The 127,072-nt window shown below is 56.3% G+C and overlaps 5 protein-coding genes across 12 annotated transcripts; 3 read left to right on the forward strand and 2 right to left on the reverse strand.

Moving 5' to 3' along the window:
• The first annotated feature begins 3,130 nt into the window (after window positions 1–3,130).
• On the forward strand, window positions 3,131–15,139 carry CDX1 (caudal type homeobox 1). The gene is made up of 3 exons (XM_075163925.1): window positions 3,131–3,557; window positions 14,564–14,709; window positions 14,933–15,139. Exons 1-3 carry the CDS (start codon window positions 3,131–3,133, stop codon window positions 15,137–15,139), a joined length of 780 nt encoding a protein of 259 aa, XP_075020026.1.
• Window positions 15,140–21,668: 6,529 nt separating this feature from the next.
• On the forward strand, window positions 21,669–35,823 carry SLC6A7 (solute carrier family 6 member 7). Its single transcript, XM_075163926.1, has 14 exons — window positions 21,669–21,701; window positions 27,273–27,453; window positions 28,150–28,281; window positions 28,854–29,088; window positions 29,606–29,744; window positions 30,050–30,184; window positions 30,707–30,810; window positions 31,404–31,528; window positions 31,912–32,024; window positions 32,107–32,238; window positions 32,582–32,681; window positions 33,050–33,150; window positions 33,371–33,538; window positions 34,524–35,823. Exons 1-14 carry the CDS (start codon window positions 21,669–21,671, stop codon window positions 34,734–34,736), a joined length of 1,911 nt encoding a protein of 636 aa, XP_075020027.1. The 3' UTR covers window positions 34,737–35,823.
• A 5,350-nt stretch (window positions 35,824–41,173) lies between these two features.
• CAMK2A (calcium/calmodulin dependent protein kinase II alpha) lies at window positions 41,174–74,301 on the reverse strand. 3 transcript variants are annotated; one of them, XM_075164768.1, is made up of 19 exons: window positions 74,064–74,301; window positions 68,189–68,283; window positions 63,607–63,666; window positions 59,613–59,667; window positions 59,228–59,293; window positions 57,614–57,686; window positions 57,431–57,533; window positions 57,055–57,138; window positions 56,341–56,435; window positions 55,804–55,926; window positions 54,941–55,024; window positions 53,553–53,595; window positions 51,680–51,720; window positions 47,318–47,350; window positions 46,178–46,226; window positions 44,813–44,888; window positions 43,884–43,978; window positions 43,269–43,506; window positions 41,174–43,057 (listed from the first exon to the last, which is right to left on the reverse strand). In XM_075164768.1, the coding sequence occupies exons 1-18, from the start codon at window positions 74,123–74,125 to the stop codon at window positions 43,274–43,276; spliced, it is 1,470 nt and encodes a 489-aa protein (XP_075020869.1). In that variant the 5' UTR covers window positions 74,126–74,301; the 3' UTR covers window positions 41,174–43,057; window positions 43,269–43,273. The 3 variants fall into 3 exon arrangements, with proteins under 3 accessions (XP_075020869.1, XP_075020868.1, XP_075020867.1); XM_075164767.1 differs by lacking the exon at window positions 47,318–47,350 and having other exon boundaries at window positions 43,278–43,506; XM_075164766.1 differs by lacking the exon at window positions 47,318–47,350.
• Window positions 74,302–81,156: 6,855 nt separating this feature from the next.
• Window positions 81,157–84,038, reverse strand: ARSI (arylsulfatase family member I). The gene is made up of 2 exons (XM_075163927.1): window positions 83,719–84,038; window positions 81,157–82,558 (listed from the first exon to the last, which is right to left on the reverse strand). Exons 1-2 carry the CDS (start codon window positions 84,036–84,038, stop codon window positions 81,157–81,159), a joined length of 1,722 nt encoding a protein of 573 aa, XP_075020028.1.
• Window positions 84,039–104,597: 20,559 nt separating this feature from the next.
• On the forward strand, window positions 104,598–126,474 carry TCOF1 (treacle ribosome biogenesis factor 1). Of its 6 annotated transcripts, none has more exons than XR_012676061.1 (18): window positions 104,599–104,752; window positions 105,287–105,342; window positions 108,133–108,275; window positions 108,976–109,082; window positions 109,320–109,671; window positions 110,489–110,583; window positions 111,047–111,271; window positions 111,905–112,174; window positions 116,342–116,516; window positions 116,681–116,823; window positions 119,195–119,368; window positions 119,869–120,118; window positions 120,369–120,454; window positions 121,193–121,418; window positions 122,526–123,172; window positions 124,756–124,853; window positions 125,411–125,447; window positions 125,910–126,474. XR_012676061.1 is itself a non-coding variant. In XM_075164770.1 (18 exons), the coding sequence occupies exons 1-17, from the start codon at window positions 104,642–104,644 to the stop codon at window positions 125,441–125,443; spliced, it is 3,111 nt and encodes a 1,036-aa protein (XP_075020871.1). In that variant the 5' UTR covers window positions 104,599–104,641; the 3' UTR covers window positions 125,444–125,447; window positions 125,910–126,474. The 6 variants fall into 6 exon arrangements, 5 of the variants coding, with proteins under 5 accessions (XP_075020875.1, XP_075020876.1, XP_075020871.1 ...); XM_075164770.1 differs by having other exon boundaries at window positions 122,526–123,092; XM_075164771.1 differs by having other exon boundaries at window positions 120,372–120,454; window positions 122,526–123,092.
• Window positions 126,475–127,072: the final 598 nt, after the last annotated feature.

The raw sequence follows: 127,072 nt of genomic DNA on the forward strand, positions 1-127,072 counted from the left end.
GCCACCTTCCCTTGTCCAGCTGGGGACCCCCAGGGGCTCTGGCAGCCCCTGACCTGCTCACCCATGGGACCCCTCTGCGGGTGGTATCCTGGAGACCGAGGGTCCCCAGCAGCACCCTTCAGCCCCAGTCTAGCAGCTGGGATGCTCCTCGGGGAGCCCATGGAGGAGAGCTTATGGAGGGCTCCTCGCCTGGCTCTTCCCCAGCATAAACTTTGCCAACCATAATCCTCACCAGCAATAAACATGCCAAAGAAAAGGAAAAGAGGGAAGTTATCGTCCGTGGATCTTTATGGCCCAATTGTCTTCCCCTGCCCCCTTTGCCCCATGCCGAGGGAGCTCATGGCACTGCTGTTAGCAGGCACCTGGCGATGCTGCGCCCCACCGAGCCCTTCACCTGCTGCAGGGAAGGATGCAAGTGTGGGGTGCTCCCGGACCCCTGGATTCCCAGTCCCCGGCAGCTGCCTGAGCCCTTGGCCTTGGCTCCATGGGCTGGGAAAAGGGAAAGGGGGGCCTGGGTTGCCCATCACTGCTCACAGGAAACAGCCAGCAGCAGGAATAACCCCAGCATCCCCATCCCTGAAATGCAGCTGTCCCTGGGGTGGGACCCAGCAGCCACCTGCGTCCCTCTGTACCTCCCATCATCCGCTCAGGGGGGATTTTCTTCTTTTTTTCCCACTCCCTGAGCCAGCATCTCTTTGCTGGCAGGAGGAGGAAGGTGGCCTTGGCTGTCTTGTTTAAACAAAGCCATGGCTGTGCTGAGACCTTGTGAAAAAAACAGAATAGATGGGGTTATACAGCGCATCTATCAATCTGTGCTGTGGTGTGAGCTGAGATCATCACCGAGTGGGATGGTCATGATGGTCACCTTTGTCACGAGGGAGGGAGCCGGGACAAGGCTGGGCGAGGGTTCGGGGGTGCTGGGGGGCACGGGGAGGATGCTGCAAATTGCTCACCTCTCACGGTACCTCGCCAGGTCTCAGGAGGCAGAGCCTGGGCAATGCCAGCTCTGGGAGTGATTTCCCATTGCTGGGGTTTTACTCTGCTCCCATCTTGCAGACCAGATCCCTTACCTCTTACCATCCCCCTTTGATCTCATCCTGGCTCCCACCTCCTTGCAAGGAGTGGATGTGGCACAGGGACATCCGTGTAATATTTTCACCCAGTTTCAGCTGGAATCGGGGCTGGAGCAATGGGACGAGGCACCCAGGGCTGATGCAGAGCCGCTGCGGGTCCACAGCTCCGGGTGTGGGGGTGCTGCCCTGTTACGGCTCCAGCACGCTGTGCTTGATTGCAGGGTGGGGACGGCAGCAGCCTGGCCTGGCTGCGGCTGGGAGGGCTGCGAGGTGGGTACAGCGAGCTCTTGCAAAGTCCACCGTGAGCAAACAGATGACAGCAGTGCTGCAGAGGCTTGGGGACATGCCGATCTCTCCATGAACACAGGAGAGCTCAGGATGCCGTAGGGAGTAAGGGCTGGCGTGGGAGCGAGTGGGGCCCCAGGGAGCACCAGTGGCCGGGTGCTGTCCCTGACCCACCGGCTAATGCTGGGGACATCTGCTACCGGCTGCAGGGGAGGAAAGCAAGAAATGGTCGTGCATCAAATGCACTGAGCTCCTTGAGTCGGAGAGGCTTTGCCAGTTTTGTTACCATTTTCCTTTTAACCTCACAAATCTGGCAGGCAATTCCACGCTGGAAACACTTCCCAGGTTCATATCAGGAAAGAGCTCTGAAAGTCTCTTGTTTTATCCCCTCCTCTCAATTTCATTCTAAATCTCTTTTTTCCCTGCTTTTTTTTTTCCCCTTCTGTTTCTTATTGTCAAATTCCAGGCTGTTTCTGTCCCAGGAGGGTGAGGACCGACCAGCCCTCACCCCGCTCATGTCACCAGCAGGGGAAAGGGCTGATGCAGAGAAAAGGGCAGAGGTGGCCTTGGGGAGGTGACAAAACACCCTCCTGGAGCCTCTGCGGGGCTGTGCTTTGGTTTGATGAGGAAAACCCGGCCTGCAAACGATGACTGTGACTACACGCTGGTGGCCAGCACAGCTGGAGTGTGACACTGGCGGGGAGGGGGATGTCAGCGGGGAGGAGGCTCCTGGCTGCAGATGATGGGGGTTTCTGGCCTCGATCGCACAGAGCTGGTCCTCGGTCCCTCGTCTCCCTCTGGAGCGGAGGTGTGTCTGACCTGATGGGTGACAAGCGGGAGATCTCCCACATCCCACCTTGCAGGCAGACACGGCTTCGCAGGGGTCCCGTTTCTGCTTGGGTTTCCCTATCAGAAAACGTATGGGGATCTTCTTCCTTCTCTAAGAAAGAAAAGAGATGAGAAACTCCTCTTGCCGCAGGGTCGGGAGCCCCTTGGAGCCATGTCGGAGCCCAGGGACTGTCTGTTGGGTCCATGATGGGGGCGTTCCTCCTGTTCAAGCTGGCTCTGTCCGTCTGTCCCGCTCTCCGGGGCCAGGCTGAGCTTTGCTATCAGGGTTGGAGGGGTGGGTTTGCCCCCAGAGCCTTCCCTTCCCACCAGCCCCGTTTCCAAACCAGGCAGATGCTGCCACCGGGCGTGGGAAAACAGCACCCCAGAGCAAGGGTTCAGTGTCCCCCCATGTGGGGACGGGGCTTGTCCCCTGCCCGCAGCTGGGCTTCAATACCAGGGCTCAGACCAAGGCACCCTACTCCTGGGGTACAGATGGTTTCAGGGTGGGTGGGCTCCCTTGGGGCATCCTTGCAGGCAACACCCGCGATGCCCGAGTGTTCCCAAAGCCGGCTGCTACAAAGGTGGTGGCATGGGGACAGCTGTGGGGTGGTGACAGCAGAGGGGACGCGGGATCCTCAGTGCTCCCCGGGGTCACCCACAGCCTCAGCCCCCCTGCAGCTGGGGTGGGAGGTTTGAATTCACCCCCCTGCCCGCTGGGGTTCCTGCACTTTGAAATGCAAACCTGCCTTTCAATGCAAATGCTGTGAGAGGTTGGGCCCAATAAAAGCCTGTGGGCAGGGAGGTGCCTGGCCCCGGGACACAGCTCCCCAAGGCGCCCAGGTGAGCGGCGGCGAAGGAGGGGCGGCCGCCTCCCTGCCAAACCAAACCCGGCCCGCAGCCGGCGGTACGGCAGCGCAGCATGTGCGTGGAGCCGCCCGGGGAAGATGTATGTAGGTTATCTTTTGGATAAGGACACCAACATGTATCCCAGCCCCGTCCGGCATCCCAGCCTCAACCTCAACCCCCAGAATTACGTGCCGGGGCCGCCCCAATACTCGGACTTCGCCAGCTACCACCATGTGCCGGGGATTAACAACGACCCGCACCACGGGCAGCCGGCAGCCGCCTGGGGCTCTCCCTACACCCCTGCCAAGGAGGACTGGCATTCCTACGGGACCGCCGCTGCGCCTTCCACCGCCAGCCCGGGGCAGTTTGGATTCAGCCCCCCAGATTTTAACCCCATCCAGCCTCCAGGCTCTGGACTCCTGCCTCCGCCCATCAGCAGCTCGGTCCCCCAGCTCTCCCCTAACACCCAGAGACGCACGCCCTACGAGTGGATGAGGCGCAGCATTCCCAGCACCAGCAACAGCGGTAAGGAAATCCCCCAACCCTGCATCCCCGTGCCTTCCTCGGTGCAGAGGATCCCGGGGCTTGAAGTCCTGCGGGGCCGGATCCTGCTCTGCGGCTCTCCCTGCATGGGGACTGCTGGCAGGAACAGCACGCTTGACCTGCCTTCAGCATGGCACCTGGTCCCCAAAGAGCAGGGGGACGCCACTGACGAGGTGGCAGGGGCCGAGGATGGGCAGGGAGAGCACCCTCCTTCCGCGTTGCTGGCACCCCAGGTTATATGATTGGAAAGTCCTTTTCCCTGACCGGTGTCTGCCCCTGCACCCCTGCCCTTGCCTGCCGCCGCCAAGTGGGATGGGCAGACACCCCCGGGATCCCAGGGCCCTGCCAGCCCCGAGGGGGTGTTGGACGGGGTGTCTCGTGTGTGCAAGGGTGAGCGTTCGGGGCTGTGGCTGTGAGCCGACGTGCAGCTGCGTGCGAGAGCCTGTGTATGGGGGATGTGCATACGGGTGTGCAAGGTGCCTTACGCTGTGTGCATGTGTAGTGTGTGTGTGTACATGTACAGGGAAGGTACCATGTGTATATATGAGGAGGGAAGGTGCTGCATGTGCTGTGTGCATGTATGTAGGGTGTATTCAGCGCATGAGAGGTGCTATAGGCTCTGTGTGTGTGTGCAAGGTGCTGTAAGCAGTATGTGGCATGGCTTGCTGTATAGACAGCGTCAGTGAGTTGCGTACAGGGGATGCTACATGCTCAATGTGTGCGTGCAAGGTGCTGTGTGTTGAGGACAGTGCCGTGTGCGGTGCGTGTGCAAGGTGCAGTGTGTGTGTGTGCGTGCAGCGTGTGTGTGCACGTGCGGTGCGTGTGCAGAGCGCGGTGCGTTTGGGGACAGTGCCACATGGAGGGTGTGTGTGGGTGCTCCAGGTGCAGCACGCCGTGTGTGCATGTGCACAGCGTGTGGGTGCCGTACACGACGTGAGCGGGTGCCCCCGCTCCTGTGCCTACCACTGACCTGGGCACCGAGCGGCCGTGCTATCCCCAGGGTCCTGTCGCCATGTCCCCAGGGTCCTGTCCCCGCTGAACTCCTGACCTGGGGGCGCAGGGGGAAGCGTCTGGGCGACCCCAGCCCCCTGCCAGCGCTGGGCGGGGGGGCCCTGCTGCCCACTTCAAAGGCGGTGGGCAGATCCCCCCTTGGGGCCAGCCCAAATTGACAAGGTCTTCGCTTTGTCATGGAGATGGTGGCCGGCTCCTTGGGCAGCGAGGTGAGGCGCGGGGCCCTTTGTGCTGCCCTGCCCGCGCCCTTTCATCTTCCCCTCCAGGCTGCGATCGCCGCTGCCAGCCCAGCCTGGACCCGTCCTGCCTGCAGCGGGACCCTCTGCCCGCCAGGCTTGCCTAGACCTGCCACCCCCCTCCCTCTCCGGTGCTGGCCATGAGCTCCACAGAGCACTGCTGGGGACAAACTCACTACAGGAGTGGTCTGTGCATCTCCCAGGGCGAGTTTGCCTCGGTTGCCCCATATCCCTGGTGTTGGGGCCAGGGCTCCCTGTTTGGAAAGTGTCTCCGATTTTAGGCTTGTTTCTGGCTCCCCGCTGTCCCTGCGTGGCGCTGGCCAAGCCCCACGTAGAGACCCTCGTACAAGGGGCTCGTGCAGAGGTGCCTGGGGTCTTCCAGCATGGAAAATATCTCCTTATGTTTGCCAGATCCATGTGGTGGGGATGGGGATGAGGCTGTCCCAGCGGGACCAGTGGCTGCAGTGGAGCAGGCAAAACATCCCGATAAATGGAAAAAACCCCGGTCCGGAAAGAGGAGGGGAGAGGCAGGCTGGTATTTCCGGGCCCATTTTAAGCACTGAATATACCTATTTAGGAAAAATGCCTCCCCCTATACCCAGTGAGAGCCACAGGCGTGCAGGGGCTGAGGGCTTCCCTCTGCCCCGAGGTGGAAGGGGGGTGTGATCCTGCAGCCCTCCCCAGGCAGCTGGGACCCCGTCACTTCTGCAGGTTTTGTAGGTCCGAATGTCTCGGTTTCTTCTGAGGTGAGAGGTGGGAGGGAAAATGAATGAGGGGAGAAAGACATCAGCACACCTCTCCTCTGGAATAGGGGCACGGTTTTACACCCAGCAGTGGGGCGGAGATAAAACAGGGGCTTGAAAGTGCCTCTGATTGAGTTAGATGACAATTGAGTTGATTGAATTCTGGAAAAATATCATTAGTTGCTTAGATTGTATCTCTTAGATTAAATACATACAAAGGGAGAAATAAATCAGCCTTGTTCCCCTTGCATGCAGAGGAGGAGCTGCACCAGCCCAGCCCCAGCGATGCGGGGATGGGTGCTGGGTGAAAGCCCCTTTCTTGTGGTGCTTCCCCAGGTCGGATGACCAGCGAGGTCCCTTTTTAAGGCACTTGCAGATTAAGGACCTGTCCTTGCGTCTCTGCTGGGTCCAAGCCCAGCACTGCTGGTGCCAAGCGACTGCAGGATTCGGCCGGAGTGGGACCATGTGCTGGGAGATGGTGGGATGCAGCCCGTGTTTTCCAGGGCTGCCGTGTACATAAAAAAAAGAGCCTTTCTTCATTAAGCTTGAAAGACAGCAAGGCAGAGATGGTTTTGACATAGATAAGGGTGAAATTCTTAGATGAATCATTTTATTGAAATCAATAAACTGGACTTTAATCAGTCTGGATTGATTAACTGCCCATCTCACTGCAGTGGGAATAGGAGATGAATACGCAGACTTTTTTGCTATAAATATCAACAGTTTCATTGCGAATGCTATAAATCATAATACTTTAGAGGGTTGTAAATTAAGGTTCCCTCTCTGTCTTGCCTTTTATAAACAGCTCTTGGCTGCAGTTTGAAAGCTTTTGGGAAAGAGCTGTGGGGTGGTAAGAGAAAATGTTATACAGGGAATATGAGTGTGCTGGGGGCTTCTGCAAATGCGATCCAGAGAAAAATCAATGAGAAAGCTCCCAGTGACTCATTGCAGAGTCAGGCTTTACAGGGGGATAATTTTATATACCTGTTGCTAAATACATGCGTGCTTCACCTGGCTGAGTCAAGATAACCCTGCAGCAGAAGGGATTGCGACGCCAGAGGGCTGGTCGCTGGAAATCAGGAGTTAAAGGGAACCAAGCTGGAAGATATCCTCAGGCCTCATTTCTCTCTCCGATGTCACCTCTTTTTCTGCTCATAAAATCTTCACGAGCAGCGTGTCAGAGCCTCATGCTTCCTCCTTATTCGCAATTATTTGCAAACTTCCCTGTGAATTGCACCCCGGCTCTATAAAAAGCTCAGGAAGGCTGCTGGAAACGGCGGCTGGCTGAACTTTGAAATTCACCCTCTGCTCGTTAGTTATGCAAATCCTCAGATACTGCCTCTGGTCTGGCTTTTAGGTCACTAATCAAGCCAGGGCCGCAGTGCTAAATATTGCAAGTGAAAGTGCAATTGGGGCATCCCTTGGGGAGGGGAATGTGCTCAGGGCTTCGAGTGGTATCGGTGCCTGTGGTGCCCAGGCAGGTTTTGGGGTGATGGAGAGCAAATAGTGATGCGCCAAGCATGGGTGAGCAGCGACTTGCTGAGTGTGCAGTTTTCCGTCTCAGTTTTCACTATTTCCAGCTCAGTTTTCCAGCTCTATTTGTTGCCCTAGGGAGGGCTTCGAAAGATGGAGGAAAGAGTGAAAACCCCAATAATGAGACAGAAACATTTCCCCTGGGCAGGCAGTGTTCATGTGTGCATGGTACATTTTGGGGTGATGGTGGTGGCTGGAGGACAGTGCGTTTCCCTGGTCAGCCCCTACGTGGGGGACCCCTCTTTAGGACGTGGTCGCTACCCATGAGACCCCTTGCTCCCCCGGGTCACTCAGTGTGCGCGTGCATCGGGCCTCATCGGTCTTCTCCCCTTGAATTATTAACCCACAACCTGCTCCTGGCCCCAGCTGGGATTTGTTGACTGCTTAGCCTGCTGGCCAAGGTACAGGCCTTTCAAACTTTCCTAGAACTGACTTTCCTTGAACAAAAAGGGCTTCCCTGGAGCACTGGCGGTACCTACGTGATGGGCTTGGCTGGCTAATACCCCGGGATTAGCAGGGGGACGCTTTAAACCCCTGGCCAATGGCAGATGTTTCCTACAGGGGCCCTTCAAGGACGCCCACTCCAGCGCTGTTAGCTTTGCGATCGCCCGGATAAGGGGCCGGATCCTTCCCCGCGCTGCCCCACGGTCAGGATGGGCTGAGCCCTATGGGGCTGCAAAGGGGGAGAGGAGTCCTGGCGCCCAGCCGGCAGCACCACCGCCTCGCTGTCCTCCTCCTGCCGCAGCTGGGCCACAGCCAGCCGGGCGCCCGATCCGGATGAGCTGGATCCGGGCTCTGTGCCGTGGGGCTGGCGTGAAGGCGATGCTCTGAATCGGGCTGTTTCCAGCCCGCATGCACTCGCCAGCCCGCGCGCCACCCCGGCACGCCTCGCCCTCCCGCGCTGCTCGGTCTTTGACCGGGCGCGGGAGCCTGGCTGGCGGCGCTCGGCTCGGCGCTCATAAAACCGTGGGACCAACTGAAGGAATCCGCCAGCTGCCAAATGAAAGGGTTGAATCACTGCAGGGCTGGGGAATGCTTGCCCTAACGCCCAGCCTCAGGCTGCTGCCCCCGGGCTTGGAGCATCTCCTGTCGTGTTGCTCCGCATTCGAGAACGCGAGGTCGTGATGGGGAAGCGCTGGCTCGCGGCAGCTGCTGGCAGCTCTTCATCCCCTTGGGGCTTGCACCTCCTGGGAGGAGGATGAGGCTTGCAGGAGGGGTGCCTTCGCCCATGTGTGAGTGGGTGGGGGTGCAGATCTGGCCCCGTTCCGCTGTCCCAGGCTGTGCTCCTGCGCACCCGTCTGCGCTCTCCGAATCCAGCTCTTTGCCCGGGAGTTTCTGCCCCTTCCCAGCAGCTGGGCTGTCCTGTGCGGCTGTGCCGTGCACCAAGCCCTGGTCTCTGCCTCCTGGCTCTGCCAGTCCCATAACCTCCCGGCAAGCAAGCCCCAGCCTCGCACACTCACTTCTAGCAAAGCTGTGGGGCTTTTTTGGAAGCATAGACCTCGATCCTCTGTGTGCAGGAGACTAGAAGGCCATCAGTGTCACGGTTTTAGAATCATAGAATTGTTTAGGTTGGAAAAGACCTTTAAGATCATCAAGTCCAACTGTTAACCTAGCACTGCCATGTCCACCACTAAACCATGTCCCTAAGCACCCATTTTACATACCTCCAGGGATGGTGACTCAACCATGTCCCTGGACAGCCTGTGCCAATGCTTGACAACCGTTTCAGTGAAGAAATTTTTCCTAATATCCAAGCTAAACCTCCCCTGGCGCAACTTGAGGCCATTTCCTCTCGTCCTATCGCTGTTACTTGGGAGAAGAGACCAACCCCCACCTCGCTACGACCTCCTTTTAGGTAGCTGTAGAGAGCGATAAGGTCTCCCCCGAGGTTTAGGGACAGTGAAATGAGCTGGGCTTTCTGGCCCGAGTGTCAGCATCACCGCTGCGCAGCGCGGCCGCCGTCGCCTCTGCTCGGCAGAGGGAGCATCGACCCCTCCGCACAGAGGCAGCTGGAGCACATCTGGCTGCCAGACGGGGATGGAGGCTCCTGAGCGTTAGGAGCTGACTCCAGCCCTCTCCCAGGCCTGGGGTCTCTGTCATGGGGCATCGCTGTGCCGGCTGCCCCCCTCTTTGCAGTCGGGGGGATTTCCCCCCATGGAGCTGCAGAAGGACCAGGGGTTAAGCTGCCCGGGGAGTCCCACCAGCGATCAGAGCCCACGGCACTGACCCTGGGACTCCACTCTGGTTTGAAACTGCTTCTGTGCTTCAGTTTCTCCATCCGCAGCATTGCCTAAGCGACGCTGGTGGTGGGGGGAAGTTTTACTTGATGCTTTCCCTGTGGAGGAATGGCAAATCCTGATAGAACACTGATTCTTCTGGGATGAGAGGATTTTATCCTCTTTGCAAGTAGGTGCTGCTCATTCAGAATAAAGCAGCTTTATCATGGAGAGAAAGCACCCACTCGGTGGGGACAGCCTTGCACCCTGTTTTGCTGCACTTTAACTCCAGTGTCGACAAGTTCTTTCCTTGGTGCTCATTGGTGACGGGACTTTCACACCTGATGTTTTTCGGCAGTAAAATATTGTAGTGCCATCGGATGGTGTGGAAATGCACCCAGTGCAGGCAGATGAGGCTGTACGGACGGAGACACTGCACGGCCAGAGCATTGCTGGGAAGGTGAGACCATGGAGGGCTGCTCCGGGAGCATGTTGCCCAGGCTTTTTGTGCCAGTCATGCGAGGAGCTGCCGCGCAGCGGGGCGTGCAGAGCTGCCGAGCACCCGCAGGGCTGGCCTGCCTGGCAGCAACGCCGCTGTCCCCCACGCCAACACCTCCCGTGCAAAGCAGTGTGCAATGCGCCCGTGTCCCCAGGCCTCAAGGACCTCTGCAGTGGGGCGCGACAGCGCGTCGGGGCTGCTGTACCCCGCTGCCCTGATCGGAGTCCTGATGGCTGCATAGCGGCTTCCCATGGAGCCAGGGTTTGCAGCTGCTGCAATTTTGAGCTGCTTTGACCTGTGAAATAGAGACCTTTAGAAAAGTGTGCAGGTTTATGCTCCTTATTGCTGGCAGCCGTGCTGCTCCTGCTGTGGCTGGGAGGGCTGTGTCCCACGGATAGGGATGCTCCGTTCGGAGCTGGCCTGATCCCCTCTTAGCCATCCTGGGCACACTGGGCTGGGTGCGTCGCTCTGTGGGACTGGGGAAAAGACAGGCTCCAAAAAAGGTACGCCAGCTCTTGCTCCTTCGTTACTTTCTGCCTCCTCCCAGGGTGCCGCAGCCACCCCACAGTCTCTTTCCTCCCTGGTTTGAACTAGCCCCTTCCCAGCGCTTCCTAAAGCGGCTCAACACCAGCCTCAAAATACCCCATCACCCTACAGCCTATCTGTTAGGGTGTTTGGGGGACCATTTCTTATTGAAAGCCATCCTTTGGGCAGGCCAGGGCTGAAGAGGGTGAATTACCACCTCCCTGGCAGCCTCCACTGTGGCCATGAGGGTGCAGAGCCCAGGATGGAGGGCACAGGGATCTGGTTTGATTTTCCTTTCCCCTGTCCCTGCTTCCCTGGCAGCCACGGTCCAGGGCAGGAGCTCCAGCATCCCCATCCCTGGGGCAGGCCTGCCATGCAGAGCGGATCCGAGCTGGGGGGTCGGGACCCCATCCCCCTGCGTGTGTGTGAGGTGTGCACACTCAGGAGCGCATCCTTTGGGGTTTGCACAGCACATTAAAGCTATTCCCTTATCTAATCACGGCTCAGGTGAGTGCTATTAGGGTTATACATTAACAGTGGCAACGACACCCTCTCCCCACGCAGCCATTGGCCCTGCCTTGATCCCAAAGCCGAAACCCTTCCCACTGGCCCTGCAAATGGCTGCGTTTGGCTGCCCGAGCTGTTCCTTTGCCTGGTCTTTTGGGGACAAGGAGAGACTTTAAATGCATAGCAGGGCTGGAAGGGGCTAGCAGCTGTGCTAGGAGGCATCACCAGCATCCCCTTTGCACCCCATGCACCCCACCTGCGCTCCCCTCCCCTGCAGCAGCAGCAGCTCCGGGCTATCCCGGTGCTGTGGGACAGCCCAGTCCACCTCCAATGGGCTTTCCTGGAAATGCGGGAGTGGCTCCATCCCTCTGCTTGGCCGTGCTCCCCGCTGCGGCACCAGGGTTTCCTCGTAGGTACGAGGACTCCCCATAAGGAGCCAGGGTCCCGAATTTCCTCTTTCCTTTCACAAAGCCATAAAAAGTTTTCAGGAGTGAGTTAAGTGTAACCCAGCATTCATATTCAAGGTAGTTGAATTATTCATTGTCAATAGTATTTCTTGCGAGTCCTTTTCTTTTCCTCGTGAATCACCCACAATACATTCCCGAATTCAGCAAACATCACCGAAACCAGCAATTAGTCGAGATGAATAACTTTCCATCTCTGGCTTGGTCGTGAGCCCTCTGCTTTGAGTCTTTGCTACCTGATATTGGGCAGCGAGAGACTGGTGCCCAGCTCACACGGTGACGGCTCGCCGGCACGGTCAGGTATCTGCCAGACCTGAGGCAAAGCACAGGCTTCATCAGGGATGAACGGTGAAGGGGGAGTAACAAAGAACAAGCTGTGATGGATCTATTTACAGCTGCAGCAGAAAATAATAATTCTTGCTGAAATTCTTGGCATATGTGGTATTCACAAACTGCCTTATTTCTTTATTCTTTAATTTTTTTTTCTTTATCTGTCAATTCCATTGCTTTCCAGCTGTTTTTTTCTCCAAGCAGTGGTATTCAAATAGCAATATTGCAAATAAGATCATTTTAAAGTCATTATCTCTGCAGAAAAGTTTTTGCTTTCAAATGAAAAAAGAAAGTTAAATTTATATGAGAAAGAAAAAAACTTGTAGGAGTCCCTGAGCCTGGAGCAGACAGAGGGAGCCTGGTTTCTCACAGAGCTGCTAAACCCCGCATAAATGTCTGCTGGCGCCTCATTTATTCTGTAACTCCCTGGGAATTGCTGTGTTTGCAAATTCAGCACAGGTCTCTCCTGGGCTGGGATGCAGAAGTCCTCACCAACAAACCCTTCACCTGCGGAGCGGCAAGAGGAGGCAGTGACCCCACGGGAAGGGCAGGGGTCCCATGGGAGAGTGAGGGGAGAACGTGGGGTCCTGTGTGGGCCGCGCGTCCATGTATCTGCAGACATCGCCATACACATCTTGCTCAATCAAACTACCTTTTTTACCCTATTTTTACCTGCAGAGTCACGCTGTGTGGCCAGAGGCAGGTTTGCTCTCAGCGGTGGTGAGGAGGGATTTGGTGTTCGCTTCCAAACAGCCCCAAGATGAGCTGGGCTCTCCGCTCTCTAAAATGGTGACTCAATTCATCACATCCCTCAAATACGAGTTAGTGGCTAAAGCCCAGCCCTGGTGCTGGGAGATTTGGTTTCTACTCATGGCCGTGTTGCTGTCTTGCCGTGCTCCCTTTGGTGCTGCTTGGGGACTGCAATGAGACCCTCAGCCATCCCGGCCAGCCCCTGGCACCATCCCGCTCATGTTGTGCTGAGCCCGTGCCAGCACCTACTTTCAGGAGGAATGGCAGGAGGACACTGAGAGTGACATAGTCACAGAAATTGAATTGCAGGGCTGCTGCTTTTGTGCCTGGGAGCACTGGGGTCAAGTCCCAGCAGGGTGAGACGCCTCCCGTGCCCACCCCGGTTCCCACGTGCACCCAGGGGTGCACACACACTCATGCGCTTCCACACATGGTTTGCTCGGTGGCCAATGGCAGGAGCAGGACCTTTGCTGGCCTTTGCTTATTTAGTAGAAAACCAGCTGCCTTTTGGCATCCCATGGGATGCTGCAAGGGAAATGACCCCAGGGGAGCCCCTCTCCCACTTGCAGCGTACCGCGGCCGTGGGTTGTCCTGTCTCCAATGATCTTTTACATTTAGCTTTCAGCATCAAGGTGGCTTAGGAAAGTCCCCATCTCCTTGCAATGGGGAAGCAGGGGAGAAACACCCTTAAAAATAAAACTGAGTTGGTTGAAAACCAGATTTGCAGCCTGGGGCTTGGGGTTTTGCTGTGTGGAGATTCTCTGATGTCTGATTAGGGTTGAGTCCACTCTGGAGTCTCTGAAGCGCAGTTTTGCTCTGCACCACCCAAACTCCTGCTTCCACTAGGATGGTCAGAATATAATAATATTGCTAAGACACCTAGATGTCAATCAGATTTGGCCCAAACTGATGGATGTACCAAGGACTCGTTAGGGGGAATGGGTGAACAGGACGGCAGGCACACAAAGATCCCCTTTCCTGGGGGAAGCAGGCTGCAAGTGAGGTTATACAGGTTGCTGGGTCATTAGAAATCCCTCCCTGCACATCCACAGCAGTGATGGGCAGTATCCTGTCCACGCTGGTACACCTAGGGCAGCCTCAGGGAAATCCATGGAGCTGTTCTGGGCTTGTTCCTGTCCCTTTCCATGGCAGCACTGCTCTCAGCAGCAGAAATTCAGAAGAAGATGGGCAAATGTGTCTGCCAGGCAAACAAATGGCCGGGTTCCCACTCAGAAGGACAGTGGCTGCTCAGCTGAAAGCATGGCTCCATCAGTCCCAATGCCCTGGAATGGCATTTTGTTATTTCAGGTGGAGAAGCAAATATTCACAGTTGTGTTTGTTCTCAGCCCGTGGGCTCTTCTGCAGAGGACTTGTCAGCAAACTGCCGGGCATGGGCTATTTTTTACCATATTTTTCTGCTAGAAAGTGGGCAGGTGCTGCCTCTTGCACAGAGGAGATATGGGGCTCGATGGCCCCAAGCTCTGTCCGCATCTGGGGGGCCCGCAGGTGAGATTTGGGCTGGCTTTGGTCAAACAAAGCTGGCCCACGGATCCAGTCCCTGGGAGTGCTTGTGCACTATGTGGGCCTTCTTCAGTGCATCTTTAAGGACTGCACCAAATGAATAAGCTGCTGCACTCCATTTGAGCTCGGTATTGGGAGGAGGAAAATAACCCTCTTGGTGGAGAGAAATGCTGTCATCCCTGGGTTTTCCCTCTTTCCCCTGTCCTGATCTGTGTGCCTTTGAGTGATGGCACCTTGGGTTTGGGCTTCCTGGCAAAGATCTGGGCTTCCCTCAGCCCTCCCAGGCTGTATTTTTGCAGGCAGCTTGTCCTCAGCCCACTGCAGGGCTTGCAGCTCTGCTCCTCTCAGGGACGATGTGTCATGGCATGTGGGATTTATAGTCCATCTTCTTGGGATGCCTCTGAATCCTTCCTGTTCTTTCTACCAAGCAATTTCCGCAATGCCCAGGTGCTTTCCAACACGGAGAAACACCCTGGTGCTACCCAGGGTGGGCATTAAATCCAGTAGGACCCTCACAACTCTCTTTTCCATGGGTCCCCAGGGACTTGCCATGTTTCTCCTGAGCTCTCCACAGGTGGCTGTGTCCTTGGTGATGCTCCTATCCCTCCCTTCTGTCCCCTCTCAGCTCACCCCAGCTCTGCTTTCTCTGCCAGGCAAGACCAGGACGAAAGACAAGTACCGGGTGGTGTACACGGACCACCAACGCCTGGAGCTGGAGAAGGAGTTTCACTACAGCCGCTACATCACCATCCGCCGCAAGGCTGAGCTGGCCGCTGCCCTCGGGCTCACCGAACGGCAGGTCAGTGCTGCGGTGTCCCAGGAAAACCCACGTCCCGGGTGGAGATGGGGCTGGGGAGGGGAAGAGCTGCAGCCCAAGAAGGCAGCTGTCCCACCTTGCTCCGCGTTTCTGCCTTCTATTCCGAACTCCAGGATGTTCCCCCTGGGCCAGGGGGACCCCGAGGGTTGTCACCCTTGGCTGCATCTGTCCCCATCTCTGCATTGTTGTCTTTGTCTTTCTGCAGGTGAAAATCTGGTTTCAAAATAGGAGGGCGAAGGAGAGGAAGGTGAACAAAAAGAAGATGCAGCAGCAAAGCCAGCCCACCAGCACTACCACGCCGACCCCACCAGCCGTCGGCACGCCGGGACCCATTGGAGGCCTCTGCAGCAGCAGCGCCCCGAACCTCGTCTCCTCGTCTCCACTGACAATCAAGGAGGAATTCATGCCTTAACCCCTTTCACCAGCTATAGACACCAAGAGATAAGCACTAAGCAGCAGAGCCCAGCCGGTCCGTGTGCTCTGAAGAGTGACAGCCCCTTCCCAAAGACACGATGGTGCCCAGCTGAACCAGCAGGGCTGGGCGAGGTGGCACCGGGACCTTCCCAAGGGGCTGGTGGGCTCTTTCCTACGTAAAAGCCATAGGTTAGGTAGTATTGCTCTCCAGTAGGAAACATGCACCGGTCTGGTCTCTAGTATTTGCAGCCCAAAGCGAGGTCCTAATGTCAGCAGAAGGACGCGGGCTTTCCTATGGTGCTTCAGGTGGAGCTGGTAGGACACTTCCTTCAGTCCTCCTGGTGATCCAGCTGCCTGGCGCTTCGGGGGCAGTTCGAACAAGACTGAACTAGAAAAAAGACCTGGCTGGACTCAGTGCAAAACAAATTTCCGCTGAGCTGGTCTCCTGGATCTGCCACGCTGGGAAAGGGGGGTGCCGAAGGCAGAGCAAGTTGGACTGCAGGAGCCAGGCAGGACCCTCGGCCATGGGACCCAAGGGGGGACTCCTTTAAGCCACGGCGATGGTGGTGAGCCGGAGCATGCCCTTGGTGAGAGTCCCAGCACATCCCCACCCACGTTCCCCAGCCACCCCAGCAGCACCCGTTCCTGCGCCCCCCAGCTCTGCCCCTGCAGCCACAAAGAGCCACGCGGAGACTGTCCAGCAGCCCTGGTGCCCCTGGCTGTGCCATGGCAAGGCAGCACTGCAGCCATCCTCCACCTGGGGCACAGGGGGAGGGGAGGAGAGGAGCCAGGCGTAGGCGTGCTGGAGCCCTGAGACCACCTTCCAGTGGGGAAGGGGAGGAGAACAAGAAGGTTTGCCATCAGGACGGGTTGCAAGAACCAGCCCAAGACTGTCCAGAAGGGCCGATACTGGGAGATACTTCGTGGTGCTGCTCCAAGGGAGTGCAGCCGCTGCAGGCACTGGGAGCTGCTGCCGGGGCGGAAAGGGACCACCTCAGGCAGAGGAAGGGCTGGCGCGTGCCCTGGTGTTAGGTGATGGAGAGGTGGTTTCCAGAAAGACAGAGAAGTGGGGTTTTACTATTTTATTCAAAACCCAAAGGATTCCAGGTTTTTCTCTCCGTCTCCCCGCTCCTCCCTGCACTGCATCACCTCTCGCCCACTGTGTGCCCTAGGCCAGTAACTGATACACCTCTTTTCCTGCTGGTGAACTGCAGCTGAATAGTGCCTTCACCCTGCTGAGTCCTGACCGCTGTATTGGCCCAGGTTTCCGATGCCCCAAAGGCCAGCGGGGCATGGGTGGGACACAGGAGGGTCTATGGCTCCCGCTCAGGGCTGTGCCGGTTGCTCCTGGGCTGCGGCTTCCCAAGACCAAGACAGGTCTGAGGGTGCATGGGCCTCAAGTGGCAGCTCGCATGGCCTTTCCCAGTGCCATTTCTCTGAGCTCCAGAAAGGTGGAGCAGCAGACATGTCCCCCGCTGCCTGCAGAGCGCCCAGCCGAGCCCTCACATCGCACCCGACACTGCTTGTGCATCGCATCCCTCGGCCGCCCTGTCTGCCTCACACTGCTCCCGGCCCCTCACGGCCCAGAAAACAAGGTGCCCAGGCACGCTGCAGCTTTTACAAGCGAATCCCTGCCATCCCACTGTGCCTGTCGCCCCGCTCCATCTCTCGTAGGGTTTGGGTCTTCCTCCCATGGGAGCCACTAACACCTCCTTCGGCCACCGCTGCCGGCTGCGCTGGGTGGCGAGGACGAATGTTTGCATTGGCTTGGGACTTTGGCTCAGATTTTGTGTATATAAGGCAGAACTGGTTTTCCTTTTTATTTTTTAGGCATCGGTGAAAATAAAAGCGAGCAGGAATCCCACACACCACGGGTTTGTTGCTGTCTGCCTGCTGCCCACGGTGCTGTGGTAGGGGAGGGATGCTGGCTCCAGGGTCACACTGGTGCCAATGCCCCCAGGCGTGGCCAGGGTCAGAAGCAAGGGGTCCTGCCCAGCCCCACCAAAAACGGTGCAGATGGATGTCTTGATGCAGCAGCCTTGCTCCTGCAGCATGCGGTGTGCCCATCTTGCAGGGGCATTGCTGGGGGTGGCATGGCCTTTGCCACCAAGAGGGCTGGCTGTGCCAGGCGACCCAATGGCTGCAAGCTCACAGCCCCGGGGGCAGCCAGGGAAAGGGTGAGGCCAGGCTTGGGCTGGCGGAGGCCAAAGAACAAGGCCAGCTGCCCACGGACGTGGCCACCTCCCATTGGTGTCTCCTGGCCTCTAATCTTTTTTTATGGCTGTTGACAGGCTGAATATCCTCCTTGTCCAAGAAGAGCAAACAGAGAACGAGGATGTGAGATAGTGCCTGGGACAGCTGGCATCAGTGCGTGACACTCTCCTCTCTCCATCCCAGCCACGTCCCCCTGGATCTGCAGGGCATCGAGCAAGGGGCTGCCCTTGAATCCCTGCCCCAAAATGTGCCAAGTGCTGCCTGGAAAGAGGCGGGGACATGTATGCTGAGGTGCCCGGGCAGGGCAGGTGGCCGTGGAGGGACACCTCATGCAGGATAAAGTCCTCATGGGTGGAGGAGATGGAGGAGCAGGGGCAGGATGAGGTGGCGTTGCAGAGAGAGGGACAGAGCAAAGGGTTTCTTCCTGATCTTGCAACAGCAGCTGCACCTACCACTGCACCCTGGTGACCCCGTACTCACTGGCACAGCACCTGGGCTGCCCGCGGCATGGGACCACCACCTCCCTGCACCCCTGCAAGGGGAGGTGGGGCATCAGAAGCTAAAACAGGCCAGGGGAGGCAAAGGAAACGGAGCTGGTGCCACATAGGAAAAGGGATAGGACTGGATGGGCCACCTGCCCAAAGAGCTGGGCCGAACTGGGGCAACTGGGGTCCACTTCCGCGTGGAAACTCCAGAGTGGTCCCCACGCTGGGAGCTGGCTCCACACGTGGTCCTCCCTCACCAGGCTTCGCCTGCCTTTGACATCCAATTTTGTCATTGCCACATGGGGACAGCCGGTGGGATCCTGCCCCGGCAGCCCAGCCCTGGGCATCACCATCGCCTGCGAGGTCTTGCTCAAGGGGGAAGCTTGAAGGGGAACAGAGTCCTGGGGGGGATGTGAAACATGCATCTTCCAAATTCACTCGCTGCTTTGGGGTGCCCACGGGTGGGCGAGACAAGGGGCTGGGCTGGAGGGAAGATGCTCCGCCGCCCGTCCGGAGAGGCTGCGGGTGCCGTTGACAGGATGAAATTCCAACTGATACCCTAATCTGGCGCCTGCCTGTTTGCACAGCAGGGTAAAAGTCCACTGAGCCGTGGGCTGTGCCCTTGGGTCTCTGCCGCCCGTGTGTGCACAGGGAGCTGGCGCTGGCAGGAAGAAGCAATAAATGCACCCACACGCCCAGCCACCCCTTCCCCCAACACACACACACGCCCCTTGGCCTGGTGACGAAATGCATCTGCTGCGTCCCCGCTCCAGTGTCCTCCCCTGCTTCCCTGAGCCGTCGTTTGGGCAGGGATGGGTGAGCCCTGCAGGATCCCCCCTGTTCCATGTCACCTTGGAGGTTGCACCCCCAGCAGGTGACAGGCACCCGGTTTTAGCACCTGCAGCAGCTGCCTCCCGAGTTGCACAGCCCCACATGAAGCCTGGTCCTTATGGGGACAGCCTTGTCCCCAACAAGCCCCTGCAGTTTCTTCCTGTTCCTTCCTCTGTGCTTCCCACCAGCTCCCACTGCCTGGCTACGCCCCTCCTCAGAGAAATCTTGAAATCATCATCAAAATAAGGCCACTCACACCAGGTGGCCAAAAATGCCGCCGGCCTGCCAGCAGCCTCCGGCATGGCACGCTTCCCAGCGGTGACTAACAGGAGCACCACTGCCGTTGTTGCCTTCCTTGTGTCTTGTGGAGCGGATCTGGGCACAGTCCCATCTTGCTGCCAGCCACCTTCTCGCCTCTTCCCGGGTGGCTGCCGCAGGGATGCAGGTGGGCTACCCGAGCAGGGTGGGCAAGGGTGTTTCCCCAGCCTGTGTGCTGCCCTCTCTTTTCCCTGCAGCTGGCAGCACGGGCAGTGCCAGTGCCTGTCAGGTACTGTACCGGGATGGAGAGACATGTTTGCTTTCCTGCAGCCCTACCACCCTGTTGTGCCCATGCTTCAGCCCATGGAAAGAGAAAGGTTTACCTGATGTCCCAGGGGTGGCTCAGGGGTGGGGTGAGAGAAGGCAAAGCTTGCTAGAAAATGCTTGCAAGCCCCATGTGTGCTTCCTAGTGCCGGGCCCTTGGGGATCAGGGCACGGGGACAGCTGTGCAACACCGCTGTCCTCCGCCTGAGCTCTCCTGGGTTTTCTGGGGTCCCTAGACTGCACTGCTCCTCACAGGAACACCCCTCTGGCTCCTACCGCCTCTGGCGGGTGCTGTTCCATGAGATGGGGCTTTTGCTGGCTCCAGGGCGATGCCAGACTCGAGCCAGCTCTGCAATGAGATGCTGGAGCACCACAGATGCCTGGGGTGGTATTGTCTACTCCTAGGCATACTCAGGCAATGGAGAGCTGATGGTGCTACCAGAGCAGCACCAAACCAGAAAAAGGAGCTCCAGACACAGAGCAGCCCACCGGCAGCAGTATCAACATGGACATTTCAGGGTAGCATCAGCCCTGTATGTCTCTGCTGGTAAATACTGCCCTGAAGACAAGAAGACGGGGCCTTGAAGTCCACCCAGGAAAGGCTGGGTGGTTTGTGCAGGGCTCACTCCTTGCTGGTGACATGGGGCTGGGGCAGCTGTAACAAGGTGGCACCAGCCTCTCCGCTTCTATGCTGTGGCAGTGGCCGTGGGACACTTCTCTTTAAGTGGATCCAGAGGGAAAAAGCCCTCTGGTGATTCAGATCACACAGGCATGAAAGGCAAACAAAGCATCCCTGCCCCAAGCAGGGTGGAAGGGTGAGGCTGGGACAGTGCCCAACGCGGCCCCCGGCCATCAGCCTGGCCAGCTCTGGGCTCAGCATTCCCTGCCAGCATCCTGGCAGAGGGAGAAGCGACGGGTAAGTCCAAGGCAGGTAAAACCTGGATGGGTGAATTCCCAAAGACTTTTTTTTTGAGGAAGCTGTGAGTGTGTGAAAAAAGATGTTTGTTGGGTTATATAGTTTGCTCCTTCCTTTTTTCTCGCTGGGAAATCCGGGTAAATGTTAGCTCTGAAAGACCCACTGTACAAATGCTGAGCCACTTCATCGTGTTGGATTCTGAAGAAATATGTCTTTATGCTCGGGATCCGTTTCCTTTCAGGGAAAATTTTCAGAAGTGCTTGGAGGGCTGTAGGAGCATGACTGCCATTAGACGTCAGGGAGATTTGCTCTTACATCAAGTAGGCTGGGTCCTCTCAGTCCCAGCCCTGTGATTGTCCTCCGCATCCCCAATGCTGCCTGCTCAGCCTTAAACCTGAGCAAAGCAGCTGGGGACGGATCTGGGGCAGGTTGGCGCACTGTAGGGCATCTGCAAGGAAAAGGGACACACACACCCTGATGGACTGGGCACAGTCCAGGGAGAAAGTGAAGGACAAGAGGATATTATCAAGGGGAAGAGGCATTACTGTGGGTCCTGATGTAGACAGCAGCTCTCCTGGTACCACACTGGCCCTGAGGCATGTGGGGTTGTCCCCTCTTGCAGCCCCGCAGGGGGTATTTCCCACCATGGTAGAAGAAGCCACAGATCAGCTCTCTGCCACCTCATTGGGGATTTGACTGAGCATGAAGGGGAAAAGCCCACATCTCCTGGGCTTTGGAACTGTAGGATCCCACTGCTGACTCAACAGGGACGTCTGAACCCTGTGACCTGTGGACTCAGCTGCTCACCCTGGTGCCTGCCCAAGGATTGCTCTTGCCCCAGGCATGGCGGGATGCGCTGGTCCTACCCAAAGGGACTGATGGCTGTTGAGCATCCCCCTCCCCTGGGCTGGGGACTGGGCTCTGGCAGCACAGAGAGAAGTCACTTCTGACCTGCTCAGCCTCCAGCCGTGTTCTGCCATAGGAAAATCAGCTCAGAGTGGGACAGAAAGATGCTGGCAGCTTCTGGCATCTGCACTTGCACTGCTGCCACCGCTGCTTGGGGCACGTGGGACCCCCGGGGTGCCCAGTGGCAGGGTACCTGCAAAGTCAGGTCCATCCCTAGGGAGACCTGACGCATTCATGGCATGAGTAAGGCAGCAGCCGTTCCTCCTCGTTACCCCGGCGGGGGGCTGAGGTCCCGGCCCCCCCCGCGGCAGGGGTGCGTTTGACTGACAGACAGCCCTTCTCCAGCCTGCCGAGAGCCGTCCCCTCCTCCCTCCTGCTCAGCACGCAGCCATCCTCAACTCCAGGCAAACCTTTCCTCCAGCCCGGCTCCCCCCGTGCCCCCGTCCCTCCGCCCGGCCAGCCTAGCCGGCAGGACAGCGGCACCCCTCCGTGCCTGCCACCGCTTCGCCCGCTCCCCTTCTCCCTCCCGATCGCCGGAGAAAGCGAGAGGAAAAAGCGTCGGAGCGGGGAGCGCATAGCAACAGGATTCTGGGATGAAGAAGATGGGGCAGCAGCATCTCCGGGAGGTGAGCGCCGGGGAGCGGGGGTACCCCGGGGCCGGGAGCGGGGGAGCGGGGGCAAGGCGTGCCCGTCGCCCTGCGATCCCCTGCCCGCGGAGCCTCCGGACTTCTCCCGGGCAGGGGCTGCAAACGGGGATAGCGTGCGTGGGGCCGAAGCGGGATGGTGGGGAGAGGGATGGGGGGCATTTCGTAACCGCCGCTCCTGCCTCGCTGCGATTAGCGGACCGCAGCGGCCCTGCGCTGCGGGCAGAGCTGCCTGCTGCCCGCCCCGGCGGGACGCTCTCTCCCGTCCCTCCCCTGCGAGCAGGTGCTGCCGGCGATGATTCATGTTGTGTCTGGCCGGGCGGCTGTGGGCGGGCGCCCGGGGCAGAGCTGGCCCCCCGCAGCGTGGCACCCCGGGGACGCTGCTCCCGCCAGCCCCGGGGACAGCCCGGTCTCGGGGCGGGGGGGGCGGTGAGGGGCTTCCCCCCTCGCCGGGATGAGCACAGGGAGCTGGGCAGTGCCTTTCCCACCTGCAGCCCGGATTGCCTCCTCCGTAGGATTTAAAGGGGTCTGGGTGGTTCTGGACCCTGAAGCAATGTCCAGGGCAGAGTTGGCAGAGCTAGAAACCCTTTTCATACCCTGCTGGAAACCCTTTTTAAACCCAGCTTTCAGGCTTTCCTATCCTAGGCTCCCCTCCACTGTCGCTTTGCTCTTAGCAGGATCTCTGAGTCCCCGTCTCCCCCCGCACCAGGGACCAAGCCCCTTCTCATGCCCGTCCCACATGGGGACACGGTGGAGCAGGGTGGCAGAGGCTGGCAGCCACAGCTCCCCCGTGGGGACACGCTGCTGCCGCCGGTGGGTCAGCCCTTCCTGGAGCATGCCAGGCAGTGACCCAGGGCTGTGAGCCTCAGCTCTGCCCTCTGCCAAACCATGCCCACTAACCACAGGGCAGGGCGACTCCAACCTGTGCCAGCCTTCAGATGAATGAAAACCCAGGAGAGCTTCATCCCTGCCAGGAAATTCCTAGGATGTTGGGACATGACGTAAAAAAGCCAGCAGTGGCCTGGTGAAAGCCGGCAGCTATCTGATGGCCCTGGCAGCCTCAGGGCTGCCTACCTTTCTCCGCTGTTGTTTGGAGGCATCAACTGGCTCTTCCCTTTCCTCCTCTTTCCTACAGATTGCTTTTTCAGATTACTTTGTGACTGCAAGATCCATTAAAGGTTGTCTTTGTCCCTTCCAAAGGCTTTCTGAGATACTTGAATTTCTCTGCTGCTGATGATCCTGTTTATTCAGGAATTCATTTAGTCCCACAGTGATCAGCTGGAATGGAAAACAGATGTCTCCGGAGTTATTTTCCCCATTCCCAGTGCTGCTCAGGGTCCTGCTGTCCTTCATTACCCAAAAATGCTCTTGCTGAGCTCCACATGGAGAACCTGGTGCTCGCAGCCACCCGGCACCTTGGGACCACCATGTCCAGCGCTGGCCTTGAGGTTGCCTGGAGCCAGCTGTGGCCGATGGAGGAGTTTGCACAGCCCTGGCTGCAGCACCCACCCCTCTCCCTCTCATTATGATCTGCTTCCCATCGGTGAGCCAGGAGTTTTAAGCCTTTAAGCCTCTAGACATGTTTTAGATATATGGAAATTCCTCTTTAATAGAGAAGATCTTTCTCAGGTCTAAGCATTTCAGGTTGGCTTTTGCATAATAGTATTTCCAGAACAGCTGAGTGGGTATTTTTTATTTTTTTTATTATTTGCTTTGGGGTTTATTTCATAGAAATGGACTAAAGCCCACAGAGGCCAGTGGTGGGAGCCAGGATTTGGGCTGCCCCTCCCTGTACCCAGCCAGGCTGCCGAGCATCCTCCTCCTGCCTGAGCTGCTGTCCTCCTCTGCCTGCCACAAACTGCCTCAAACCTTCCCTGCTCCTTCCCCAAGGTGTTCAGATGAAAGACCATAAGCCTCTGCACCTGTGCATACTCACTGCTCTGGACCTTGCTGTAATGAGTTTGCTTCAGCCTCAGAAATCTCCCAAACCCCCTGTGCTGGCTCCAGCATTGGTTGCTCCCTCTCCTGGCATGTGCTGTGGTCCCGGGCTGGGGGAAACCAGGGTTAGTGCAGCCCTTCAAGGGGCACTTCCACACCACAGAGATGCTTTATTTACTTCACTTTCTAAGCGATATTACCTTTGAATTAATTTTTATGCTGGTTGCTTTTTCTCGAAGAGATTAACAAGCAATTCAAACTAATCTGAAGTGACTCACACTTTACAGGCGCACTGTGCTTGCACACAGCTCGGATCCGCAGGGGAGAAATCTGGCGTCAGGTGGCATTTTTCCCAATCAGAGGCTGTGGTCCATGCACAAAACACTGACAAAATAATCCCACAATGCCTGTTTGAATGGAGACAAAATATGATGACAAAGTAACTTTAATCTGGCTGTTTTTTCACAGATACAGCTGAGTTTTGCACTGGTTTATGTAAATTGGCTTACAGAAAATAATTAGCATAGGGCAATTTCCTTATGGAAGCCAGCTCTTATCTTGGCAGAGACTAAAGTGCCTTTTCTTCTCGGTGACCTTTGCTTTGCTGACTTCTTTGGGAGCATCTTCTGGTGAATAATGGAAAGTGATGCGTGTTTAAAGACGACGTGGTTGCCAAGGGAGCTGTTAGTCCCCGTCTGTTTATAACTGCGAGACGGGAGCCCGGTTTGAAAGATGGCAGTTGACGTGGAAAGCACTAGAGCAATATTGTAGCACTAGAGCCCTTCAGCTGCTGCTGAAAAAGAAAATTCCTGTTATGACAAAGGCTGAAAGGGAGCATTAATCCTAACAAAAGGGCTGGAATCAAGCTGGTATGTGAGACTTCCTGAAGTAGAGAGGTGTGCATCTCTTTGCTATTTGGGACAAAGATGGGCTGGAATCCTTAAATACTGCATTTTGCAATTCATTTTAAGTCAAGCAAATAGGCCAGGTTTTCTGTGATTTCTGTGGAAAGGCATTTATTATTTGGGACATTTTTAGGCATCGCAGTCATGGAGCAGTCTCCGTGTATGTTTTCCAGCAGCATCCCTGGCCCGTGCCTCCCCAGCTGGCCCGATGGGGACTGCAATGTCACCATCCTTGGGGTCTATCTGACTCCTGAGCAGTCTCTGCTTTCTGCCCTGGGGTCCCAAATTTAAACTGCAGAGCTCCAGCTAAAGATATTAATAAGGAGGGCAGTCATCACCGAGGCACAGGTGACAAACTACCTCCCATGGCCTTTGAAAAGGGTGACTGAGATGGGGACTGTGCCACATACGGTTTGGAAAAGGTCCGGTTGGTTCCTTTCTTTTCTTTTTGTTGCTTCTGTGTTGATTTCCGTGCTACATCTGGTGGATGGGCACCTGCATTTCATCAGGTCATGCGGCTCCACTGGTGCCCTCTTGCAGCTGTTTAGGATTCAGGCAGAGGTGCAGGAATTAGGCGAGAGAACTTAATGATCTCCCAGCATCCCTGCTTGCTGTTTTTCTGTGACGCAAACCTGGAAAGCGAGAGGTCCCCAGGCAGCGTGATGGACTGGGAAGCATTCTTTTGGGGAAGACCAAACTGTGATGGCCCCATAGCTCCTGTCCCCACCCGGCCTGGACCTTTGTGAATACAGGTTTTAGCAGCTGAAAATTCCGGGAGGGATGTTGCAGAGCAGTCTGTCCATCACCCACAAATACAGGTTGCTGCGGGTCATGCCCACTGTGTGCGCTGGGTTAATTAGCAGGCATGGCCACGGTTTGGAGAAGTTGCTAAGCCGGAGAGCTGTGTTAAACAGCTGCAGGAGGGCTGCCAGGTAGCAATGGTTTTATAGCAACAGTATTATATTTGGGTCACATTTTGGCTTTTCAGCCTGTGTTTCTGAAGCTTTTCTTCTGGCCCTTGCCTTGTGACAGTGGCATCCAGCAGGGATGGGCTTTTAATGGTGGGTTTTAGCGTAACACCTTTGCTCAGGCTGTGCATTTCAGGTTGGCTTTGGGAAGAGTTTGCCCCGGTTCGTCCTGTCCCTCGAGGGGTTTGCACGCCGCATGGGGACGGGTGCGTTTGGCTTTCGGCTGGAGGAGCAGGATGCACCCTGTGAAGGGTGGGAGCATGCGGCCATCACCATCGGCAACACAGCTCCTTATCTCCATGGGAACCGGCAGCAGGAGCATCCTGCGGTCTGGCCAGAGAGGAAGAGGAGGAGGAGGAGGAGAGGAGGTGGCTGCCACCTTCCTGGGCTCCGCTCACCAGCCAGCTCTGGTGTCCCCGGGGGACGGAGGTCTGCTGTGGGCTCCGAGCACACGTGCACACTGGTGGCCAGGGGACCCACACCTTGTTATGGTGATTCCTCCAAATCCAGGCCCCTCTCCCTCAACCACATCCCATGGACTCGTCCCCTATGAACTGAGGGACACAGAGATGGCTGCTTTTTCCTTTTGAGAGTCCAGGAGGAAAGGGAGGCTCCCAAATGGGCTCCTTCTGCCCTGGTGCCCTGTCAGCAGGGACCCCAGCATCCTTCTGTCTCTGTGCCCCAGTACCAGCCAAACCCGACATACCCCCAGGCAGGGGCACAGCAACACACAGTGGCACAGGATCCCGCCCCTTTTTGCTGGCCAGTCTTGCCGAGGAGATATCTGTGACGGGATCTCACACGAGGAGATATTTGTGACGGGATCTCACACGAGGAGATATCTGTGACGGGATCTCACACGGCAGCTGCTGGCTGAGGCTTTCAGCTTTGGTGACTGCTGGCGGGACAGGAGCTGGCAGGGATGCCCTCCCCGCTCTCCCAGGGTCAGGAGGTTGGGGAAGTTCAGACAGACTAAACATCTCATTGCAGACCTGATGTGTGCACACACACAGATGCCAAGGAGCCCTCCTGGTGCATCACCCCAACCTAAATGTATTGCAGGACTTGCATCTCCCTCTTGCAGAGCTGGGGCAGCTCCAGTGAGGAAGGGAATGGGTTAATCCCCCTCTGATGGAGAGCTGCCTGTGCCTCACTGATCCAGGGCAGATTAGGAAAGCTGAAAGGAGCTTGCTCAGCAGGGACACCTGGGAGCGTGTCACTAAGTCCCCACAGTGTAGTTTTTGGCAGTTGGAAAAGCATGAAAAACGCACAGAGCATTTAATGGCAGCCGAGTGCCCAGCTCGGCAGGGGCTGGGGGCATCACGCTCCCTGGCATGCTGGCAATGTTTCTTCCCCTGCTGTCCTCATGCCCATGCTCTGCAGGAGATCAGAAAAGTTTATCATGGCCCCTTGAAAGGATTTCTTGGGAAACTGGGGTTGCAAGATGGGTCCTGGCCTCCAAGGGTGAAGTGGGGCCATCCTGCCTTTCCCAGGGGAGCTCTGGCCATGTGGGATCACCTTTATCCCCTTTCCTTGCAGAGCAGGACGTCGGCTGGGGAGGTGCACAGAGAACTGCTGGGACAGGGTGTCCCCAAGGGACAAGTGTCAATGCTGCGACTCAGGGTCACCGATTCACACCCGAGCTCTTGGCACTCCTTCCCTCTTTCCCACTCTTCACCCCCTGTTTTTATTCCTTCCTCAACCCCCGGCTGCCCTCTCCCATCCCCTGCTTTCTTGCTCAGCCGGTGACGCCAGAGCTCCTGGTGAGCCCCAGCAGCCAGGACGGGGACCTGGGCTCTGAGTGTCTGGAAGACAGAGGGAACTGGACAGGGCGGCTGGATTTCCTCCTCTCCTGCATCGGATACTGCGTGGGCCTTGGAAACGTCTGGAGGTTCCCCTACAGGGCTTACACCAATGGAGGAGGTACTCGGGCATCCTTTGGAGTGGCGACATCTCCCCCTCACTTTGCTGGGCTGGTGGGACGTGTCTCTGAAGAGATGCCCCTTCCCCTTCTCAGGGCTGGGAAGTAGCATTTGTTGTTGTGGGGTGAAGCCTTCTCCTGCCCCCCATGCTTGCTGTAGGGCATTAATCCATGTGTGGAAGGGACTTACCAGCCCATCTCTGCACTAATGGCCTTGGAGACATTCCTAGCTCCATGCTGGACTGAATACCACCTGGGTATCCCCCTTGGTTTCCAATACCTTCTTGGTCTTCCTGATGTCCCAGGAAGAGGATCAGCAAACGCTTCCCAGGTATCGAAGGAGGGAGTGAGCCTTTTGCAATGCGAGAGCCCAGTGTGATGGTGCAAAGTGACCAGCTTGTTCAACTACTCCCAGAGTAATTGCTTGTCACATGCAATAATAATTGGAGAATTTCATGGTGTTTGCGAAAGATTCAAGGAGAAAAGAGAGTCTGTGTGGAGGGGGAAAGCATGGCACCAGGTGAAGCCCAGCCCCTTCCTCCTGCACTAATGGTGAGCTGCTGCCCCTTGCTGTCTTCCAGATTTTGGTGTAGATCCCTCAGGGCCACAGATGTTGAATGAGCTTTATCCTTTGTCATAGATGGGCTTTAGGTGTTTGCTCTTTGTTATTTTTAGGGTGTTCTTCTTGCTTCTTGCAGGAGCTTTCCTGGTTCCTTACTTCATCATGCTGGCCATCTGCGGGATCCCCATCTTCTTCATGGAGCTGTCGCTTGGCCAGTTCTCCAGCCTGGGGCCACTCGCTGTCTGGAAGATAAGCCCTCTCTTTAAAGGTGCGTGAGTGAAGTCCAGAGCCCCTGCGGGGCCTCTGGAAGAGCTGTTTGATGAGGACATGGACCAGCAGCATCGTCCCATGATCCTCAAAGCTCTTGTTAGAATCAAAGGTCAAATCTTGGGGGAATCCTGGTGGAGCAGGCTGGACTTCCGGGTTAGACGTTTTAGTAGCTGCAAGATATATATAAGATCTATTAGTCTTCATGATGTCACGATCAACTCTAGAAATTGTATGAAAATTATTAAGCCAGCTAGTTTACAAAATACAGCATCCAAGCTAAGCAATGACTGTTAAAGACAAAGGTAAGAATAAAGCGTTCAAAAAAAGATCATATCAAATACTTTTACTCTCAACATTAAGTTGGAGTAAAATCATCTGTATGATGCAATAGATCATCAATTCAGAGAAGGCATGTCCAGAGGGCATAATGGCAATAAAAGGCTCTCCCCACCAGGTGAACCTCTGACTGGTTAAACATTTGCCTGCTAAGATCCAGTGTCTGACCCTTGTTTTGATGTGCTCCGCTCCAGACAGATGGCTCACTCCTTCTTTACCCTCTCCTTCCTCCAGGCGTTGGCATGGGCACGATCCTCATCGTCTCCCTGGTGGCCATTTACTACAATATGATCATTGCTTACGTTCTCTTCTACCTCTTTGCATCCCTCACAAGCGACTTGCCCTGGCAGCACTGTGGCAACTGGTGGAACACCGACCTGTGCCTGGACCACCACATCATCAAGGTGGGGAACACCACCTTCCCCGTCAACATCACCAACACCGTCAGTCCCAGCGAGGAGTACTGGAGGTAAAGAGGTCAGCCTGACCTGGCCATGGGGACATGGTTGGCATCCAACTGGGGAGAGCATGGGGATGGGATGAGGGGCGAAGGTCTGTGCTGCACATCTCATGGCCTGGTGGACAGCCATGGTGGGCATTGTGGGTGCAGTGATGGGCTCTTGAGGTCAGCTGTGGGTGGTATCTCAGTTTAGCCATTGGGATCATGTCCCTGGGATGCGGGAGGTGTCCATGATCTAGCGCTGCTTTGTTGGCCTGGAGATATGTTCGACTGAAATGCATCCCATGCCTGGACCGGCTGGGAATTTGCTCTCAAGGCGCCAGGCATCCCCTCTGGACTCTTTAATGCTTGGTGGAGAAACACCAGCTGCTCCCCTTCCCCAGCAAATAGCTGTTGCTCTCTCATGGCTGAAATTTTTGACAAGGTTATTTGTTGCAGCAGAGGCATTGCTAGGTTCAGAGAGGGTCTTTGGAAGATGGCGGGGGGTGCCTGTGGCTGCTCACTCGCGGTTCTCCTTTCGCCCTAGCCGGTACGTCCTGCACATCCAAGGGAGCTCTGGGATCGGGGATCCCGGGAGGATCCGCTGGAACCTGTGTCTGTGCCTGCTCCTTTCTTGGACCATCGTCTATCTGTGCATCCTAAAGGGAGTCAAATCCTCTGGCAAGGTAAGGGCTGAACAGTCTCTTTTGGGGGCATCTACAACGATGCTCACCAGTGCCTGCGATTCTCTGCACATCTAGGAAGGTGAGACCCATAAACAGCATCAGCTGGACACAGGCCACTTCGGGGATGGCTTGCACACCAGACACTGGCAGGGCTGACACGACTGGCCCTGCTGCATCCCAAGGACCCCAGCACTGCAGGGTGATGCCGGGCGATGTGGTGTCCCACCCCGGGGACAGGGCAGGGTGGGAGCGCTCGTGCTGTGCTCTCGCTCCCGGCTCTCCCAGCTGGCCCTGCTCTCCCGTAGGTCGTGTACTTCACCGCTACCTTCCCGTACCTCATCCTGGTGATGCTGCTTATTCGTGGCGTGACCCTGGAGGGGGCCTGGAAGGGCATCCGGTTTTACCTCACACCCCAGTTTGATCACTTGCTGTCTTCCAAGGTGAGCAGGATCTTGTGCAATTTGTTCAAGACACAAAAATGAACCTCCTCCTGCCACCTCCAACATGCAACAGAGGTGGTTCCCCTACTCAGGTGCCTTTTCTGGCCACCCCCTGACCCAAAGTCCTCTCTTTTGGTTGCTCCCAGACCAAAATATGCCTTTCAGCAATCTGTCTTTGCTCCACACCTTGTCTATACGTGTTCTGTTTTTCTTGGTGTGCAGAGTAGGGCGTTTCCTTGAGTCAGCAGTGTTGGTAGCAGAGACCACCCAGTTTTACAAGGGCATTTAATGCCGCATTGGGCTGGCTCTAAAATGCTTTCATCAACTCTTCCACTATCCAGCTGACCCACTACAAGTGGTGAGCGTGTTAGCAAGGAAAGGCAAAGACCCCGTGGGTGTTGCGTGCCTGGAGAGCTGGGGAAGATGTGCCGGGTGCCCTGGGGAAGCATATTTCCAACTCCCTTTTCCTCAGGGGGAGGTTTCCAAACCCCCACTCTCCTCTGACCTGTTTCCTTCCCCCAGGTGTGGATCGAGGCAGCCTTGCAGATTTTCTACTCCCTTGGGGTAGGCTTTGGGGGCCTCCTCACCTTCGCCTCGTACAACACCTTCCATCAGAATATCTACAGGTGAGAGCCAGCTGCTGTCTCGTAAAAATCATGGGTTGAGGGGAGCCATGAAAACCTCAGCTGGTGGGTTCAAAGTCAGCAGAAGCACGCGGTGCAGCACACGGTCACCCAGTGCTGCTCCTTGCCCAAGAACCTTACAGATACCTGGCAGCTTGCGTGGCGGGGGCGGGATCTTGAGAGGGACAGAGGGATCTGTGGAAGAAAATTCTCCTAAGCATTAAGACACAGTGCCTGGCTGAGAAGTTTTGGGCTGCAGGTGCTGAAGGCTGAGGATATTTGAGGCTAGTTATGCGTGTTTGTCCTGTCCCCAGCATCCGTTGCAGGTCACCAGCAGAGAGGAGAGTCTGGGTGTTGGACATTTGCACTGATCCCCTCCACTGGGGAAAGCAAGCTTGGGAGGAACCCCACAAAATGACCTATGTCATTAGATATATGCTCCTTTTGACCCTGGAAAGTACATGCCAAGAGAGGCCCTGGAGGAGAGTCACACTGGGTCACCTTACTGTTGCACCTGGGGCTGGCAATGCCACTGTGCACTGGTGTGGGGTGGGAAGGAGTGGCCATGTTCAGAGCATCTTCTTTCTCCTCTGTAGGGACACATTCATAGTCACCCTGGGCAATGCCATCACCAGCATCTTGGCAGGGTTTGCCATCTTCTCCGTTTTGGGATACATGTCCCAGGAGCTTGGGGTCCCTGTTAACCAGGTGGCAAAAGCAGGTGAGGCCAAATGAAGACCCTTTCTCCTTCACCCTCTGCCTGGATGCGCTAAGGAGCATCCCTTCCGGTATGGAAGGCATCCGAGGATGTCAACGTGAGGGCTGGAGCTGTATATTCAGCTGGCCAAGGGGAGGGAAGAGGGTTCCTGCTGTGCAAACCTTGAGCAGCACCAAGTGGTGTCTAATAAAGAACTGAGCAAGGAGCAGGCTGGTTCTCCTGCCCCCCTCCACCCTCTGCTGCAGGACCCCTCCTGCCCATCTTGGAAGAGCCCGGCAGGTCCCTGCTGCAGTGCCACTCTGCTGGGCTCTCCCTTCCTCTCCTCCATTGCCTCGTGTCCAGCGCTGTCACCCCCTTTTCACCCTGCTGTCCTTTGCCTCCCCTAGGTCCTGGCCTGGCTTTTGTGGTGTACCCCCAGGCCATGACAATGCTCCCCCTTTCTCCATTCTGGTCTTTCCTGTTCTTCTTCATGCTGTTAACCTTGGGCCTGGACAGCCAGGTAAGGACAGAGCCCACCAAACCAGCCGTGGTGCCCAGGCAGCCCGGGAGTCTCAGGGAACCCTCTTCTCCTTTGTGTGCAGTTTGCCTTTATGGAGACCATTGTTACGGCAGTGACAGACGAATTTCCCTACTACCTGCGGCCAAAGAAAGCTTCTTTCTCAGCTGTCATCTGCATTGCTCTCTTCCTGATGGGGCTCATCCTCACAACAGAGGTAAGGATGTGGGTAAGGATGTGGGTCCCATCATGGGGACCAGCTAGGGCATCATTTTAGGGAGAGCTTAGGGCAGGGGCTGAGTTTCCAGAGAACACATGTATTCACATCAGCTAGGTGGAAGAGAGACTATCGATGAGCCTGGGCTTCCTGGGAGTGTTATTCCTGTCCCTGCACCAACCCCAGAAGGAGAGTGATGTCTCCTGAGGGTGCCTGACTGCTATCTTCCCCAGTGCCCCCAAAGAGGCTAAGGGGACGTGTCCCCAGAAGTGGGAGGACATGGGTGGGGGTTTATTGGGATGCTAGTCCCGGGGATGCTGGCCACTGTGCTTTGCCTCCACAGGGTGGGATGTACTGGCTGGTCCTACTGGATGACTACAGCGCTGGCTTTGGTCTCATGGTGGTGGTGATCACTACCTGCCTCGTGGTGACACGTGTCTATGGTAAGGGGTTCTGTCCCCACAGGGGCACAGGGAGGAGTGGGCTGTCTGTATGAAGAGAGGGATTTAGAGGGAGCAGTAGGGGAGCCAGCAGCCTCGCAACGGAGCATGAAACACCTCTGCTCCAACCTCTTGTTTCTTCTTGGCCATCACTGGATTCACCTCTCCAGAGGAACTTGAGGTGCTGAGCCTGGTCCCTCAGACAGCAGCAACTGTGCACCCCTTCCTGCGTCTCCCAGCTGGGAGGGGAGACACTTTGCTGTAGAGGATGCAAACCACTGCTTTTGGTCAGTGCAGGGTAACCTGGTACAGGCACCGGCTCTGGGGGAGGGATCACGGCTTCTGAGTCGCTCTCCCTCTCCCTCCTCCAGGCATGAAGAGGTTCTGCCGAGATATCCACATGATGCTGGGCTTCAAACCAGGGCCTTACTTCAGAGCCTGCTGGATGGTCCTGTCCCCGGCAACAATGATGGTAACTCCTCAGCTTGAGGTGCTGGATGAGGTGCTGGATGGTGCTGGAGAGCTGCAGTGGTACCAGCATCCCTGGATGACCTCCCCTTGTGAGAAGTCGCTCTGCTGGCGTCTCCTGCCCCAGGGACCATTCTGATTCTGCTAGGAGGTCTCCAGGCCTTTTCTGAGCATGAGACCTTCAGAGGGCTCTGGGCTGACCTCGCTTTCTTCCCGTCCCACAGGCTCTGCTGGTGTACAACATCGTCAAGTACCAGCCCTCCGAGTATGGCAGCTACCGCTTCCCCGCCTGGGCTGAGGTCTTGGGCATCCTCATGGGAGTCCTCTCCTGCCTGATGATTCCCATGGGCATGGTGGTGGCTGTGCTCCGAGAAGAAGGGATGCTGTGGGAGGTAGGAGGTGTTGGGGCTCGGCATTGCTGGGGAACACCCCAGAAATGTGCAGGGGTGACCACGAGTCGCTGCTGAGCCTGTATCCTCCCACAATTTCTACATCCTCTCTCTTGGAGGTGTGTGTCCCCGTCCCTCCGTGCTGCCCATGGGGTGTGAGAGACAGCGCGTCCCAGGGCATTTCCAGCATGTCCCCTCCCACGATGCCAGGCAGGCACTGACTCATGCTGCTTCCCAAGGGGCATCCCTGTGCACATCCCCCCTCCAAAACAAGCCTGCTATGCCTCGCCTTGTGGGGAAGTACATTGTCCCTAGCATGGGGCGGGCATGGGCACGTGGGACTTTGCACCCATTTTGCAGGAGCAACGACAGAGCAAGGAAGGCAGCTGCCAGACTGTGCAGGCAGCCACAGGCAGCACAGGTGGGGTCCCTCTGCTGAAAGGTTTCACCTAGGAGCAGGTCATGGAGCTGCTGGAGCCTTCCCAGCCCTGGCTGGGCCTTGCTGCTCTCCCCAGCCTGTTAAAAGCAGAAGCAGCAGAGCTTGCTGCCCTCCCCAGGCAGCAGCTCACCGGCTGGAGCACCTACTGGCTGCAACCTGGCTTGGCCCAGCCGTGGGCACAGTGGCATGTCCAGGAACCACCTTGGCTGAGGCTAACCCCTTGCCTGGGTGACTCCAACCCCACACCACAGGGCCAGAGCCCTACAATAGCCCCTCGCTCCTGCAAGCCCTCGCCACCAGCAGCCACAGACCATAATACCTCCCCAGCCCTCAGCAGGGCACTTATACAGAGCTGCCTTCCCAAAAAGCTTCAGGACAAGCTTTTGGCCCCATCCCATCCTCATCGGGGATTATTCCAGTCCCTTGGGGCTGGCAGAGCACACCGTTGCCCGGGAGGGGTGGGTGAGCTGCCGGGTGGGGGTGCCGGCCAGGGAGTGGAGGGGGTGCCAGTGCAGGGTGCCCATGCTCCCTCCGCTTGTCTCCTCGCAGCGAGTCCAGCAAGCCAGCCAGCCTGCCATGGACTGGGGCCCGTCGCTGGAGGAGAACCGGACCGGCATGTACGTGGCAAGCCTGGCTGGCAGCCAGTCCCCCAAGCCACTGATGGTCCACATGCGGAAATATGGGGGCATCACCAGCTACGAGAACACGGCCATCGAGGTGGACCAGGAGATGGAGGAGGAGGAGGAGGAGTCCATGATGTGAGAGGACTCAGTGCCCCGTGGGCTAGAGGGGGGCTCACCCCCCCAGTTTGCACAGGTTGCACTGTGGCACTTCAGGATGGCTCGGGGGGGTCTTTCAGGGAGCAGTCGGGAGCTGCCAACTCTGCCGGCCTTCTCACCACTGCCCTGGCCCCACCAGGGTGGATCTGCTGCCCGTCCCAGTGCCCCCGAGGTGTTTCTGTTCAGTGTGGCAAGCTGTGTGACGAGTCCGTGCGTTCGTGTGACCGTGTCTGGTTCAAGTGTCCGGGCTGCCCCGCTCCCACCCTCGGCCCCAGCTCTGCTCTCCCTGTGCAGGGATGCTTGGGCTGCAAGGATGCTCAGGCTGCAGGGATGTTCAGGCTGCAGGAGGTGGGGAGGAAGAGGAGGTCCTCTGCATTGGTCTGTTCTCTGCTCATGCGTATTTAACTCCAATAACCCACGAACACATGTGAGCAAGGACGGTAATATCCTCCATGCCCTGAGGATGGTGTGTGCCGGTGTGCTCTGCTCACACGGAGGTGCTCCAGCAAAACCAACACAAATCAGTGTTCTACTAAAGAAGTCTGACCTAATAAATGAGCAGTTAAAACCAATTAGAAGAAAAAAAAGAAGCTTTATAAACAAACCAGCTTGGGCCTTTCCAAGCTTGCAGATTCCCCCAGGGACCTCGGTGAGTCAGAGCAGCTTTTCCCCGTGGTGCCTGGCAGGGCTGGGGCGAGCTGAAGTAAGGGAAGAGGCTGGGTGACCTGATCCCCATGTGCGCAGGAGGTCAGGGACGGGTCTCAGCTGGACCCAGTGCCCAAGGAGGACCCGTGTCCATCCCTGAAGGGGATCCGAGGGCTGTTCCTAGCCCTGGGTGCTGCTTTTCCTAGGGAAAGGTGAAGGGCTGGGTTTCAGTGCCTGTGTGTGATTTTGGCATAGCTCAGCCTGGGGCCCATGTCCCAGAGACCCCATCTCCTGCCAACGCTGCTGGCCTGGGGGGTGCCGGTGAGCTCCTGGATGGGCTGTTTTGACCCGACACTGCCAGTTCCCGCCACTCCGGTGTCGTGTGGCCTTTTCCCATGTACCATCGGTTCGCCATTAAAAAGCGGTGTGTGACACAGCCTCTGTGTGGGTTATTTGGGGGTTCCTCAGCATGCAAGAAGGGCACATCTAGGGGGGCTTCCAGGGATGAGGGGCACAGCCCCCCTGGGCTTTGTCCTGCAAATATCTGTCCTGGTCAGGTAAAAGCCAAAAACTCAGGATAAACAGAAAAATTAGGGTTTATGTCTGGATTATGCATATGTGGCCCCAGTGCGCTGGGCTATTAACCCCATGCGCCACGCAGCCCTGGGTCCAGAGCCGTGGGCTGAGCCTCCAGGGTGAATCCTGGCACGAGGCTGCAGTTTTCCTTAACGACCCTTCCCTATGGTGGAGAAGATCTAATTATTGCCTTCGCCCCTCCGAGAGCGTAGGGCCGGCTCTGACATCTTCTCCTCCTGCCCGCCCGCCTTCCCATGTCCGGGGATGCTGAGCTCCCTCCCCGGCCGGCTCTGCCCTTCCTTTTCCCCACAGGACCACCAATGGCTTTCCACATCCTCCTTGCCATACCCCACCGTGGCTGCAGCCCACAGGGATGATGGCTTCTCTCGGTGCCTGGGGCTCTGGCAGCACAACCGCGTTGCAAAGCACCTTCGGCCACTAGCCCCCAGGTTAATCATTAGAAGTTGGCCATAAAAGTGTCCCTGATGGAAAGTTCAGGCCGTGGCGGCTGGGGAGCTGGGACGGCCTGCCATAAACATTTATGGCGCCAATGAATACCTCGCTCTAACCTTGACACTATTTACTGAGCAGGAGGCCTCGGGAGGTCATGGTGTTGCCCAGCCATCTCTGTGGGTGCTGGCTGGGGAGCCCAGGCTGGGCTGGCCCTGGGATGGGTACACACGGGGGTCTGCATGGTGTGATGGAGTGGGTGACGGACTCGGGTGTTTCATGATGCTGTTGCAGGCCACAATGTACCAGAGCAACCAGGAGAGCCTGACGCCTTCCCACGGCATGGAGATGGAGGTGCCTTGGGCTGACCAAGGTGGTCTGGTCTCTGCATGTCTCTGACCTTTTCCTACCCACATGGGTCCTGCCACATTCCCCAAATCCCCCCTGTAATCCCAGGATCCTCTGGGCTCTCCCTTGGCAGCTGCTGTCAATCAGAGTTGCGATGCAGAGCGATGGGAAGGACGGAGCAGGGACTATGCCAGGGATGTGGTGGGGACCAAAGCTGACGGTGTGGAGAAACCAAGAGCAAAATGTGCCGGGGCAGAGGCACAGCCAGAGGACGCGTCCCCTGGGCCATGTGTGGCCGTGCACAGGGAGGCGTGGGACTCCCCTCGCCCTGCTCCAGGGACTGGCAGTGCATCCGTACCCTGCACCGCAATGCGCCTGGGGTCCGATGCCATCCTCCCCACGTCCCCCGCTCCACTCCTGCCGCTTTGGCCTCCCAGCGTGTCCCACTGCTCCCCTGGAGAGCCCGGGGCTTTCTCCCAGGCTTTTCGCACGGCCGGGGCTGCGGGTGGCGACGGGCTGGGCGCAGGGGTGGCCGGGTCTCTGCCTGTCCCGGGCCGGGGCAGCGGCGGCAGCGGCGGCAGGAGCGGTCCCGTGCTGACACCTGCCGGGGCCGCGGCACATGGCAGGGCGGGGGGGCCGCTCCGCGCCCCGGCGGGGGCACCCCCGGCGAGCAGCGGCACCGCGGGTGGGACCGGGGGGTGCGGGGCGGCGGCAGGGACTGTCGCAGGCCGTCCCCAGCCCCCCCAGGGCACCAGCCTGCCTGCATGGGCAAAGCCCGGCAGCTGCCCGTGGGAGCCCCCCAAACCCATCCTGGGCTCGGCTGGGGGTTTCTGTGCCCCGCACCCTGCAGCACCAGCTCCCCCAAAACTCTTCTTGCTGCCCAGTGGGCAAGGGTGACAGCTCGGCCCCCACCTCCCGGCCAGCCCCGGGCAGCTCATGGGGTCTCCCAGGCACCTGCAGCCCCTGGAGCCCTGTCCTTGGGAAAAGGGCCGGGTTGGGGTGAGCCAGGTCTGGGGGTGACATCAAGCTCTCCCGAAGCCCCAGGGTTGCTGGTGGCCAGGGGCAGGCAGCGCCCAGGGTACCAGCATCCTGCAGGCAGGAGGAAAGCGCCTGCTGCCTGCAGCCGCTGCCCAAGGCTTGATCCCAGCCTTGATGCTTTCGAGAACAGGAGCACGGTGACGGAGGGACAAGGCGGTGGCAGACAGTCTGAGTCACTGCAGTGACAGAGAATCATCTGTTTCCATGCTCAGAAGTTGGTAGCTATTTATTGCACTTGAACACCATGAATAAAACTGACACTTGGCCTTCCTCCCGCACCCACCCCGCGCCCGGTCCCTCCGCCGCCCTCCCCAAAGAGAGCATCCGATTTGAGCAGTGATCATTCTGTTTACAGCCACAGGTTCCAAAAAAACAAAGGAAAAGGAAACGAAATCAATCCCTCCCCCCGCATCAAGCTCCCGCTGAATCCAACATGGTCACACTGCTCGACAGTTCGAGTGCACTTACAAAAAGATAAGAGAAAGGCTTCAGCTGCAACCGTATGGACTGATAGACACGAGGGTACAGGCAGCTACCCCTCCCTGGGGCCCAATTTTTTGTTACTTGACAAAGCTTGGTATACTCTTAATTATAATATATTTTTTGCAATCATCTTAAATAAATATTTCCATAGAGATTTCCTGTATGTATATATATTTTTTATATATATAATATATAAGAGAGAGAGATATCTCATTTTTTTCTTAAACCACTGTTAACATATTTTCCCTGCTTGTCCAAAAAAATATTACAAAAGCCCTAAATTGTGCAACAGTTAGAAAAAAGGGACAAGAAGGAAGGAGCCACTCAATATAGCCCCCTCCACCGCTCCCTCTCTCACTCGCTGTCGACCTGCGGGTGGGAAGGACATTCAGCCGAGGGGCAGGGAGCCGGTGGGTGGCCTTTGGGGGACAGATGGCAGAGGGGCCACCAGCCCCTCCTCTAATGTTCCCACAGCCTGTTCACATCTGGGTTTCCCTGTCTGGTATGGATGAGCTGGGACCTGTACCTTTGGAAACAAGTAATGGCGAGGTCTATACCCTGCTATCAGGAGGATGGTGGTTGCATCAAGCGAGCGGTGTATACACCATGAGATGTGTCCTGCGGTGGGGAAGAAGGGTTAGCTCGGCTCCGGGGATGATCAGAGGAGATGGTTATGGGATCTTCCGCTGACAGACACCATGGGGCTATGTGGCTGCCCCCTCAAACACGGCACTGCTGTTTGCTGGTCCTCCCCAGCAATTCTGCCATGGGCTGCAGAGCAGATCGTGAGCTCAAAGTGGGAGCAGATGGCTGCTGCTGCCTGCTCCAACGGGAGCATCAACTCATGGAGGGCAAAGGGAGGGGAGGCAGGTTCGGGGTTAGACGGCGGTTCGGTGCCTGGCAGATGGGGCATTTACTCGGGGGGGAAAGACAGCTCTGCTGGCTGTGCCTGGCCGGGGTAAGGAGAGGAGACCCCGCTCCTCCAGCAAAGAGCAGAGGCCCAGGAGTGGCCTCTTCTTCTTCCAGGGCGGCTGCACCAGCAAGAGCTGAGAAATGATGATGTTGCAGCTGGACCTGGTCCCTGGCAGCCGGGCCATTCCCAAGCCTTCCCACGGAGCTGGGAGCCTGAGACCACAGCAGCAAGTGCTTCCACTCGGATATCCCCTGTAGTCTGTGAGAGGTGGAAGAGATGATCAGTTTGGAGGACTGCTGAGTTTGCTTTGACCCCAATGGTCAGGCGACCAGGTGGGTCGGGCTGTGTCTGTACTAGGAAATGAAACATGCCGCAGCCTGATGGGGACAGGAGGTCCGTGGTGGTGAACTCCATCCCAACAAGGTGGCCTCGTCCATATTGCTTATTGGGAACATGCCCTGGACCTTGTTATTCCCAGAACCATGGTGGGATTGTTGGGGTGATGCCAGTTAGTACGTGTGAGGCATGGTGCCAACAGTTTAAAAGTACAGATGTAAGGGCAGCATCCCTGGCTCTGTGAGCCAAAGAAGGATGGTGGCAGTTGGTGATTTTTTTTGTTTGTTTGTTTTACTGCAAGTTTAGAAGAAATCAGGAAATGTGAAGGAAGACACAGACAGAAGCTGTTCACCACGGCTACTAAAAGAAAGGGTGGTGGTTTATCAGTGCTTGCTCAGAGATACAGGAACCTGCTCTGGAGAAGCAGGGCGAGGTGGGGAAGAGAAACCAGGCAGAACAGACCCCTAAAGTGCAGGTGCTTAATGCTGCCAACTTGGGCAGGTTGGGAAGTTGGGTCTTCCTTGGTCAGGCTTCAGCCTGACTGGAAGACTAGAAAGGAGTTGAAACCCCAGACTCTGCTTCCCTTGGAAAGGATCAGGAGCATTTTAGGTGTTGCAAGGACATCCAGCTGCTTCCAGAGGAACCTGTCCCTGGAGAGATGACAGTAGGGAAGCCTCAAAGAGGAGAAACCACCTCCAAGAAGACAGCTCAAAGCCTCCCTGGAAACCAAGATGTTCCTCCCTAGCAGTGACTGCCCAAAGTGGGCTCTCAGTGAAAAGACATTCTATCTACCCCAGCATCTCTGGCAAACCCCACCGTCCCCCCTGTCCTAGATCTTTCTCCAGCAGCAGCTGCTGGAGCAGCTTCACCCTTACAGCCCACTCGAGGTCCACAGCTATTAGCAGCTCCAAAACCAGGCTGAAATCACATCTGCACTACAGCCCCTATGCAGAGCCCTGCCATGACCTCCTCCTTCCTCATCCATCTCATACCGATCCCCAAAAATAATCCTGACACCCAGAGAGCCTGGGCATCAGGAGGTGGATGAGACACTCACCATGGCTGGCTTCAGAGCCAGCTCTGGAGAGGGAGAGAGAGAACTGTGAAAGAGCTGAATCCTTCCTTTAAAAATGAAAAAAACTTCAGCACTACGCGACTGCAGGAAGAAAAGCAAATCTGTAAAAACACCCAAACTCTACCTTAAAAGCTAATCCTCTCCCTGCATGGATTTCCCTGCTTTGGGGCTATCTCTTGCAAGCCAACGCAGATCCATGGTCAAACAGCACAGGCCCACCAAAAGCATGGGGACATACATTTGCACCAGGAGAACCTGTGTCATTTGCCCCCAAAAAGGTATCTCCTACACACTCCGCCAGCAAGCAACCATCGCGCTGCCAGCACAGCAGGACACACTGATACACGTCTCAGAGGCTGTTCATGCCCCAACAGTTTGGATTTTTACCCCTCCATCCAGGGAGAAAATATTTTTGCAGTTTGCAAGGACGCAGCTGTCCCTGCCTCGACAGAGAGCAAAGCATTCAAAACCACAGAAAAGGCAAAATACAGGCTCAGAATTTACATGGAGAAAACATTTCCTTTTTTTTTTCTTTTTTTTTTTTTTCTTTTTTTTTAATATCTAAAACAAGCAGGTTTTTGTTCATTTCTTTGTTTTTCAACACACGCACCGTCTAGAAAGTTAAATGCCATGCAGATGAAGAGAGTGCAGCTAGAAAGTCCCCCGGGGCAGCAGCGCTGCAGGAGTCTCACGTCAATGAGCAAAGAGGTTCCAGTCAGAAAAAAGAGAACAAGAAATGGAAGAATAGCTGGAAAAATACCCACTCTTGGACCTCTACCTGATGGCAAAGAGGTGAGACCAAAATTCCCCTTCCGAGCCATGTCTTCTGTCCTGAAAGCCACATCCCAGTGGCTCCCCAAGAGCCACTGCTTGGGTTTGCCCTGCAGGAAGACCCGTGGGGTGCGGGAACGTGCCCCGGGGAGGCGGGTGCCCCTGGAGGGGGGTGCCCCGGGGAGGCGGGTGCCTTCGCATGCCCGGTGCTGCGGGACAGGATGGGACAAGCGGCCGCGGCACAGGGTGGGGGCTGGCAGCTGTGGGACCCCGGGTAGGAGCATGGTGGCAGCGCCACCCCTCTCCAAATGTAAACGCAACAAAAAACAGCAACCCCCGAAAATCCCCCCACCCTCCCTGCCCTAAACAGTTGAATGTTTCTAGTTATTACATAAAGATCCATTTCAGCAAATACTCAAAATCAAGTTACGAAATACACAGTAGGTTGTTTTCTTTTCCCTATAAAAAGGCATGCGCTCAAAGTAGAAGACGGCTAAAGGCTTGTTTGTTTTCTTCGAAGCATGATCAGATTCTGCAGTGTTTTGTTACTTTATAAAGCTTGCATTCCTCGTCGTCGCTGGAAGGAGTCACGTGGGCGATGCAGGTTTGCGCCCTGAATTGGTGGCTAGCTCGGCCACCCCCATCCCAGCCTGTGAGCCGGGCACAGGGGGAGCGCCGGGTGCTGCATGCGAGGGGCAGGGCTGGGTGCTGGAGTAAAGGATCCAGGCTGCGTGGGGAGGAGGGCGTGGGAGCGATGCTACCGCCATGGCATGGCTGGGAGAGCCCTGGCTCCTGGCTGTGCCGACACGGTGCTGGGAAGCGGTCATCCTTCTCCTTCTCTCTTCTCCCAGCTTCGCCAGTCCCTGCTCCGAAGGGAGAAGGGAGGAGGGAGGGAGAGCATGCCTCTCGGCATGGCAGCTGCCCGGAGCCAAGGCGCAAACCTATTCGCTCTCCTGGGAAAGAGCCAGCCTACGCTCCTGGGAAGGGAAAATAAACAGATAGCCTTTACTCACCCATCCAAACACTGCCCTCCTCGCCCGGGGGCGCGTAGAATATGGACTTTGCAAAGGGTTTAAACTGCGGTTCCCCAGCTGAGGCTGCCAGGAAGCAGGAGCTCGGGTCGGGAGCAGGCGGGAGCCACGGCGGCAGATGGGGACCTTGACAGCAGCAAAGCAAAATCCACCAGCGCGCAGAGAGGGTGCGGCACAGAGCGGCTCAAAACTGCCCCCCTGCCCTCCTCTTCCTTGGGGGGCTCCCAGCAGAGGTGGGGATGGAGGCAGATGACGAGTCCGAGCCCAATTCAGGAGACGTGCTGAGTAGTGGGGGGTCCCACCAATGCCGTGCAGCCAAGGAGGGAGGCCTTTGCCTCGGCACATGTCATCTCACCAGCCAGATGCTCGGGTTTAGGTTCACGGTTTCTCTTTTCTTGGTTCATGCAGAGGAAGGGGGCCCAGTGCCCTGGCCCCGGTGGGGTGGGGAGGTGTTGATGGGATGCTTGCGCAGTGCCGGCAGGGTCGTTGTGTGTGTGCAATGAGAAGCGAGGGGTTATTCCAGCAGGAACCAAGCAGCAGAGCCAACAGCCAAAGTCCTGTAGGTGAAGATGTTGGAGGAGGTCTCCCCTTGGTAGTCAGTCAGTGACGAACCCCACACAGGCGGGACCGCACTTCAGCTGCAAAACACAAACCACGCGGAGAGGGAGTTTGCTTCGACCATCCCTTTGGCAGAGCATCCCTCTCCCCATCGCTGCCTCACAGCCATCAGCCTTTTCCTCCCCTTCGCAGATGCTCAGGGCAGGATCCCACCCACTTTGCAGCCTCACTGCCACAAGGAGCCCACACCGTCCCCTCCATGCACCCCTTGCCCCATCCCCGGAGCCTCACAGGGCTTACTGCGGTAGGACGGAGGGCGCGCCAGATCTGTGGAAGTGGACGATTTGCCATTTGCCATCCCGGCGGTGCCAGATGCGGGTCTCCTCGGACTGGGCGGTGCGGGGGATCCCTCCCGCGTCCACGTACTGCGTGATGCGGATGTAGGCGATGCAGGCGGACTCGTCTCCCATCAGGTGGATATGGGGGTTCAGGATCGTCGTGTGCACGGGCTTGCTGTTTCGGGACCACACTGAAGAGGGGACAAGTACAGGCAGCTTTAGGCAGGGGAAGGAGTTTGGATGGCTCTTGCCCAGGGTGGCAGCAGTGTGGGAAGGGGAGATGCCTGGGTTAAGCTCTCTGCTTGGAGGAGCTGAGTAAATGCTGCACAGGTGAGTTCAGGATGGGTCCACGTAGAAACCAAACAACTCCTCTGCATACAGCCCGGCCCCAGTTGACCTAACAGGCTCAATTCACCTCCTGCTGGGATCTTCCAGATCAGCCAGAGATGGTCCCAAAGCCACCCTTACCCTCCTCTCTCCTGGGATAGGAGAGAGCTGATGGAGGTCAAGACACAGCTGGGCCCATGGGAGGTGGGAAGGGTCCCTCGGAGGCAAGGGGGCTGCTTACAGTTTTCAAAGTAGAATCGGTGGAAATCCAGCCCTTCCACGAGGTTGCCCAGAGCCTCGGGCTCGAAGGCAGTCATCCCAGGGTCACACATCTTCCTGGGGAGGCAGGAAGGGGAGAGAAAAGGGAGAGGTTATCTCACTGCTTCTGGCGTCAGAGCCTGCAAAGCCCAAACGGCTCGTACTCGGGATGACTCCCCCTCAGCCTGAGACCAAGGAGCCTCTGCACCAGTCAGCAATTCAAGCAGAAGTCTGACCTTGTCCCTGCACCCACCGATGAAGCCCACCCCACCTCACCCCCAGCCCACTGACTGCAGCCAGGACCGCAGTGAGGCAGGGTGAATTCTCCATCGGTCACCATCTCCCGTTAAACCTCCCAAAACACTGCCATTTTCTTTGTAAGAAAGAAAAACAGCAGGGAAAAACTCATATTCTCTGCTCTGTATCAAAATATCCCTGCTGCGATTCTCTGAGGCAGGGATGAAGATCTGCACTCGCTCAAAAATCGCTAATTAAATAGGCCTTGGACACAGAAGCAGCATACTCTGAGGAGCATCAGCTCAGCGAGTAGAAAGCAGTTATGCTTCCAAGCAGCCTGCAGCAATCTGGATATAATGGATATCATGGATGCAATATTCCGTCTTCCACCATAAATCACATTTACAGTTATTCATCTTTCTGCAAACCAGAAAATGGGCTCATCCATGACAATGAGACCAGAGACATGTGGTCAGCTTAGTGTGAAAGCATCAGGTTTGGAAAATTATGCCCCCTGCTTCTCTTGGATGGTCTCCATGCCCCACCACCATGTCAACCTGGTCACCCTGCCCTGGGCAGCAGTAAAACCTCCTGGGCTGTGTTGTCACAGTGAGAGCACCCGCTCCAGGAGGCTGAACCCCCACCCTGGCCCAAATCCGCACTAGGCACACTCACGTGTAGGACTCAAAGTCGCCGTTGCTTATTGCTTCAATCAGCTGCTCTGTGACTTTAATGATTTCTTGCTTCCGTACTGTTATTTTAAAGAGAAAAAGAAAATAAAAGGAGAAAACAAACCAAAAGTGCTGGCGTTGCAATATCAGCAAGGTATCTTTTTCTCATTAGAAACAGACGATGGGACATTGAGGGCCATTGGAAGCTGTTCAGGGGAAAAGCAGGAGAGGGACTTGGTAGAGAGATGTGGGGAAGGGCTCTTCATCCCCGGAAAGACCTCCAAAGTCAGGGCAAAACTGAAAAACCCTGTATTTTCCTAAAGAGCAAAAGGGTTAATCACCCAGTGGCGAGCTGCCCTCGGCCCAAAAAGGTGGCACAGGCTGGTCTTGGCTGCAAAGCCTTGCCAACCCAGGACTTTCTACCTCAAAAACGCAGAGCAGGGGCCAGCCAGGGCAGGCTGAACAAGGATGCTCGCACCTCCCTCTGAGATGGGAGGAGAGGATCTCAGCTGAGGGGGAGGACAGGTGGGAGATGTGACCATCCACCCTGGGAGACACAAGGAGGGACCCCGTGAAGGGCACGGCACCATGCGACTGCTGCCGGGCACCCTGGGCGATGCCGGCTTATCATCCTCCCGGGATGCAGGAGATGCTGTCAGAGGTAACCCTGGGCTTATTAACAAGGCTCAGCTTCAAATGCAAATCGGCGTCATGCTTGACTTAATTTTTTTTTGTACCATGGCTAATGAAAGGAGAGGGAGCACGTTCCTGAGAGTCGTTCAGAAAGGAGGAGAGGGACCCCCATCACTTCCCGAGCACCACCTGCCTCCATGTCTGCTCCTGGGGAGCCATTCCCCAGGAGGACAAATGTCCCATTAACTCTCATGTCAGGCCAAAGTCCATCTTGCTTTGTGCTGAGATCACTTCATTGAAAGACTTTACAAATTAGCACTGATAAATTATTCCCTGGGTTATTCTTAGAAAGCTGGTTCTGGCAGGCAGAAGGCAGGGATTTCCCCTGGAGGCTTTTCCCAAAGGGCCATTTATTTTGGAGGAGCGGGCAGCCAGGCGGCTATCGCTGCAGATTTCTGCCATTTCCATGCCTGTTTTCAGGGAACATCCCCATTTTTGGGACCCCCCCCCTCCTCGCCAGCAGTGCCCCAACTGCTCGTGGTGGTGACCCAGCAGTGAAACCCTCCTGTGGCATTTCACTCCTAAGGAATGAAAGCCACTTCTGAAGGGCTCCAAGGCAGCTCGATGGTCATGGGTTTTGCCATAGCCAATATCTCATTAGGGGTGGCCGGAGTAACGACCCCAGGGCACCCCTCCGAAACATCCTGCCTGCCCTCCCGGGTGCTCCTGCCGGTACCTTTAGTGTCTTCATCCTCGATGGTGGTGTTGGTGCTCTCCGATGATTCCTGAGCAAAGAACAGAAAGGAGAGACGGGATGGTGAGAGGGGTCTTCACCCTGCGCCAGACGGAGCTCGTGTGTTCGACAGCCCCCCAAGTCCGACCCCACCAGCGCTTGACTGTGCCAACGGACAGAAACCAAGGAAAACGCCAGCAGGTCCAACCCATCCTCAACCACAGCTCTAGGGCAGTGCTGGCAGAGCCCTCCCTGACCTCCACTCCTTGTAGCCAAGGGCACAAGAGCTGGGCTGTAGAGGGTCTCATAGGAACGGCACTGCCTTTCCTACCAACGCCTGTGGGGACAGAGATGGGGGCAGGTCCGGGAGGGTTTGGTGGGTTCCTAGGAGTGTTGCCGGAGGGGCAGGGAGAGGGGCTGTGCAGAGGTGGAAGACACCATGTTGACTGTACGATAAAGAGAGAGATGTACAAATTAACAGCGAGGAGGAGCTGGGATGAGAAAGAGGGGACTGTGCAGGAGTGAGAGAGACCACACTGACCGCAGAGTAGGGAGAGAAATGTACAATAAAACAGAGTGCTTCCAAGACCCACATGGACCACCGAAGGCTAAGACACAGCTCTTTCAAGAAACAGCTGAGCACTACACAGATTTGGGGGGGAAGGGGGGTACTGACCCCCCATCTCTCTCCAGGAGCCCCATCAAGGCATCTCTGCTAGCGGAGCTAGAGCAATGGCTCTGCTAGCTCTTCCCAGCAGAGCCTTGCTTATGTATTACCCATAATACCCCGATGTAGGTTGGCAAGGTGTCCCATGACCATACAGTCCCCGCAGAGGCATGGAAGGTGTTTCTCCAAGGCTCCTTGGACCGATGCAGCCTGCAGACCTGAGTCAGGAGAACTGGGAGAAACGGCATGAGAACCCATCAGCAAGAACAAGGGCTGGCTTCCCACCAGCTGGTGGCCAGCAAGTGCCTGCACCAACCCTGTTAATGGGGTTTGTGGGTGATACGGCTTTGAGGATGTTCCCTCCAACCCCAGTGTCCCTTCTTCCCTACCCCGAGGTAACTTCCAAAAACAGGGGAAGCTGGAACATGTAGAGAGGCCCAGCAATATCGGCATTGAGGAAGATGAAGGACACTCACCATTAACTGAACGCTGGAACTGGACTTTCTTTTCTGGAAAAACAAGGAGAAGAGATGGAACAGGAAGAGACACAGAGTGAGAAAGGCAGAGCGCGGCACGTGAGAGGCAGCAGCTCCTGAGCCACCCTTTGTGGTCCTCATGGAGGGGCAAATGAAAGGCACGGGGGGGCAACCTGGTGCTCCTGTAGGGACGTGCCGCTGGCTGTGGTACTGGTGGTGCCATGCCAGCTCCCTCCCCGCGTTCCTCCTGGCACCTTTCTCTCCTGACCTGCCACAGTCTCTGGTGTTGCTTATCCCAAGGACCTGGCTAGTCCAAAAGGGAGTCCCCTAGGAGTCGATGACCACTCTGGTGGCTTTGTGACTAGGTCAGCAAGCTCACAGGAACAGGAGTGGGACGCTGAAAAGCTAAGGCAGCTCCACCACCTGTACAGCCCTGCGCCCAGTGTGAATGCCGTACTGACATTTACAGACTCTGGAGCTGTTCCGGGTGCATCTGCCCATGCTGCTGACTAGTGTGGAGACGCTCAATTAGCTTTGGGCCTAGACCAGTACTAAGCTGGCTGGTTTAAAGCCAGCATGGCTATCGCTACTCGACCCCGCAAGGCAAACACACCATGTGGGAAGCTGTCCTGAGCACAGCTCCAGTGTTTTAAATCAGGACAAGTCTCCTCCAAAGAAGACCTTACGCATGCACGTATTTATCTCCATCCTTGACCACTACCACTAAGCTTTAAGGCTTTTGGGTTGGATGATCCCATAGCCACATTTCTGCTTGCAATCCTAAACTACTTCTGGACTCTCCTTCCTTGCTGTGCTCTGCTCCCCATTTCCATCTTTAATCTAGCCAGGAGACATGGGGACGTGCATGCTGGCCTCATGCCCTTTCTCCACCTCCAGCTCCCAGAGGAAGAATCACAGCAGGCAATAGGGAACACCAGTGGGCTGCATCAGAAGCTGCAGTGCCAAATAACAAAGTGTTTCACCAGCATATTCAACAAGGCACTGGCTCTGCCTGCCCTGCAGAGAGAAAAGCAGCACACACAGTGCAAATCTCTTGGAAAAGTTCATGGAGCGACCCATTAGGGTGTGTGGGCGGGCTGCAGTGTAAAAACTGCTGATATCCATTCCCCCTCATTGCTCTTTTCACATCCTAACTGGCTCCCACCAGCATTGTCACTGAGTTTCCCTCTCTGATGGTGCAGCTCTTCCCTCACTTGCTAGGTCCTACGTTAATCCTCACCCCTCCTTCACTGAAACAACAGATGTCCTAAAGGGCAGAGCGAGCTGCGGTATTTTGGAAGGAACCTCATGGGAAACGGAGCCGCCGGAGTTGGGCTGTCTGCAGGAGGGGCTGACAGCTTCTGCTACCCAAGGACATGAGACGGGGCAGTAAACTGCAGAAATTTCAGACGCAACAGAATGCAACACAAAGCAGTGACCGCGTCGAGTCTGGACATACAGTAACAGGATGCAACACGGGGCAGTGAGCTCATTAATTTAGGACGGGACAGGATGCGACATGGGGCAGTGATTTCATTAGTTTACAATGTGACGAGATGTGACACTACACAGGGCAGTGAAGGTATCCTAGCTGCTGGGACCAGAAGACCTCCCACAGACTCAGAGCAGGGCTCGAGGGAGATTTGTGGTCCCATGAATGCTTTTAGTAGGGGAGGAACCTCCTCGTGAGGGTGAGTTTCAAGCCCTCTGAGCCTGGGCTAGCACCATCCCGGTGCTGGAGGGCTGCGTGGGCAGGCTGGAGGGCAGCACCAGCTACCTGCTGCCCACCTGCATAGCTTTGGGCAGGAACAGCAGGGGTGGCTGCCTGGGAACTGCCTGCTCTCATGGGGACGGTCAGTCCAGCAGGTTTCTCCAAATGAGGACACAAGTCTTCTGACAATGAACCATACCACGTGGCCTGACTTACAGCCCTGCTCTGGGCAGGCAGGACCATTCCCTTCCCACCTTCCCACCCGCCCAAGGCAGGTTTCCAGGTTCCTGCCTCGCTTTTCCAGCAAGATGGAAAGAAATGAACACCGCCCAGCGATGCCCTGACATCTGCCAGCTGCCCACAGTGGGCCATTAAAGCTTTGCCCAGAGCACCCAGCCTCCCTGTGCCCCCGTGAGTGGGTTACACTGCGAGTCCTCCAGGCTGAGCATGGGAATGAGAGGTGGGAATGGTAACGCTGAAGGTGGCCAACACAAGCAACCTGTTGGGAATGAGCTTGCCTCTACTTTGTCTTCTCCTCCTCTACCTTCCTGGCCATCTAGCCAGGATGTCTCACCTCCACTTGTTGGAAAGGGGGCAATAAAACAGCAAACTCATTCTCCGGAGCTTGTACACCCTCTTGAGCTGAGTGTTGGCTGGTAGACTGCACTCAGGATGAAGTCTCACCCACTGCTCCCTGCTCACCAGCGAGGGGCTGAGGACCGGGGATACAGACCAGCCTCTCTGATCCCACTCTGAAACCAGGCCCTCCTTGCTGAGTCTCAGTGATGGGCCAGAAGGCTGTTTACCCAAACTAGCTATTTTGCTATGACACCAAGTGCCCCTCTTCCCAGATAACGTCTGCCCTCAAAGCTTCTTTGAAGTCCAAGAGGGAGCATCATTAGCAAGTTGGGCTGGCAAGTGGTCTTCTACCACCACACCATCCTGGCGATGCTAGAGATGAAATTCAAGGCTGTCCCTTTCTGCTGGAAAATTAGATTCAGGACCGTGCCTGATGAAGCCTCTCCATCCACCAATCTCTCCTTTTACAGCTTAAAAACGCATCTCCTGATTGTTCTCACCTGTGTTCCAGCAACTCATACCAAGTCAGCTCTACCTGTGGTGTCACTTCTCAGGTGACTCCCAGAAGCAGCCAGGACCTCAGAGCAGCAGAGGAAAGGCCAGCAGTGACTGGCAGATGGGTTGCTGTGACTCCCATGGGACCTGTCCCCTCGGTGCCAGAACTGTTGTCCAAACCTAACAATCCTGTCCTGGAAGCCACGTGATATCCCAACACCATGGCCCAAAGCAATGTCCTCTCATAGCAATGCAGGCCATCAGCTTCACGTTGCAGAATAAACGCTGCATGGCCAGAATGGTCTGTTGTGGAGCTGAGCCCAGGTTTGGAGGGTTGTGCATGGTCTCAAGCCTTGCAGGCTTGTCCTGTCCCAGCCTCTGGGTCTGAAACGAGTGCGAGAAAGACAAACCATCCCTAGACCTCTGGCTCCACTGACCATTTGGACCAAGGAGGGAAGAAGCCAGCTGAAGACTCTGCTCTCCCAAAACCCTGCACCCCTCACAGCCCAACAGCTGGGTCACTACGAAAGGGCCAGAGGAAGGACAGCAGCTGTGCTGCAGTCGGGATCCCAAAGCTTTGCCTGACACCTTGCACCCCTGCCTTCCGATGGTGGATGTGATCACGCCAGCTCTCCCCTGCTAAGTGATCATTTGTATTCATGAAGGGAACAGGTAAGGAGAGAAAGACCCACATGGACCATTCCTTCCTGCAGGAGGAGTTTGACAGAGCTCGCTAACCACCACATCTCCGTATCATCAGAATAAGCTGCTTGGCAGCAGGATTTTGCTGCCTCCAGGAGCCACCTTGTCCTGGAGAAAAGCTGTGGCCCCACCTCGGAGGGGCAGGAGAACCTAAGGGCTCTGCAGCCCAAGAAAAAAGGTCGACCAAGAACCGGCTTGTTTTTAGAACATCACCAAGCCATTTGCTCTGTCAAGCATTACCAAGTTCCTTTGCTCTGTCTGCACTGGGCACAGGGGGCCAGCAGTGCTGCCGAGGGTTAAAGGCATTCATGTGCCACCCAGCAGCACTGCAGCCCTTGGGGACGGGATGGGACAGGAGCTGGGGGGCGAGCCCAGCCCCACCAGCCGCAGCGGGATGCATGCGGGGGCGAGCCCAGACCCACCAGCCGCAGCAGGACGCATGCTGGGGCGACCAGGAGATGCGGCCACCCCTCTCGCTGGATGGCTGCTGCCAGGCTGAAGCCGTGGCTCCGGGCTGCACGGCTGCCTCCCCCTGTCCCGTCCCCTCTCCTGCTGCAGCCTCTGCCTCTCCCCCTCCCTGGGGGCAGCAAGGGGCAAGCACATTTTGCAGGCAATGAAACAGCGGCGAATTCCCCCCGCGCACCCCTCCAGCACCAGCCTGCTCCCCTTGCTCGCCATGCTGCAAAGCCTCCTGTGCACTGCCTGTCCTGGCAGGAGCCGAGCTGGTGGCATGGGGACACGCTGCGACAGCCAGGCCAACAGCTGCCCTTTAAAGCGCAGGGTGTCGCGGGGACCGCTGGCATGGCACAGAGACCCCCACCGCCGCCCCAGCAGTGGAGGAGCAGGCAGAAGAGGGCGGTGAGGAGGGGGCTTACCTTCACGCCGTCATTCTTCTTGTTGCCACCGCTTTTGCCTCCTGGAGAGAGGAGGAAGGAGGTTAGGAGAGCCAGGCAGGGCACCAAGACCAGGAGGCCGAGGATCAGCAGCATGGTGCCAGGTGGCAGAGCGGCAGGACCCCACAGGACCAGCTGGTGGGTTTCGTCCTCTCTCCAGCAACCCCTGGTGCAACCCCGGGAGCTCAGGGGCGACCTTGCCGGCACCGTCCCGTCCTACCCCGGTGGCTCTCAGCCAGTGGCATGACCCGTCTCCTAATGTCACGCCGAGTCCTTGGGGTGGCTTGGAGGGGACTGGCGGGGCCGGCTGGCGGCAGGCGGGCTCCAGCCGGGGGGTGTTGGTGACTGAGCACGGCGCAGCGCGGTGGAATGGGCTGCCCGCCTGCCGCCCTCTAATTTTAGCCCCATGCTGCCGGGATCATGTGCTGACGGCCCGACGGCCCGACAGCTGCAGCCCACATTTTGACAATGATGAAAAGCAGATGCCTTCCCTGGTGCTCACCTAATGCTGCCGGCACTGCCCCAGCCCCCCAGGCTGTGCAAGCCACCCCGCTCCCCCTGCACCCCCGGAGCAGGGTGGGATCGATGGGGCTCAGCCCCATGCGGGACCCCATCCCCCACTGGCCCCGGCATGCTCCCGGGCAGGGGGGGCTGGCGAGGCCCTGGGCTGTGCGTAGGATGGGCAGCACTATAAGAGATGCTTTTGAATTTCCTGCCCTTTGATGCTTCACGTCCGCCGCGTCTCCGGCGTGGGGCCTGACACCGGATCCCCCCAGCTGTTGTACTCCTCCAGCCGCACCGCACGCTGCCCACAAGTGCTAACTGTGTCAGCACGATCCCCCCATGACAAATGCAGATACCAACCCTGGCCATGGCCCTCTTCCCCGGCACCTGGAGATCCCCCATCTCCCCCCTGCCCACCTGCTACACCCGACTCCTGGGGCGCCTCGGTGAAGCACTCCGAAACACCCATCTAACAGCAAATAGCTGCCACCAGCCCGCTCAGCTGGTGTGCTGGGCTTGGCTGGCTTGTCCCACCTCTGCCAGGGCCATCCCCAGCGCTGGGGAGGGCTGGAGGTGACAGCGAGCAGATGAGCTCTGCAGTCACCCGGCTCCCTTTCGGTTCCGTGCCTGGGAATCGCCGGGACCCGCTGATCCCTGCCTCTGAAACCCCAGCTGCACGGCTTGCTCTGAGGCAGCAGGGTGTCCCCAAAGGGGACAGCTCTCAGCAAGGGCACCGGGGCAGGGGGGCTTGTGGCTGCACCGAGACCTCTCCTGCTGCACAGGCTGGGTTGCCACACTCTGTCCCTGCTCCTGTGTCTCCATGCAGCCCTTGGGATGTACAGAGGCAGGAGGAGAGCGAGGGGCCCTGCAGGATCAGCACCCTCCCGCCCGGGGAGGGACCCAAGGGACCCTGCTGCCATCTGGCTGCAGTGGCACCCGGGGACCTTTCTGACACTTTCCCTGTGCAGAGGATGCTCTCCTTGAGCCACAAACATCTCCAGGAGGACACAAAACCAGCTGCCTTGAGCCCTGGCTGTCCCCAACACCCACATCCCCACCCCAGCACAAGCCAGATGGGTGGGCGCATATAAACCCCAAAAACCTAAACCTCTGGGGACTGCTGTGCCTCAGCCAGACACCTTTTCTCTTGCATCCTAAGCCAGCAGCCAGCCTGGAGGTACCAGGTGACCTGGCCTGGACCACCACCCAATGCCACACATCCCCAAAGGCACCAGGCTGCAACCTCAGCCCCCCTGTAACACCCGAGGCAAAGCCGGCTCTCCAGGGACCCTATGGGTTTACCCTGGGCACCCTGTAAGACGAGGAGATGAGCCCTGGAGATGGCACCTACCGGAGAAGTTCCTGGTGGCCAGCATGGTGGTGAGGATGGCTCCCTGAAAGACACAGAAGGCAGAAGGAAAGGGTGTGCTGGGCCCCAGCCCCCCGCACCCCTGCCGCTCCCCCCAGCCCTGGGGGAGGAAAGCCCTGTGCGTCACCTGTCCACCGGCCACCTCACTGGAAGGAAACTGGCCCACGGGCTGATATTCTCTTCCTGTCATCAAAAGCAGTCCTCGGTACCCGACTCCGTATCCCCAGCACCAGGGCGTTAGGTTGCATTCTCCGAAACTGCTTTCCCTCCAAGATTAAAGGGATATTAAATATCCCTGGAGTGCATTTTGGTCTCGCTCTACCCTGCCCTAGATGTAGCACGACTCCACCGACCGGGGCCGGCAGCTGGCGATGAGGGGAGCCACCAGGAGTGGAACTGGATTTAATTGCAATTAAAGTCATGCCAGCTACAAGCAGCAGAGCAGGAATTTTTCATGGGAGCCACGCAAAGATTCCACCGCAAAATAACATTCATAAAAATGTTTCTTCTTTTCCAGCTGACTCTACTAACTAGTTGCTCAGCATATAATGAGATTACTTTGGACTAATTGCTTACAGTAATGGATTACTGTTTGATTACTTATCTAACTGAAAAGTAATAATTGTTTATAGCCAGTTTCTTTTCTTGATAATCTTGTTAGTAGACCGCAGCTGTACTGCTCTGTGCCACATCGTGTTCAGGCCTGGAGCGCTGATGGCTCTGGCTGTGGCACAGATCAGCGCCGTCCCGGCTCTGGAGGAGGCATTGTGATTTCCAGAGCCCGTTCCCAGCGCCATGCTGCCAGCTGGGGCTGAGCAGCACCTGGGAGATGGGTGCTTCAGGGAGGTGCTCCAGCTCAACGGTGAAGCCTGGGGAGATGGTGACTTCAGAGGGGGTACAGGCTGCGGCACATGGCAGCATCCAAGAAGGGAAAGCTTTTGGAGCTGCTGGTGTGGGTGAGCCAGAGCTTTTGCCTGTCTGTGGATGACTTTGTTCCTTGGCTGCAACGTGGCTTGGTCAGCAGGCAAAGGGCTCTCACTGTGCCTCTCAGATTCATGTCCTGCCCCAAAGAGTAGCTTTCTTTACACTGACTCCAGTGGGAAAGTCCTTACCCCAGTGTCCAGGGCAGCTGTGTGACTCAGTGCTTTCCTTCACCATGGCTTTCTCTAAGCATTTGGGAACCCCAGCCAGATGTAGCCACCGTTCCACTTGGCCTCTTTTCCCTTCTTCACAACGGGAATCCCCAAATGTCCATCACCCCCATACCGCTGACCCGGAGACACCACCCTGTCCTCTCCCACTCAGGGGAACAAACTCCCCAATGACCTTATCATGCATTTTGCAGCCAGCTTGGAGACTATGAGAGTTACCTTCAGCTTCCTCCGGGCATTGAACTTCTTCAGACAATCCACCGTCTCCTGCCTGTGCATGCATGACGCCACGGTAGCACGGTGCTGGACGGAGAGAGACCTGGCTCAGAGCAGGCGCCGAGGGGAAAGGCGCTCCCCTGGCCCCACTCTCACATGCACGCACACGTGTGCGGTCTCCTGCGGCCGAGGCACAGGCCAGAGCTGCCTGCAGCAGCAGCAGCAGCAGCAGATAAAACTAATGGGCAGTGGGAGATCCCAGCTCTGGAGTCATCAGGATCTGCTCTGGCAGTGGGGGGCTTTGCAGGGAGAGCTGGCTGCCCCCTGAGTTAACCCCTTGACTGTCCGGCCACTTTTAACAGTGTGCTCAGGGTTTGCCCATGGTATGGGGTCCCAGGGACTGTGGACTCCTCCTGCCTTTAGGAGCTGATTCAGAGTGAGAACCAGCAGCCGGAGCAGCAGGGTGCAGCGAGGGGCGGAAGGGGATTGCTGCTGGGGTGGATGGATGGATAAACACGAGCCTGCTCCCACCCTCCCCAAGGAAAGGCTCCCCCAGCGCAGCACGACACCAAGAAACCAGCCTGTCCCCACCAGGACTGGGAACGTGCGTGTCCCTCCCATCACCAGCTCCCCTGGGACATGCTGTTTGCATTCACACTCCAGGCTTTTCTCTGCTGTAAAGCCTTGGAGAAAAGGCTGTTCTGAGAGCACTGGAAGGAACCATGCCAGGAAACCATCTTCCCGGGATGGAGAAAAGAGTCAGACAACATGTTTAATAACACGTGCTCCCCAGTGAGATGTTCCCCCCCGTGAACCCCCACATCTCTAGACCTTCGACCCCAACTGGTGAGTGCCACCAAACCCACCGATATCCAGGGGTGCTTCAGAGCCTCTGCTGCTGTGATGCGCTTGGACGGGTTTATGGTCAACATCTTGTTGATGAGATCTTTCGCTTCAGGAGTGACCGTGTCCCACTCAGGGGAGGGGAACTGCCAAAGCAAAGAGACCGGGGTGAGAAATGGCAGGGAGCAATGGAAGGAGCAGAAGCCCTTTTGCACTTGGGTTGGTTCTCCTGCAACCCTTTGCTCCTGCCCATGGGACAGGTTGGAGAGACAGTAGCAACTGGAAAGAGCTGCCAGCTGGAAAACTGAAGAGCAGGAGTGGAGGGAGAAAGGTGGAAGGCCCAGGACAAGACCTATCTGTTCTGCAAAGTGTATCTGAAACGTGCCAGTGTGTGCACCTGGGCATGGCAGCTTGGCCAACCCTCTGTGACCAGAGCAGAGGAAAGAAACTTGCTCCTGTCTGTCTGAATTTGTCCTGGTTGCTCTTTGGGAGCAGCAGACTGCAACACGGGGACAGCAGGAGAGAAGGGACACAATGAAAGGGGGGAGCAAGGCACTCACATCATAAGCCCCAGCCTTGATCTGCTGGTAGAGTCGGTGCTGGTCTTCATCCCAAAAGGGCGGGTACCCGACCAGCAGGATGTAGAGGATGACACCTGCCCGGGAGAGGAGACATGGGATCAGTGGGAGAGAGTTCATTGCTGGAGGTATGAACAGACACAGCCTGGGGACTGGCCCAACTCAAGCAGAGAAATTGAGAAATTAGGGAAACAGGAGGATTTGCTCCCTGATTAAAAAGCAAAAGGCTCGTTGGTGGGTCCAGCTCCATGCTGACGTGCTCAGCGGCTGGGGAGATACATGGCTCTGGCAGCCACCATGCACAGCCTCAAGCCAGGTGCCCCATCAGGGCTGGGCGATGCCTCCTCCCCATCATGGGTGGAAGAAGGCTCCCCTCCGGCTGCACCTGCGTGGAGGCATTGCCTGACTCCAAGAGCACCGCAGGGCAAAAGAGGCAGCATCTCCCCTGCCTGGGGACTTTGGGTGCATAGCAAGGAGGCTGATCCTTTAGAGAAGGGTGCCACTGGACTGGGAAAGAGGGTGCTGCTCTGGGGACAGCCCAGGGTAATGTGCCACCTCTTGGGTAAATCCTCCACCCTGAGCTCCCGGAGACGTGTCTAGCGACTGCGACTTGGAATATGCTGGATCAACAGCCTGCCTCATCCCACGTGGCCCAGCCCAGCCCGCTCCCGGCATTTCAGCCCCGGTCTGACTTACCACAAGCCCACAGGTCCACAGCTTTGCCGTAGGGGTCCTTCCGGAGCACCTCAGGGGAGAGGTATCCCGGGGTGCCAGCAAAACCTGGGACAGACAGCCCGTCACGCACCACCAACAGGCAGCCCCCATCCCCGCACAGCTTGCCTGGTGCCCGGCCAGCCACCATGAGAGCCAAGAGCCCTGGCACATGCTGAGCCGGCAGGACAGGCACCCTCCCTCCAGAAACCTCTGTGTCTCCTGAGAGCAGAGCAAACAGCAACAGCCAGCGACAGCAGCCAAACCCCAGGATGGTGCAGAAAGCTGGGGTGCTCTGGTGTGCACCTCCAGCACTTGGATGAGGCTGGAGGATGCCCCGCCTCTGGCCAGTCCTACTCACCAAACCACGCTTGCTGGTCCCCCTCCACCTCGATGGCAAGGCCGAAGTCAGCCAGCTTGACGGCAGCACCCTTCAGCTTGGATGCCAGCAGCAGGTTCTCAGGCTGCAGGAGGAAACAGGGGTTGGAGAGGAGCAGATGGGATCCCCACGTCCTCCTACAGGCCCTTCCCCTGTAGCTCCTACCTTCAGATCCCGGTGGACCACCCCCATCTGGTGGCAGTGCAGGACAGCCTCCAGGATCTGCTGGATGCAGTGGCTGTGGGAGAGAGGAGAAAGCTCACAGAAGTGTCCAGCGAGGCAGAGTTTACTTAGACACTTCTACCTGGCTGCATTTCATCCCTCCTGCCTCTCTCCTCATTGTGCTTTCCACCAGCAGCCCTACGGCATAGCTCAGCGTCCCCCTCCACCAAAAGCCACACACCCATGGAAAGCAGCTGTAATCCAGTAAGACCCCACCAGAGCTGCTGGACACCCAACTGCAGCGAGCAGGAGCACGGGGGCTGCAGTGGAGCCCATGGGGTCCCCAGAGAAGCAACACCGGGGAGCTGGGGACCAGCGGTGGAGTCACAATGACAGTCCAGATTTGGTCTCCAAACCCAGGCAGAGCAGATGTGCTCCTCAGACGTAGAGCTAACCTTCACTTCGGCCCCATTTCCCTGGCCTCCTCTAACGGGGGTGGCTCTCGCTGTTCACTTTAGATCTAGTTCACATTTATATCTAGCTCTGCTGCATGCATGAGAAAGGAAGGGAAAAAGACTGAGGCAATGATCACTTCTGCTCCAAAACAGCTGTGTGCAAGGCAGAAGGTCTTTATTTCATGTATTTTACTTTATTTGTATGACACTAATAAGTGGATGGGTTGTAAGTGGATTCAGTGCAGGCAGCCCATTAAATGAGATTGCTTTCTGCCTAGAAATAACGGATATTTCCACATTCCATAAGGGATATTCCAGACAGAGGTAGTGTAGTGCTTACCACCCCCTTGGGCATTTGTACAGGCTACACTTATCCTGGGGGCAAAGCCAAGAGACACAGTGATATCTGGGAGGCTGGAGAGGGCCAAATCATGTCCCCTCAAATGAGGCTAATGCTGTCCCCTGGCTGAGCTGCAAGGACCAAAGGGGTGGCTGAAATGATACCCAGCCCCCTGCCTCTGCAGCAGGGTACCTGGAAAGTGCCAGCAGGAGCGTGGGAGGGAGCGGAGCTCCAGCACATCCTCCCACCCAGCCTGTCTTGACTGCTCCTCCTTAGTGCTTTCAAGTGGTAAATGCCAGAGAAATGCTTGCAAATTACTGTAATGCAGCTGCAAGGGGAAAGGGTGAGGACTGCAGGTGTCTGTGCTATCATGCTCCTGGCTGGGGCACAGCCTGATGCTGGGCTTCCTCCCTGCCAGCCTGGGGACCCCCGCTGTCCCCCGCCTGGGGAGCCCCGATGCCCCCAGCCCAGGGAGCCTCCTTTACAGGGAGGTCAGATGTGGGCTATGCCATCAGCTCGGGGAAGGAGGATGCTGCGAGCAATGGCTGGCAGCCGCCTGGTTTGAGGGGGGGACCAGCCTCGTGGTAACACATGCACTTCTTGGCACAGGAGCTGAGTGAGTTAAAAAGAGCTTTTTTCTTTTTTTGTTTTGCATTACACATCAGGTTTATGAGTACGCACTGAGGAGCAGCTGTAAAACACCTCCCAGCATGGAAGGAGCTTATGCTGCAGAAAGCCAAACACGTCGGACCTTGGGAGCAGCTTGCGGGAGAAGGGGACAACTGCTGCCCCCTCCGTGGCCCAGCGTGTGTCCGTGCTCACCTGGCATCCGCTTCGCTGTAGTACTCCCTGGCCACAATGTCCTCGAACAGCTCCCCGCCGGTGACCCTGCGGGAAAACGAGGGGAGTCACGCTCGGCCATCTCAGCGCAGCACGCAAGGGAGCTGGATCGATTCACAGCACGCTGAGCTCTGGCAAACCCCCCCAAAATGCTGCTGCACGGGGGAACGTGGGGGGTGCGGGGCAGGGACCTGCCCTCTGCCCAGCCTGGGGGACCCAAGCTTGGCTGCAACGCAGCCTGTGGGAAGGGCTCGGGCGAGGTGGAGCACAGGGGAAAGCTCGGGCGGGGCTGGGGGGGCAGCGCGCCGGCCGGGGTGGGAGCATGCAGCTGCCGGTGGATCGAGAGGTGCGTTTAACCATTACTCACAGGTCAAATATCAAGTAGTGGTGGCCCTCTTCGGAGATGCTGTCGTGGAGCCTCACTGTGGCAGAGACAGAAGGGTTACGGGGTAGGCCTGGCTCCCACCCCGCTCCCCGGGAACGCCTTTGCTGCCCTTTGGGCACAAGCAGGAGCTGGGGAAGGGCAGAGCGGGGCTATTCCTCCTCCCTCCTCTTGCTATTGCCGCTGGCAGGGTGGGGGGGTCCCACCCAATGGGGGACCCCAGCCACGGCCCCAACCTCGGGCAGCGGTGCGAGGCTCGAAGGTCACATCCAAATCAGGGACTGCCCGGGGCGGGTGCCTGGCCGAGGCCCTGGGCAGCTGCGGGGCTCTCTGGGGCACTGGGCAGGCTGCAGGCGCGGGTGCCCCCGGCCCAGCCCTCTGCCCCACCAGGAGAGGTGCCCGGGCGCAGGGGGAGCTCAGCCAGGGTGCTGGGCTGCCAGCCCTGGCACCAACGGGGCTTTTTTTATTTTCTGATCGTGACCTTCCTTTTCTCCTCGGGAGGTCTCAGGTCGGGGATATCCAGGAATCAGCGTGGGATGAGTTTCCTTCGGAGGAAGCCCTCTCCCCGTCTCCTCCCACGGGGCTGGCATCTCGCCCCACTCATCACGCTGAGGGGCACCCTCTCCCCTCGGGCACATCCGGCCAGGTACAGCCGGCTGCGAACCTGCCACCTTGCAGCTGGGTTCTGGTTATTCAGGCTTAGATCCCTGCTCACAGTTTAGCAGGCAGATGTGCACAGAAACAGGCAGGATGTATAAATCTGGATGGAGTCTGGTCCAGCATCCTCACATTTTGTTCCGATTGCCTCGAGGCTGTACATATTTAACCCTTCCTGTCTGCTCACCTGGTTTCAGCCTGCTAGAACTTTCAAAAACTTTGAGATCTTTGGAAACCAGGGAGGAAAAGGAAACGTTCAGGTGTATGATCTTGTGGGAATTTTTGCTCCTAGCCCATTTCACTGCAGCTAAATCAGCTGAGCCCTGTATGGAAACATCCTCCAGACTCGAATCTGAGCCGGGAGAGATAACAAGCGCCGCCGCCGAGTGCAGACGCTGCGCTGCATCACTCTCATCTCCCAGGCCAGCAAATGCCGCTTTGCTGGTCCTACCCCTCCCTCCAAGCTCAGCGGGCAGACCCAGTAGCTACTAAGAGCCTCACCCCAGCCAGGGCAAGGGGCAGAGGAGCTCTGCTGAGCCGGATGGCATCTTTCCTCTGGGTCTCTCCTGTGGTCTTGACTATTGACACAACTTATTCATCTTATTCCCTGGCCATCCCTCTCCACTGCCGGCCCCACAGACATCCTCTGCCCTTCCACACCTGAGTCTGCTCCCTGTTTTTCTCTTGACATGTAATTCCAGCTTTTCTGCCTTCCTCTGTTGGAAGAAACAGAGTTTCCTCCTGTTTAATTTCGCCCGAGAGGGATTGGGGGTATTGCTCCTGGGATCCCGCAGAAGCCAAAGTGTTCAAAGGGGGATTAGGTGAGTTCAGTGCAGATAGGGCCAGCATAACTATAAGCAGATGGTCCGGATACGTCCCCTGCTTGGGGAAGTCCCAATGCCTGTGGCTGCCAGGAGCCAAGAAGGTATAAGAAGGAGCAGCCACTCTAAATATAGCCTGATCCTACAAGTATCTGTTACTGACCATACTCAGAAAGAGCCGTGCTGGCCAAACCGCCCCAGCTCAGTGCCAAGAGCCAAGGCACGAGCAGGACACACCTTCAGGACTGAGGGACAATGGGTACCTGGAGTTAAAACTCCAGGGCTAGGTATAGCCAAAGTTTCCCCAATAAAGCAAGATTTCCCTGCAAGGACACGCAGCTTTGGGAAACGGCAGCTCTCCCTAATCGAGAGGGATCCTCTATTAGGATCGCCCAGTCCCGTGGATGTGCTGTGGGGTCCTGGGGACCTGGAGCTGCCCTCGACTGCCTGTGCATGGCTATTCCCATGCAAGGCTCTCCTGCAGGTACAGTGCGAAGCACAGGTTGCTTCCTCCAGGATCACAGCTGCAGCACGGCATTCCCGTGGGAGACAGAGGGACCCCCACCTCACTGCAGGGAATGAGTGAGCAGCCAGCAAAGCCCCTCGGCAGCTGGGATGCTTCTCCCGGGGAGGTATGGAAAGGGGTTTTCTGCCTTGCCTTCCCCAAGGTGGCTCCTCTTCCTCTCATTAGGGCTGGTCTGCAGCGGCACAGCTTTTTCCAGCTCCTGGGTGGGTAATTAGCCCGCTTGTACTACAAGGGAAGGTCCGAGCCCAAGTTTCCAGGCAGCAGGAGCAGTGAGGAGGTGAGGGTGTGGGTTGGGAGGGTGGAGAAGAGCCTCCTGGGTATAAATAGCAGCGAGATTGGGAGATTGAGCTCTTTAGCGTCTCATGCCATTAACCCCCTCCAGCCCTGTGCAGCAGGGTTGCTCAAAGCCTGCCATCTCTGCAGGTCACGGCCAAACAGCGAGGTGTGGTGCAGGGAAGGGGGAGGAGGCACAGGGAGGCTGAACCCTGGGCAGGGCAAGGTGTTTCTGTCCCCGGAGACCCCGCCAGCCCCACGGGCGAGTGACAGAGAGGGAAGTGAGGAAGACAGCAATAGGGAAAAGCTGGGGCCAGGCTGGGAGCCCAGGGAGCTCCGGCTGCATGGCCCAGCTACCATCCTGCAAGTTCTCCTGGGGTGGGTTCCTCTGTTTTTAGTATTTCTTGCTATTGACACACTTTACAGCGCATTTCCTTCAGGTCTTAGCAATCCCCACGTGTGTTTTGGTGCAGAGGAAATGCCCCAGCTGCTGCTCTGACTGAGGCAGGCTGGACTCCCCGCTGGGACCCCGGCAAGGCAGCTCCTGTGCTGGGCATCGGTCCTCCTGGAGCAGAGGCAGGGGGAAGGACAGTGGCCAGATCCTGCAGGGTCCAGCACCCTGGCAATGCAGGGGAGACCTGCCACACCGCTGTGTGCCTGAGACAGATGGAAGCCGACAGGCTTTTTCTGAGCTGAAATATTTACGGGGCGGGAGCCACGTGGCTGGTCCCAGTGGCCCTGGGTCTGGCTCCTTGGATCTGCTGCAGCGGTTCCTGGGGAGGAACGGATCCAGACCACCAGGAGCAGCGCGGGGGCCAGGGAGGAGCTCAGCCAAAGGGGAAACCTCCCAGCTCCCCGCAGCGGGACAAGAGGGCTGCAGAGCTCCTGTTCTACCTCCAAATGCTCTCCCAAAAGCTGCAGGGTCAACACATCAGTGCTGCGGAGGGGATAGGGGGTTCATCCCCAGAGCCACAGTTCCGGGCGCTGCGCTCCCGCTGCCGGACCATCCCCGGGGAATGACAGCCTGCATCAGCATCACTGTCAAGGCTGGGGTTTGGGATTTTTTACTGCAGTTTTTTCCCCTCCACTCTCTCTCTCCTTCTGGCCTATTTTTGTCTTTTGCAGGGGCTCAGGAGTTTTCCTGAAACAGCTTTTCCGAAGGAGGCTACTCTCAGATGGACAGTCGGTGGGAAAGTCTTCGCTTCCCCCCCCCATCCCTCCTCCTACACGCCCCGCGCTGATGCTGCTGCTTGGAGCTGCAGCCGCTTTTTGGAGCATGCAGAGGAATACAGCACCCGAGCAGGGGGAGAGGAGTAAAAATAGTCCCTTGCAGCCTACTGGGGCCCCACTTCTCCCGGAGGGAGCTATGGCCAAGTGGGTTAGGTAGGACCTACTTCAACCCCCCCGTGCTCAGTGGAGGCCTTTCTTCCCACGACCCCGTTTGAAATTGCTGCCTCCCCATGAGGAAGAGGAAGGACCGCTCTGCAGATCAACAGGGTGGGCTGCCACTGAGCCCCTTCTCCATCTCCAGGATGGTGAGGAAAGGACAAGCAGCCCGTGCTGCTGCGGGCAGGGCTGAATTATTGATCGGGACCCCCCAGCCCCGGCGGGAGCACGGGAGGGCAGGTGGGCAGTAGAGCCGGGCATGGAGCATATGCAGGTTTGCCCAGCTCCTTGCCTGGCATGGGGCGGGCATGCTTACCAATGTTGGGGTGCTTCAGGAGGCGGCAGATCCGGGCTTCTCGTTCCAGCTTCTGGTGGTCTGAAAGAGGCAACAGCCCTAAATTAGGGTCTGGGGAAAGGGAATAAACCACTCTCAGCTCCTGACGCGCTCTCTCGGAGGAGCTGCCAGCACAGGAAACCTGGGGGGATGGAGCAGCTAGCAAGGAGCAAACCCATCTTTTTTTATTTTGCTAAAGGATTTGGGGACATGTTCAGCATCAGAGCCTGAGGGACCATATCCCAGCACAGATGCAGCCCCCAGCCAAGCCCCCAGGCACCAATGCCATGGGCAGTCCTGGGCTTTGGATGATCCCTTGCCCTCCTCTCTCCCTTCTCTCTGCTGAACAACCCCCGATCACCTCCTGAATACCCCGGGGCTGCCTGGGTTATCACCGCCAGCAGCACCTGTTCCATTTTCTCTTATTTAGCCAAGCACAGGCAATCAGCAAGGACATTTCTGGCCCTGCATGGTACAATTTAAACAATGGAAGATAGATCCAACCAGCGAGAGATGTCAAGCTGAAACAGGGCTATCTGCTTCGCTCCCCCTCTCCATCCCCAGCCGTTTCACATCAGGTCTTTGCTCTCCTACATGGCAAAACGCTGGCTCTGAAAATTTGCTTTGCTCAGGTGCCTGGCTCCAAACAGGCAGCACAGGTGCCTCTCCCCGGCTTTCACCAGGCTCGGGGATGTGAGACAATGGAGCTCTGGGCAAAGCAAGTTGAGCTGGGCCAAAAAAGCTTCCACTCTGGGGCAGCCCAGAATGAATTCTCAAATAATTTTGTTTCTTTTTCCCTGCCTCTGCACTTTTCTGCCTCCTTATACCTGACCCAGCCACCCTGTGTGAAGGTGCCTTGTCTGGAGGCATTTCATGCTAGCAGGAACCCAGCAGCTGGGAGAAGTGAGGATATAATTAGGGCTGCTCGTCTCTCAGCGCTATCACTGTTACCTTGCAGGTTCACACCCCAGAGTCTCGCTCTGCATCAAACCAAACCTAGGTGTCTCCGACCAGCAAGATGTGAAGACTTCTCATCTTCCCTGTGGGGGCTGGAGCCTTCCCCAGGGCTCAATATCCCCTGCCCAGTGACCACGGGGCTCGGCATGGGCGAGTCACCCCAGGGCTTGGGGTGAGCTTTGCAGCCTGTGCTGGGATCCATGAGCCGAAGGCTGGGACAGCCTCCGTGGCCTCGTTCAGCTCCCATGGTGTTCCCCCTGATGGGGGACAACCTCCCCAGGGTGGGATGGGGCGACAGGGAGAGGTCGGGGTTTAGGCTGTTGCTTTTCTCGACCAAAATGCATTGTGGGGTGCTGGACAGGAACGGGATGGAGGGCCAGTGGGGAAAACACTCTTTGGGGAACAGGGAAGCTGCTTTCTGCCCCCTTTTCTGCTCCTGCCTGACAGTGATCTTAGGTGAGCCACTGACGGTCACTCTCAGTTTCCCTGTCTGCAGCATGGAGGCTGGGGCCAAACAGCCCATGGGGAAGCCCGGCATTGCTGGTGGCCAGCAAAGCTCCTTTGCTTGCTTAGAAGAGGCCAGAGATCACAGGAAAGGGAAGTGACCCCAAGTATGGAGCGGGTCCCGGCACGCCGCTGCCAGCTGAGCCTTCGGCTGCACAGGGGCAAGCGTGGCCGCTGGCAGGGGGCAGGAGTCTGCCCTGTCCCTGCCCGCCACGAGCCGCCCGACTCAGCTCCAGCTCCCCGGCTGAGCCGCGGCAGCAGCAGTACCATGCGGCCCCCCCCAGCCGCTGCCCCCCTCTTTGGACCCTCGCCACCAAAACATCTGCGAAGGCAAAGCCTGGCACAGGCGGTTTGGCGGGGAGCGCTGGGAGGCTGGTGGGGTTTGATAAACCGCAAACAGCACGGGGAGGGGGTGGGAGACCAGCAAAAAGCAGGCAAAATGGAAAATGGATCAGAGAGTTTAAAGCGGGGCAGAGATGGAGTCTCTCTGAAGGGGAAGGGGACAGCAGTGGGGACCCAGCAGCACCCAGGAGGGGCTGGGAAAGGTGCTTAGTCCTACAGGGTGAGGGCCGGGCACACCTGCCCAGGGACCCCCGGGCAGTCCCCAGCAGCCCGCCTGTCCCCGGCAGGGCGTGCACCAATGCATCCAGATGACCTTCGAAGGACAAAGCCATGCGGGTGCGGAGGAGGCTGTGGTGCCTGCGACGCTGCAGCACCTGGGGATGCAGCCCCTGGTAACCCCAGCTCTTCCCCTCAGCACACCCCTGGTAGGAAAGGTCCCGGGGGAGCGTGGCCATCTTTCCCCCGGTGCCACGGGCTCAGCTGCAAAATGCAAGGGGAAGAGCTGCCTGAAGTGAGCTGCCTACCACCCAGGGAGTGAAGGCAGCGTGTGTTCTGGGGGCTCTGCTCACTCCAAGGCTGCGTGGCAGAGCTTCTCTGCCATCAATGCACAGCAAGGACGGGCTGGGTGAGGGGGCAGAGCCCAGGACTGGGTCTCTGGGTCTGCAGTTTCCTCCGAGCATCATGAGGATACAACCCCTGCACGGGGCCGCAGGCTGGCAGGGGACCCCCCTGGTTGCACAAATCTCCAGGACACAGCTTGCATGAGCTTTGCACGTGGGCAGGACGGCTGTGCCAGAGCAGCAGGGCAGAGGGACAGATGGACAGAAGGACAGAGGGACAGGAGAATGTCCCTCAGGCAGAGGAACCCTGCCAAGCTTGGGGGACAGCTGCCGTGGGTCAGAGAATCCTCCCACCCACGCGGCATGGCACGTCCACCATGCGGTGAAGTGCTGCTGGGGCAGCGAGCCATGGCCGCAGCCCCTCTCCTGCCCCACAAATCCAGCTGCTGCCTGGACCCAAACCCCATTTATCATGCAAAAACTCCAGTTTCTCTCCTGCTGGCTCCCCGTGTCGGCAGCCAGGAGGACGTCTGAAGAGACCATGGCGATGTTTTGCAGCTCCTCTTACCTTCGCCCCTCTCCTCCCTGCGCACCTTGCCTCCAGCCCTTCGCGTGTGACACAGCTGGTGGCATATCCCAGTGGGGATGTGTCCCTTTGGGGATTGCTCGCAGCCTGGGGAAGCGCCATCCCCCATGCTAGCACTGCAGAAATGGGTGTTTCAAGACTGTTAGCAAAAGCAGCTGGTGATTTCAGCTGTCAGAGCAGGGAAAATAACCCTGGTGAGGTCTCTCCAGGGGACAGAAGACACAGAGATGCTGCAGGGGCAGCGCAAACCCCAGAAGAGGATGGAGAGGGGCAAGCTGCTGGAGCAGGCGAGCGGAGGCAGGAGGGAGCAGAGGGAAGGCGGCTCAATCTGCTCCTCTAGGCAGCCCTGCAAACCGGGAGGCGTTTGCTGCCCGCCCCACTGCCAGCTGGGGTGCGCAAGAGGGGCCCAGTGTCGAGGCCAGCACCGCACACCCTGCCTGGACCCCCAGCCGGCTGCCCTGGGCTGGGAGCCTTCGGCCTCAGAGGAAGGGGATGGTCTGCATGCCCAAAGAGGGGCGCAGCTGGGAGAGCTCAGTGTCAGTGCTGTGCCACTTTGGCAGCGCTGTGGGAGGGAGATTGCAAAGCACTGCTTTAATTTGAGGTCAGAAAGGAGTTTGTCACTGTTTTCTGCATTTCATTTTTGCCCTTGGAGGTGAGCAGTGGCGTCAAGGAGAGAAACTGAGGGAGGGAGTTAATTAAACCCTCCCGGCAGGGCGCTCACTCCCGGCACCCATCCTGAGCTCCCCAATGCACCCAGCCAGGAGGAGACGGAGCCAGGGACACAGCAGCTGCTCTCCCATCCTCTCCATCCCCTCATCACAGCTCCTCTGCCAGATGCCTGGGGGCAGAGGGGTCCCTGCCTCAGGGCAAGGGCTGGCTGAAGCTTTTCTGTGCCGGCTCAGCTCAGCCTTGCCCCAAGGAGCAGCCAGGACAGACCCGCCAGCACCTCTTCCAGCAGCAAAGCAGGCAGTGTGCTCCACCGGAGCGATTAATTAGATGGCAGTGAGGGGTGAGGGCCCATCCCCAGACAGAAATGAAATCAATCCCCCACCTGAAGGACCTTCCCGTTTCACTGGTGTAGGTACACGAGTAAGGAAACCGACAGCCCCTGAGAGCGGGGACCGGGGGGGTCAGCAGGGGCCCTCTTGGGGAGGTGGTGCTCCTGAAATAACTGTGCTACCCAACGCCCGAGGCCGGCAGCAGTTTGACTTGCTGCAAGGCTGTAACCATGATTTTGTCGTGACGTGGCGTGCAGGGTGGTGGTGGGGTCTCAGGGAGAGAAATGGGGTCCTACGCCTCCCTGGGCTGGTTGGGGTCCAGGAGCCTCCCAGAGCCCTGGCGCAGCCAAGCTGCAGGTGCATCCCCATGATCAGACAGGATGCTGTGGGCAGCCACCAAGACGTCTCCTTGGGACGTTCGCCGCATCCATCAAGGAGCTCAGTGTGTACTGCAGTGGAGACAGGGTGGGATAAGGGGGTCCTGCACCACACATCAAACACCCCCCACCTTGCTGTGCATCAAAGGCACCATCCTGGCGCCATGCAGAGGGGACAAATTCCCTGCTCTGCAAACCCTGCTCGCCTCTTGCCTCCCCGAAAATGCCCCCAGCACCTACCTCGAGCAGACAGCTTCTTGGTGTTGATGATCTTGGCTGCATACTCTTGTCCTGCCAACACCTTCACGCATCTCCGAACGATGGAGAAAGCGCCCCTGGGAAGACAAGAAGCCAGAGGGAGAGGTGAAGGGCTCGGTGCGGGCAAGGGCACGGCTCAGCCCTGACATGCCTGTGGGGCAAGGGGCAGCCACAGGCACAGGGACGGGGATGGATGCTGGGTGCGGAAGGGGCTTGCAGAAAACATGGAGGGCTCTCAGTGAGCTTCCCTGCACCCCTGTCCTCGGGGGATGATGGGGGCAGGCACAGGTAGACCTGCGGATGAATGCAGGATTCGCCCCTCTGTGCTCCCCTGGGACACTCTGGCATCATGCGCCTTTCCTCCTCTCCCTCCCAGGCTCTGCCCTACCTATCCCCCGGGAGAGAAGGGGCAGTGGTTTACCAGAGGTATTGGCTCCCGAGGGACACCAGGATGGTGCCACACAGCACTCGGCCACTTCACTTTTGTCTGTGTATGTGTCTTTGCATGCTCTAGACCTTGCAATCATAGCAGCACTTTGCAGAAGCAAGTGTGAGCACCAGCCATGGATGCAGGTGAGCGGTGCAAGGTCCCCCCCAGCTGCAAACCTATGGCACCAGCAGGGACAGTCCAGGGGACCCTGCGAGCAAGGACCACTGGAGCCAAGCAGGATGGGGACGGATGATGCTGTGGCTTACACATGCGTGAGCCAACATGCAGAGGTCTCCTGAGGCCTGGCAGGCAAACAAGCATGGGTGCTTGGGATGCTCCAAAGAAGCCCCTCTGCCCCTGTATCCCGAGCCTTACCAGCTCGTTGCACTGAAAGCACGCTGGCACGATGCTGGGAGCTGCAGCATTGCACACACATACACGCACACGCATGCTCCAGCCCTGCTGAGCGCAACCTTTGTACCAGGTTCCCTTTCCTGACAAACCTCTCCAACTGCTAAAATAACAACTACCAAAAGCAATCTCACCTCCTGCGCTACCTTCCCCCCCAGCTCCTCGTCGCCCCGCTCCTGCTCCTTGCTGAGGAATAAAAGGCCGCAGGCTGGCAAGCGGCGGTGGATAATTGATTTTACCGATGGGGGCGGGTAGAGATGGGCAATTTGGGTTTGCATGTGATCTTTAGGAGAACAGGCAAGGTGCAGAGAGATGGGGCTGGAGCCCTGATGGAGCTGGCAGCCTACGTGCCCAGCACCGCTGCGCAGAGCATCGCTCACAGCACGTGCCGGGCAGGAGCCGGGGGAACAGCATCCTGGTGCTTCCTGGCCTCCCCGTCCTGCCATTTAATCCTGGCTGCTGGAAGAGCCCAGCTATTAACGTCCCTGTAGTCTGGGGGGGATTAATAGGAAAGAGGGGGAGAAATGTTTCATATGTAGCTTGGTGTGGGTGGGGGAGACCGGAGCCATTGCCAGCCCCACAGTGCTGCTCTCCCCATCCCACCAGGAACCCTGCACTGCCTGAGGTTTGGGGGCTCCTGTGGGTCCCTGCCACCTGAATTTCCTCTCTTTTTCCTAAAAATGTGTGCTGCTTTTGCAGTGCCAGGAAAGCCTGCAGGAGTGAGTGTGGCAAGCAGGGGAGTCCCCATGCCCAACGCCCCGGCTCAGGGTTTCTACCCCAGCCGCAGGGTTTCGCTGCGGGACCTGACGGGCGGTTGGAGGGATGTAGGTGTCCTGGACCCCCGGGAGACTGGGAACCCCCGGCCACTCCTGGTCCTGGTCCACTCCTGCCCACAGCCACTCAGTCATCCATTTATTTGATCTAAACCGAACAGCAGGGAAGGGGGAGCCGTGGGAAGTGGGATGGGGCGGCCGGGGATGGGAGGCGCTGCACCGGCAGAGCACAGGGTTTCACACCACCGGCTGCATTTGTGGCTTTTGGCTCCTCCGGGCCTTTGTAACAGAAACCAAATGCCTGTTTGTGCTCCATGAAGCACAAGCAAGACCCCATGAGCCCAGCGGGTGGAGGGGACACGAGGCACTGGGCGCGGGTGCAGGACGCCCAGGCGTACAGCACGCTCTCCATAGCCCCATCCCAGCCCCAGTCAGGTCCTTCAGGGGGTCTGTGCTGGCCGGGACCCCCCCACAGTGGGTATTTGACTCCGCTGGGCGTTTCACAGCAGCCGGGCTCTGCTCCCCGTGCCAGGCTGCTCCTGTACTTCCCAGTCCCGTGTGGGATCTTTCCAGCCTGGGGGAAAAATCCCACCTTGGCTCCGTATACATCCAGCATCTCCTTCCTCAGGAATGCACGCATCCCCGCCCTGCACCGGGGGCTCGCAGGGCAGTGCGAGCAGCGCAGGGGGTGCCAGGCAGGGAGCTCAGCCCCATCTTGCTGCAAAAAAATCACTTTGGAAGGAGATGTGTCCTGTTCCCTGGCCCTCCTGGAGCGCTGGTTTTTTGGATGGGGTCGACCCCATCCCCGGTGGCAACTGGGGGCCTCCATCTCTGCCTGGCTCAGAGATGGGGCATTCATCCCAGATGAGACAGCATGTCCTAATTTTAGCACTGGATGGGTATGTCACCCGCAGGGTCATGGGTAGGGACCATGTCCATGTACCCCCCTGACAGCTGCCATTTCAGAGTGATGCTGGACCCGCAGCCCAGCAGCCAGCCTGTCCCTCCAGCCCCAAGGCACTGCTGGGTCCCAGCCCTGCAGCCCCAGTCCCTTGGTCCCCCAAGCCAGGCATGACCCCCATGCCCTGTCCCCACAGCCCCCCCCGGGCCAGCCCAAGCAGCGGCTCTGCCACCGGGATGCTCCATTTCTCCCTTTTTCACACCTTCCCTGCCAGCACTGGGCTGCGCTGCTGCCGCCCTCCCTCTCTTCAACACCTCCTCTTCCTCCGAGGCATTTTATCTCCTTTCTAGAGAGAAGCATGTGGGCCGGGGATTTTTTGTTCCTCCATATGTATTTTTTTTTTTTCCTTTTTAATAAAACCCCTCTCCTGCAGCTCCGGGAGCGGAGGGGCTGATCGTACCGCTCGGCACAGTAATTGTCTCCAGCCTCTCCCTGAACCTGCCGCGGGGGCGGATTCGGAGGCGCCAATGGAGCTGCACTTCATTGTTTGTCCTACTCCGGGGGGCCGTGGGCAGGATCCTCTCCCCGTCCCCACCCACGCTGCCCCCCGTCCTCACCCCAGTCCCCTCCTGCAAGTGTGGGGCAGCGGAGGGGATCGGAGTAGCCCCTCACTTGCTCGGCTTTGCCAGGGCTGCTGCAGGAGCAGGAGTCCCAGCTCCATGTCCCCTGCTTGGGGATGCCCTCACCATGCCTGGGAGGTGCAGGGATGCACCAACACCTCTGTGCCCTATGGGGCAAGCTCTGCGGACCCCCCTCCCCATCTCTGCCCCAGGACAAAGCCCTGTCGTGGTGCTGCCATGGGGTGTGTGGCACCTCAAACCCCCAGCTTGCCTGGGTGTCAGAATGGGTGACAGCCGAGGAGATGGCAAAGGAGCACGGTGGGTGCAGCAGCCTGGCACCCAGCACCTCCTCTCCTGCCAGCCAGGCTCGGGAACACCCCACGTCCCCCGCAGGAGACCATCCCAGTCCCTTGGGGACAGCAAACTCGAGACGAAGCCTTTCTGCTCCAAGACCCTGTGGGATGCTGCTCCCTTTAGGGGTCTGGGTCGGGGAGAGCTGTGCTGCCCACCCTACCTTGCCCCTGCCGGGATGCCCTCACCCCGACCGGCACCGGGAGCATCTCACCGGGGGAAGAACATCGTTTCCCACCACGAGCGGCTGCCGCAGCAGAGCAGAGGTGCAGCGCTTCATCCTGGTTTCCCTCTCTAAGCCCACGAAGCAGAAATTTCCCCATGGGAAACCACTGATTTTTGAATATGCCAGGATGTGCTGGCAACCATCCTGGTAGAAAATCCCCGAACAGTTTCACGGCGCTGTGACCAGCCCAGTGAAGCCCCTAACTCAGGAACACGCCTCAGTGCTGCAGTGGTACCTGCCCCCCTGGAGCGCAGGGGAAAGCTGTGGGATGCTCCGAACTGGGGATGCTGCCCCGAGCCACCGGCCGAGCCGCACTGCCCCTGCATCACCCCAGGAGGTTGGGTGGACCAGGCTGGCTGGGGCGTGATGCTGGTGGGGGGCTGGCGAGCCCCTGCTCCAGCTTTGCTCCTTTATTCGTGAACATGTGAAAATGCATCTAAGGTGGTTTTAGACTGTGGTGCTGGGCAGTGCGGGCAGCCCCTGAGTCTGGGTGCTCAGCCTGCCATGTTGGCACCCACCTAGCAAAGCATCGCACCCCAAACGCCTCTGGGAACCCTCCTGGTCCTCCCCCATCGCGCTTGGCCTGCAAGCTCCCCTCCATGTCCCCACAGCCTCATCTGCCCAGCCAGGGCCCAGCAGCCTCCCCGCAGGCACCCAGCAGCCGCTGCCTCTTCTGTCCACCCCCTGCCCACCCCCTGCTACCACCGCAGAGCCTCAGAGTCCAGAAAAGCCAAGAAACCTCTGGAAAAAGCAGGTCCCAAACCCCACCTTGCCACCAGCTCCCCAGTGGGTGCCCGTCCCTCTGCCCACCACACTGGCTGGGACTGTCCCTGCTGCAGGGACCTGCTCTGTGACCTGCTGCTCCGTGCCAGCCCCTTGCAGCCGCCCCAACACCGAGGGGATGGACGTGCATGTCCTGGGACCAGGGGTCCGCTTGCCTCCAAGGAGCTGCCCTTTCTAGCAGTAACCTGGTCCCCCCATTTGCCTGGGGAATATTAGCAACATTCAACCTGGCACGAAGTCCTCCCCTGTTTCAACCTCTCAGTTTCTCCATCTTTGTCCTCTCCTTTCTCCCTCGCCCCCATTTCGCATGCCCACGCACATGCGGGCACACGTTTAGGTGCAGGCTGCCCAGGTGCTGCGGGGCTGGAGCAAATGCCCATGCCTACGGATGGACACAGCTGCCCATCTGAAGCACAGGCACCAGCCACCCAGCACAGCATCCCGCGCCCGCCAGGGCGCTGCTGAGCTGCTCCAAGGGGAACGTGGCCGCATGCCCCAGATTTACAGGCCAGTTCCAAAAAAAGGCACAGAAACCAAAACACAGGCACATGCCTGCTCACTTTTGCACTCATTTTACAGCCACATGCTTGGTGAGACACGGAGCATCCCTCTGCCCCGCACAGAGGACCTGAAATCTCCTGCTCCATCCTGGGGTGCTCAGGGTCTCCCAAGATCGCCTCGCTGTGCACAGGCATTTCTGTTTGCACACACACGCACACACACGCACCCTGATCCAGACACACATGATGACACCCGGACCTGCCGAGCTGAGCCCTCCCCAGCAGGAGAGCCGGGTCAGGCAGGGCTGTGGCTCACCCGGGGGGCACTCGTGCTAGGACAGGGGCAGGAGTGGGAGACACACCGGGTCTGTCCAAGAGCCACCAGGATTCTCCAGGGGCTGCCAGGCAGGCTGGGTCTCCTGCGGGACTAGCCAAAGCGCAGTGAATCCACACAGAGAAATTCCCTAAAGAAATGTAAGGAGCACCCGCCGCTTTGGCTTTCCTCCTTGGCTGTCCCATCCCTCCTCCCAGCTGGAGAAGTTCCCAGGGCAGCCACCAGCATCCTCTTTCAGGAGCAGCTTTTCCATAAGAGGGGCAGCCACCCCCTCCCCAGGCAGCTCCAGCCCCCTGGAGTGACCCGAGCCCCTCGCCGAGCATCCGTCAACAGTCACCCAAACTCAGGAAGGGACGGAGTGGGCAGGGCTGGGGCTGGCAGCCCCCATTCTAACCCAAGTCCCCCCCACCGCTCCCTGGTGCGTTTGCTCCATGCCTGTCTCCTTTCCCCCATCTGAGAGCCGCTGATGCTCTTCCCCAGCCGGGACACAGCCCCACGCCAAGCACCCCAGCCCCATCTCCAACTTACTTGCCCAGTTCCTCAAAGAGCTGGTACTCCTCGGTGAAGCGATTGCAGGTGATGGTGGCCATCCCGAGGGGCTGGAAATGCTCCCTCCCCAGTGCAGAGTTTGGGGCAAGCAGCTCTCCTCTCGCTCCCTCCCTCTCCGTGTGCTCCCAGGGCTCTCTCCTCGACGAGGTAAATAAGGGAATATGTTTGATTGACAAGCCTGGAGATAATGATGAGGGCAATTTGTCTTCTCAGCTTCACAAGCCTTCGTCAGCATCCCCATCCCCATGGCGACCACTGCTGCCAGAAACGCCCTGTTTCTGTTGCTGGGGCAACTGCTACCCAAACCCGCCGCCTGCCCGTGGGGACCAGGGTGCTGCTGGGGACCCAGCCCCGGGGGCTGCCCGGGGGTCACCTGGCTGCTGCAGGGACGGGGGAAGTCTAAAATGCAAATATTAAAGACAAATTAAAGGACATGGCAGTGGTAGAATAATTGGGGCAAAAAGGGTTTCCATGGAAACTGTGGTTTCCATGTTGCAGGAGGATGCTGTTGCCCTGGCAACAGCTCCCCCCCAAAATACAGGTCCTGCTGGTGCCCGTAGCAGCACCCCTCTGGGGTCTGGGGGGCTGTGGGACAGGGGCCGTGCTGGGGTGGGGCAGGGCGGGTGGGTGCAGATGGAGCAGAAGTGTGTCAGGAGAAGCTGGAGAAACCATGGCAGGTCCCCAGGTCCTCAAACCGGCCGCCATCAGCCGGGCCCCGCGGTGGGGCTGGCCCTGATCACTCTGCAGGGAGGGCTGGCTGCACCGCGGAGCCGCTCCCCACTCCCCCCTTTGCTCGCCAGCTCTCCCCACAGGCCCCGGGGCTGCCGGGGGAGCAGGTCCCGTGGGTCCCCCCTGCCAAGGGGCGAGCTGCTTGGCCTAAAGCACAGCTAGAGGGGGAGCAGAAAGGCTGTGTCCCAGGCTGCCATTCCCCTGCCGGGGCAGAAAGGGAGCGATTTCAGAGTGAGGGTAGGAGGAATGTGTGCCCCCTCCTCCTTGGGCTTTTTGCTGCTGAGCCATCCCTCTCCTGCGTTTAACATTAAAAAGCACAAAAAGGGCAATAAAAGTGGAGTAACAAGGTCCAAGATCACGGGGGAGTGATTTCCCTCTGAGCCCACCTTGCTGCCAACACCCCTGGCAGCACCTATTGGGGACCCAGCTCCATCTACGCCACCCCTTGCACCCTCCCACCTTCTGACCCCCCCAGCAGAGCTTTCTTCTAAGCTTTTGTCCTGTTTCTGGATGATTTTGCAGCAGAAGGAGCCCCCGCCGCCCCAGGAGAAAGGGCTTCCACCGCCGTCCAGGAGGGCATTGCCTTTGGCAGCCGAGATGGCTTGAGTTCCCTTTCAGGCTGCCATGTAAGGGTTAAAAGGAAAAGAAAAGGCTCTAACCAGACAAAAATAGGGAGAAATCTCTGAGAGGAGAGAGAGAAGGAGGAGCGGAGAGAGGGAGAGAAGAAAGGAGGTGGAAGTGGAGGAGGACAGCAAGTGGTGGAGTGAGGAAGAAGAGGGGGAGGAGGAGAATGGTCTAATGGCTTTTCCATTAATTGCACCATTACCCACCTTCATCCCCACTTTGCATCCCTGCATCCAGCCTCCCGCTCCTGTGTGGCCCAGCCAGAGGGGACCCTGTGGCCCTGGTGGCAGGGCAGGGACCTGATTCCCACCCATGGGCATGGGGACAGGGCCACGGTTCCCAAGGGCTGGTAGCCTCTGGACCCACCCTGGCCATGCCACCACGCAGGCAGAGCACACCGGGCACCCTCACTTGGGGTGAGGGCGATGCACGTGCACGATCTGTGCCCTGGGGATATGATGGTCCCCAAGACGCCTCCCTGCCTGTGTACATCTCCTCCCCATCCCGCTCCCATGCAAAAGGGGGCTTCATTCACTGTCCCCATGCCGGGAGGTGGGGGACTGCTTCAGGGGCTGGTGCAGCTGGATCCTTGGGGGAGTGCTCTCCTCTTCTGGCTTTTTGCTGCCAGCCCCCAGCAGCCCCTCAGAGCCGAAGGGTGAGAGGAAGAGACCCACAGGCAGAAGCCCCCCACGCTGGAGACCCACAGACGCCCGTGGGGGGCTGCGCGCTCCTGCCTCGCTCCTGCCTGCGCTAACGTACGTGTGCCTGTGGGCGCCGCAGTGTGACCTGCCCCCCCCCTTCCTGTGCCCACCCCCACGCTGGCACGTGTGTTCAGCCCCACACACATGACTGCACGCTCCCGTGGCTGGGAGGAGGGATCTGTTCCTTCCTCCCCCCAGGGACCCTTCTGCACCCCTGACCCCCATGCCCTGAACCCTTCACCCAGGGCAGGGAGCGATGGCAAAGCCCCCCACGGGGACCTTACCTCCCTCCCCAGGTTTCTCCAGCTTGGCAGAGATGCGGCTCTCCCTCCCCGGGTTTCTCCCTCCCTGCCCTCCTCTCTATTCAGTTTTTTCCCTTTTCCTCGGTACTTTTCCCTCTCTGAGGGTGAGGGGGTGTCAGGCTTCTGGGTGCTGAACATGCTCTGCTTTGCCAATTATGTTTTCCCAAGCAGGAACTGCTGCGCGGCTCCGCTCCCCAGTGCCTGGGGACAGCCCAAGGGGAGCAGGAGCTCTGGGCGGGACCTTCCCCCTCCGGGCTGGAGACTCTCCCACCAGCTCCCAGAGAGAGGAGCAGTCCCAGCCCTCTCCCAGGGGCCTCAGGATCCTCTTCGGATGTCTCTTCTCAGCTGATGTCTCTGTTCCCAGCCACCCCAAGATTTGCTCCTACAGGGCTTTGGAGAGCCAAGCTGCTCTCCTGCTGCCATGCTCAGGTCTGGCTGCCTGATGGAGACCTTCATCCCCAGCAGCTCCTCTCCATCACCAGGCTCCCTCTCCAGAAATACCTCCTGCTCTCCACATGCCTCCAGCTCTACCTGCAGATATTTAGTTTCTGCATCCCAGCATGGGACTGCCCCAGGATGGGCACCTGAGGTCTGATGCCAAACCCCAAACGCACTGGACGGGAGTTCGGGGAGGACCAGTGTGTCCCCGGGGGGCTGCGGCAGGTCCCCCCTCTTCCCAGGGGATAGGGCTTGCATGGGCCTCAGGGAGCTTGCAGCAGTGCCTTGCATGCAAAACCAGCAGGGCTGCAAATTATGTATTGCAGAGATCCCAAAATTACTGGGACAGTTTCACACGCAAGCTGGGGTCTGGGGGATGCTCAGTTGCTGTCCTCTGAGAAGCTAAATTTGGGGGTTTTTTTAGATAAGAATTATAAATACCATGGTAAGGAGAGCTGATTTACATTTAGGGTTGTGTTTGCGAACATGCCCTGTCCCTGTGGGCCCCGGCACTTGCTCCTGCGACCACACAGAAACTGCTTTTGGCTGCGACAGGGTATTCCCAGAGCCACCCTCTCCCCGACACCAAAGTCCATGGGCAGGGACCCTCCTGGATCGTGGAGACCCCCAGCAGATACCATGCGGCTCCCTGGAGCCATCACATGGCCAGCCCCATTCTCCCTGGAGCCATGCTGGCTCTGTGCGGGAGAAACCTCTGCAAAACCACACGTCCTCGGACCCCTGGAAGGAGAAAGGACACGACTGCCTGGCATGAGAAACAGCCCTTGGTACAGAGCACCCTCTCCCCAGCATGAGGTGCCCAGGATGCCCTGCCAGCCTCCCACCATGGTGGTTTGCTGAGATGTCCATCCCCTTTCCTGCCACTGGGCTTCTTCCCTTCCCTCTCCCTGTGGGGCTGGAGACGCTCCCAGGTACGCCTAATCCTGCATGTCCTGTCCGATCCCATGCCATCCCATCCCCATCCCATCCCCATCCCGACTCCCTCCAGCCGGCAGGGTGGAGGCAGTCAGTCCATCGTGAGGGAGGAGAGGCAGACACTACCCCTCCATCCCACCCCGCTCTCGCCTGCCCCCCAGCCCAGAGCCCCGATGGCCCCAGACGCATCCCCCTGCCCCACCCCCTCTGCAGGGTCCCATCCTGACCCAGCTCCTGCCCGGGGTTTGGAGCCGCCTTGGGCCTGCACGGCTCTTTGAAGGGTGGTTGGGAAGAAGGGGAGCGCTCAGCCTGTCTGTGCAAACACACCTCCTGGGTGCAGCATCAGGGCCAGGCAGGGATGCTCACCGCCCGAGCATCTCACCAGCTGCATTAACCCCTTGGCAGCCAGAGCGCACAGGCGCTCCCAAGGGGCTTGAACTGTGTGAAAACACAGGATTTTGGCACATTGCTGCATTTTTCCCCACAGAGACCATTAATGAGCAGTGGTGGGATGGGGAGCCCATGTGGTGGCCACTGCCTGCCCCTTCCCAGCCCAACGTTCAGATACAGCAGGACTGGAAACGCAGTGAAGAACAACTGCTGTCCTCGGGCTGGAGGCTCTGCGCTCTCCAAGCACAGAGGTGCTCCTGCCTACTTTTCCTCTTTCTTTTGGTGGATTAAGACTTTCCTTCAACTGTTTCTTTTTGTAAAAATTCAGAATGCAACTTTTTTTAATTAAAAGAAGAAGAATGCAGACCCAAGCTATGGCTAGGCTTACTGTGCAAACCCGGCATCGGCCCAGCAGATCAGAAACTGGGAATGAAGCAAGACCAGATGAACCTTTTCATGGGGATATTAGTAAAAGTGAAGGGAGAAAAATCTAACATGGTTTCATGGAAATTTCCATTTTTGAAGAAAAAAAAAAATAAAAGGACTAAACTTGGATGCATTTATATAAATATGGAAATGAAAGCTGTTTCCCGAGCCTTGTCGCCGCCTCATGGCCAGCCCCACTCTCCCGCTCCCTCTGGCTCTGGTTCCCCCTTTGCCGTGACTCGTGTCTGATCCCCCGCAGCCGTCACCCCCTGCCCTCTTCTGGCTCCAGCTCAGCCTGCAGCAACCTCCTCTTCTTCAGCAAAGCATACCAGCTTATATTCAGCAACCAGTTGGCTTTGCCAAGTGGCAGCCAGTGCCGCAGCCCCGCTGCCAGTGGGCACACGGGCAGTGCGCATCCGGGGGACCAGGCTGGCCGGTTGAGGTAGTTCGAGGATGTGCAGCACCTCCCAGGGCTCGCCTCGGCCGGGGAGATGCCGCGGGGCCCAGTCCCTGTGGAGCAACATGCCAAGGGAGGCGGGGGTGCAGATGGGGCTAATGGAGGAGCTGAGTCCCACTGTGGAACCTGTCCTTGATGCCATTGCAGGGGACATGCCCGTAGGGATGTGGGGGACTGACGGGATGGCGCAGTGATGGGCGTGCGCGGAACAGGTGGGACCGGTGCACACACTGCCACGCTCTGGCTTTGCAAACTCCTTCCCATCACTACAACAAGAGGCCTCCTCTATTCTGTCTTGCTGTCAGCTGTTTTTTTTTTTCTTTGTTTCTATAGAAAATCCCAATTCCCCCAAATAATCCAGCTAAGAGTAAGGAAAAAAAAAAAAGAAATACAAACGTGTCATTGCATTCTCTTCCCGTCCCCATCCCTCTCTCACACACAGGGCTTGAAAGCACACTGAAAGGTATTCAGTGTGCACGCTGCCAATTGTCACATCTTTCAATGACAGATTTTAAATGAATGTTATTTTGCAAGGGAGAGAGAAGGGGAAAAAAAAAAGAAAAAAAAAAAAGCCCACACTGCTCATCCAAGAGCTGACAAGTCCTAACGGGCCTCATTTTCCAGAGACAAAAATAACTATTTTCAAAATTCACAGCAGGGCCTTCGCCTACACATGCTGCACCAAGAGAAACCTGTGGGGAGAAATGTAAAACACATTGTGTAAATGGAAATGCACCATGCATCCAAAATGCTTTTAAAGCTATTTACCCTCTTTCATCCTCGCCAGCTCTCCTCTGAGCACACGTACGCACGCTCGCACCCCGCCGAAGGCGCGGGGGCACAGCGCTTTGCTGGCTGCCCCGGCTCCCGAGCTGCCTGGCCCCCGGCAATCACATGGGCTGGCTCCCCATGGCAGGCGGATGATGGGGAGGTGTTCCCCCCGCTGCGCATGCTGCTGGGAGAGCGGTGCCCATCTGCGGCGAGGGGACGCAGTGCAGCACTGGCAGGCAGGAGTTGTCCCCGTCCCCCCCCTGGCTTTGAAGTCCTGCAGCTACAGAGCAGCACATCAGCCTCTCAGAGACCTTCTTGAGATCTTCCTTCTGCCCCAGGTTCAGCAGCGGTGATGTGCGGATGGGGACAGCCCCAGGACTGGGAAGGGGCAGCAGTGGTGGTTGGCTGGTCGGATGCATGGGGAGGAACATATAGGTGCCAACAGTCATGCACCTGGGGGCTCTGGCCAGGCAGAACTGTGGATGAAAGTCTGCTGGGTGGCTGACCCCTGTGAAATCCACCAGAGCTTGGGGCAAACCTGCCCCAAATGTGGGGCCATGGAGAACCATCTGTCCTGTGAGGGCACCCAACCACCTCTCTATGGGCCATAGCTCCTCACCAGGGCTGCTCCCAGCCCCCCAAGCCAGAAGAGAGGAGAAGCCACTGCACAACATGAGGTCTCTGTAGCAGCAACGCTGAGTCCAGCCTTGGCAGCCTCGGGTCTGACATCCATGGTCAGAAATCCATCCTTCCACTAAGAAGTATAATAGGAAACGCTGTGGTCTTGGGTTTGGGGCAGGCCCTCGAGTTCCCAGAGCAAGAGCAAAAAAGGCAGCTGCCTGGCAGCATGCAGAAAGTCCGGAGCATGTACATACAGGGAAATGACAAGGGACAACCTGCAGGCAGAGCTGCCGAGGCTGGCCAGCCCCCTGCATCGCCACCCAGGGTCCTGAGCTTCCTCCTGCCACTGCAATGGCCATCACTTAAAGCTTGCGATTGCCTGCAGAGTCCTTGAGAAAAGGGTCTTTCGCTTCGGAAGGGGCTGTGCAGACTGGTACACCACCGCCAAGCAGCACGGCTGAGCCCGCATCACCCTTCCTCGCCCACCAGGACCACCTCCCTGCAGCCACCAGTCCAGCCAGAGAGCAGAGGTGTTTTGGGGTGAACCCTGGAGCAAGGGAAAGCAAGAGGGTGCTGGCCACCTCCCCATCCATCCCTCTCCCTTGCTCCTGCCCTGCAGCACTGCCTTCCGGGGCTTCACCCTGGCCAGATTGGGTCGATGCTGGGGGAGTCTCCCATCAGATGCGGTTGGACATGAGCCTGGTGTTCAGCTTGCGGAAGAAGGAGCGCAACTTGCAGATCTTGCATTTCTTCTTCTTGTTCCTACTCTTCAGGGGCTCCCCACCACCTTCCCACTCCTCCACATCGTCCTCGCTGGCCCAAGGTCCCCAGGCGCCGCCATTGAAATCCGGGTGAGCCCGGGGGTTCTCCGCAGGGTATCGCACCGGAATGGCTGTCCGGTTGTAATGCACCAACCTCATCAGGAGGGTTCTGACCACATCTGGGCGCTGGTCTGAGAGGTCATAGCGCTCGTAGGGGTCGGCAGTGATGTTGAAGAGCCACACGGACTTCCTCAGGCCATCAGTGAGACGCTCCAGGTTCCACCAGCTCCCTGGGAAGTTGGTCAGGGTCTGCGGGGGGATCCAGTCACTGTACCCCGGGTCACCGGTGAGGAGCTTCCACTCCCCGACCCGGATGGAGGCTTGCACGGCCGTGTTCCAGATGCCAAAGCCGTCCTCCAAGGAGCCATACTTGGCGTGGTTGTACAGGGGGTCAATGTTGTGCAAGATTTCAGTTCGCGGCGACTCCTTGCCCTCACTGATGGCAGGCCAGACGTTGTAGCCATCCAGGCCTGGGACGTTGCTCAGGTTGCCCCTGCCCAGGCTGACCAGAGTCGGGTACCAGTCCGTTATGTGAACCAGCGCCCAGCTGGTCCGGCGCTTGTGCTTGATCAGGGGACTGTGGACAAAACCAATGCCACGGACTCCCCCTTCCCAGTATGTCCCTTTGCGGCCCCGTAGTGGCCAGTTGCTTCCCCCAGAGAAGGTCTGCCCGCCGTTGTCGGTGGAGAACACGATCACGCTGTTGTCGTAATAACCATACTTCTTGAGGGCCCAGGTGATGTTCTTCACTGCCTCGTCCATGCACGTCACCATGGCGGCATACTTGCGGCGAGCGACGTTGCCCATGGAGCGGTAGCGGTAGATGTACTCCTTGGGCGACTGCAGAGGCGTGTGGACTGCTTGGAAGGCCACGTAGATGAAGATGGGCTCCTTGGGACTGTGGGACGCCAGGATCTTGCTGACGCGTTGGGCATAGAGGAAAGTGGAGTACTTTCCACTCTGGTCCCAAGCCACATCCTCCCCTTCGTGCAGGTCATAGCCACAGATGCCTGGCCCATCGCAGTTGTCGTAGGTGTAGTAGTCCACATTGCCCGTCAGGGAGCCCAGGAAGGTGTTAAAGCCCCGGCGGGTGGGCAGGCATTCCTTCTTGTAGAAGCCAAGGTGCCACTTGCCCACCATGTGCGTGGAGTAGCCGGCTTCCTGTAGCTTCTGGGGCAGGGTGACCTGGTCAAGGGGCAGGCAGTTGGGCTGCCGAGGGCGGATGATGGAGTGCTGCAGCCCTGTGTGGATCTGGTACCTGCCGGGGAAGAGCCAGGAAGAATCAACTGTGATGGGGAGCGGTGCTGGGTGGGGATGTGATGACACTTGATGTGCTGGAGACCCCAAATGCATGCAGCTCTCTGTGTCACCCAGCCCAACCCCATGAAGCAAGCTCCATGGCAGAGACAGGGAGCTCCTCATCCATCCAAAAGTACCAAAAGCAGATGCAAAAAAAGAGAGGGGGCTCAGCAGACACCTCAAAAGCACACTGGGCTGCTCTCCCAGGATGCCACCAGCAGTTGGCCCCGCTGCTGCCAGCCCAGCAGAGGTGGCTGGGCTCTGCCAGGGCTGGGCAGCACAAGCAAGAGTTGTGTAGCTATCCCTGTGGGTTTGCAGTGCCCCACCTGGGTGCCCACACATCCCTGTTCTCCCCTGCTTTGCACACCCTGGAGATGCCTGGGATCCTTCTAGAGCCATCAGGAAAGAAGAGAGGCCTTTGCCTGGACCCCAGCGGGCTCCACCAGCCCCAGGCAGCAGGTGACCACGTCCATAGGCACCTCCCTGGGGCCCACTCCTCAGTAGATGATCTGATGGAATCTGCCTCCTATGGTGAGTGCTGACCTCCCAGCCCTGCTCCAGGGAAAGCCCCATCTGTCCTAGGAGCCAGAAGGGCCCAGAATCAGGGAAGACCTGACTGTGCTGCCATGGGAGAGGGCGATGGACCAACATCCAGCCTGCCCTGGCCAGTGCAGCACTGAACGTGCAAGCAGGAAAAGCACGGTCCAAGGGACTCGTAGATGCAGGGGAGAACGATCCTTCAACCCCAGAGCCCAGCAGCAGCAAATCCCCAAGGGCCAGTGTGAGAACAGCACAGGACTGCCTGGGGACACAGCTCCTTGCCCAGCACCAAAGGACCTCATGGCTAGAGACCACCCTCTCCCAACATGATGCCCGTTACCCAAAGGCATCCGCATTTTTGGCCTTGCCATCTGCCGCTATTTATCCCATGGGAAAATCAAGTGTTTACCCAGGAAGCCTTCTAGAGAAAGCCAGCAAGACACCTTTCTCTGGAGGATCTCCATCATCTGCCAATACAGCGAGGCATCTGTCTAGCAGCAAGCTGGGGTTAAGCCACACAGAGCTAAGGAAGGGACAGAACGGGGGACACGAGTGGGGTGTGAGCAGGCACTGGCTTACCTGCCGGTTATCAGCTGGCTCCGGGATGGGGTGCAGATGGGCTGGATGTAGTAGTTCTCCAGCTTAACACCCTCCGCTGCCAGCCTGTCCAGCGTTGGCGTCTGGATATCTGAGCCGTGATACCCGACGTCATGGTAGCCTTGGTCATCGGTCAGAATGAAGATGATGTGGGGTGGCCTGGCGAAGGCAGGAGGCAGTGATTTCTCCATGGGGTCCGTGGCCACATCGGCCACCAAACTGGGCTTCATCCAGTCCCAGGATAAATAGCCAAAGCTAAGCAGGCTGACAAGCGAGAAGCCAGTGAGGGCATAGACAGCCATTCCGGAGCACGCTGCGCTGCCTGCGAAGGGAGCTACTGTCCCGGCATCGTCTCAGAGCCACGGAAGCAGGAGGACTCCCCCTCCTCTGGGAGAGCCCCCTGACCTAGAGGATGGTCCCCAAAACCCCTGCAGCCAGTTTTGCGGGAGCAGCTCCCATGAAGGCACATCCGTGTGCACACAAAGGGCTTAATCCGCCAGGGCTGCGTTGCCTTCAGTCAAAAGAAAATAACCCTCGCGCCGCTCCAATCAAACACATCTGCACGGCAGGACGGGCTCCTCGCAGTGATTAACGGCAGCCCCAGAGCTGCTCACCAAGCGTCCTGAGCACTAGAAACACTCCCTGGCTTCTTGGTGTTTTCTCGCTGGTGTTATTTCTTTATAAAGAACCCCATAAAAACCTCGCCGGAGGAAGTAGCTGGCTTCTGCTCCGCTTCAGCCCTGTGCCTGCCCGGCTGTCCAGACGGCTCACTCGGGATACGATGATCCTTTTCTTTAAACTCCTGCAGAAGAGGGTGCTAAAGTTCAAGTCCAGAGGTGCCGAGCTCTCCTCCTCACCCTCCAGGAAAGAGACGCCCTCTCCTTTTCCCACCCTCCACTCCAAGGCAGAGAGTCCCAACATCTGCCTGGGACGTGGGCTCAGCTGCCAGGTTTATGGGGAGCCGCAGGCTCGGCCCCTCCCAGCTCAGAGGCTCCAGGAAAAAGCTGGGAAGCCCTAGAGCATGCAGGGTCCTAAGCGTGGCGTTCCCCAAGCTGCCAAAACTTCCCTCCCCACTTGCCCCAAGATGTGTGACACATGGGCCAGGGCCCTGGTGGGATGCTCAGCTGAAGCCCCCACAGCATCCTGCCAGGGAGGGCAGCGGGGAGGGCAGGGTCCCTGGGAGGGATTGCTGGGGCCAGCTGCCTGCGCTGCCAGAATCACCATCCAAATAAAGCCTAGGCAAGGGGAAGCTGCAAAAACTTCTTGGGACACTCCCAGTGTTGAATAAAACTACCCAGGGGCATGCAGAGCACTACAGAGTGTGGTGGGTGCTACTGCACCCATTTTCCACGTGGGGAAACTGAGGCAGAGAGGGGCCATTCGTACCGGCCATGGCCACAGCCAGCCAGGGGCAAGGTTTGGTGTGAACTAGAGACCTCTGCCAATGCAGGGGTACTGGTCTGATCTTGGGGTACTGGGACCCCAGGTCCCTTGGGGCCAAGTCAGTGCCCTGATGCTTCAGGAGAGCTTTTGGTAAAGATGAGTGATGGTCCCCTGTAATTCCTTTCGCAGGGCCAGCATTCACCAGGCATCAGGAAGCCATCATGCCTGGCAGGCATCTCGCCTCCTCGACTTTCCCCAGGGCAGGACTTGGTCCAGGAGAGGGGATTTTGGTAGCACAAACCCACCCACGTTCACACAGCCCTGGCAGAGCTGGGACCTGAGCCCTGTGACTTTGCACCATGCCGATGGAGACCCGAGGGGTCCCAGCTCATGGGGCACCCTGCCACAGCCCCCCCAGCCCGCACACCCTGCCTGCCTTTAGGACCACAAGGCTGCAGCGGCAGGGGCTCGCTAGGGGCTTTGGGAGGGCTCTGCCTGCACTTAGGTAAGGGCTGGCTCAGAGGAGCAGCTGAGCCAGATGGCTCCTGGCCCGCTGCCCTGGGCTCCCCCCTGGTCCCCAGCCCCAGGCTTCCCTCTGCCAGGTCCCCTCCATGTCCCCTCCCCTGGGTCCCGTCTCTGGGCTCCCCCACACTCTCTGCCCCAGGCACTGCCCTTCCCCTGACACCTCCAGCCCCCCACACCCCACATCTCCCCACTGCCCCACACCAGCCTGCCCCATGGGACCTCAGGCACTGTGGAGGACTGGGCAGGAGGAAGCACGAGGCTCCCCGCTCCCAGGGACGGGGTGACTCCGAGGAAAAGCAAAGGGAGGGTGGGCTTCTCCCTCCTGGCTTTAGACTCAGGCAGAGGTGATGGGGACAAGGACAGGGACAAGGAGAGAGCCCGTTTCAGCTGGGCTCGGGGGGTTTGCAGGAGTGCAGGGAGGCGGGGGGAGGAAAGGAGTGGGAGGCAGGGATGGATAGCTGTTTTCTGTGCCTTTCCCTGCTGGCAGAAACCCCTGCTTGCTCGAAGGAGCGTGGCAGGGCTGGGTCGAGCCCTTCAGCAAGGTTTGATTAATCCCTGGGGGTTCATCATTCATTTCTTCCGCCCTCTCCTCTTTTCCCTTCCCCTCGCTCCTTCCCACTGCTTGCCTGCCTCCTGCACGTCTCCCTCTTCTCCCCTGACATCTTTAGTTTTGAACAATTCCCTCCTCTTGGAAAAACCTGGACCCAACTGAAGGGGAATAGAGGTAGGGGGTGGTTCGGGCCCCCCAACTCCTGGGTCCTGTGTGCTCCTCCACTGTTCCCGATGGACCCCTGCAGCCCAGGGAGACCTCTCTGTGCCCCCATTGACCTACCGGGGGCTGCAGGACTCCCCGAGCATCCTGATCTGCGGCCCCGTACATGTACATGCCTCCATGCACACCTTGGACCAGAGCCAGAGTTATTGCCGGGGATTAAAATCACAGCTCTTTCCAAATAATAAGTAATAGTCAGTTTGGGTGAATATTACAGATTAGAGGGGAAATTGGAGATGTCGGGGCTGAGATGCAGCAGAGAAAGTGTGTTTAAGGTGGCACAGACCGCTGATAAACTGTGTCTTGTTTGAGGCCAGAGGATTGAGCGGGGAGGGAGGTGCAGGAGGTGGGCAGCAGAAAGGATGCGCTGGCTGCAGGAGCAGGGCTGGAACCCACCTCCGAGGAGCAAAAGCAGTGCCAAGCACTTCCCAGGAGCGTGGATTTGCTGCTGCAGTGGCTTCTGCAGCCACGTGGTGGGTCACATCCTGCTCACGCCTTAAGACGAGGAAGCACAGGCCAAGAGAGTCGCCCTGAATTTAAGCTGCTGTCGATGGACGGAGCTCAGATGGTTGAAAGGAGGGAAGGAGCCGGCAGCAGGGATGTGGGCACACGCTGGCACAGGGAGGGGACCTTCTCTGCCCAGCCAGGGCAGCCGGCTCAGGGAAATCAGTGGTAGGTTCAAGTTGGTCCCAGGTCTGGGGAGGAAACAGTGGGGTTAACTCAGCTCAGGGAGCTTTTCCAAGAGCTGAAGGGTGAGTAAATAGTGAATTTGTTGGCAGCAACACTGCTCTGATGGTTCAGGGTCAGCCGGCTGGGTCCCAGCAGCACACAGACACCTCCTGGGGAAGGGTGTTGCACAGCCTGGGTTCTCCTCCAAGAAATGATAAAAAGGTGAAAAGCAGCAAGAGGTATGGGGAAACTGCTCTAGACCCCAGGAGAAATGGGGTGCAATGGGACCCTCAAATCAGCCCCACTGAAATCCTCTGAAGGGGAGGCAGCAGGTGGGAGCGGCTGGGAGGGAGGGGGAGGAGGAGGAGGAGGAGGAGGAGGAGGAGGAGGAGGAGGAGGAGGAGGAGAAGGAGGAGGAGGAGAAAGAGAAGGAGGAGGAGGGGGGAAAGGAAGAAATGACAACCCTGGAGTTTCAGGGTCAGGATGATTTCAGCCGGCTGTGAGGCTGCTCTGGAGGTGATTAATGCATCACAAGGTCTAGGGATGGAAAAAGTACTCAGGGCCTGCAGCCACCCCCCCGACTGCTCTTAATTCAAGGCAGTCACTCGTTCAGCCTCACTCAAAGATGTCTCAAGAGCCAGGAGCTTCCTTGGAGAGCTCCGGCGCGTTGCACAATGGGGAGGTTTCCCCTGGCAGCCAGCCTGGTCGTGGATGCTGAGCCAGCCGGCGGACCCTGCCTGCTTCGGTCCTACATCTGCCCAGGCAAGGACAGGTCCGCTCCTCCCCATCGCATCAGCTGCTGCAACAAAAGATGCTGAATCTCCCTCCCAGCCTGATCCATGACCGAATCCAAGGTGATGGGGAGCCCCATCGGGTGAGCCGCGTGCTAGCTGCAGGGTCGGCAGTGGCTCCATGAGCAGAGCATCACCCACCCGCACCCCAACCCAGCACTTCACATGCCTACGGACCCTTTCCAGCTGAGGCCAAGCCCCCCATGCTGAGAAATCATGCAGCAGCCAGAGTAAAGCTATCAGCCAAAGCCCGATATGCTTCTTTTTGGTGCTTTTCAGCCCGGCGGCATGACCCGTGAGGCAGCAAACCCCGACTAGTGCCTGGGCCAGGTCCCTCCATGTCCCTGCAGCTGGCACAGCTCCTCGCATTTGCACAGCTGGTTCTCTAACCAAATATTTGAATATTACCTTTTTTTTTTTTATTGATTTTATGTGGCCTGAGGCAAGAATGAAAATAATCACAGCCCTTCCTGCTTTTTTCTCACCACCACCCTCCGGCTCCGGCCGCGCTTGTGTTTTGGCTCTGAAAGCCCTTGCTGCAAACAGGGTTATGCAAACAGGCTCCACATATTTCTCAGCGGCTGCGATCTGCCACGAGGGCCACACAGCAAAGTTTAAAACTAAGCCTCAAATCTCTTTTTTTTTTTCCCCTTTTCTTTACTTTTTAACCCTTCCTAGGGCCGGAGCCCCTTCAGCCCTCAATACTGCCTTTCTCTCCCCATCAATGGGGCATTATGGCAGGGGAATTATTGAAAGCAGAACTCCCAGGCTTTACAATGGGAGCTCTGTGCAAGGCAAATATTGCACAATCTGTTTGTACACCACCAGCTCAGTGCCCTTCCCCCTCAGCAGCCCTGCTCACACCTTGGCCTCCCGAAATGGGACCTTAAAAAGAAGAAATATGAAAGGTTTTTAATAAGTCCCCTCTCTCCTTCTTCAGAGCAAGACATTTGACCTAACAGGGCATTGGAGAGCTTAGCCCACCCCCCAAAAAACACAGTGCACCGCTCTCGCCTCTTAGATGTTTAAGGGTTTCCGCTCTCCCCGTCCAACGTGTGATGCATTTACTTTTTTATTGGTGCGATGAAAGAGCCTAGGCAAGTCTGGAAAAGAAGGGAGCAGTCCCAGGAATGGAGAGAACTTGTTATTTTGTCTAAAAGGGGGGAAAAAGGCTGAGAGGAGGGAGTGGCCAGGCAATCCATGGGGAAGGAAGAAGGCCGGAGGCATCACCAGTTCCAAGCCCAACAGAGGATGGGGCTGGAGGAGAATGTCTCTCCATTGACTTTGGGAGCCTCCAAGAGGTCCTGGCCATCGTGCCCTCGGCCTGGGGACAGATCACAGTCATATCCCAGTCTTCTCCCTGCCATGAGTGCTCTTTGCTCCCCTGGTATCTTATCCTCGAGGGATATCCCCAGGGACTGTCTCCCCTCCCTGGTGCACAGTGGGCAGGCAGCACTTCTGCCATGCAGCACTGGGACCTGCCTCCTCCCCATCAGCCCCCAAAATCACATTTTCCCCCTCCAAGACCTCATTTTCCTCACCCCGAGCCCAGCACCTCCCTGCCTCCGGCTGCACGGACCCTGTGGGTAGAAGCTGATTTTCTAGCGGCAACCACCGTGGCAAAACCTCGACCAGATTACAGGGATGGGGATTGGTTTGGGGGAACTTGGAGGTTTTTGAACACACCATAATTCGCTCTCTGGAAGCTGGAGCCAGGGGAGGAGAAAACAGCAAATCTGCATCGGTTCCTGCTTACGCAACCCTCATCATCGTTAAAGGAACGAAGAGTGTTGCAGCAGCAGCCATGACATACAACGCCGAAGGCACAGGGGGCAGCGCGTTATGGGGGGCAGAGAGGAGAGAGAGCATCAGCCATCCCTCTGACAAGGGCTCAGCAGCACCAGTGGATGTTGTTCTTGGAGCCAAACGGCCTTTTGTTTCAATACTCTGCCCATATTCCGTGCCATTTGCACAGTTGAAAATAACCATCATCATCAAAATGCACTTAGAAGCCATAGTACAATATTAGAGCCTTTTCTAATGTAAACCAATGCCTCTAACAACACGTTGGGCTTGGCCAGGGTTTGTTCCTGATCAAAACACTGCTGCTCCCCTTCCTCCTCTCCCGCTCACACAGCACTAGCAAAATATGAAATAAAAGTCCCAAATACGAGTCGGTTTTTCTCTGAGGTTAAGGGATTTCTTCCGTTTTTGGTCACTGATGATACATCTCAATGATTCTGCAAATTCTCCCATGGAACGCCTTCCTGCTCACGTTTGTTTTCTTCCTTCCCCTTCATTCAGGAGACTTCAGTCCATCAGCTCTCCTTCCTTGATATAATATTCCTCCCCTCGCCTTTCCCCACCTCCTGGGAAACTGCAGCTCGACGCCTTCTCTCCTCGCTCTAACGACTGGCGTGCTTGCTTTGAAGAACTGGAGAGGAGCCCGTGGGTTTGGCACCGCTCCTTTCTTCCCATGCCTTATGGCAAGTTTTCCACATCGCCTGGGTGCTCTCCCTCCTCGTCCTGCCCCCGCTTCCCAAGCCCAGAATCCAGCCCCCCTGGAAGTGAGGCGCTTCCTGCTGCAGCTTCCCAGCAGAGCCCTGGGGCTCGCGTGATGGCTGGCAGTCTGGCTGGAGAGTTCCTGGCTGATGTGAACCAGGGATGTGTTGGGACGTGGATCCCCGCAGGATTCAGGCAGGACGTCAGGGGAAGCAACTCAAATCTGGCTTCGCAGGCAGGATGGGCTGGAGGTGAGGAACCTGCCTGTGTGCAGCAGCATTTGATGGAAATCTAGAGAGCACACTGAGAGGGTGGGCTTGTGCCCGGTCCCATCAGGCTTTCGTGGCTCAAGCTCGCGGGGCGGACACTGCTCTGCCCCCAACACACACACACCTTCCAGAAGGACTGACCTTTGCTAAAAAAAAAAATACCAAAAAAGAGTCAGCAGTTCCCTGGCCTCCAAGCGCTCTCTTTGAAGCAGAGGAGAAGGTCCCAAGGTGGTGGAAGGAAGGATTTAAGCATTTAGCATAGCTGGTTTCTGGCAGTGCTGCCGTGTGACCCTGACATTGGCTTCCCCAGCTTATTGATTTTGGACTCCCCTACCCTCACTCCTTTCACAATTTATCATGGGATACACAGAAACTCCTCAATCCTCAAAGTATGCAAGACGCTGGCATCACCTGCAGCCTCACCCGGGCTGGGGAAGAAAGAGCAATTCTTCCCAGCACCCACCTGGCAAACATCCCTCCATCCCATAGCCACACCAGGCTGCACCCTGGCACCTTCGGTAGAGCCCCTGGGACAGGCGAGGGTTGTTCCCCCCTCACCACGAGAGGAGCACCATAGCTGCCCCCGGGAAGGCTGCTCTTCTCCTGGGAGTGGCCACAGCAGGCAGGTCCCCAGGGACCTGGCACGCTCCTGGGTCCAGGGGAGCATCCCCATCCCCTCCATCTCCTCCTAACACCCTGCCAGAGTCCCAGCTCCTCTCTCAAGTCACAGCACAGCAGGGGACCAGCCACCCACTCCCCAGGGCTGGGCAGCCTCCTGGCTCCTGCCTGCCCTTAGCTTCCATCTCCCCTTTCAGGTGCAACCTCTTCAAAGGCAGCCGGTGGGTTTTGGCTGGCAGGAGATGTGACGGCTGGTGGGCAGGATGCCTGCCCAGAGCTCTGCCCGCCATCCCGAGCCAAGGCATGGAAAAGGAGGAGGATGAAGCCCTGTGCTCCCCGGCTTGGCTCGGGCGCCTGCCCCAGACAAGGAGCCCTTTCTCACCAGGAGAGCTTGTGGCAGGGCAGGGCAGGATGGCCTGAGCGCCCTGCTTGTTTATAACCCCCATTCGGCGCAAGGAAATCACACCTGCCTGTGCCAGCCGGGCTCGCACCTGTAACCCATTAGGGCGAACAGCCGCCTGTTTACCTGGGACACGGTTCCTTGGCACCCCAGGCAGCGGGCGCAGAGGGGCTGCTTCTCCCCCAACGCCATCCTGGCAGGAGGGGAAGGCAGAAAGCTCAGGAGGGGCACTTCAAAGGGTTTTGCATGAAGGCTGGCCACAACCGAGCCGCTGGAGCAGGAAGAGGGCAGGGAGCACAGCCAGCCAGACCCCGGGTGCCCGCAGCCCTCCCCTGCCCACCCCCTCTCCGCAGGTAGCGGTGAGCCCTGGGCACAGGTGCTGGCAGCACCCACTCCCGCCGTCTCAAAAGGTCTCTGTTCTGTTGAGCGCTGGCTGGGGAGCGGTTCAGAACAGCAAAGAGCCCAATTAGACATTGCATTACCTAATACAAAAGGTATCAATAATCCAGCAGGAATGATGAGAGAGCTCCTTCTCCGAGCCAAGGATGCCAAAAGCACAAATTGCCTTCTTGTAAGAGAAAGGCTTAATTGCCACAGAACATGACAGACTAAAGCACGAGTGGGTGGGTCCACTCTATTATTCATCAGCCTTCACTGCTAACAGGAGAGGGTGTGCTGCCTCCTTTGAAGTTTCTTCAAAGGCCCAGGGTGTCCACAGCCCTTTTGTCAGGATAGAAAGCAAGACAGGAAGGGATGGAGCTCTGAACGCTCAGTGCTTGTATTCCCCTCCGCCCTGGGTTCGTAAAGCACCAGCCTTGTTGCTGCTACTGCTTCCCAAGATAAGTCAAACCAGAAGGTCCTTGTTTAAACCCAGAGACCTGTCTGACTTCTGGACCTAAACCAGAAGAGAAGATGTCCAGGATGACCGTGCTGCTGCACCAGTCATGCCCAAAGCCTACCAGAGCTTCCTTTCCTAGCTGTGCAATGACCTCCGTCAGCAGAGAAATCTCAGATTAAACTTTGGAGCTTGGATTCTTCCCTCCCGAATGGGAAGCAGAGCAAAATAATAAAAAGAAAAAACAGTTTCCATCAGCTGAATTTACTGGGGAGCACACTGGAGTATCTCACTTGAATGGAAAACTCCAGGAGTGATTCGTCGGGGGCAGCACATTGCGTTTGCAGCTAAACTCTGCAAAAAGGGTGAGATTGATACGTGGAAATAACTTCATTTCAAAGCAGTGGGGCCTGGAGCAGCCTCCTCCCGGAGCCGTGTGTCAGGCTGTATTTACTCCAGTGCATGCAGCTGCCCACCAGGCACCAGTAAAACCATCAGATTGAGAAAAAAAACACGGTTACCCAAACAGAAAGCACCAAACCCAGTGCTGGGGGACCCTGCAAGGAAACGTGGGCACCAAGCAAGAAAAATGTGGGGAAGGGGTTGGAAGGGGCTGGAAGCTGGTGCCGAGAGCTGGAGCTGAGCCATGGCATGTGCACCAGGACTCCTGTTGCACGCAAGGACAGTAGATAAATGTGCTCTGCAGACGCCGGATCTGGAGCGCCGTCCCCATATTTCAAGCCCACCCGTTACCATCGAGGGTTTTCTGCTCTCAGTCGCAGGCATAACTTACAGGGTGGTTGTTGGGAGGCTTAAAGTACCTAGATCAATACTGCAGAGGGTGATTCATGATTATCTGCAGTAATCCAGAAGCTATACAAAATTGCTAATAATAGGTCTTCAAAACCGACATTTTAGTCAAGATAAAAAATGACTGGAACAAAATCCAATCATGCTTTGCTAAAACTATAAATGGAAAGGTATAACCCATATTCAGCTCCCCTAAACACTGAGCTAAACGAAAGCAGGGGATGTAGATCAGCCCCAGGATCCAAGTCAAAGCGGGGTTGGGCTGCTGCCCCGGGAGAAGTTGATTCTCAAACAGGCTGAAAGCGGCTCCCAGTGCACCGGGTGCCACAGGACTGGCTTAAATCTGGGATGACGGGGGCGGGATTTGGGAAGGGGGAAGCATGAATACGGATTACGTAGCTGCCCTGGCGGCATGTGACAGGCTGCGGCTGGCAACCGCAGAGCTGCCAGAGCCAAGCCTCTAGCTGTGGGGATGCGGATGTGGGGCCCGGCAGGGTTCACAGTCCTGCTGAACACCATTTATTTAACACTGCTGTGCGATCCGACACACAGTTGCTAGGTGACCGGAGCCCAGGGCTGCAAGGATAACATGGGAACGGCTGCACAGGTCAGCCCTGGTCCAGCTCCTCAGCATCACGACTCTGGGATGCATCAGGACGTGGCTCCATGTCCAGGGGAGGAATGGAGCAAATATGGAGCTTGTCCAGGGGGAGGCTGGGCACAGCTGGGGAGCCCGGACGGGTCTGCGCAGTCTCAGCCCGGGAACTCTGCGGGCAGGGAGGGCATAGAGCATCCCCCAGCCCCAGGTCCCAAAACTTCTTCTCCCTTGCAATTCCCACACTCCTCCTGCCTCCAAATGCCTGCTTACCCTGTTGGGAAATATCTTCTCACCCTGCCTGACTTGCACTGTTTCATCTTCCTACGGATCGGGTAAGCCGATAAAATGTGCTGAATGCACCAAACAGAGCCTGTTCCCTCCATCCGATCCCCGCCACCGGCTCATCCAAACCCGCGCCGCCACGTCCAAGGCCTCGAAAATCTCTTTTGCCATTAACACTGCAACACACCGCGGCGTTTGCACGGCCAAAGTCAACACGAAATTTGCAAGGATTTTTGTGGTATTGAGGGCAACTTAACAACTGAAGCCCAAGGCAAATTTACTGTCACAATTTTTATCGAGGACTGTAAAATTCAGCGTTTGCAAGCCAGTCGTTAACATTGGCTTTAGGCTTTCATGGTTCTGGCTTGGGAAGTGGCAGCAAACGTTTCTGCACATTGCTGTGGGACTGCAGACAAGTGTGGGATCAGCTGCTCCCCACTGAACCCCACGGCCCCCTTGTTTTCAGCATAACCAGCCTTCTTCCATCTTCACCTCCCTTCCCGAGGGAGGCGATGTTTTCTCCCTCCTCCCTGGGAGGGGAAGTCTTCACAGAGTCCCAGCTGAGTGAGGAAAGGTGGGGTTTAACACCACAGCAGTTCCTGGGAGCCTGAGAGAGAAGGAGTCTTTCCTACTTTTTTTCCTACCAAATCATAAGGCATCTCATACTGACCACTTAAACGAAACCAGACTGTTTAGTCCAAGCGACTACTCAGAAGCAGCATCTAATTACTTCTAGTATTTAAAGAGAAAATAGAAGAATCTCAGAGTATAAACTCAGTGAAGAAGCTGCAGCTGCAAGAAGAGAGCCCGTGTTACCCAGACATGCACCCTCCCTGACATCACACTGCACAGCCACACCCCAGCACCCCACGTCGCTGGCCCACAGGCACCCCCCAAAGCACCCAGGGGTGCAATCGCCCCTTTCTCCCCTCAACCTTCTATCAATAACAGCATAAGAAACAGATGGGAGTGAGGGGATTTGCGAATATATACATCCCAATATACCATGTCCATACAGGCACTGGTGCTCACAAACGCTCCTGCATCAGAATGAGGGGGAAAATGAAGTCACGCTCCGTGGGAAAACAGCGCCTGGCTCTCTGGCCGGCCAGGCAGCCCACCCTTCCCAGAGAGGCTCAGCCAGCTCCCCACCCGACAGCCGCTCTCCTCAGCAGATAAGATCAGAGGTTGGCAGAGCCACCCTCCTGTCTGGTGCACTGCAGGCTCTTCCCATCCCAGCAACAGATGAAGTTACAAGGGAGCTGGCTGGAGCTCACGGCTGGAGATGCCGTCAAGCCCACACCCGCTGTCCCGGCCTCCTGGGATGGGGGGAGGATGAGACTCCAGCTCGGAAACCTCCCAGAGCACTTTAATCTTCTGTCTTGGACAGTGCCTTGGGCAGCTGTTCAGAAACGCGGGTTGTCCCTCTAGAAGCGGAATTGCAAAGATCGTCTTGCAAGAAGCCCCGTGCTCCCTGCCCACGTAGTGCTGTGGGGGGGATGCTGCAGCCCGGGAGGCAGGCAGCAGAGGGAAGAGGTAGCGGGGACCACTGCTTTTCCCCAGGGAGTCACAGGCGTTGGGATCTGCAGATTCCCTGTGGGGCCAAAAGACAACCGACAGCCCAAGCACGCGGGCTGGAGGAGGCTGCAGCCTGCATGGTGTGACATGCCCAGGGCCACCACCCACCGGCACTATGGGGACATCCCAGGCAGCCGGAGCATGGCCGGAGCTGGAGCAGGAGCACCTTCCCTGCATCCCAAGTGGCACGGATGCTCCTGGAGCATCTTTGGTGGTGGCACCAAGCTGCCTCCATCCCAGCCTCGTCTGAGTTTGGGGGGCTTCTCCACCAACCCGTGTCCCCAAGCCCCAGCATCTTTGGAGCACCAGGAGCTGCAGGGCCAGCTGGCCGCACAGCTCCCCAGTGAGCACAAAGGACAGTTACAGCTCTCCATTTTTCCAAAATTACTGTAAAACGTGGGTTTCATATTAGACCACCAATGGGGAGCAAGGGCAAGGTTTCTTTCTCTGCCTGCTACAGCGATTTTGGGGAGTTGCCCCCTTTTTTGGCAAAAGGAATGGTTTGCTGATGCCAGCAGTGATGCTAACTAAAGCTAGGCAGAAAAAAAAGTCCCCAGCTCCTCAGTACCAGGATCCCATTTCCAGCCAGCACTCTCTCCCATCTAGGACTTCAGCAAGAGCCTTCCAAGAGCCTCTGGTTGCCCAGCCTGGCTTAATCTCCAAGGGGGATTGCTGTCCTCTGCTGGCCAGGGACATCTCTCCATTTGTCCAGGGCCACCGCAGCACAGGATGGGACTTTGTCACCCTCTTGTGGCTTACAAGGGCTGGCAGGCTTGCTGTGGCTTTGAGGTGGCCACATCCAAGACCCCTGCTCCAGGGAAGGCAGGGGAGTGCCTTCAGCCTGCTCCTTGCCCCAGCATCCCTGCTTTGGCCTTTTTCTCCCAGGGGCTGGGGAGGCTGTTCACCCCTGGAGCATCGGCTCTCCCGGCTTTCCTGCCCTATGAGTCACGCATCTTGAGAGCAATTTCTTGCCCATCTGGTTCAATACCAGCCAAGGAAGAGCTTCCCTTGATTGGGACGCCCCTGCTCGCCCCACGCTCCCAGCAAGCCACGGAAAGAATCTGCAAGTCATTCAGATTGATTGCTTTAAGGCACTCCCTCTTTCTCAGGTTAGATGGCTGGAAATCTCCTACCCAATTCCCAACCCACCCAAATCTCAGCTAGGAAATTAAGCCACACCAGCCTCTAAGACAGAGAGAGTTTCATTCAGCTTTAGCTGAAAGCCATTTCAAGTATGTCCAGATTCCTAATGGAACTTGGATAAAACCCCAGAGATTAATAACACTGCAGGGCTTTTTTGGATAATGTTTTTTTTCTGTTTCCAAGAGAAACATATATATATGTGCTTTGGTGGAATCTCTGCGTACATTTTTTGGCAGAAAAACCAAAACAAATCCCTTTACTGCAATAACCTTCAAGCAAGATAAGGCAAGAATCTGTTGGCAATTCCCGTGTAATGTGTATTGTTGTCCCATGGGCTGTCCCCTCGGCAGGGCAGGGAGGACAGGGACTAACATTGCTTCAGGAGCCCATCTCTGCTACCCACACCGTCAGGCAGACCGAGGTCCAAGCCTGGTCTTCTCCCACCGCCCATGTTACTTCTACGCAAGCACGTGTGTACGTGTTGTTCCTGCATGAAATTTGAGCTCAAAGTCACATCAATCTGGAGAATGTGGCTGGAGCCAGCGTGGGGCTGCGTCCCACCCGAGCAGAGGCAGAGAGTTCCGCAGCCCACCCAGGAAGCCCAGGAGGTGACAGGTTTGGGTACCAGGAGCACAAGTTTTCCATCCTGCCCACTTTCCATTCTCCTTGTCCGGCAGGGAGCAGGCAGAGTGATCAGGTAATGGCTCAAGGGTGGTTCACCGAGTGCCCACTCAGAGAAGGAACTCCTTGTGCTGGGATGAGTGCAGCATCACCCACTGCTCTGCTTGAGTTGGCTCCTATGCCACGCATGTGTTGTACCACCTCACAGCAAAATCCCCCATCATGAGAGGGAAAGTCACCTCGAAACGGTACCAGAGGGAGGAATGTCACTTCAGGCACCAGCAGGCATCCGCCTGCGCTGGGTGAACCACCTCCCGTGCTGTGGCTGCCTGTCCCGGGCAGGGCCAGGGCATTCGGTCTGCAGCCGGCCAGGCTGGCTCAGCACTCACGCTTTTGGAGGATGAGGATGCTGTAAGCAGGACCATCGTCCCGGTCCCGTCTGCTCACACCATGAGCATCAGGAAGGGCTGGCACACCGCAGCATGAAGCAAGGCTCATGCTGGATGTGCTCGTGCAAGTCTCCCCTGCCTTCAGACTGAGCCCGGCCAAACAAGGGTAGACTCTTACGGGGTCTTGTATCCCTTGCGGGGTCTACCCTCAACCCGCAGACACTTGGACAAAGGTGCAGGTCATGGGGAAGCCATGCTCTTCACAACCCTCCTCCTTCTGAGGCAAAACACCTAATGAATGGGCCTTCCATGACTGCCCAGAGCACTAACGCATCTGGCATCTGTCCACTCCCCTCCCTTAATCACTGCGGCTTTTTCCATCTTCATAAGCAGGGAAAGCAATCACGGTAACGAATGTCTCTAAAGCTCTCACCACGGCACTCTGCATGTGCTAGACAAAATAAACACACATCAAGAGCCCATTAATGGCACTCTCCTCCTGCCCAGCAGCCATGGTCAGGCACAAGGGGGACCAGGAAGGGACACTAATGTACAAAGCAGAAACCCTCAGAAAGAGAGGGCTGAACTCTTAACCTATTTTTCCCTCTTTTTTTTCCCTGTTTCCAGATCACTGCCTGTCCACCGCCGGCACATGGCTGTGCCCGTGACAGGACAGTGCCAGCAGGGGAGAGCAGTGGGACACGCTGCCGCACAGTGATACTCCTTGCGGTGTACCCTCCCCTGGGTGACCCATTCTGCCCAGCCATCCTGCCCCCGCAAGCTTTCCTCTCTTTCTCAGCCTCCCAGACACAATGCACAGGGGGATTTCAGAGAAACCAGCTGGCTGCGGGTGGCAGTTATGGTCAGGGACTGTGCGGCAGAGACCCCCAGGCTGGGGGGCAAATGCTCCTGGTCTGGTAGAAACATGAGCAGGAGCCGGCTGTCCCAGGGCAAAGTTATAGCATACAGCCACGCTTGCTGTAAAAAAAAAAACAAAACAAAAAGGTTTGGGGTTGTTCCTCCTCTCTCAGGCTCATATTGGGCCACTTAATGAGGAGCAAAAGTTTTGCTCTGGTCAGAATTGAGCTGAGAAAGCTCAAGCTGCTGGAAAGGCGCAAGCCATGGTGCAGGTTCACAGCATGACCCCGGCGCGAGCACTCCCTTCCTCTTCCCGCTCCCTCCTTCCCTTCCTTTTCCTGCCGCACGGCCTTAGACTTAAGTTAAAGCAGCAAAGGATGCCGCACGGGAGAAAAATAATACCCCGGACCTCTGGCTTCATGAACGCAGACACAGCCCCCTTCCCCTCTCCTCCCAGGTAGAGCTGCTGAAACCTGGATAAACACAGTGGAGCCGTTGTGGCTGTTGGTGTTGGCCGTGCTGCGCCACGAGGCTGCCAGGCCTTTTAACGGGTATATGCTTACAAATGAGAGCTAGAGCCTGGGGGAAAGCAGGGCTGGGATGGGGGTTGATTAATAATACCAGCCCTTTGCTCGCTGCATCGACGTATATTAGATCTACTACCAAAAAAATAAAAAATTAAATGGCTTAATGCTACTAGCTCTTCAGTGCCAGCGCTGAATAACTGCCACGCCAGTAGACACACAGCCAGAGATACATTTCCAACTTAGATTGTTAAAATTAAGCATATTGCAACCAAATTTTTATGTCATGCCTTCTGCTTGTTGGAGTTCTCAAATCTGCTCTTTCAGCTACCGAAATTAGAAGACTGTTTTATATGCTGCAGGCTTAGATGTGACTTTTTTTCCCCAATTAATTAGTTTGAAACTAACAGGGCTGGAACGCTGAGTTTCAGTTATGGAGTTGTTGGGATATGTATATATATTTTAATTTTTTTTTTTCACTTTTGAGCTGCTCCTTCTCATCTGGCAGCAGGCTGCCAGCAACTGAATCAATATTACTCAATGCCTGCCTGATAGCTTACATGAAATGATCCGATCACCCCAAGCAAAGTCCCAGCAGCAAGTGGCCACATCACAGAAACCCCCCTCAGCCTTGGCGCCGTGGATCTGTGCTGGCTGTGGGGCCATGGGGCCGAGGAAGAGGCAGGCATGGGGACACAGCCCTGCTTTCCAGAGGGGCCAAGGGCTAAGCTGGGGGTGGCAGGGAGGGCTGTGCTGCACTGGGTCGGGTTGTCTCAATTCCGTTCTTGCACCTTGTGCGGAAATCCTATAAACGTACATGGGGATTGAGTGTAATTTATAATCCGCACATCCCCAAAGGCAGTGCAGACCAGATGTTTTAAAGCTAGCTGCTGGTTTCGCCACTGGTAGAGCATAGTGGGCTCGGTTTTGCCTCCACAAAATGTGGCTGGTTAATTAATTAACACGACTTGAACACCCAGGTCCTGGAGGGCACCTGCCACTGAGCTGGCATGGACTCCTAAACGACCCTAAGTGTATTTGCAAAATTGTAGGCAGAAAGCTGCCCAGGCGAGGCCGAGCCACAGCAGGCCATGTACACAAAACAATGCCATGATTCATCCGAGATTGCCATAACCCATCTCGTTTCATCAGGATGCTGTGGCATTTAAAATGGCATTTCCTCCCATCTGCTGTGCATTAGCAGACAAAGAAAAAGGAGGAGGGGGGAGAGAACAGCAAAACAAAGGAGGGAGAAAAAAACGGGATTCCTGAGTCAGACTGTTCCCAAAGCAGCTCATTGTCCTTGCAAAGCCCAAGCCCACCCCGCCCGGCAGAGGGCAATGAAACTCGCTATGGACAATTTTGCCTCCAGCACTGCCCGGGGCCTGGCTGCAGCCCAGGACGTGGTCCCCAGGTGTGTGGTGAGAGATGCTGATATCGGCGATGACTCAAAGCCCTGCAGAGCAGCACCTGGCAACTCTCCCTCCACACACCCAGAGCTAAGGACTGCCAAACCAGGGGCATGAGCGCACAGATGTCCCCAAGCTAACCACTGTTGTGGCTTTATTTTTTCTTGGCCATTTCCTCTTCTTCTCCATCTCTCCTTTCATTTTCCATTGCCCCCTCCCTTCCCTCATCTTCCTTTGGAATGAGAACCCCTTCCTGCATCCCTGCCTCTCCCTTCACTACCCCATCCCCCCGCCTCCTCCTCTCATTGTCCCCTAACACTTCACCATCCTCCTCCTTTCATCTCCATCTATCTCCTGCACTCTGCCTGCCCTGACCCATCCCCATCTCTCCTCTATACTCTCTCCTCTCAGCCCAGATGGTACCCCTGGGGTACTTTCCAGGAGGGAGAGAGCTCGAAGCCCTCTTGGCAGGGCACTCAGAGCGGGGAAATTCAGCTCAGCTTCTGAACTGGGCCATGAAGATTATCTTCCTAAACGTGGCTTGCACTTTCAGCCATCAGTCTGACTTGTGAGATGCATCAGAGTTACCTGCTGGGGGTAACAAGGGTCCTGTCCCTGGCCACCCATCCCACCCCTTGGCTGAGGGATCCTGCTCTGGAGCCAAGGCAGAAGGAGCAATGTGCCTGCAGCTCACGCTCTGGCTGGTGAGCTCAGCAGCCATAAAATGGGTCATGGCGAGGAGCTGCACCAGCTGAGAAACAGGAAGAACGCCTTTTCTGTTGTCTCTGCTCCACCACCGTGGTGTAAAGACCAGCAGCCAGAGACAGAAACTTCCTTGGGTAAACAGCTTGAGATGCCCCCATACCTACTCCCTAGACCCCATAGGTGCTACGTACTACCCTGGCATCCCTACAGATCACAAAGTCCCTTCATTCTGCAACCCCAAACAGGCATAAGCAACCCCACATGCAATAAACAAAAAGGTCGGACCACAACAGGAGATGTGTCCCCCGCTGCTACAACACACTATATGCCAAAAACTTATGGGTGGACAAATACAATAAATTGAAGTTTGCAGAGCACAAAGTGTCCCTGCAAGCCCAAGGGTCCAGCAGACATGCCTAGAGGCTGTCAGCTCCCATCGGGCACAACGGAGGAAGGACAGTGCTCTCCAGCCTGCAAGCACGCTCCCTGAACCCAGGTTTGGCCTGGACACAAGCAGTCATTCAGAACGGAATAGGTGTGGACAAATTTGACCTCAAGCAATAACCAAAGAGCATATCAAAGTGGCAGCAAGCAAAGCTATCTGCTTATGGCTGAGGGCAGGGACAGGGCTGTGTGGTTATTAGCAGACTGAGCTGAGCTGGACACTCAATTACAGCTGTTTTATCCCCTGTCTGGATTTGAAACAGCTCCATCCAATCTCTTCGTGACTCAGTGTCTTGGCATGGAGATCGCATACCCGAGAGGTTAGCTTTTGAAATCCACCATGGACATTTCACCTTCCTAAAATAAAGAGTGGGCAAAATATTTTCAACCAAAAAATGCACACACAAAAAAATCACTCCTTAATAAGTGTATGTTGTTGGGCCTCAGCTGGCTTTAGGCTGGGGTAGATTTTCCTATTTATAATCATGCAGCTGTTTGCTGACTGAATAGCTCTATTTATTATTTGGCATGTTTACTAACCACCTCAAATACCTTCTCTACCTGTAACTGTGGTGCAGCATACATATTATTTTTTTCAGATTTCTTCATTCAAGTGGGTTGTGTTACTCCCAGGCCCTGCGCTGTGGTTTGCTAAGGGTATTCATGGTTTGAGGGTATGAAGCTTTGGACTCAAGTGACCCTGAACTGTAGCGGACCTGCAAAGAGACACTTGGGGGGAAAAAATTGAGTCATTTTTTCAAGCCATTTGTCCATGGGCACTCAGGGCTTTAACATACTCTATTTGCCTTTCTCAAGAGCAGTCTCTCCTGAATATGCTTCCTCCCATCTCTGCTCATCTATCTTCCCTTCCAAGCTCTACTGAAATTGGTCAAAGCCAAACCCTTTATGCTTTCTAGAGTATGCGAGTCCTGAGTCTTGGGAGAGGAGTGGAGGCCTTAAAACACAGCACAGCAGGGGCTTGTTGGACTCTTGGTACCCCAACACTGGGGGAAACTAATGCACCCGGTTTCCCCAGGCACCCTGTAAAGCATCGTCCCTTGGCACAGAGAGAACAGAGAGCTCTGGAAAAGTTGCCCCTGTCCAACACCTCCAACCCAGACCCAGCCCACTGCCACCATGCCCTGCTGGACTTTGCTCCCCTCTCCTGCCTGTAGAATGAGCTGATGGGCCTGCCTGTATTGTTCCACCCCTGACAGCTGTCAGGTGGTACTTGCCCTCCTTTGTCTCTCCGCTGGCATCCTGATGACTTGCTAATCTGGTCACCTGCATCCTCCCAGCCCTCCTCCTGCCAGTGCTAAATGTCCCATCCACCCTCCATTCAGACCAACCTAAACAGTGCTATTGAATTCCCTGCACCACACAGGGCTCCTTTAACGGTGTGCCATGTGAGAGCTTCATTGCCCAGGAGGGACCCTCTGCTTCTTTCTGCCTGAGGCCTGGGCAGCACCTCCTGTAATCACCAGGCTCCTGTACACCATGGAGCAGGCAGAGATAGGGGTGGAGGAGGGTTGGTTTGGTGTTAGGATTTGATTTTTAATAAACAAACAGAACGGTTCCTGGAGGTATAAAACCATTCCAGACCATGTCAAAGTAGGTCAAAATCTGTTCATCAATATATCTGCAGCAGGCAGCACCCTTTGTGGACCACGGGGGCTGAATCTCCACCCCACCTCATTTTCAGAGGCCCGTGAAGTCAGCTTCCGCAAGCCTCTGCCCCAGGCTGCCTCTGTCTGCTCAGCCTTGGTCGACAGCCTCCCCAGGAGACGCCCTTCACGTCTCTCTGCCCTGGGACGCTTTTACTTGGCTCTTCCTCTCTGGTTAGAAAAATCAGGTCTCCAAACGAGGCCACCGGCTGATCAGACCTCGCACCTCAGGTCGTCTCAGAGCAGCGGCAGTCGCGCTGGGACACCGTCCCGGACTAGCCACCCCGTTGCGGTGTGTGCCGCAGCCAGGTTTATCAATGACCATTTGTGCAGGGGAAGGTCAGACCCAGAAAGGACTAGCCAGGTCTGCATTTCATTTACAGGAGCTGTAAAACTGCCACCTGGCCAGTGGCTTTACGGCTTTGGATGATGCTGGTGTCAAAGACGTTTGGTGCAAGAGCCAGCTGGAGCCGAGCCAGTTTTATATTTAATCTTGGCTATGAAGACAAATAAAGGGTCTGTATTTTGAGTGAGCGAGAGGCGCACCACGGACATTATTAAACCTTCCAAAAATAAACCTCTGCCAAAGTGAAGGGAGCCAGATTTTTCCTGGAAAGTATCAGCGTGGGGCGCGGGGGGAGTGCGAACAGGGCAGCCCCTCTGCTGCACGGCCCCTCTCCAACAGCTGCTCTGCGTCAGGAGTGCCTTCTTCCCTCTCTCTGTTTGCTTGTTTTAGCCCAAAAAATGCCTGGGCAGCTCCTCAGAGCAGCTTAATGTCCACCCAACGCTAAATCAGCCCTGAGGATTCATCTCCAGAGTGCTGTAGGAGCAAGGCCTCCGTCTTCACAGATGAAAAATTGAGTGGATGTTGCTGAAACAATCACCGCCCTGCCCACCCCCCTCGGTTAGCGGCCTGTCCTCCTCGCTGCCTCTCTCGCCGCCCCCATTTCCCACCGGGGAGGGTGTAATGGATCCCAGGCCCAGGCGGGGCCCCGCCGTGAGGAAACCACCCCAGCCCGGAACGACATTTCCCAGTGGGCCGCGCGGCGGAAGCGGGTGTGACGTCATGGCCGCGCGGCACGCGGCGCCCCCAGGCTGCGCCGAGCGGGCCGCGCCATGGCGGCGGACGGCCGCGGGGGGCGGGAGCTGCTCGCCCTCATCCATCAGCACTTGCTCCGCGGCGGCTACGCCCGGGCGGCCCGCGAGCTCCAGGCGCAGACCGGGCAGGTAACGGGCAACAAGGCCCGGGCTGGGGGTGGCAGCGGGGCCTTGGGGCGGCCGGCCCCGGAGCACGGGCCTCGGCGGGGTCGGAGGGCCCGGTCCCCCTTGCTCCCTCACCGCCCTGGGGTGCCGGGCCCGCAGGTCCACGCCGGCCCGTGCTGGACCCACGTGCTGGCCCGGCCCCGAGCGGGTCCCCCCGGTGCCCACGGACTGGCCCGGCCCCGACCCGGCCGGGGAGAAGGGCTGAGGCCGGCAGCCCGCCGGATAAAGCCGTCCCGTACTGGGGGGCAGCTGCTCCCCGGACACGCGCTCCTGCGGGTGAAGTCCCGCCGGTGCCGCCGGTGGGGGGACGCGGCCCTGAGTGCAGCGGCACGGGCCGCCGGCGGGGAGGGGGTCTTTACTGGCGGCCTGTGTGCGGAGAGGACACGTTCCCGCTTTCCTGGGGATTCCTGGGAAGGCCTCTGCAGTCTCTAGTTCTGTTTGGTGGTCGCATCCTGAAACGGGGCTGATGCCTGACTTGTGTTCCCTCTACTTTCACAGAAATTGCTCCCTTCCCTCTCGACCTCTCTCGAGGACATCTTTACCCACTGGGAAAAGTAAGTCGAAGGAGGAAATTACTGTCAAATAGATTCCAGACTGTGTTAACATCCAGGCTGCATGGCACGTGTGACCTTTATTTGCTGGCATTTCCCATTGTCAGAGTATTTCCGATGATAACTGTGCTCAGCAGACTTTCCTCCTAGCTTCTGGTTTCAGACCAAATCGTTTCAGATGTTAAAGATTACTTTGGTTTAAAATTTCCTGAGCTTGGAGATAAGTTGTTACTCTGGTTTTTAACAGCTGATGCTCTTCTTGCCGCTTGGGGTTAATACTGGAGCATTGTGGGGCTCAGAGTCATGCTTTACTGGCAAAAATCTTCTCCCCGATTCTGTTTCACTTTCTTTTTAAAGCCACGTGCTTTGCAGGAATATTGACCCAAGAACAGAGAATTTGAGCAGATGCTGAAATGCCAAGGGTCTTACAGGGACTTAAACCTTGGCACAGATCACGTATCTTCTGACTCGGAGGAAGTCTCTTGGTTTTAGCATGTTCTTTCAAGCCCTTACATGTTCAGCCCGCCGCCTTCCTGCATAGTTATTCTACTGAGTACCCTATGTGAAGGTCTGCAGTGTGGAGGCTTCCCATCTGTGGGCAGCCATGACATTTGCACTGCTCGCTTTGTTTTGATGCTGAAGTGCAGCGCTGCAGAGGGAGGCCTGGTGGCAACCACAGAGCCGGATTATCAGGGAATCAGTGGAGCTGAGCTTCCTTGCCCATGTTGAGGAGCGCTGCAGTGAAGATGCTTCTCAGTGTGGCCGTGCCGGCAGTCTTGGGAAGTGGGTGTTTGCTTCAAAGATGTCTTCTGCTAGAACATCTCGTGCCTTGACGCTACCCCGATTGTAGCTCTTGTGTCTCCATGATTTTCTTACTTGAGCAGGAGAAAGACTGGATCTAGGGGAGGATGTAGCAGTGTAGAAACAGGCTTGCAGTTCCTCCCTCTAACGATTTATTGCTCTCTTGAGTATTGATGGTGACCTTTCTCTGTGCTAGTTATCCTGGGTGCTACAGCAAACTCTTCCAGATGCTGTTACTTTTAAGGGTTGGGGGGCGGCAGGGCACTTGCATCACGTTTAATTCCTTTTTCTCTAGCATCACCCTTACATTGTGGTCCCACCCCAGAGGTACACGTTTTATTCCTGGTCCCCTGAGTTATGCCTGGTTTGGAGTCACAATAAGGGATGTACTGACCAGTAGTTTTGTTTATCCAGAAAGTGCCCTGCCTAGCTGGAGTGCTCTCATGTGATTGAGCTGTGATTCTCGTGTCTTGTCGCTTCATAAGCTTTTGGCCTGAAAATGCCTTTCCTCCGACTGCGCTGCGGCTCTTGCCTATCTAACTGAGGCCGTCCTTGATGCTCTCCTTCAGAAACTCTTTCAAAGTGAACTTAACAGTTGAGACTTTCAGTTACTTAAGAGTGGCTTCCCTCCAGGACTATGTTTAATCTCGTTTAGTCTAAGAGGAGGCTGGGAGGGGGCAGAAGGGTGCCTGGGTGCAGGGGGAAGCTGGACCAGCTCAGCCTCAGGAGCAGCTGGAGCCCTGCAGCCCACAAACGCTCCAGGCTGCTATAGGGCCAGTGCCTGTGGGCACCACTCTTTTCCCCCATGCAGTATCCCTGAGCGCCTGGTCACTCACGACGAATTCTCACAGCAGTCTCTGTTGTGCTGTCAGCTGCCACTGTATCAGGAAGGCATTGGTGTGTCGTAGCTGCCTGTGTGGCTTGCCCTATTATTTTATTTGAAGGGATTATTACAGTAGTTCACAGCACTTTGTAACAGCAAATGTGCCTTCAGCCTAGCCTGCTTGCAAATAACTTGCTGTTACAGCTATGCTACTGAAACACTCATAATAAGCACGATCTTTACTGGCCAAATCATTAAACTAACCTTATTTTTAAATTAGATGAACAAATAAAATAAGCTAAACTGGCACCAAAGCAAGGGTTTTTTCACCTCTGATAATTGTGGGTGTCTCAGGGCTTTTACCAACATAGAAGTACTGCATGTGTGAATCACACATAGACGTGTGCCCAGCCAATGTTATCCTCGTAATAACGCAAATGTATTACCCATATTTTCATTTGAAAATTAATGATAACTTTAGCCACATCTATTCTGCTGGTACAGGTAGGGTTCAGAGTCTGGAAACATCTTTTTCCAGCGTAATGTTTTAACCCAATTGAACAGCTTAAGTGTTTAATGCTCGTCTGTGGCCTCTTCCTCCCTTCCTTTCAACACATCTGAAGGTGCAGCCACTTCCTTTCTTAAATCTCTCTGCAACCTGACTTTTCTGTCGTTTTGGCCTCTGAGCCCAAGTTCAAATGGCTTTTGCAGCCTTTAGATTCACTTCTCATGGAATACCAAGACCTCTTAGGGGATCACTGCCCTAACCCTGAGTCTGCATTTATTGACTGTCTGGCTATAGCTACCTCCTGGAGATGGAATTTGTTCTGTAGGATGCCTTTGCTCTATGGTGAGCACTAGCCTGACCAAATACGTTTTTACTTCTCTGCTAAAGGAAGAAAGACTCTGCCTAGGACACAGGAAAAAAGTCTGTGTTCAGTATCTCCTCTGAGTATTGCAAGGATATGTTGTTCTCAGGAGTTGCCCAAGGAGGATTGGAGATGTCCCTTGCAGGTTAGAGAAGTATTTCTCCCACCCCCTTAGGAGCTGTAGAGGAATGACACTGCGTGTCCTTAGGCTGGAGCCTGACCTGAGAGTGGATGAATAATTGTATTCCAATTTGTTCAAGATACTTTTTCCCCATTTTGATGCAAATTCTGTCCCCTCAGAACTCCCTCGAACTCCAGGAGAAGAAAGGTGAGTGATGAGGAGGCAGCCATCCCAGAAAAGATCAGAGTTCCTGATCCCGTGAGCAGCTCTGAGAGCTCAGAGAAGGAAGAGGATGAGAAAGAGAAGGCGAAAGCTTTAAACAGTAAGTAGCCTTTCATGTCCCTGGAGTTGACAGAGTAGGACTGGAGGCTTGTGTAGGAGCAGCCTGACTTGCTTGGCTAGAGAAAATGCTTGTAAAGTGATGGCTATTCCCTTGTGCTCTTAGAAAAACAGGACAACTAATTTAACATCCCCTTCTCATGTGGAGTTTCTGAGGAGCACAGATGTCTGCTGAAGCTAGAAAAAACCTGTTATGATTCATTGGGAAGGGATGGGTGTTGTCAGTTGAATAAAGCCTTGGGAACCTAACGCTGCCCACTGTGGAGCACCTTCTGGTTGGTCCCAGGTGTGTATTGGGCCAGCAAAGGTAGGCCTGTTTCCTGGATGAAGGAAGGCCTTGTTAGTTGGTCTGGAAAGCCAGTGCCCTCTGTCTCTGGTGGGGTGCAGCTGATGTGGGAGGCATCGGCTTGCATAGTCTAACAAAAACCCACGTGTCTGATACGTTTTGGCTCAGCCTTGTCTGCTGTAGACAGCCTTTGGAAATATGCAGGTCTTGGCAAGTTCCTTGTCTTGGTGGTGGGGAGAATGGGGTGGAGGAGCAAAGCACTTGCCGGTTGCAAGGACAGCGACGGTGGTGTTGGGGCAGGTGTGGAGATGGGCCTGCTGGGGCCTTCCTGCAAACCAGAGGCCATCTTGATATAAGATACGCGCTCACATGATTTCTCGGGCTCTCTTCTGTGCAGCAGCCAGCCTTTCCCTGGCCACGAACTCAGGAGTGAATGTAGAAAGCAGTGAAGATGATGACTCCTCGTCAGAAGAGGAGACACCAGCTGGAAAAGGTGCAATTACGGTAAGGCAGTTCTCTTGGCTTTGAAGGCTGATAGTACTCTGAGGCCAGGACTTGTTGGCATGTGTAGAATTGTGGGCTGGGGTGCTGGCATAAGCCTTTTCTTACATATCTGTCCCCCAAGTGCTTCCCTAAAGAGCTTTATGGCTTGCCCAGCTGCCAGATTGCTGTTTAAGGTGTGTGTGTCCAATTTAGCCCCTTATCTGTTTATAGGCTTCTGATTTCTTTTACTTCCTGTAGGTGACACCAGCTGTGGTGAGTGACAAAGCTGCCAACTCCCTTCATTCTCCTAACAAACCCACTGCCCCAGCAGGCAAAGCAGCAGCGCTCTCTGCTGCAAGCAGAACTGTGGTCTCAAATAAGCAGCAGCCCAATGCGCCAGCTGCATCTGCAGCTCCGGCCAAGGCTGGGCAGAAACTGCCTGGTCCTGGGAAGCCCGGACATGCCGCTGCAGCCGCGGCCAAAGTAGGTCAAAGCAAAGCACCAGTAACGACCAAAGCACCGGAAAGCTCCAGCAGCAGCAGCAGCTCCTCATCAGAGAGTGAGGAGGAAAAAAAGACGCCGACTGTGAAGGCCCCAGCCCCCAAAGTGGGTAAGGAGCCTGCGGGGTGCGGTAAATGCATGTGTGGTCCAACTTTGCTGCAAATCAAGTCTGAGCCATGCCTTCAGCATGTTCCTTTCAGCTCCCTTGCTGGAAAGCTCAGTGATGCTTGTTCCTTGGGGAGGCTGCGAGAATACTGCAAAGCAGCCAGCCCTGGAGCTCTGTGGGATGAATCCAGCATGCTTGCTCCCATTTCAAGCAGCAGATTCTGTGCTAAGATGTCTGTCTGGCAGCACAAACACTAAGGGGTTGAAGATAACAGTGTAGCTTATCTGGAGAAGATGCAATACTAATACTGCAGATGCTTTCAGCTGTTTGGAAAGGCACTGCAGCATATTCTTTTTATTCCCAATTGCAAGGTGATTGTTTTTGGGTTTTGAAGTCGTTAGGGAAATCTTTTTACTGCTTTGAAGTGTGTGTGTTGCGGGGGGGAGTGAGGAATAGATTGTAGAAGCTCTGAAAATGATCCTTCTCTTGGCTCTTTTCCAGAGGAGGTCCAACCAGGCTGGGTGCCCCTGCAGGGAACTGTGTGTGGCTGGGCAGCTCCCCGTAGGGTCAGAGCGTGGCCAGGAAGGATTTCCCATCTCTGCGCTCGGGGGAATGGTGTTTGTAGGCCAGTGTTTGTCTGGAGAAGCTGTTCCCAGCAGGCCACTGATGCTTTCAGCAGGGCTGGGCCCTCTTCCCTGCAAATCCCCTTAGCCCTCTCTGCGGCTTGTTTTGTTTTCCTGACTTCAAAAACCACATTAACATCATGCTCTGGGAGCTCAGAGCAGGCAGCAGCTGTGACATCTCGTTGCTTGTGTTTCAGAGCTGAAGCATGCAGCTGGGGCTGCTGAGAGCAGCAGTGAGGAATCAAGTGAAGAGACATCCTCTGAGGAGGAGCTTGCAACTCCAGCGGTCCAGGTAACCTTTCCAACCCAGGGTCCTTGTCTCTAGGAAATCACTTCCCTTCCCTTGAAGGAGAGAGGAAATGCTGCAGTGCTGTAGTCTGACAACACCCCCTTCCCTAGATGTGTGAGATCCCCAAACCTAAGACCAAGAAACACATGTGTGGCTGAGAGCCCCACTAACCCCTGTCAGCATCAACCATTCCATCCCAGTTCCTCCTAGTGCCTGAAGTTGAGGGAGATCCTTTGATCTGTAGGAGGTGATTGGTGTGCAATTCCACAGATGTAGTCAGGCAGTCCGTGGAGAAAGTGGCGTGCTTCAGATACTTCACAGCCCGTGGGTCTGAACAAGCCTATCCTGGCCAAAGTTAGCAAGGTAGCCTTCTTTACAACAGATTCCATGCAGTTACAGCTTTCAGCTGGTTTCTTCTGAGATGTTACCTGATTCTCCTGTTCCCTTTTGTTCCCTCTGTTCCCAGGCAAAACCAGCTGTGAAAACAGTGCAGGTTAATGCAGCACCTGTGAAAAGTGCACCTGCTGCTCCAGTGTCCCTCAAGAAGAATGCAGTGAGGCAAACGGCACTGGCACCAAACCAGTCCAAACCCACATCCACAACGGTTCCTGGGGCTGCAAAGCCCAATGACACATCAGAGAGCAGCGACTCATCAGACAGCGAAGATGAGGAACCTCCATCGGTAACCCAAGTGCGTCTATCTGAGATTCTGTGTCTCTTTGCACGCCTCTCCAGGGGTAGGAATTGCAGTGAAAAGAAAATTTTGTAAATGCATGTAGTGTATAGCAAAGTCATGTTGGGGATGGGAGGAAAGAGGCATGGGGTGTTTAAAGGCACCCCAATATCTTTGCTCTGAGCTTTAATCAAGCCATTGTGCCTTTCTTAAAAAAAAAAAAAAATCCATCAATACTTTTAAATAAAAAAAACCAGCAATTTTTTTTCTCACCTGAAGAGGAAAATTGTCGTGGTTGAATTTGCCTCTCAACTATGAATTGCAATAATAGTGTCTAATTTGTCAAACAATAGTGCAGCTTAGTTTCCCTGCTGTGGAGAGGTGCAAAGTTCTGCAGTGTACCTCACTGGAGGGGACTGGTAGTATCATCAGGCTGATGAAAAAAATATCTGGTCTTGCTTTCTCATCTTGGGAGACTATCCCCACACAGCTAGATGAAAGGATGCCTTGTGTCCTGCCAGTTGCTAATCTTCCCTCCCCATTTGCCTTTCCCAGGGGGCTCTGAAATCTCTTCCCTTGATTACAGTCTGAGCAAATGAATTATGCTGCTGTGGGATTTGCCTTGTTTCACGCTGTTCTTGTCTTGTCCAGACAAAGCCACCTCCAAAATCCTCCCAGGCCATCCCATCCCCAGTGAAACCTACACCAGCAGCATCACTCACTGGCAGAGCAGCTCCAGCAAAAACACTTCCACTGTCCCAAGGGAAGCCAGCACCAAAACCAGCAGTGCCAAAGCAGGCCAAAACCACACTGGGAAGGACTGCTGCTCCTACGAAGCCTGCTGAAAGTACAAAGACAGTGGAGAGCTCCGACTCCTCAGTCAGTGAAGAGGAGGATCTCCCTGTGCCTGTCAGCCAGAAGGTAGGTGATACCGCATTCAGCTCAGTGCTAAGGGATGGGATATGCAAGACAATTGTTTAGCCCTTAAATGCTACTACTGATCTCCTTGAAACACCAGTAGCATGTAGTATGTTGTATCTCAGTTCCTGAGAGACGAAGATCTATCTTTCTATTTGGAAACAAGTGGAGCCTAACTCTTCTCACCCAGCCATACTAGAGGAGGGTGAGGGGTAACCTATTTGATACCAACTGTTTCAGTCCACTCATGCCTTGCCCCTCTGGAGTGGGCCTTGTGTGCGGGGTCACAGATAGCTTGGTCTTGACTCTCCTGTGAGGGTTTGTTTACACCTCTTGAGAGAAGGACCATGAACTCAGACTGGACTCAGACTTAGGTGGCTGAACTCATAGGGAAACAAATCCCTTCCTGAGAGCATCCTTAGGCACTTTGTCTGGAGACCTTCTGCATTGACTCTGAGCTGCAGGGTCCTTTGGAAAGTGCCCTGAAAGCAGCGTTTTGGAGATGGCAGCTATTACTGTGAGGGAGGAAGGGAAGCCGGGGGCAGAGCCTCACGTGTCCTTGCAAGAAGGCTCTTTGTCAACACGTCCTTTCACTATTGACAAGCAGGAGCCGGAGAGGCTCTGCATTTTTGTCTTTATAGCCTTGGTCTGCTAAGGTGGGTGGAGGGGGATGTATCTCTGACAGTTGGCTCTGTGCTGCTCTCTTTCTGCGTGATTATATGTGAAGATTCAGCTCTGGGTGGCAGGAACAGCTATTCTGATAGTTGTGCCATGGGGTTCCACTGTAAAGCTATCGAGACTCGTCTGTTCTAGCAGGGTTGTAGGTGAAGGACATGCTGGGGTAGGTTTGTTTTCCCCCAGTGTTGATTTGAAGCTGGCAGCAGCAGGTACCCATCTTGTCGATGGCTGTTTAACCACTTCAGCATCTTCCCTCTTGCAAACTGGTGATTACCCCTGAACAGCCACAGTCAGCAAGGGCGAGCTTGTCATCGAGGGAGCTCTATTTTTGCCAAACAGGCTGTTTCTTCCTGTGTTAGTAGCCTACAGTCAGAGACCACGAGTGAAGCCTGAAGATAAACCATTAGGCTTAGCTGTGTCCACAGTCCTGTCCTCCCAGTCAAACTCTTCTTAGCTCATCCTCACCATCTGCTACTTGGGCATATGCTAACCACTGACTTACTGTATCCTGCAACTTCCTCTGGGTTCTGTGCAAGATCCAAACAGATAGAGAGTGTTGGAAGCTGCTTCAGCTTTCCCTGTGGGGGTGGATTAGCACAATTAAAATGAACATCATGCTTAAATTGAAGTGCTTAATTGGTATGTTTACCCATGAAGACTCAGGAATATTTAGTCAAATAAGTTGACAAGGTGTTTGCATATTTTGGGGGGGAAGGATGGTGATGGGGACAGTTTGGATTGACCTTGAAGATGCTGTGAGCTGCTTTTCTTTTGGAACTGCTAATTCTGCTCTGCCTCCTCTTTCCTGGATGTTTTTGGCCAGAGACGGCTCTCGAGCCCTCTATGGACAGGCTTTGGCTTCTGCTTACCAGGACTGGGCATGAGATGCACATGCATGCGTATGTTGGGAACCTGTGTCTTCTTTGAGCATCCCAGGAAAACGCATGCAGGCTGCACTGGTAGAAGTTGCGCCTGCAGGTTTTTATCTTGGACCTCAGGCCCTGTGGAGGGAGGCCAAATCTCCCAAGAGATGGAGAGTCTCTTTCCCTCCCTGAACCCTGTCTCCGGTCCCTTGCAGGTGACAGTTGTACCTTTGCTGTGTCGTGACACAGCTGAGATACTGGTCCCAGTCCTGATACGCTGATGGTGCTTCTGTGGTGCACAGCCAGCAATGGATTGCAATTGTTACAACGTGCTCAGCGCACGTGGCTCAGTGTTGCTTCTCCCTCTTGTCATGCAGCACTGCATGATGCAAATGGACCCAGTGGAGTCGCAGATGGGTTGTGCGGGAGCTGAGTCATCACACTTGTACTGAGCCGCAAGCCACTCCTGGTTTGGGGACTGGAGAGGGAGCAGGAAAAATTATTTCCTCTTGAATTATTTTCCTCTTCTCTGAGTTACTTCAGTACCTGTGACTTAAGTTGTCAGAAGCTCTCGGCCTGTGTTACCCTGCTCCCTGGGTGTAACTCAGCCCCTCTGCTGGCCTGATTCCACCTTGGGCCACGCCATAGGATGTGGTGGCTGTCAGCCATCTGGCAGTGACTGAGATGAGGTGGATGGAGGGACCTTGGCCTCCTCCCCGGAAGATCCAAGGAGTCCCTAGGCTGTGTAAAGCTTACGGTGGTTTCTCTGTGGACGCTGTTATGTTCTTTCTGTATCAAGATGCCTCTGTACGGCAGCTCTTTCCCAACCTCTTGCTAAGTTAGGAAGTGAAGTAGCCCTTATGCCGTGCATCCGAGTAGGGGTAGAAGCCAGTCCCGTTGCTATGAAGGTCTTAAAAGTGAGCAAGTGGGTTCTTACCTCTGTAGACTCTTCCCTTGCACAGCAGTGCTTGGGACTGAGAGGGAGAGGAGCTAGCGCATTGAAGTAGAGCATGCAAATTCTTGTGTCTGCTTCAAGTAGTTCTCTCTCTTCAGCATTGCAAATCTGGCCTCTCTCCTGGAGATGGTGACTCACTGGTATCAAAACAAAACAGACAAGTGAGATTTGCAATCCCCCGTTCCCCAAGCGCTTGTGGAGGTTTCTGTTTCTCTAAGCAGAGTCAAAATGTGCTTGGCTTGTTCGAAGAGCTGTTCTGTAATGGGATAAACATGTAGATGCTGTTGTCTGTTTAGTGTTTGGCTTGGAGATGATAAACACTGCCCCAGTGGCAGCCTTTGGTGGGGCTGTGCCAGGAAGCACGGTAAGATCTGTCCTCCCGGGAGGCTGCTAGGCTTGTGCTCTGGGCTGCTGGCCAGGAGCAGCCCCTGACTGGGCTGGCACTGCTGAAGTCCTCCTGGTCCCCTGCTGCGGGCTGAGAGGGTATCGCTGCGTTAGCAGCATGGCAGCGTTGGGAGAGGGGGGTGGCAGGGGCTGTGCAGCCGGGCAGGAGTCTCTCTCACCTTCTTGCAGGAGACCTGGAGACATAGCGCTGAAGTGGGCTGCCGTCACGTGCAAGTTGGATGGGGTCTGCCTGCCCTGGCAAACATGATGTACTCTTTGGCAGAGCAGCCCGGAGATGAGTGATGAGTGGAGTAAACTGAGTGGGTGCAGAGCACTGCGAGCCTGGAGAATTATCTGCAGGTGGTGAAGTTACCAGATCTCTCAGCAAGCGTTCTCTCTCCTTCTCCACTGCTGGCCTTCAGCAGCATGCAAGAGGGGTGTCTGCAGCCCTCAGCCCAAGCCGAGAGAGGGGCTGGGAAGAGATCGTCTCACCTGGCAGTTGTGTATCTGGTGCTGTGATAACTGTGGCTTCTTAGTGCTGACACACTAGTTGCTTGGGGCAGTGGCTCGTGGCCTGTCCTGGGTCATCAGTGTGTTGACGGGTGCTGTAGAAAGGCACAGCCCAAGTGAGTTGCAGGGCTTTTTTGTTGTCTGGAGACTTTTAAATTCTTAGACCTGTTGACAGATCAGTTTCTAAGGTGCTCAATCATATCTTGGGTTCCCAGTCTGCCTCTCCCTGCCCTCCGTGTTCCCAAACGTTTGTGTCAGCCCTGTGTCTATGCTGAGCTCTCCAGCAGCTCTAGGATGTAGCTGCTCTGATACTGTCTCTGAATCTTGCAAGTGTTTTGGCACAAGGCTTCCCAGCTCCTACTGATTTCCCAGGCTGGGGGGAGGTCGTGCTTAAATGAGAGGCTTCCTTGGAATGGAGGTCTCGGGGCTGCAGTGCTTCTCCTGCCCTCAGGCTCCTGTCCAGCCAATGTCTCAGCCTCAATAAGGAATTGCTGTTCTGAGCTTATGAGCACTGTTAGCCCTACATGCTTGTGCAGTAAAATGCGCTCTGGCTTCCTGTCAAAAGCATATTGCTAAATACAGTGGTATGTCTCTTCAGCAGCTCAGTCCAGGCAGTAACTGAAGCCCCTTCCAATCTTGACATGCCAAGGATAGAGTGAGTGTTAGTAACAGCAGTGTTAGGGTAAAACAAAACCCAGCTTGAGCTGAAACTGCACTTAAACTCCTAAACAACACCTGTACTAATACCACATTTCTGGGCCTGTGTTTCTTTTTTGTTAGAGGTTAACAGAACAGCCTGGGCCTGTTCCCAACCTAAGCCAGGCTGCTAAAGCTGGGTTGCCTGAAAAAGCAGTGGGAAGCACCTTGAAAAGCCAGGCCTCAGAAAGTGGGAGCAGTGACTCGTCTGACAGCGAAGAGGAGCGCCCTGTGACACAGACACAGCCTTTGCAGGCTGGTAAGTCTCCTTATAGTGGCCAGGATCCCTCACCTGTATCCTCCTGAGTTTCCTTCTTTCCCCTGCACATGGAACGGCCGAGCCTGTTGTGATAGCTCCTGCTCTGGAGAGCCACAGAGAGCAACTCTTTCTCATGGTCACAATCTCTTATGCTTTACCTGCAGTGAAAACCAATGCTGTGCCCCAGCCAACAAATGTGAAGAAGGCACCAGTTCCAGCACCAGCGCCAACCCCTCCACCTGTGGACAGCAGTGATGATTCCAGCGAGGAGTCAGATTCAGAGGAAGAAATAGTCCCCCCTTCACAGGTAAGGAGCCGCCGACCCGCCGGGTGTGGACGCTGTTAGTCCTGCATGCTCAGCAGGTCTCAGGACTTGCGAGGTGGTAGTTGGGTGGGTGATGAGCGGTGCAGAGAGGAGCCCTCCCGTTGGCTGGGTCAGGTTTTATTGGTGGCATCCCTGGGTCTCGCTGACCCTGGCTCTGGGTGCACGTCTCGGTCGCAGCAAACTTGCAGTGTGTGAGAGCAGTGGAGGGTGTGAATGTTTTGGCAGGAACATGAGTAGACACACGAGCCCAGACCTCCTCTGGGACTCTGTCCCCTTTGCCCTACTCCAGGGAATTAGACTGGAAAAGCAGCCAAATCATAGAATAGTTTGGGTTGGAAGGGACCTTTAAAGGTCATCTAGTCCAGCCCCCCTGCCGTGGGCAGGGACATCTTCAACTCGATCAGGTTGCTCAGAACCCCGTCCAACCTGACCTTGAATGTTTCCAGGGATGGGGCATCTACCACCTCCCTGGACAAGCTGTTCCAGTGTTTTACCATCCTCATTGTAAAAAATTTCTTCCTTATATCTAGTCTAAATCTACCCTCTTTTAGTTAAACCTTGTCCTGTTGCAACAGGACCTGCTGAAAAGTTTGTCCCTATCTTTCTTATAAGCCCCCTTTAAGTACTGAAAGGCCGCAATAAGGTCTCCCCGAAGCCTTCTCTTCTCCAGGCTGAATAACCCCAGCTCTCTCAGCCTTTCTTCATAGGAGAGGTGATCCATCCCCCTGATCGTTTTCGTGGCCCTCCTCTGGACCCACTCCAACAAGTCCATGTCTGTCTTGTGCTGAGGGCTCCAGAGCTGGACGCAGTACTGCAGGTGGGGTCTCACCAGAGCAGAGTAGAGGGGCAGAATTACCTCCCTCGACCACCTGGCCATGCTGCTTTTGATGCGGCCCAGGATATGGTTGGCTTTCTGGTCCTGCTACCTTTCAGCTGGAGGAGCCAGACCTCTGCCTTGGAGAAGGGAGGTGACCCCCATATCTGTGTAGAGACACTGCTGAGTGTCATGGAGCTGATCTGAGCTCTCTCACCTGAGCCTCTTCATGTCATGTCTCTTCATGTCTTCATGCCAGTCCCACAGGGCCATGGCTGAGCTCCCTAGGGCCTCAGCTGCCTTGGTGTGAAGTTGGCTTGGGTGTCTCTGCACCTCTGCTGCAGTTTGAGCCCAAGAAAGAGACCACGTGAAGAAGCCTTGACTGAGGAACGTGGCTGCCGTTCCTACATGGTGCTGGCTTGGCTGGTACTCTGAGCTACTTAGTGGCCAAGTGTGCTTCTTGTCCCACACATATGCGTCCCCTGTCTGGCCAGTGCCCTTGCTGGGAGAGGGGGACTGTGTGCACTCAAGAAAACCCTTCCCCATGTTGTCCTGATGCTGTGGCCAGTGGAAAGGCTGTCTCCCCCAGCTGGTAGGCAGGCAGCCAGCCTGAGCAGTCCTTGATTAAAGCATGTTTATAGTACCAAGATTGTATAAAATAATGCAGTTGCTGTAACTAACTTGAGCTCTGTGCAAGACGGCTGAGAGCTCACGTCGGATTGGCGGCTCTCTGCATGGTGGAGCGTTGCCTTCCTTTCTGAAGACCAGATGTTGTGTGAGGGAAATGTCAGCCCACAAAGGCCCAGCTTGTCAGAGATGTGGAGAGCAAGGGCTGCTCACGTAGCCTCATTTGTAACACAAACCAGGAGGCTGAGCACTCCTTCGTGCTCCTGCTCCCTCCTCTGCTGGCATTTGTGTCTTGGACCTGATGTCAATGTCCCTTGGCTCTTCTATTTTTAACCCCTCTTATGTTTAGTTTGATGGGAGGTTTCAAATGTGAGGCAACAAAATTGCTTCCTGTTAATTTACTCTCTAATCTGTGGCTTGCTTATGTACCTGAAGGCAGATTTGCCCTGTGGTTGGTGTCTTTACTTTATCTCTGTTGCCGGTTAACTCTCGATGTGTGATTTTTAGAGAGTAGGAGACATCCTGGAGTCCAAGTGCCCATTTTGCAAAGTAGGGTTTGCAACTGCAGTCTTGTTGGTGCTGCAGTGGATAAGGATCTCACAGCCTGCAAGCGCATCACATTTTGTCTGCCTGCCCTCGGAATGGGTGCCTTTGGGGCACTGAGCTAATGCTTTAGGCACTCCCAGGTGCTGGCCCTCACTTTTCTGTTCCTGGCTGTGCCAGAAGCCCTGCCCAGAGGCTCATAAGAGACAGAGCTGGCCTGTAAAGGAGGGAAAAAAAATAAATATGAGCCTTGGTGCTGTGCTGAAAATGATGGACGGGCTCAGGAGTTAGTGGTGGATTGGTGTATGCTTCTGTTTCTTTTCCCCCCAAGTTGTGCTCTATCCTGATTTTCTTTCTCATCTATTTTAGAGTCTGTCCCAGCAGAATGTCAAAGCAACCAAGGTTTTGAGCACAGTGGCTGCCAAGGCTAATGCCACACTGCCTTCGGGGAAGGGGATAAAAGCGTCTGCTGTCCCTCCAGTTAGCAGAGTGTCTGAGAGCTCAAGTAGTGATTCGTCGGAGCACGATGTGCTGGCAGGAGAGGTAATGACGGAGGAGACTAAAGTGGGCAGCTTCACTGGGGAGAATGGGCAGATGGGTGTGCTGGAGTCTGAGGCTGGTGCTGTGTCCCCAGCTGAGGGAGCATGTTCATGGAGGGAGGGAGAGGGGGCCGCTCTGTTTAACCACTGTTACCGCACCATAAGGTGAGGCAGATGAGCAGAGAGTAGCCCTGGTACCTTTGCTGTTCCTGCCTCCCAGCTGGCTGGCAGGTTTCTTCCTTCTTTTGTGATAGCAGTGCTCTGTACAATCAGGAGTTGTCTGCTTGGCCACAGCTGCCTGCTTCATCTGTGGGCTGGGGAAAGATGGGGGTCTCTGCACCCTGCGTGAGAGATTCTTGGGCTAACCTTGATAGGAACTGGAGCAGTACAGCTGAAAAAGAGTCAAGGTGGTCCCAGCCCATCTGCTCTGGGCTGCTTCTTAATAGTTCATGGGCATAAGCAGTTATTCCTCCTTCTAGATGCATTTCATCTTCCTCTCCCTAGGACCCCACTCCTCCTTGCCTCAAGCAAACGGTTCCTGTGGGAAAAGCTCCTCCAGCCGATGCTGCTGCCCCACAAGCTGCTTCGCTCCTGGGAAGTCCCACCACCAAGTCGAGGAAGCCAGGCCTGCAGCCAGCACAGGACACCAGGCTGAGCCAGGCTGTGCCGCCCACCCGGGCAGAGAAGACCTCGGACTGTAGCAGTTCCTCAGACAGTGATGAGGGGGAGATGCCCAAGCAGCCCCCCAAACCTGGTCAGTTCTCCCAAGAAGATGCTGTCAGTGCTGCTGGCCAGGCTAGGGTGGGAACAGTGTTTTGTTACCCCGTGGGAGGTGTGTCACCTTCACGTAGTGGTTGGAGAGGGGTTCCTCCTCTCCAGCTTGGCAGAGCACTCCCCTTTCTTTGAAGGCGGAAGACCTTTTGGTGGCAGTAACTGTGCTGGGTAGGTGAGCTTAACCCTAGGCAGCAGTGGTGTGTTTAATGGGATGAACTCTGCTCCTCCAGCAGGCTCGCTGCAGAAACCAGGAGGGACCCAGCCAGCCCACAGCTCCTCCTCGGAGTCCAGTGAGGAGGAGGAGGCAGCTTCGCAGGTATGGTACCTGAGCAGGCTGGGATCCTCTCAGGTCTTGCAGCTGGCTCCTAAGTAGGACAGAGAGAGGGTTGAATTCTCAGCCATAGCAAACAGGGTGCTGAGTAGGTTTGCCAGCACAGAAGTGGGGGCTCCCCAGCGCAGTGCTGTGAGCAGGGTCTTTTGGTGGGGGCAGAGAGAGGCTTTTGAACCTGGAATGCTTCTCCAGGCAGCTGGGCCTTGGGTTCAGGGCTCTTGGTGCCTTCCCCAGGGGAAGGGATGGGAGGTGGTGCCTTGCAAGGGTTAAACGAGGAGAATCGGTGCACAGTGCCAATAGCAGCAGGACTTTTTTCCCCACTTTTATTTGTAACTTAACCCGTGCCCAAGCTGTTAAATTCCCTTTGTAAGTAACGTGCAGGGCGTGCAGCGCATCTGCAGTGCATTAGCTGTGCGTGGGTGCATGCTAATAGCCAGGAGATTCCCCCAAGCCCGCTTTACTGGTCGAGAACAAAGAGGAGACCCTCTCGCCATCAGCTTTGCTGCTGTAAGCTCAGACAGCGTCTGTCAGTGCTCGCCGCTTTTCCTGACATCCCTGGCCTCTCTGCAGGGCTGGCTGAGTGGTGCAGGATCACTCAGCGGGTGGCCAAAGGTGGGCCCTTCACTTGGAGTATGGGGGCAATAGCAGGAGAGACAGATCTGCATGCCTGGTGTGTGGGAAGCTACCCTGCTGTGACTCCTCAGTGTGTCTGTGCTGTTTCAGTCCCTCCTCACAGGCTATCTGGGCCTCTCCAGGACCCCAGCAGCACCCCAGGCACCAAAGACGGTTCCCCCCCAGCCTGCAGGCAAAGCGGGGCAAGGGAAAGCAGCCGTGACTGCTGCAAACTCCCTCTCCAAGGCCTCCGTGAAAGCAGCCCCAGCTGACAGCTCCAGCAACAGCAGTGACACCGACACAGACGTCAACCAGGTGGCTGCAAACCACAAAGCAGGTGGGTCTCCTTCGGCAAGGTCAGGAATCTGCTTGGCTCAGGAGCAAAGTCGTGCTGGCATGGGAGGGTGACACTGGGAGGGGGCCTGTTCCCAGCGTGTCTCCACCACAGAGCCTAGCAGTGTGGAGTGCTGCTGCCGTCTGCTGGCTTCCCCTGGTCACGACACAGCCCTGTTCTCCTTGAATGCCCCCCTGCGCGCTGGCTGGCTTGTGAGGCTCTGTGCCTTTGCCTCTTCCAAGTTCTGTTTAACTGCAATAATTAATGCAATTAATGGGAGTAGGTAGGGCTCTCCCTAAAACCTATGCCCACTGCATTGGTGTGCTGCGGTAGTGATGGCTCCTAGGGAACCTTTAAACATTGACTGAAGAACATCTGCTCTACAGTGCTGGTATTCAAGCCTCCCCTTTGTCTTCCTGGGCTCTGTAGCATGTCTGGAGGGCAGAGGAGAGGAAGCAAGTGGGAAGACCTATGGAGAAAGGAAATGTCCTGCCATTTCACTATCGCCCTGGTGTGTTGGCAAATTGTAAAACTCGGAGCTGGAAGCTGCTTCTGCTCTGGTGTGACCCTTGCACCTTCAGATGAGGTCTGATCTGGCTGTGAGCTCTGGCCCGCTCCAGAGGCTCAAGTGAGTCTGTTGGCTGCTTCTGCACATCATTAAGTTGTGCAAAGGGCTGTTGAGCAGGTCAGAACTATATATAGGTTCAAGAAGGCCCAGATGCTGGGGGACAGGCCATTGGTGAGGGTTAAACATGGCGGTGTGCATACCCCCTCCGCCTTGGGAAGTCCCTGGCTTACTGAGGGTGGTGTCCTGGGGAAGGACTGCTCTATTTATGCTCACCCATCTTGTGCTACAGTTTTCTCTAGTCCCTATTCTTCATGGATGTGGCCAAAGCTGTTGTAATCCACTTCCCTCACCAGATACCTGATCGTGGGCTGGGGCATCTTTCTCTGGCTCTGCTGTAGTTGGGATGAACAGCAGGTTTTGCTTTTGGGCGGAGAACTGGGTGCTCCTCTTCAAATGCATATTTCCACCCTCCAGTAACTCTATAGTGGTCTATGTAACGAATGCTCCCTGAGTTGTCTTCTCTCTCGTCACTGTTTCTGCAGAAAACAACCTCCCTCCAGGGCAGAAAGTCACAGGAGCCTCCAGCAAAGAGAAGGTGGCAGGAAAAATGGAGCCAGGTCATGCCAGCCTCAAACCTTCCCCAGTCAAGAAAGCCTTGGCTGTGAAAGAGAATGATGTTGGGGCAAAAGGGGCGCAAGTGACCCCAGCATCATATGCACTGTTCTCCATCCCACAATCAGAGGAGTCAACCTCGGGGAGCGAAACCGAGGTCACCACAGCTGCCAAAGTTCCTGCAGTGCAAACACTGGAAGGGTTGGAAGAGAAGAAGAAGAAGAAAAAGGAGAAAAAAGAAAAGAAGGAAAAGAAGAAATCTTCCTCCACGGCAGACAAGGCTGTGAAAACATCTAAGAGCAAAGACAAAGAGAATAAGAAGCAGAAAACATCTCAGAAGCGGAAACTGCCAGGAGAGGATGGGGCTGTTGGGCAGCCCAAGGAGAAGAAGCGGAAAGGGCAAGCTAACGAAGAAGTACCCAAAAAGAAAAAGAAGAAAGCAGCTGGTGACCTGGAGAAGTTGCCAGGCAGCAAGGAAAAGAAAAAATCAGCTAAAAGTAAGAATCCCTCACTTGGGGCTGGATTTGCAGTAGGTTCTTGCAGCTGATGCACGTTCAGCCTCTGAAGGCTGGGCCTTGTAAGTAGCACCCACTTTCCTGTTAGCTTCCTGCTTGACTGCTTCCCTCTCGGCCCACCCAAAGCCAATGCCAGATTTTTAACACCCCACTTCAGTGTTTTTCTGCAGTCTCAGCACCAGGTCGTGTTGCAGACAGGAAGTGGGGCCCTCCTGCCCCTGTCCTGTGTCTGGTACAGTGGGAATTGTGCCGATCCTTACTGCTCGCAGAGCAAGCTGATGTCCCTGTGCATCTTCTGTGGCATGACCTGTCCCTCCAGGATTTTCTCCTTTCCTGGCCTTTATCCTGGCTGGAAGCAGCTGTCTAGCTGAGGGCTGGCAGAGGGTTGAGGTGGGTCTGAGGCCTCTTTGCCTGCCTTGTGTGGCCGGCCTGCCTGCATTGAGCTTGGGAGAGTTCTCGCTAGTTGTAAGCTATGAGACCTGTGTTCGGCCCGCTGTACTCTGCGTGGTGCCCTGCTCTGTGTCTGCAGTGCAGAACACCTCTGCTCACCCAGCTGGCTGCCCTGGCTCCTCTGTGGCAAACGTGATGTGTGCTGGCAGAGAGCTAAGGGTGAAATGTGGCTGGGGATGGCAGGCAGAAGGTCCCTGACGTGCTGTGGGCATGGCAGAGGAAGCCCAGCGTTCACATGCGCAGGGCTTTGCGTTAGTCAGAGCTTCCTGAACATGGCCCCTTGCTGCCAGCCTCTTTAAAAGAGATCAGCCTCGAAATCCGTGCTGTCTTCTGCCATGTCAGCCACTGCTGTTTCCCATGGGGCGGCAGTGCCCCTTCCTGACCCTGCCTGATCAGTGTGTGTGCTGCAACATGGTGAGCAGCTCATTCAAGAGATTTGACTCGGGGCTATTACTGCTGCTTTCAAACCCATGGAGAAAGAGGATGGTACTAGCCTCCTGCTCATTGCTCCCAATTAAGGGTGGTTCCTGCTCTGTTTGTTGCTCTAATGTAAAGGCAATTTTTTTTCTTTGTGGTGCAGACTGCATTTGCAAATCAGAGCTGGTTCTGTGCTGGATCTTGTAGGCTTTTTTTTTTTTTAAAAAAAAAAAGGGCGGGGGGAGATGGAATGGATGGGCCAGATCTGCTGAGGTTTCTCTTCCGCAGAGATGCAGCCCTTCATTCTGGGGGAGACAGACTTGTCCGGCAGCTCTTGTATGGGCTATTGCACAGGGGTGAGCTGGAGCCTCTGGGAGCACTTGTGCTGAGCTGAACTTTGTGTCCGTCCTGTGTTAGTAGCTCCCCTCGCTCTGATTTCTGGCATGTGCCCAGCTACTCCAGCGCTGAAGTGGGTTCCTCGGAGTGGGTGGGCAGCGGGAGGTGGGAAGAAGGGAATCCTATGTAATTCTGCCCACATGTATGTGTGGATGGTGGGATCAAACTGCTCTGGCTCAAAGGTACTGGAGAAACAGCCCTGGGCACAGCTGCTTTGTGGCAGGGCTCTGCCCTCACCCAGAGTTACTGCCCTGGAAAGCTTGCTCAGGTTTGGATGTGATCAAGAACTTACTGGAGATGCTCCCACCGCTCTTCGTGCCCCTCTCACAGGCTGGCAGTACCAGAGTCCCTCTCCTAGTTGACTTTTCTTTCCCTCTCCCAGAAAAAAAGACTGGAAAAGAAAAGAAGAAGAGCAAAAAGATGTCTTTGGAAGGGGAGCTGATAGCAGATGGCTCTGCTGAGGTTCACAAGAAGAAGAAGGTATGTGCAAGACCCTGGGATGGGGTACCATGGGGAGAGCTGTTCCAAACTGTGGTTGCAACACTCGTTCCTGCAGCACGCCAGGCTGGAGAGGATCAGAGACGTGTCCTGGCCTTGCTGGCAGTACAGAGGAGGCTGCAGTTAATTGTGGCTAGTCTTGAGACAGCCTGACCTTTGGTTGTTTAGGATTGGAGTGGCTTGAAGAAGGGCTTGTTTCTGTACTGCTCCCCCAGGAGATATCCCTTTCCCTGGAAGGGTCTAACCCAGGAGCCCTTTTGGTGGCAGAACCTGCCCAAGGAGTAAGCGCTCTTCTTCAGTTGTCTATTCATCTAGTTGTTTTCAGCAGAAACTGGAGCTCCTGAGGGCTTAGCAGGCCACTGCATCCCATCCCAAGGGCTAGGAAAGGGGGCAGAGGGAGACTATAGGATATTCCTCATTTATGGATATGTCCCTGTAGAGATGGCAGCCAAGAAGCCTCTGTGGCTTGTGGCTCTGCTGGGTCCTTCATGTTTGTGGTGCAGATGATACTTACTTATTTTTCACCCTTTTCTTTTTAGAAGAAGAAAACAGCTGAGCCTGAAGGATTGTGAGAAGGTACATGGCCTGTGGGGACTATCAGTTGGGACCTCTGAACGGCGGTAACCTTGGCCAAATTCAGTACTCCTGGGCCAGTCTTGGGAAGACAGTGTGCCCTCTAAACACCCACTGAGTCAGCCTGGCCTTAGATTAGAGGGCCAGGGAGTGGAGCGGTGTAAGGAAAAGTCATGCAGCAGTGCGCTGGCTTCTCTGGATGTGTTTGACCTCAACTCTTTAGCTGCTGAGAACTGGATGTCCAGCCTGGACGTTGCTGTCCTCTGTCATCAGCAGAGATAAGCGGCCTCTGGCAGTGTCTGTCTGTCCCTGCTCGTCATAGGGAGCTTGGAAAAGTAATGTGGATTAGATGGTGGTGATGTAGCCACCTGGAAGTGGACCAGATGACTCTGCCCTTGCTCTGCTCAGCTGTAAGGCTGTTCTCCTCCTCCCCATCCCTAACTCTTTTAACTCCTCTCCCCAAAGGTACCGCATCCCTGTGATTAAGGATTTATGGGTGAAGATCAAACAGAAGAGAGGAAAAGGAAGCTCATCAGGAGAATTCCAACTTTTTTTTAAATAATAATTTATAACTTCTTTTAACTGTGACTTTTAGAGCAGAGCGGCGTAACTTTCTGCCTCCTCCTGCCCTGCTGGGGCTCAGAGACATGTTTATTGCCCCTCCTGACGGCTCGCCTGTTGCACAAGAACTGAACTGACGGAGCAGTTTGACCAGAGAAGAGCCAGCTTGCGTAAACTGCTTTCCTCCTAGTTGACACCCAGCCATCTCTTTCTCACCACAGAGCTATATTTTTAAGAGGAACCTTTACGTTTTTTTTTTCTCTTTCCCCTTCTGTGATTTGTGGTGTCAGTCCTTTTGCTACTATGGAAGAGAGCTCTTGGGTTTACTTTTTATTCTAACACTGACGGCAGTGATTATCATGTCCCTGGAGTTGCACTGAACAGCTGTGTCCAGCAGCTGTTCTTGGCCAAGGCGGCGTAATTTTTTGTGGGTTTTTTTTTTTATGGAATACAAAATAAAAAAAGAACAGAGAGATTTTGCTTCAGCTGCTTTCAAGGGAGGAAGGGAGGTGAGAAGCCCTTTGGTTCAGGGACCAAACCCAGGCAGGGAGGCAGGGCAGGTGCCGGGGCTGAGCCCAGGTCGGGGCTCAGCCGTCTCTGGAGGATGTTGCAGGTAGGAGGGCAGAGCCCAGTTGCCACCCAGCTTCATAGGCACCGCTTCAACCCCTGGGGAAAAATTAATTGCTTTCTGCCTGTTCCCTGAGGAAGAACAGATGCTGTTGCTCCTCAGCTTTGAACTGCATGTTCTTCTAGCATTGGTTTGTATTTTTTTATTACTAAAATGCCGCGTAGGGGCAGGTGGTGAGAGCAGGTTTGTGCATCACCTTGTGCAGACGCAGCCTGCTGCCTTGCTGGCAGCTGCTACCCTGCGCCTTGTACTGGGCTTCCTCACTTCACTCCCAGCCCTGGGGTTTAGCAGGTGAGGAAAAAGGGACCGGATCCCCTTCTGCTCCTCCCTCCTATGCTGTGCAGCTGCTTTGCAGCCTGGGTCCAGGCTCTACTAGTGAGGGCAGAGCTCTCTGGCTGCCACCCTCACCACTGCAACCTGGGCACAGGAGGGAGATGGT

The sequence above is a fragment of the Calonectris borealis genome, chromosome 15, assembly GCF_964195595.1.
Source record: "Calonectris borealis chromosome 15, bCalBor7.hap1.2, whole genome shotgun sequence".
Taxonomy (NCBI): domain Eukaryota; kingdom Metazoa; phylum Chordata; class Aves; order Procellariiformes; family Procellariidae; genus Calonectris; species Calonectris borealis.

What these genes read in the sequence shown, in the direction of transcription:
- ARSI (XM_075163927.1), bottom strand. Translation starts at nt 84,038, where the DNA reads ATGGCTGTCTATGCCCTCACTGGCTTCTCGCTTGTCAGCCTGCTTAGC. An exon ending in AGCCAGCTGATAACCGGCAG is followed by an intron (nt 82,559 to 83,718) that starts GTAAGCCAGTGC and finishes CTTCCCCGGCAG; the next exon opens with GTACCAGATCCACACAGGGC.
- CDX1 (XM_075163925.1), top strand. Translation starts at nt 3,131, where the DNA reads ATGTATGTAGGTTATCTTTTGGATAAGGACACCAACATGTATCCCAGC. An exon ending in TCCCAGCACCAGCAACAGCG is followed by an intron (nt 3,558 to 14,563) that starts GTAAGGAAATCC and finishes TTTCTCTGCCAG; the next exon opens with GCAAGACCAGGACGAAAGAC. An exon ending in TCGGGCTCACCGAACGGCAG is followed by an intron (nt 14,710 to 14,932) that starts GTCAGTGCTGCG and finishes GTCTTTCTGCAG; the next exon opens with GTGAAAATCTGGTTTCAAAA.
- TCOF1 (XM_075164770.1), top strand. Translation starts at nt 104,642, where the DNA reads ATGGCGGCGGACGGCCGCGGGGGGCGGGAGCTGCTCGCCCTCATCCAT. An exon ending in AAAGAAAAAATCAGCTAAAA is followed by an intron (nt 123,093 to 124,755) that starts GTAAGAATCCCT and finishes TCCCTCTCCCAG; the next exon opens with AAAAAAAGACTGGAAAAGAA. An exon ending in AGGTTCACAAGAAGAAGAAG is followed by an intron (nt 124,854 to 125,410) that starts GTATGTGCAAGA and finishes TTTTCTTTTTAG; the next exon opens with AAGAAGAAAACAGCTGAGCC.
- SLC6A7 (XM_075163926.1), top strand. Translation starts at nt 21,669, where the DNA reads ATGAAGAAGATGGGGCAGCAGCATCTCCGGGAG. An exon ending in ATCACTTGCTGTCTTCCAAG is followed by an intron (nt 30,185 to 30,706) that starts GTGAGCAGGATC and finishes TCCTTCCCCCAG; the next exon opens with GTGTGGATCGAGGCAGCCTT. An exon ending in CGTGGTGACACGTGTCTATG is followed by an intron (nt 32,682 to 33,049) that starts GTAAGGGGTTCT and finishes TCCCTCCTCCAG; the next exon opens with GCATGAAGAGGTTCTGCCGA.
- CAMK2A (XM_075164768.1), bottom strand. Translation starts at nt 74,125, where the DNA reads ATGGCCACCATCACCTGCAATCGCTTCACCGAGGAGTACCAGCTCTTT. An exon ending in TCAAGGCTGGGGCTTATGAT is followed by an intron (nt 55,927 to 56,340) that starts GTGAGTGCCTTG and finishes TTGCTTTGGCAG; the next exon opens with TTCCCCTCCCCTGAGTGGGA. An exon ending in GTTCCAGCGTTCAGTTAATG is followed by an intron (nt 46,227 to 47,317) that starts GTGAGTGTCCTT and finishes TTCTTTGCTCAG; the next exon opens with GAATCATCGGAGAGCACCAA.